The 144,179-nt window shown below is 37.8% G+C and overlaps 1 protein-coding gene across 3 annotated transcripts; it reads right to left on the bottom strand.

Annotated features, from left to right (window-relative positions):
- Positions 1 to 48,486: 48,486 nt before the first annotated feature.
- LOC131077049 (uncharacterized) lies at positions 48,487 to 111,877 on the bottom strand. 3 transcript variants are annotated; one of them, XM_059211357.1, is made up of 3 exons: positions 111,479 to 111,877; positions 50,539 to 50,674; positions 48,487 to 48,819 (listed from the first exon to the last, which is right to left on the bottom strand). In XM_059211357.1, exons 1-3 carry the CDS (start codon positions 111,872 to 111,874, stop codon positions 48,749 to 48,751), a joined length of 603 nt encoding a protein of 200 aa, XP_059067340.1. In that variant the 5' UTR covers positions 111,875 to 111,877; the 3' UTR covers positions 48,487 to 48,748. The 3 variants fall into 3 exon arrangements, with proteins under 3 accessions (XP_059067340.1, XP_059067341.1, XP_057870399.2); XM_059211358.1 differs by lacking the exon at positions 48,487 to 48,819 and adding an exon at positions 49,958 to 50,022; XM_058014416.2 differs by lacking the exon at positions 48,487 to 48,819 and having other exon boundaries at positions 50,187 to 50,674; positions 111,479 to 111,875.
- Positions 111,878 to 144,179: the final 32,302 nt, after the last annotated feature.

Below are 144,179 nucleotides of genomic sequence, written 5' to 3'. Positions count from 1 at the left end.
AAACCTGCGAAGAGAAGAAAGGAATCCATCTTGGCGTACCAAGCCCTAGGGGCCTGCTTAAGGCCATAGAGAGATTTCCTTAGTCTGCAAACCAAGGAAGTATCCTGGATGCAACCCTGTGGCTGCTCCATATAAATCTCCTCATCAAGATCACCATGAAGAAAAGCACTCTTCACATCCATCTGATGTACAACCCAACCATGAGCTGCAGCAATAGCAAGTGTCAAACAAATGGAGTTCATCTTGGCTACGGGTGCAAAGGTTTCAGTATAGTCAACACCTGCAACCTGAGAAAAACCTTTCGCAACAAGCCGAGCCTTATACTTATCCACACTACCATCCGCTGCAAACTTGGTCTAATAGATCCACTTACATCGAACCATCTTTCTCCCCTTAGGGAGATGGACTAGATCCCATGTGTTGTTCCTCATCAAGGAGTTATACTCTTCCTCCATAGCTTGGTCCCACTCAGGAACCCCTAATGCTTCCCTAAATGTCTGTGGATTGGAAGCGGTAGCAATGAATGCATGTGGAAGATCCTGGTGTTGTGATCGAGTTCTCCGTGTATCTGAAGGATCCCCAACAAGAGAACCCACGGACTCAAGTGTCAGTCGAGCCCAACGAGGTCTAGGTGGAGGTGGAGAACGAGGCTCCTCAACTGCAAGTGGACCCTGTGGAGGTGTAACCCTGCGAGTCGGAGTTGAGGGAGTCTCATCATCTGAATCACTAACATCACTATCCACAATGGAGGAAGGTGGAGGAGGTAGAGAGGCTAAGCTAGGAGAGCTTTCCTCAAAGTGAACACTCCTCTCAATGAACACCTCATGTGTCTCTAGATCCATCAATCTGTATGCCTTAACACCCTCAGGATATCCAACAAATATGCAAGGCCGACTCTAAGGTTCCAATGCCTTGCGTTTCTACGGAGGTATGCGAGCCCATGCTGGACACCCAAAGACTCTGAAATGTCTCACAATTGGTTTCCTACCTGTCCAAGCTTCAAAAGGAGTAATACCTTGCAAAGCTTTGTGAGGAACCCGATTCTGGATGTGTGTGGCACAACTGATAGCCTCTGCCCAAAAGGCGGGATCAAGAGAACGTACATGTATCATACAGCTAGCCATTTCTTTGAGAGTTCTATTCTTGTGTTCTGCAACCCCGTTCTGTTGTGGAGTGTATGCAACAGAATGCTGAAGATCAATCCCCTCAAATGTATAGAAATCCTCAAGTCTTTTGTTCACATATTCCCTTCCATTATCTGTGCGAAGAATCTTGACCACTTTCCCTGATTGCTTCTCCACACGAGTCTTGATGTCCTGAAATCTGTCAAATACTTCACTCTTATGAATGAGAAAGTAGACCCAAGTGAAGCAAGAGTAGTCATCAATGAAGGTGAGAACATAGCAGGCCTTACTAAATGAAGGTGCTGGAAATGGACCTGCTACATCGTTGTGAACAAGTTGAAGAACTTCCAAAGCTCTCCAAGCTTTCCCTTTATCAAACTTTTCCTCGGGATGCTTGCCCATGGAACAACCTGAACATACACCCTCTGAAAAACTGAATAGAGGTAGACCTATGACCATGTTTTTAGTGCTTAGCTGCTGAAGATAGCGGTAGTTGAGGTGACCAAACCGCCATGCCATAGCTTACTTTCTGAATTTGAATGAGTAAGCAAGGCCCTAGAAGGTGAACTTGGCACAAAGTGGGAGAATGAATAAAGCCTTGAGTTGTCATTGACTTGTCCCACTACTACCAAGGCATCATCGTCAAGTTCCTTTACCACAACTTAATCTAGTGTAAACTCAACCTTTTTCCCATTCCCATAGTGAGTGATTTGGTAGATGGAGAGAAGGTTGGTAGACAAGTTAGGAACATAGAGAACATTCTCAAATGTTCCATCATCCATGTCAACTGAGCCTTTCCCTTCAACCTCTACTTGTGTGTTATCACCTATGTAAATGTGAGGTACCTTAGATGGCTCCAATGAAGAAAACTGCTCCTTTGTAGAACCCATATGATATGAGGCACCCAAGTCAAGTATCCATTGTTGTGAAGAACCTGTTGTAGCCACAAATGCTTGCCCTTTTCCCTTAGACTGTGAGGAAGAGGAAGGAGATGAATCCTTCTTTGTGTAGGTGGATGGCAAGTTGATGTTGTTTTTCTTAAGAAGATTGGTTAACTCATCAACTTGCTTTGCGTGGCATCGATGCTCATCATGACCATACTTCTTGCAATATGCACAAGTTGGTTTATCCTTCTTAGGTGGTGTCCCCTTCTTGGAAGAGGATGAAAAATCGCCTTGTGATGGAGAGGATGATTGTCCTTTTTCCTGGTGTGGCTTATACTTGGATTGCTTTTTCTTCTTGTTGGAATCTTTGCCTTGACTTCCTTGATTCCCTTGATTAGCCACCAAAGCCTTGGACTTTGAAGACTTGAGAAACCCCATGTTCAACAACTTAGATTGTTCCAATATCAACATTTCTATGAAAGCATCAAATGAAGGCATAACATAAGAACTCCCCACTGTCAAAGGATGAGTTTGGAAGCTAGATACAAATTTTGCATATTCTAGTGCAAGCTTGTCCAACAAGTTGAATATCAACTGAGCATCCTTTTTGTCAATTCCACAATCCTTAAGCTTTGCTCTTAGCTCATTTGCTTTGGTGACATAATATTGGATTGTGTCAAAACTCTTGGGATCTAGGTTGGTGAGCTCATTGTCAATCTGATAGCCTCTGATTTCATCAACTTGTCCATACAATTTCTGAAACATATCCCAAGCCTCTTTGATTGTTTTACACTTCTCAATGTGAAAAATGATGTCATCTGATACATACTTGCATAAGGTTCCAAGAGCCATGCAATTCTTTGTGAGCCATTCTAATTGAGCATTTGGATCAACCTTAGGATCAGGTGGTGTTTTTATTGTTCCATCTATGTAGTGTGTGAGACCCTTTTCCATTAGTTTACTCCATACTTTAATTTTCCATGATGCATAATTATGTGGAGTTAAAGGTGGAAATTTATTAGGACTCATTGCAACAAAAATGGAAAGAGCACAAAGTGAGGCACAATCACATAAGACACCCCCCCAAATTCACTCAATCAAAGAACCCCCCCCAAATGTGATGATTTTGGCACTTTATAAGTAGTGCGTATACAATGGGCCACTTGCAAAAAATGGCAAAGTTGACTTCTGATTTACAATTTTACAACTGCCTCAATAAGGCCAAAAGAGTCTCAAACTGATAATGCAAGAGATCTAACTAAGATCCAAGCAATTTACAAGTACCTAATAGGCCAAATAAGACCAATATCTGAAAGTACAATTTTCACTCAAAATATCTGAAATCTGATCATATATTATGAAAGTAGATGAAAAAATAAGCACTTTCAAAAAAAACGGCACCTGAAAAGGAGGTCGTATGAGCTCAAACGAGGCCTTTGAAGTTGCAGAATTGAGGATTGGACAGGTACAGTTGAGAGAATATGAAAATTCCAAAAAACCTATGCACCAAAATCAAAAAATAACCACACTACTGCGAAGATCATGAAATTTTAGCCCATTTCAAAAAAAATTGCACCAAAAAAGGAGCAAGATATGGCCTTTCAAAGTTGGACTGCAAAACTGAAAAGCCCAATGGAGAGGGGTCAAAAAAATTTCAAAAAATACTGATGTGGTGCTGACATCAGTAATCCACTGTGTTGAATTTGATGGCCGTATGACCGTTGCGAAAACTTTGCCTCCCTCCTGATTGGGCGTCTGTACTATACGGACTGCTGACTGTACGCGATGACTGGGCAGATGACTGGGCGTACTGTCTAATGACATGGTAGTCTAACAGTGCGTACGGAGGTCTGCATGACGTGGGTGACATGGCGTAAGGATGTCCCTATGTGAGCTGTGTGGCGGGGTCTTGGTACCCAACGGAGCATCTGCATGGCGGCCGAAGGTGATTGGGCAGTCGTCGAAGGTCTCTACCGGCGGAGTCTGTGTCCCGGCCGGTGGGAGGGGGCTGCGGTCGCCGGAGGTTTCTGAATGGCCGGCGGCAGCATCATCGGCGGCGGGAGTACACGGCGAGCAGGGCATCGGCGCAAGTCTCGGCGGCACAGAGGAGATCAGTGGCGACGTCGGTAAACTACTCGGCAACGGCGCAGGTACAGCCTGCAACACCTGTAACACGCAGGTACGATAGAGTACGGGGGGTCTGCGGACCCCAACAATGCAAAAAGTTTTTATTTTTTATTTTTTTTGCTTTTTTTTTCAATTTTTTTCAATTTTTGATTTTTCAAAAAAATTTCAGAGAATTGTATGCGGGAAAAGCGGGTCGATATAACTCAATATGTGAAAATATGTTCCAAAATACCTGCCCACACACACACACAGGACTTCTTGGTGCAAGCTATGGAGTAATAAAGTATTACTCAGCTTCCCAAGGTTGGTCCCATGGTTCTCTATCTCACAATGTCCCTCAAACCAATGTTTTTGCTCTCAGATCACTGAGCAAAATGGTTTAGGGATGGCAAATGCAAGAACGAGGGATGTTTTGATAGATTTTAGTATGAGATGCATCCTAAGCTATGCATGATTCTAGAAATGCAATAAACTAGATTATAAGATGACAAAGTTAGTATAAATACTATCCTAACATGATATATTAGTCCATGATTGAGCTAAAATGATAAAGAAATTATTCTAAACATGCATATTTAGACTAGTTCTTGATTTAAAAGAGGCTAAAATGATGAGCATAAAATGAGATATGAAAGCTTGAATGTATTTGAGCATAAGTATGATACTACAAATTTGGAGGATGATTCAAAATGGAGGAATGAGAGCTCTATTTATAGCAAAAACAGGGCAATGGATGGTCAGGATTGAAAGAGTTGATCAAGGGTTGAGTTTGAAAGTTGGAGATCCATGTTTGCAATTTGCACCAATGAAATGGTGACAAGTGTCAACATAGGGTTGGATTGAGATAAGGGGTTGGAGGCATTAAATGCCTGAGAAGACCTTATGGTTATCTAGAGGGTAAGGGTCAAGCCTAAGTTAAGATTACCCATTGGATTAAGAGTTAATCCAAGGATAAACCCTTGTGCAAATGATTAAGAGATAATCATGGTCAAAGCATTAAAGGCCTGATGAGACCCTTGGGTTGGATGAAGGTTGAGTTAAAAGAAATTCTTTAACCATGTAAGAGGGTTTGAGTTAACCATTAATGGTTATGAAGACTTTGGGGAATTAAGTGGTTGAAGGCTTGAAGCCTTTAATGGTTATCAAAGACTTTGAGGATTTGAGAAGTGACCTCCCCTTGCTTAAGGATGTGACAAAGTTTAGAAGATGGGTTAGGCTAATTAGAAGCGATTAGAAGAGTCTAGAAGGGATTAGAAAGGGGTTTAGGAAGGCAAGTGGGAGATGTAGGATTTTGCAAGTGGATGGATGGAGAATAGGATTTAATTGAATTAAATAATTTATTCAATTTGGTTGTAATTTGGGGAAATTAAATAAATTAGATTTATTCAATTTAGGATAACTATTTAATTAAATTTGAATTTAATTAAAAGTGGATACGAGGAATTTAATTGAATAAAATAATTTATTCATTAAATGGGTATAGTGAATTTAATTTAAATAAATTGAATAATTTACTTAATTAAATAGAGGAATGCGGGTAATTTAATTAAATTGGATTTAATTAAATAGAGAAATGAACATAAAATATTCATTTAGGAATATGGTCATTTTTATACGTCTACATTTTGCCCCTTTTTGAAGTGACGTGTGTGCACATGTTATTTCAAAGAAAATGATGCGTTATCATGATTTATGATGAAATGCAATTTTTGTGTCGCTCTTTTGATTTGCAAGTCGTGCCCCAGATTTGATTTGATGCGTGATGCCCCAGATTTGATATTTGATCGTGATGCCCCCTCGGGAGATGAATCAATTTTTTGAAATTTTTTGATTTGATTTGATGAGTTGTGTGTGATGTGTAGGATTTCGTCTATGTGAAAGGTGGGTAAATTGATTTATCTCCCGATAAGTTACAAGTTTTAGGGTATAAGAGAGACCGCGACCGTATTACAGGTCCGTTTGGCTAACCCTAATTTTATTTTTCTCCTATCAAAGGGGAAAATAGCTTTGATTTGATTCATTTGTGTCTTGTTGACTTTGGAGAAAGAGAATTTGGTTTGAAGAGAAAATGTCTATTCTGTATTCCAGACACCATTTCGAGCGTGTTCGGAGGTACCGGAGACCTGCAGCGTATGGACCACCAGTAAGTCAACATTTTTGACCCTCTTTTGATTTTTGATTTGGTCATTTTTAGTCATTTTTTTATTTTTAAAACTCGGTATTAGCGTTTTAGCGTGTCAAAGTCGTAGATTAGCGCATATGAACTTTTAAGTAGCGCATCAAGTCTATTTTAGGGGTGCGACCGAAATAAAATAGGGTAGCGCATAGGAAACATAGGTTAGCGCATAGGGTTAACCTAGCGCATGGCGATAGTCGAGTAGCGCGTTAGGTCAGCAGGTTAGTGCGTAGGGTTAACCTAGCGCATAGGGGTCACAGGCGTTCGCATGGGTAAGGGGGTTTAGCGCGTAGGGCTAACCTAGCGCATAGGGTCAAACAGGTAGCGCCCGGGAGGTATAGATTAGCGCATGGGTAGAGTTTAGCGCATAGGGTGGGTTAGGTGGCACATGGGGGGAAAAGGTTAACACGTAGAGGCAGTCTAGCGCATAGGGTAAATAGATTAGCGCGTAGGAAAGACAGCCTAGCACGTGGGTAAATTTTAGCACAGCGGGAGTCTGTTCTAGCGCATCTAGAAAAAATTTTGCAAGATGAGGTGTTTTGTAAATTTGTTGTGTCTGCTGTTATGATTTTATGGATTTGTCCAATATGAGTGCCGATATAACTTGTTTTGATTTGCGATTTTTCAAGTTATGTATAGATATCAATGTGGTGTTTTGATCAAAATAGGATTTATTTGTGTACCCTATTTCAAGTTCAATGTGTGAAGCCTGATTTGTGTTACAAGCTGATATGGGTTGGAAACTTGAGTTGTGTTACAAGCTGATATGGGTGGGAAACTTGAGTTGTTTTACAAGTTTATGTGATTGTGGAGACTTGAGTTGTGTTACAAGTTTTGATATGGTTTGTGAGAACTTGAGTTGTGTTACAAGTTGATATGAAATGATAGGATTTTGAACTTGATGTAGATGAGCAAATTGTTTCATGTTGTTGATGTGAGTTTGATTTTGATATCTTTGTTTTGATGTGGAAACTGATATTGGATTTGTTTTGCTTGTTGACAGAAGCGATTGGGTGTGGTGCAGTCGCGAGAGAGATTTTCGAGACCGTGGACATTGATACCACGGTTGACCTAGGCTGATCTGGACATCATTGAGAGATGTGGGTTGACCTCCCTTTTGGATATGCCTCGGTTCATTGTGAACCGAGGGCTACTGACAGCATTGGCAGAGAGGTGGCATAGCGACACAAACACCTTCCATTTTGCAACCGGAGAGATGACAATCACACTAGAGGACTGTTACAAGATCCTACGGATTCCCATAGTAGGTGCACTACTACCGTATGAGCAGTCGAAGGAGGGTGAGATAGAGGCACTACACCGTATCTTCCATGACGAGGCAGTCTGTGGTTATGAGATCCCGTGGCAAGAGTTCTTAGACCTGGATTATGCCCCACTGCCATCTATACTAGCAGGGTTCATTGGTGGATTCCTTTGTCCTGATCGCAGGTCAAAGGGATTCTCTGTGGGATGGGGACTGGTATTGGAGGAGATGGTCACACAGGAGCGGAGATTTTCATGGGGATCAGCTATGCTGGCCCATCTGTACAGAGGCTTACATGAGGTGGTATACCTCGATTATGGCAGTTTGTCAACTGGCGTGACACTGTTACAGGTATGGTGCTGGGAGCACATTCCAGCGGCGAGGCCACTAGCAGATAGAGACAGGCCCGTGGGGTGCACATATGCGTATGGATACAGGGGTCTAGTTGTCCAGCGCAAGCTGGGCAAACTAGAGCATTGGAGGAGAGTGCTTGATGATATAGATACGGTCACCTAGCGACTGTATACAGGATGCGAGGTGTGGGCAGAGGACGGGCTGGAGATGCCCTTTGTTTTTATGACTAGATACCTGATTGGGAGGACCCCGTTTGTGATAGAAAGGTTTGTGGTGACCCGAGTTTTGAGATAGTTTGGGTGCCAGCAGGGTATTCCACAGGGAGCATGCCTATATGCACGGCGACGGCAGGATGTAGGTGATTGGGGTCCGACCATTGATAGCGCAGTGGCGGTGGAGGAGTTTGTCAGGTTGGCAGGGCAGATATGGGATTATGCCCTGGAGATTTTGGACGCGGGCATGACTGATGAGTTTGCCAGATTGTTTGCTGCACGGGCGGTGGCCAGGATATCGGATCCAGAGGAGATGAGGCCAGCTTTTGATTCCGATGAGGAGGAGGGAGAGGGAGATGATGATGATGATGATGATGATGATGGAGAGGATGGAGGAGATGGACAAGGGAGAGGAGTCAGAGGGAGACGAGGAGACAGAGGGAGGAGAGGAGATAGGGGTGTGGAGAGAGCGGTGAGACAGGGGGTGATAGACAGGGGGAGAGGTGGATTGGCTATTGGAGCTGGTGGAGAGGGGAGAGTGGGGGAGGTGCTAGCTGCAGTGGGGGGTGCTGATGAGGTGAGGCGACCAGCATAGAGGAGGAGGACAGATGTGCTCCCACCTCCAGCACCGAGGATAGGCAGGGTTGGAGGGGTTGCCCCTGCATAGGTACCACTACATGTTCGGGTCCCTACACATGTTGAGGATGCGCAGATTCAGACCCTACAGGTGATTGTACAGCAACTGCAGGCATAGATTTTGACATATCAGCGACAAATTTCACAATTGACCACTGAGCGGGACGCTGAGATAGAGCGGAGGGGGCGAGAGGAGGAGCTGGTATCCAGCACGCAGAGAGCAGCGGCGGGTGGTCCGATGAGAGACACCCTGAGAGAGCTAGCATTCAGAGCTCAGGAAGCGGAGTACTATCGGCGGCACTATGAGGCTACAGTACCCAGGGACCGACGAGTACAGAGCTTTGCACAGTCGAGATCTAGTCGATCTCGAGATATTGGGTCACGGTCTGAGAGCCGAGGTGTTACAGGGCCACCGAGACAGGACCCTCCGGGGGATCCAAGGGTGGGTGCATCTGGAGCTAGACCATCTCTGTCAGGGGATAGTCATACTTAAGAGACATGGTCTCTTTTGTATTTTTGATCATTGTTATTCTTTGTACTGGACACAGTGTTGATACATTTTGTACCTTTTGATCATTTTTGAGATATATATATACGGCACCATTTTCTTTGATCATGTGGTGTGTTTATATGGATGCATGTTATGCGGGTTATTTCTTCATGATGATGCAATGCTTAAATATATGATATAATGTATGATGCAAGATGTATGTTTTCATATGCTGTGAGATGTATCTTGAAAATGAGATGTATGATTTGATATGTTGTGTGATGTATCTTGAAAATGAGATGTATGATTTGGATATGCAACTAAATGTAAAATGATATGCAACTATGTTAACATGATATGCAATTAATTGGAAAATGATGTGCAACTAATTGTAAGATGATATGTAACTATGTTTTTGGTAGCATCCTCATTCTGTATTTGTCATTCGATATAGCCATTTGTTTGCTTTCTGTGTAGATATCATCATTAAGCATTGATTTGTTTTTAGGAAATGTTGAAAATTTATACAAGCATAATGGTATAATTGAACCATAATGACCTAAGAAAAATTTACATGATGTTTGATTTTGCAAGATAGCACAAGCGTCAAGGTATAATTGAACTAGGACGACCTGAGTGCGTATTGTGTAAACAGACAAAATTGAATCATTTGTATGTGTGAAGTGGAATCAGGTCTTCAATGATATTTGATGTATCACGTCTCGAGGCAAGTATTCACACAGTACAAGTGATCGCCTCCTAGACAGAAGACTAAGAAAATATTGGAAGTTCCTCATGATCTCTAGCTTTGAAGCATTTAGTGAGAAAAGGAAGAAAATCCAATAATTTAAAAAGTTCAAAATGCAAAACTAGTTAAGATTTTTATGCGATAATGCAACATTTAGTACTTCAGAAAATCATCCATCCTTGGTATTTCTTGTGAATTGTTTTGTTCTGTTTTGCAATGAAGCATAGTTTTGGTTGTTGGATGTCATTTTTTTTTGAGTTTTGCAAATAGCTTTTATGTCTTGAATGTCTGCAATATTTAGACGATTTGAATGCCCCTAGCTGAGTGTGCCTCTTGATGTGAATATGTACAGTGATTTCCAAGGCATGGTGGATTTGTGGTAAGAGGATATATATGGATAAACCAGGATAGTGACTACGCTAAGTATGTCCTGAATGGATATTTGCTAAGTGTCGGGCGATGGCCGATAGTATTTGTACAGATAAAATGGTATGGAGATAGATAGAGGAGCCATTCTTTCACAAGAGCGCCTGTTTACCAGGTTTTCACCATTTGTTTTTATTGTACTTTGTTTTTTTTTGTTTTGTTTTTTTTTTGGATTTTTTATTAATTTTTTTTTCTTGTTTTGGTTTTTTCCGTGTACTAGACTACTTAAGTGTAATATTTCTTCAGATGGATGTTGTTAGTTGGTTTGTCGAACACGTCTCCTTCTGAATTTGTTAGTTGATAGGCACCTGATCCATAGACTGATATGATAACATAGGGACCCAACCAGTTAGGTTCAAATTTCCCTTTCTTTTCTCGATCTTGCTGATTTCTTGGATTTTCCTTGAGAACTAGGTCACCAACTTTGAAGTTGCGGGGAATGACCTTGTGATTGTAGCTTTTGCACATGCGTTGTTGATATGCTTTGAGATGAGTATAAGCATGCTAACGTCTTTCATGTAATAGTTCAAGTTCTTGCAGTCGGTTAACTCGATACTCTTCATCGGGGATTAAACCTTTCAAAGAGACTCTGAGAGATGGGATTTCTACCTCCAGGGGTAAAATGGCTTTTGATCCATATACCAATAAGTATGGTGTTGCTCCTGTAGGTGTGTGGATGCTGGTTCTGTATGCCCAAAGAGCTGGATTGAGTTGTACGTGCCAATCTTTGCCTGAATCATTCACTGTTTTCTTGAGGATTTTCAATATTGTCTTGTTAGATGCTTCCGCTTGACCATTTCCCTATGGGTAGTATGGTGTAGAGAACCTATGTTGGATTTTGAATTTTTCACATAGTTCTTGGACATCTTGATTTTTGAAAGGCCAACCATTATCTGTGATGATTGAACTTGGAATACCATATTTGTAGATCAGATAATTGAGGATAAAAGAGGCAATTTGTTTCCCAGTCACTGTGGTCATGGGAACTGCTTCTATCCATTTAGTAAAGTATTATGTTGTTGTTATAATAAACTTGTGTCCATTTGAAGATGAAGGATGAATTTTGCCAACTAAGTCTAGTCCCCACTGACAAAAGGGCCAGGATGTTGTAAATAGTTGTAGTTCCTGTGCTGGTGCATGTATCAGATTACCATGGATCTGGCATTTAGGACATTTCTTAGGGAAGTGATATGAGTCTTTCTCCATTGTAGGCCAGTAGTATCCCATCCTTAGAATCTTTTTAGCAAGAGTAGTGCCACTTGAATGTGTGCCACAAATACCTTCGTGAAGCTCGTGTAAAGCAGAATCGGAATCATTACAATCAAGGCAACGAAGAAGAGTACCATCTAGACCTCGACGATACAAAGTATCAGCGGTAAGGGTGTAGCGGGCAGCTTGTCGGATAAAGTTACGTTTTTGGTTACGTGATTGGTCAATTGGTAATATATTGTGCTGGAGGTAGTCATATATTGGTCCATATAACGGAGAATCTGAACTAGTCAAGGCATAGATAACTTGGGATTCAGAGTGGTCATAGGCGGGGGAGAACAGTTGCTCTACCAAGAACTCATAACAACTCTGTTGCTCTGGAATTTGTAGTAATGAAGCGATAGTAGCCATTGCATCGGCTGCTTTGTTGTTCAATCTCGGTATTTGCTCGAAGGTGATGTGTACAAAATACTGTTTGAAGTCATCCACCATTCACTTGTAGGGTAGTAGCTTGTCATCCTTTGTCTGATAGTTGTTGTTGATTTGATGGATGACCAGTTGTGAGTCCCCATAGACTTTTAACTCTGTGATTTTCCATTCTACGGCCATTTTGATACCTATAACCAATGCCTCATATTCAGCCACATTATTTGTGCAGGGAAACATAAGCTTATATGATCTTGGTATAGTGTGTCCTTCAAGAGTGATGAACAGAATGCCAGCACCTAAACCATGTTGTGTATAGGATCCGTCAAAGTATAGGGTCCATTGTTTGGTAGAAAGAACAAGAACGTCCCTATCTAGAAATTCAATCTCCACGGTGTGTTTGCCCGGTAGCGGTGCTTCGGCCAACTGATCTGCAATTGCTTGTCCTTTGATTGCTCGTCTTTCTGTGTATTGGATGTCAAATTCACTGAGAATCATGACCCATTTAGCCAATCAGCCTGTAAGAGCTGCCTTGCTAAGTAGATATTTGAGAGGATCAATTTTCGCGACTAGCTTAATGGTGTGTGCTAGCATATAATGTCGAAACTTTTGAGATGCAAAGACCACTGTTAGGCAAGCCTTTTCAATGAGTGTATAGTTGAGTTCATAGCCATTCAATGTCCTACTGATATAATATATGGCGCGTTCCTTCCCTTGTTGACCTTCTTGTGCCAATAGTGCCCCCAACGATATATCTGTTGTTGAGATGTATAGGATAAGTGGCTTTCCTGCGACTAGTGCTACTAGAACTGGTGGATTCATCAGGTACTGTTTGATTTGGTAAAAAGATTCTGCACACTTGGTCTCCCATTTGAATGGTACATTTTTGTGTAGTAAATGGTTAAATGGTAGACTTTTATCTACTAGCTGAGCGATGAATCGCCTGATTGATTGAAGTCGTCCTTGTAGAGATCTGAGTTGACTGATATTATTTGGTGGTGGCATGTCCATAATGGCTTGTACCTTTGTTGGATCTACTTCAATACCTTTAGCTGAGACAATGTAGCCTAGTAACTTGCCTAATGTAACCCCGAAGACACACTTCTTAGGGTTGAGCCTGACTTGGAATTTCTCCAATCGATCAAAGATCTTTGTTAGGATGCTGAGATGTTTTGCTCCGGTGAAGGATTTAGCGAGTAAATCATCCACATAGTCTTCCATAAATGTATGCATCATGTCATGGAATATTGTTGTCATTGCTCTTTGATAGGTGGCCCTTGCATTCTTTAAGCCAAAAGGAATAACATTCCAACAGTACGTTCCCCAAGGACAGGTGAACGTGATTTTATCTTGATCTTCTGGGGCTATTTTGATCTGATTATAGCTTGAGAAACCGTCCATTAGTGAGAGCATTGCATGGCCTGCTGTGAGATCTACAATTATGTCGATACTGGGCAGAGGAAAGTCATCCTTTGGACAAGCTTTGTTGACATCTCTGAAGTCAGTGCATATTCTGATACTACCATCTGGTTTTGATACTAGAACGATGTTGGAAATCCATTCTGCACAGTCAATGGGTCGGATGAATCCGACGTCTAATAATTTCTTTAGTTTGGTTTTGACCATGAGTGCCACCTGTGGATTCATTTTTCGTAGCTTTTGCTTGACTGGTTTAACTCTTGAAGAGATGGACAAGTGATGCATGATTAAGTGTGGATCCACTCCAGGCATATCAGCATATGACCAAGCAAAGTTAATTTGTTGTTCTTTAAAGAAAATGATGAATGATGATCTTTCTTCCTCTGTCAGAGATTCTGCAAGGTGTAGGTTTCTGACTGCTTCCATGGTACCAATGTTGATTGATTGAGTGGGCTCAATCAATATGGGTGATCGCTCATGAAAGTGTTCAGGAAGAGTGTCAAGTCTCCCATCATTAGGTGCCTTAAAAAGGTTTTCACCCTTAGATGTGTCTTTTATTTTTACTTTTTTGTGATCTAGAGCTGTCGTTGACTAGTTTTCAGCATCAGATTCTTTATTTTGTTCATTTTTGCAACTGAGAGACTTGGCACTCCCTGATTTGCAGACATTGTTACTTTGTTCACTGGTAGAGCTTGTTTCCGGATTTACGGTACATAGGTAATGGATAATAGACTCATCATCTGGGAAAATTGGTAGATCATGGATTTCAGGTTCATCCCAGTCAATGAGGTCAGGAAAGACAAGCGGTAAGGAATCATTAGGTGGATCAAGTTCAGCTACTTTGAGTGTTAGGACAGAGTTTTCATCGTGATTGTTCTTGGTTTTAAAGAAGTCCAGGATTTCGTCGAGGTCTTCAATGGTATTATCTTCTACATAGACTTGTTCATAATGTTTCTGTTCGCTTTCCTTGGCATCATGGATATTCTGTTGTCCAAATTCAAGAGGTCTATCTCTTGTGTTATGTTCTTCTTGAGAAAGAGATATAGAATCAGTATCATTAGGGATATATGTAGTAGCATTGGAGCAGGTACCCCATTCATATTCATTGGAATCAGTCTCCGAGGCATCATCCCAGATTCTATCAGTGCTGTAAATTGGTATGTTGTATGGTGAAAACAAATTTTTGATGATAGATACCATTTTGATAGTTTTTGTTGATTCTGTGTCAGATCCGTCTTCTATTTTTTGTATTTGTTCATAGACTGTGCTTCTTCGGGGAGAAACAAAGGTATCCGGAGATGATTTTATTGTGTCTTGAGATATTGGTGTTTGAATATGAGCTACTGCTATAGATATGGCCCTTTTGTGTTTTAGAAACTTTTCCTGATGTAACTTCTGATCCTGACGTTCCCGTGCCTTGCGGATTGTTTCTGCTGATTCAAAGAGTGCTTCTTGCCAGGATTCTTCTTTGTACTTTGTCTTTACTTTCCATTGAGGTTTTGTAGTTAGGTGGGGTGGCCTTTTTAATAGGAAGGTGAGCTCACAACCCAAGCCTGCTTTGTTTCTATTGAGTTGTGAAGGAAGATTTATAGGTTCAGTGACTCCTTCCTTGCGTTTCCCAATAGGTCCTTTACCGTCATATCCCATTTGTTGCATGATTAAGTATCCTTTTCCATATAGGTGTGTAGGTAGAACAATATCCAGAGCAGCTGCTCTATTATGTTCTTTCTCATCTTTGTATAACCAGCTAAGAATATCCTTGTCTTCTGATTCATGTGCCAGAGTGCCCAATTGATGAAGGTACCATCATTTGGTGATGGGCTGAGTGACCAGATGTGTTGATGTAGTAGGCAATCCATGAGATCTAGGTGATGTTGGCAATTTGGCCAAACATAAAGGCTCCAAAGAGTATTCTCCTATACCTTGGTCTTTGATTTGCATTTTCTGTTTGAAGTCTCCCCATAAGCAGTTGGATTTTGCTGTTTGTTGATCTGATGTTGAAGATCGCTGCTTTTCTCTATTATGAGGAACCAAATTGTCTTGGGCTGCCCCCATTGCATTGCAATGTTGAAATGGATTGTGATCAGCAGATATGGAGACCTCTTGTCCGTCATAAGGAAATTTGACACATTGGTGATATGTGGAAGGTACTGCTTGCATTTCATGTATCCAAGGTCGCCCTAATAAAATATTGTAGGTAAGGTCTATGTCCAAGACCTGACATATAGTATCCTTTTGTATTGGTCCCACTTGAATAGGTAATATCACAGTTCCTTTGGAGGATCTTTCCTCATCATCATATGCCTTTATAGTAATCTTTTTACAGGGATCAATAGATTCTTCTGAGAAGCCTAATGCACGGATAAGCTTTAAAGTACATATATTAAGTCCGGCTCCTCTATCTATTAAGACTCTTTTTACTCGGTGTTTGCAAACAATGACTTCGATATGGAGAGGAGTATTATGCGGATGGCTTAAGGAAGCATTGTCATGTTCTAAGAAGGTGAGGTTATGAGGTCCAGTCATATGGGAGACCATGGCTTGAAATCTGTCTGTATCCAAATTTTGAGGTACATTGGTTTCCAATAGCGCTTGTTCTAATATGTCTTTGTGCTTTAGTGATAGTTTCAACAATTCTAGTATAGATATATGTGCTGGAGTTTTACGGAGTTGGCTAACCAAGTCATATTGGATTTTTGGTGTGGTAGTCGTAGGTGCAGTATGTCCTTTCAAGACATATTTCTGAGTTCGGGTTGTTGCATTGACAGATTCATGATCACGCTTATCTCAGATGGTGATGACATTTACTTGATGATCTTCAGCTGATATGTGATTTATGGTGTTGTTGTAGATATGGTTGATACGAGCTCCACGTGTATTGTTCGAGGTGGAAGCTCCATCTTTGTAATTTGGAAGAGGATTTTTAAAGGCTCCATGATCACCATTTGTTTTGAGACCATCTATTGTCAAGTCACCTCGATCAATCATATCTTGCACCACGTGTTTTAACCTCATGCAATCGTTCATCTGATGACCCTTGTTACGATGGTAATCACAATAGTGTGAATCATTCCACCAAGGTGGTTTGATTTGAGGTTCATAGTTGCTGATTGGAGGCAAAGAAAGAATCTTGTGTGCCAAAAGTTCTTTGAATGTTGATTCTAGTGATTGCCCCAGTGGTGTGAAGATACGTTTTTGGAAATTGTTCGTGTTGTTGCATGAATTGTTGCTAGGTCCTGGATTCATGTTTTTGCTTTGAGTATCATTGGTGTTGTTTGTGTTGAGTTGTCCTTGATCGGTGGTTGGTGCATATGTGTGAGCATTTGGATTAGCAGTTTTAGGATTTTTTGTGTTTTGAGGATTTCCGGATAATGCGAGCACTGGTTGCTTCGATTTGGGATCATATGATTCATTGTTGCCTTCGTTTTTGTTTCAAGTCCAAAATCGAGATTTGTCAAGGTTGGTATTGTTCTGGTTATTGTAGTTTGATGAGTTTGTTCCTTCCTTGTAGAATTTGAGTGTTCCCTTTTTGACACATGCTTCCTCTACTTGAATGCCATTCTCAATTAATTTAGTGAAAGATGGTATGCATTGAAGTTTTAGTTTGTAACTCATTTCACTATTCAAGTTATCGATGAAGATTTCCATTTTCTCCTTCTCGGGAATATCTCAAGGATATCTAGATACCATATGTCGCCAGCGTTGAAGGAATATCATGAATGTTTCATTGTTCTTTTGTTTGGTGTTGCAAACATCTAGCATGGTTATGACATGTTGGATGTTATAGGAATATTGAGTTATGAATTTATTAATCAATTCATCAAATGATCTGACAAGTGGTGTAATTTTGGATAACCATTCCATGGTTTGCCCTCCCAAGCTTCTGGGGATTAACCTCATCAAATAGGTGTCATCATGAGCAAATTCAAGGCTCATTGTGCAAAATTCTCGAACATGATCTCGGGGATCACTTTTCCCATCATATTTATCAAATTTGCGAACGTCTGAGTTTGGAGGAAAAGGCACCATGTTCAATCTTCTGTCAAATGGATAAGGACAGATTTCGTTTAAAGAGTACCGCACTGTTGTCCCTTGTTGTATATCCTGTATTTGCCTTTGCAACATTTGCATTTGTTGAGTAAGGGCAGCCAAAGGCATATTGTCTTGTCGAGGGAAAAGTTCTTCCCTTGTATTTGTTCTCAGCTGAAAAGGTGTGGTAAATGGTATATTTGCTCAGTGTTTCTAGTTCGGGTATACGCATTTCTGGTATGCGTTGTTCTGGAATGTGTTGCTCAGGTATGTGTTGTTCAAAGTTACGAGTTTCTTCTTCTCTTTGTTGTTCTTGATATGCATATTGTCGAGATCCAGTTTTAAAGATGTTTGAGTCTAAATCTTCGGGAAGTTTAACGCCTTTACTTGTAAGCATGAGCAAATATTTTTCTTTGTCATTTTCCATGAGCCTTTCTACAAGCTTTTGGAATGAGGGGTTTTCCTGACATTCCTGAAGAAGTGTTTCAGAAATTTCAAGTTCTTCTAAGGGTGGAACTTCAAAAGGATTTGACAATCTTCGATTCATACTAGACTCGGCATGTGTCTCGCTTTGTTGGTTTCTTTGAGAGCAAGTAACAGACATTTTAGTAGAAACTTTCAATGATGAAAGGGACAAAAGCCTCATTGATATGTTGCTAGGGGTGGTTGGTTCTGGTCGAGATATGTTATAAGTGATACACTCGTCGGGCAAGAATGCTGGATTGATTTTTCCGCTGCAATTTATGGTTTGATTAAAAGCAGACTTTTGACAGTAGGCTCTTGTCTTCAAGGGTTCTTTGTCAAATTCGTTGGATTTGTTTTGGATATAACGTTTGACATGATGCAGGAATACCCGATGAGATTTGAATAGTTGACGATTGATGTATAAGAACTTGTTTCTCTTGATGAATTTGGAAAAACTAGGTTGTTTTTTCAACGTGACATTACGATAAAGGTTCTTTCTTCTCAGAATATGAGGATTAGTCATACATGAGTGATCAATGGTTTCCTTTGATTGGTTTGGATTCAATTGATCTTGTTTGAAAGATCTCAAATCTTACTTTATCAAAGTGAAGGTTTAGATGCCCCTTCACGACAAAGTGTGTCAAATGATATGGATAAAAGCTTCCCGATATGGAAACTTGATTTGACAACTTGAAAATTTTAAACAAGTGTTTTTGTGAGATAAAATCCATAAGATGGTAAAGGATTTTGTTGATACTACTGATGAAGTTTCCAGATTGTGATAAGATAGACATGTTTTATCGTGCGATTCATTTAGGATTTTACAACGTTTGTTTTGACACAAATTTAGCTCAAGAAATAGTCTTAACGGTTTGTTTTTGCTATTCTTGTTTGATGAAAAATGATGTTTGATGAAGAAGGCTTCGGAAAATGTTTTCAAAAATTTTTAAATTCCTTACTGTCTTGCCCTCTGTTTTTGTGTTTTGGATCACGCGCTAAAACAGAGACTATATGCACTACAAAATTTACCCCACGTGCTAAAACAATGACCACACATGCTAGGCTGCCCCTAGACACACATTAAAGTTTTGAATGTTCAAAAATGTTTTCTATTGTTTTGAAAAATCTATGCGCTACCCTGGGCCTGCAACGCGCTAACTTGTGAACTCAATGCGCTAATGTTTAGCCTCCACGTGCTAAGCTGATGTTTCCACGCGCTAGATTGTTTCTTTGATGCGCTAAATGGTTTCACACTTTTTTTGCCTTGAGATGAAACGCTATTGTTTAGAACTGACGCGCTAATTTGATGTTTTGATGCGCTAACAAAAAGTCTGCACGCGCCAAGAAGTTGCTCTTATGTGCTAAACTACCATGATTTTTCTTTTGGTTGATTTTTTTCAAATTTTGAACTTTTGTTGTGAAATTTTTAAGTTTGATGGATGATTTTCTGAAGTAGTAAATGCAAGCATGGCACAAAAAGTACAACCATTTTGCCTAATCTAACAAAAAGTGTATGTTCTGCGAGGATGTGTTCAAATCCCCAATGTTTTAACAAGTTTTGATATGAATAATACACTTCAGAAAGACTCTTTATTCAAGGGTCATAAATAACATCATAGCCCACTAGTCTCGATACTCCATCAGCTCAAACAGCCGTGTCACCCCCTAGAGGGCGCCCATTTTTTTGCCTTTTGCTAGAAATTAACCCAAAGTGAATCGCTTCACAGTTGAGTAGTTATCTTGGGAGATATATGGTGAGTAATCTTGGGGGTGGATTTTTCCCCACCCTTGCACTATGATGTTATAAATGTCTGGTTACTGACTCGGTTCAAAGCTTCTATTTCTATGGTTCGTAATCAGGCTTCTCGTTCGGCCGTCAGTGATAAACTCCCTCAAGAGGCTTCCCAACCTTTAGAACAAAGGCTTTACGTATCTCAAGGACACTGGGGGAAGGCTAATCGCTGCACGTAACTGTTGAAAAGGACTTTCGTCACTTTCCACGTTTGATTATAGTGGGTTGGAATTCTTGGCGTCAAAGTCGTTCCCCACTTAGGTCGTTCCCTTCACATCGGCCATAAACGGCTTTAAGAGTTGATTTCAACTCCTTAGGAAGGCAGGCCTGCTAAAGGATTTAAATGCAGTATGACTGAAAGCGTAAGAGTAGGCTGGCTTTTTGATCACCCAATTAAGGGGAGAGCATATACCTTCTACTTTCGAGACAAGGCAAACAAGGTTCTTTTTATCTTTCAAGTCAATGATTTTCTAAGATCTATATGGAGATTGTTGCTCCATGAAAACATGGTGTTCTTTTTATTTCCTTCAAAGCGATGATTTTCTAATCTAGGAAAATAATTTGGTCAACAAAGTAAAATTTTGATCTTGGTGGTCAACAAAAGAAACAATAAAAGGGGAAGGACTTCCCTCCTTGATTTTAAACAAAAAAATTAAAGTGAGGTTCCTTTTTCTTGCAAAATGTAAAATTGATCATTTTAAGCACCAAAGGATGGTGATATTCTTTTTACCCCTTTCTTGCACAAATAAAGATTGTTTTGTTCCTTTTAGAACCCAAATTGAGAAAGTTTTTCCTAGAAAAAGTAAGAAAAGATTGTTGTTGTGGTTCGTTTTACAGCCCAAAGTAAGGTGAGTTCAATTTTATCCAACAAGAATTAAAAAGACTCTAAATTTTAACTAACTTAACTAAGTTAGCAAAAATCTAAAACTATTTGTAATTCTACAAATAAAATCCAGCTCTACCTGCAAGAAATTGTCAGAGTCCTGCAAAAATTTCAATCAAATAGTTAGAAAAATCTGGATTTTGGTGGACTTCTACAAGTCTAAATTTAATTTCGGTTACAATTTTAATTTTTGCCTTCTATCTGTGATGCGCTACAAAAAGGACTGTACGCCCTACAATATAACCTAGATGCGCTAAAATAATGTCCCAATGCGCTACACTGTTTACTGGATGTGCTACTCTGTGCGTCGAAAGCGCTGCTCTGTTTTTCTTCCGCGCTGAGACCTACAGGAAAATTAGTGATTTGATGCGCTAAAAGATGGACTTCACGCGTTGGATGATGGACTCCACGCGCTAAACAGTGAACTGGATTCGCTAGGCTGTTAACCGGATGCGCTAAACAGTGATCTTAACGTGCTAATTCATTTTTCCCACGTGCCTGCAAAAGTGGTTAAATTCAAAAACCGATTTCATATGTAAGTTCGAGCCCCACGGTGGGCGCCAGAAATGTATGTGGGAAAAACGGGTCGATATAACTCAATATGTGAAAATATGTTCCAAAATACCTGTCCACACACACACACAAGACTTCTTGGTGCAAGCTATGGAGTAATAAAGTATTACTCAGCTTCCAAGGTTGGTCCCATGGTTCTCTATCTCACAATGTCCCTCAAACCAATGTTTTTGCTCTCAGATAACTGAGCAAAATGGTTTAGGGATGGCAAATGCAAGAACGAGGGATGCTTTGATAGATTTTAGTATGAGATGCATCCTAAGCTATGCATGATTCTAGAAATGCAATAAACTAGATTATAAGATGACAAGGTTAGTATAAATACTATCCTAACATGATATATTAGTCCATGATTGAGCTAAAATGATAAAGAAATTATTCTAAACATGCATATTTAGACTAGTTCTTGATTTAAAAGAGGCTAAAATGATGAGCATAAAATGAGATATGAAAGTTTGAATGTATTTGAGCATAAGTATGATACTACAAATTTGGAGGATGATTCAAAATGGAGGAATGAGAGCTCTATTTATAGCAAAAACAGGGCAATGGATGGTCAAGATTGAAAGAGTTGATCAAGGGTTGAGTTTGAAAGTTGGAGATCCATGTTTGCAATTTGCACCAATGAAATGGTGACAAGTGTCAACATAGGGTTGGATTGAGATAAGGGGTTGGAGGCATTAAATGCCTGAGAAGACCTTATGGTTATCTAGAGGGTAAGGGTCAAGCCTAAGTTAAGATTACCCATTGGATTAAGAGTTAATCCAAGGATAAACCCTTGTGCAAATGATTAAGAGATAATCATGGTCAAAGCATTAAAGGCCTGATGAGACCCTTGGGTTGGATGAAGGTTGAGTTAAAAGAAATTCTTTAACCATGTAAGAGGGTTTGAGTTAACCATTAATGGTTATGAAGACTTTGGGGAATTAAGTGGTTGAAGGCTTGAAGCCTTTAATGGTTATCAAAGACTTTGAGGATTTGAGAAGTGACCTCCCCTTGCTTAGGGATGTGACAAAGTTTAGAAGATGGGTTAGGCTAATTAGAAGCGATTAGAAGAGTCTAGAAGGGATTAGAAAGGGGTTTAGGAAGGCAAGTGGGAGATGTAGGATTTTGCAAGTGGATGGAGGGATAATAGGATTTAATTGAATTAAATGATTTATTCAATTTGGTTGTAATTTGGGGAAATTAAATAAATTAGATTTATTCAATTTAGGATAACTATTTAATTAAATTTGAATTTAATTAAAAGTGGATACGACGAATTTAATTGAATAAAATAATTTATTCATTAAATGGGTATAGTGAATTTAATTTAAATAAATTGAATAATTTACTTAATTAAATAGAGGAATGCGGGTAATTTAATTAAATTGGATTTAATTAAATAGAGAAATGAACATAAAATATTCATTTAGGAATATGGTCATTTTTATACGTCTACAATAATATGAACATTTTTTTTTTCAAAAAAATTAATAAAAAAATTCCGAAATCCGTACGATAATAGCCAAAATGGGGAAAAAAATTTCTCACCAAAATAGGTCAAATTTATAGTCGAAATTTATGGAAACGGCCTCCCGGATTCAACGGTGATGTCCAAATCGCTGTATGATGCCCCCAAAAAATGAAGATCCCCAAATCCGAAAATAGAAGCCTTCCACGATGTCTCCAAAAACTAATCAATGAAGCCCCAATAGCTCTGATACCATGTAGGATTTTGCCAAGATCAAGGGCACAATGGAAAGCATAAAAGAGACAATAGAATGACAAGAACAAACTGTATTCTCATCAATATGCAAAATGATCAACTGGATTAACCAATACAATGAATATAGACCTGCTTATATAGGCAAGGCCATATGGATGTATGAGCACACAAATATGACATGTGGCTCAATGAGAAACAAGGGTAGGTAAGAAATACTAGGGGTAGGTAGGAGAAATAATATAATATTCCACAAGAGGTGGATGACCCACCGAATGTGGAGTGTAACAGCAAAATAAGACCACAAAAGGTGGAATTTCTCCTACAAGCTCTATCCCTATGTGCACACTTCCCTAAGTGTCTCAAATCCAAACTACGAAGAGATACATTATCCTAAGTTAACTTAAGTAAGTGTAATAATATCCAAAATGAATATTTATTTACACCAACATTAAGAATGACCAAATGGTATGTGTAGTTTTTGGCTAATTGTTGTATGGTCACAAGTAACAAGAGAAATATACCATGATTTATAGTTATTTCCTCCCTAGTCTATGAGGTTGTGAATTCATTCGACATTCCCTTGAATCCATCTCTAATGTATGATTATATTAAAATTGGTAGTTCCCTTTTATGGGAGTCTTATACATTAATTTGTTGTGAGGGTTTGTTGCCAAAACCATGTTAGTTCCCAAATCTATATCTCAATAAATCCTAAAGATTTGCCAAGCCTTATGCTACTTTTCTCCCATGCACTTTAGGATCTAAAGGACCAAGGGGGATTACCCTTAATAACACTAAATGTGAATATTAGTCAAAGTTGTATTATAGTGCTTGTCAGATGAGAGATTGTGTAGAGTTATAACAAGAAGTTGCACAATTTTATACACGACTACTCCATTCCCCATCATCCTTACAATTATAGTATGAAGAATGCAAATAATTATAAATAAACTAAAAATGTCTTAAGATTTATATATTTTAAAAGAATTCTATAAATTGGGCTTGCAAAGGGTATATTAGTTCTTATCATGGGCTATAGAGTCACATGTCATGTATTTTATATCACAACATCAAAACATATCCTAATGGTCAACTAATGTATTATCACAATTATGGGACTTTTTCTCATGAAAATAATCTGTAATAAAAAATATATAAATAAATGTTATTAAGAAATTTTACTTTTTATTAAGAAAGCAGCAAAAGAAGGGTGTTGGCTCATTATACAACATCCCTTAGGTAGCAAAGAGACAACGAAATAGGGTGCAAACCCAAAAAAAACAAGGTCAAACATACCTTTGACAGCAAGGCAAAAGACCATTGTAAAAAACCTGTCAAACCTACAACAAACCAAAACCCAACTCAAGGATTGGGAGAAACACCCAAAACATGTCAATGAGGGGTTTGGGGAAGGGGGGAAGACTTCCCCTTCCACTTGTGATAAACAACAGTCCAGGCAATATTGTCATTAAGACAATCAAAAGAAGAATCCAATGGGGAGGACTCCATAGAGTTTTTGTCAGCAACAACAGCAAGCTGTTGTTAGAGAACAACAACTGAGTGTTGCTGCAAAACAACATCAGGAGTAGATCGAAGCTATAGAGTAGGAGCAATAGGAGTGGGAGCCTCAAGGACAGAGGAGGCCACATTAGTAGTAACAAGAGGGTCAATGGAGGCATCAATAGTAGTAAGAGGCACAACTTCATCTCAGAAGGAGACGTCATCCTCCTGAGAGGAATCAACAAAATCTATATCAAAATCATTGAATGTCAAGTGATCAGTAGTAGCATCCTTCCACCAAGTAGCAACACCTCTGTGACATGAGAGAGAACAATCCAAAGCTTAGTGACCCATTGAGAAGCATCTTTGGCAACGAAAGGGGAGGTCCTCATAATCCAACGATTGAGTCCATGGCCTATCCCCAACCATAAGAGCCACATCCCCAGGGAGAGGCGAAGAGATATCAATATCGATCAAAAGGCAAGCAAAGGTAGAATGACCCACAGAAGACGTGGCATCATCGACCTTCAAGAATCGGTCAATAGAGTTACCAATGGCCTCGTAGCAAGAATGGGAGCATTCTTGGGGTATTATTAAAAACTCATAAATTAATAGTTAGGAAAGGGTGTGACTTTTGTAACCATCCTTGGGGTATAGTTAAAATTTATAAATTAATAGAGAATGATATACAAAAAATAGTACATGAAAGAGGGATATTAAGGTCTTTAGGATGGACATTGGGCATTGGAGAAGGGGCACACAACATGTGTCCAACTCAAGGTAGAGCATACAAGCGTAGACCTAGGAATGTCCTAGCTAGGGCTACATTTTTCACGCCATGAAGGCATGCAAGGTTTGTGTGAGAAATATATCCTCCTAGAGTGCTTCCTTGTCGTGGAAAACCTCAACTTGTAACTAATCCTTGGTGTGACGGACAATAGCTCTCTTTGGATTTTACACATATGTATTGAAATATATATTTAGATATTGATGTTTCATTAATCATTTATTATTAGAGATCAATAATATTAAAATCAATGCTTAAATAGTTTGTTGCACAATGAAATTGTTATGTATTAAACTTTATTCAAAATGAACAAATAGATTAATGTATTTGTAATAAATCAATTTACGTTAAGTATTTATTTTTAACATTACCTATAAACATTAAAGTTATTCATGAATTATCAAAGTGGAAACAACATTAGGTATGGAATAAATAAGTGGTAAGGTTAATATATCTTTAAAAAAATACCCATAATCATCTCATATTTACATTTTACTTGCATGCTCCTATTACAATTAATTTTAATTTTTTAAGGAAATCCCAATCAAATTTACCTCAATGATAAGTTTACCATGACTTGAAGATTTTATTAGCTAAATTCTTCTCTTAAGAGGAATTCTTGGCTATTATGTAGGCTTCTCATTTACAAATCAAATGATTTAAAAATTAAATGATCTTACATATTTATTTTTGCAAGAATAACTACCATGAACAACACCTAATCATGTTGAGTATTAGGTTTATTGTTTATATTAGGGTTCAATCTCATGAGAGTTATTTTTTAGGAAGAGGAGGTGCCATGGAGAAAAAAATAAAATTGCTATGAGATTATTTAGAATCTTTTTCTAAAAATAGAAGCTCTTACTTTTTAGGCTTACATATCTCAACCTGTGAAAATGGGGCCGGCTAGAAATTGCCCCACCAACTTAAGAATGTTATGTATTACTTGTCAAACAAATTTAAGAATGTTATGTACTACTTGTCAAACATTTAAATTTAGATTTTCATTAAAATATATTTTGAAAAAAAAATGAGTTGTTTTATAACATAAGGACAAAGCTATTATATTCATAAGACCACCACATGAAATCAACAGCTTTAAAATTTAAATCTCAACAATTATAGCTCTATTTTTAAGAAGCCCCTCATAAAACTCCAACCTCAGGTACATAAAGATCTGAAATAATAATTATGTGATACCCAGTTCATTACAGTTTTCTTGATCATTCACTCGAAATATTCTGTTAAAAAAAAAACTCTATATATCTAAATGCTTCTGCAGTAAAATGTTTATCCAGTGAAAACTACTTGTAATGCAAACAGCAGTACAGTCACAGTGTTTTTTTAACCAGATTGTTCCAGTTACAGTCTTATCTACATATGTACTATCAGTAATCATCCTTTCCATCTTTCACATCCTTGAACGATCGTGTAGGAACCTCATTTAATCAATTAAATTTCAAAAAAGATAAATTGACTGTACCCTTTGCATCCAGTCCCAGTTGAGAATGCAATTTGACATTCAACACAAAAATATTGAAAAATCTCAACCTATTTAGAAATATCTAACATCCAAATGATCAAGGTGAATCATTAAAACCATGGTTCAAGTTCATAAGCCAAACATACCATCTTAAACCATGATTTTAATCATTCAAGATATTAATTCCCTTCCACAGTCCACTCTTTGAAGCACCAAATGTTTCCATTATTTTATAACAATTAATAATTGCTTTGCATGTCCTTGTATATGGATGCACAAAGAATGAAAACTGTCTGAGCACATCCATGAGCAAGAAAGAAAGTTTTTGAGTAAGAAAGCATTATTTGAATTTCATAAATGTGCGGTAGATTTGGGATTTGGACGATGTTTATGGATAGTAACGATGGACATTGTGCACACAAGGATCAAAAGGTATACATTCCAAAGTATCGTCTGATACCTGTTTAAAGATGTCTCAATAACCGTGCACTTAAAATTGCCAATACTTATGCACAAATCACCTAGTAGTTGTGCACAAATGTCCCAGTAGTGGTGCACAAATAGGCCAATTATGGAAAAAAAAGCTAAAAAATCAGATACATGTGAAATTTGTTGAATTTTAGTTATCACTTTTTTATTTCTTTTAAACTAATAACTGAAAGTTGGGTGCACAAGAATTGAAACATAGACGATAACTGTAAATATATGATATTGCATGGTGCAGATCAAAAGAGCTCTCCCATTACTTGCTTGCATAATGATCTGAGCTAGTTTCACAATATTATCCACAAACCAGCATCTAAAAACAATGTAGAAGTCCACAACTGCGATATCAAGAATGGATCCTGCATTGGTGGATCCTAGAATTTTATGAAACGTTGAAATCTCGATTCACTGGATTGATTGGTTAGTTATCATAGTCATGTTCAACCTTTCCTATTTAGAACAAACTATCTTGAAGTATCATATGCCTTTGCACTTAGTATCCAAAACTACAACTATAGTAAATTGTTTATAGTAATCACCTCTCTATCAAGCCAAAGGCCTCAATCAAATTTATAATTGCAAGTTGAATTTGGAACCAAAACATTTTGTTTGTATGATGCACCACACAACATTGGATTTGAATGGGTTGCCTTTATCAAAACAGTGATGGGGTGCATGTTCCTTGATAAATATTCATGAATTGCTCAATATCCTCCATGCTTAGATCTCCATCATCTTGCAGGAAAACATAAATGCCAAGGAAATAGAAAACTCATGAAATCTTCTCCCACAATCTTTCACTTAACCTCCATTATCGGTCAGTTTGACATATCAATACAGTCACACATAATAATAATATGATTACTTTTATTTTCTTAGTGGTAATAATAATACGATTACATTTGTTTTCTTAGTGGGATAACCACTCTTGATTAGAACGTGAATGAATTAAGTTGCCTTTAACTTTCTAAACCTCAATCTTTAGATATATATATGTAAATAAGTTTATTATGAAAAGTGTCATCTTTTATGGTGTCTAATATCTTTGATATACATGATAATGGATCTCTTACTCTTGCACTTCCATTGATTTCTAAGCAGCTTTTAACTTCCTAAACCATAATCCATAGACATTCATATGTAAATAAGCTTATTATGAAAAAACTGTTAACTTCTATGATGTGCAATGCCTCTAATATACATGATAATGGAGCACCTACTCTTACATTTCTATTGATTTCTAAGCAGCCTTTAACTTCCTAAACCACAATCTTTAGACATCTATATGTAAATAAGTTTATTATGAAAAATGTGTTACCTTGTATGGTGTGCAATACCTTTGATAATGGATCCTTTATTCTTGCAATACCTTAGATGAAGATAGAGGAAATGGGTGTCTGAATCACACATGCAAGCAAATGGATTTCTGACTCCATTGTACTCCTATCAACCAAGATCTCGTGTTTGATCAAAAGTGCTCTCAAAACATATGCACAAGAGGCTATGGTGAATAGAGATTAAAGATGAATGCAAATGATGAGAAAGCAAGAGAAAGCCAAAGCGTGAAAAAACAAGAATGCAAGAATGCAAAAGTGAACTAAATCGCTATATGATTGAAAATGAGAGGGGGCTAAGTTTAAATAGATATCCTCAGGGTGGACCCAAGTTGTAGGATGAATGTGGGATAAAGGATTGGTTTGGAGGTGTATGTGTTTATCCCACATTGACTAAATGGATAAAATGGATAGGAGTGGAAGATGATAAATAGAGGGTAGAATTGATATGTACAAGATTTGAAAATGGATTAATAATAAGATATATTAAAGGATTAAATGAATATATGATATAATATGAATATTATGATATAGTGAGGAATAATGGAATAATGAATATTATAATGTAATGAAAAAATGGAATAATGAAATAAGAACATTATATAATATGGATCCACTTGATAATGATTACAAAATTGAGATTTGATAATAGGACATTTTTAAATGAAAAATTTTGTGTCTACACTGTGCAATACCTTTGATATACATGATAATGGATCCCCTACTCTTGCACTTCCATTGATTTCTAAGCAGCCTTTAACTTCTTAGACCACAATCCTTCGACATCTAGACATCTATATGTAAATAAACTTATATTATAAAAATTGTGTTACCTTTTTATGGTGTGTAATACCTTTGATATATATGATAATGGATCCCCTACCCTTGCACTTCCATTGATTTCTAAGCAGCATTTGATTGATTTAGTAGTCTCCCTCTATGCATGTGGCACCTTGGGTTGAGGAATTAGTAGAGGGTTTGATCAATGAGTTGTCTTGTATGCTAGTCCAAAGAAGGAAGAGAGGTCTTCTTAATTAGTTTTTGGTCACATGTCTGATTTTCTTAATGAGACTTTATATAAGAAAAATTTACAAATAGATTGTTTTTTCATTTTCACTTATATTATTCAATAAGGTATATAATCCTATCTTGCTTGGAAATTAAGGATTACAACTTCTTGGTGTTTACATCACATCGATAAGCTATTTCAATTTTGATATTTTATCCATTAATTTCAATAGAAAATTATCTTTACATTTAAAGGTCAAATTTTCATATATTCTATATATTGGTTCACTTAAATTAGGTTGGAGACTTTTTCCATATAATACAATATTGGGTCATGTCTTAGGTTTATTGGAAATGTATTTAATCTATGTACGAGTTATTGGTTTAATTCTTAAGATGACTCATATAAATGTTATGCTATTTGTATGTGTGAAATTCTATGAGTTTGAAGCTAAATTGAAATGAATGCTGATAGTTTTTTTTATTGTCAAGTTTTAAATAAATATATCATTTAATTTGAAGGGTCTATTATCTGGATTCACTAGTAAGTGGCCTTTCATGCATAAGGAACTTATTTTTGATTAATCTTAAAGGAATTATATTTTGTATTCAAGATTGTAAAGTCATATGGTTGTGTTGAGATACATACTCAAAGATGTCTATGGGTTGTTGTATCCAATGTATTTTTATATCTATGTTAAGATCTTGATAGTGATCACCCTAAGAGAGATATTGATTCTTATATAAGTCATCGAGAAAATGATGAAATCGTGACAGTAAAAATTTGTAAATATCTTCTTGGTGAATCTCTTAATGGCAAATATGCATATTTGTCCATCATGTAGGACAAACAAATTTGTGTTTCTTTCGGTGGCACCAATCACATGCCCTTTTTTTTTAAGTTATCACCAATCGTAATAGTTAGTAATGGTGGACTATATTATAGCTTATTAGGTTTCTAGAAGAAACAAGGTTCAACTTATTATCCTTCTTATGTACAAATTCAGCCCATCTTAATGACAATGAATTATTTTTTTCGTTTAATATTATGTGGAGTTACTTTACTTCTCACATTATGACAATCAATCATATCCTATTATAAGAGTAACTTTGACTCATATGCAACATAACTAATATTATTATAATGATCAAATTAGGTTGTGTCATAGTAATTCAAAGTATGATATTAAGAGTTTATAATTTTATAATTCAAACTTAGCTTTTAACTTCCCTATAAAGGTAACCTTGATTGTTTACTCTCATAAATCCAACTATTAGATGGTTGACAAACCTCTAAGAATAGCAATTAATGCATCATAAGATCTTAAATGGATTTAAGAATAACATTAATAGTGTTAAAATAAACCTTCTTTTTAGCTAATTGTTGCTTGGTTTTGTGCTTAGTATATCTATTTAAAATTTGACACTATGATTTCTTACATATTCTATTAATTATATTGTGGGCCCAGAACCCACATGTCCCAAGATCAATTTCACATCTAGAAAATAAGATATTTAAATAAATTACAAGATTCTAGGTGCAAACATGGGGACATGTCAAACTTAATAGGGAGAGAGACAACCTTATTTTTATGGTCAATGTCACTGAATTCAAATTCAAATTCGAATACCTTAGCTACTTAAACAGAGAAAGATTGGAACTATTTTCTATAAAGTGCTTTGTTATAACGTATTATTTTAAGATGCTAGTAATATATTTTTCTAGTGTTATCTTTATCTATTATACTTCATTATTGAACTTGATCAACCCAATAATCTTGTGCATGTGCTTTATTTTAATAAAGGATACTCATGTAGTTTGGAATGCATGGATATCATCTTGGAATGTATGTTGAATTGTATATTATACTTTTATAAATGATGAATGATCATAGGAAATGAATATTGAGGGTTGTGCAATCACATGATAACAATTTTATAAAAAAACAAAGGAGTTACATGGGTGAGTAAAATAATAGGAGATTAAACATATACACTATATTTAGCTCTTCAACTATAAAAATTTGACATATTTTACAAGACATCTGTATAATTCTTATTACATTTTTCATTGGAAAAATGATTATTGAACTTGTGAATTTCTATGAATTAAAAGATGAAAAGAATGTGTAGATGAAGTAAAATATAAAAATAAAAATAAACATAATGAAGTATTCAAATATGCAATGTTAATAATTTTTCTTTTTATTGATCAATTATTTTGAGTTGTGATAGATGCATCTCTTGCTACTCAGGACAACTAAATTAAAGGGGGAGAAATATTATGGGACTTTTGTCAAGTTCAAAAAGAGAGAGACTTTCGTCAAGTTCAAAGAGAGAGAGAGAGAGAGAGAGAGAGAGAGAGGAGGGTAAGAGGGATGTGGATAGGAGGGAGATAATGAAAGATGGGAAGATGGAGAGATAGAAAGGTAAAGATATAAGAGGTGATATTTACAGAGAAGTAGAGAGAGGTAGGTATATACATAGAGAGAGGGAGAAAGAAAGAGAGATAGGGGAGAGATGGAGTGAATAGGAGAGAAATATCTAGATAATGAGATATAGATAGAGAGGGAGAGGGAGATTTGAAGAAAGAGAGAGGGGGGAAGAGTGAGAAATAGAGATAGAGATAGGGAGGGAGAAAAAGAGAGTTTGTGTGTGAGTGAGTGAGAGAGATATAGAGATAGAAATAGAGAGGGAGAAAGATGGTGTGTTTGTGTGTATGCACACGTACGTGTGTGTGTGTGTGTGTGTGTGTGTGTGTGTGTGAGAGAGAGAGAGAGAGAGAGAGAGAGAGTGAGAGAGAGAGAGAGAGTCTATGTGTATTTCATTCTACACTAAATTATCTTTTATTTTAAATAAAATACAAAATCAATTATCAATATAATGATCTCACTTTATTCATTTGAAAAATTACGCATAATTATCCAAATTTTATCTTTAATGATATTAAAATAATCATTCTTTAATTTTTAATTATTATCACAAACATTAAACAATTTTTTTATTAATAATTATTTTTTAAATATTAAAACATAATTAATTTAAAAATTAAATATTATAAAATAGATAAATATACACCTGCTTTCATGATTTTTTGTCAATTTAATAAAAAAATCCTCTTTTTATGATACTATTTTATTAATTTTTTAATTATAATAAAAATAAATAACATAAAGAATAATCAAAATGTCAATATGGCTATCTCTCAATTATTACTATTCAAAAATTACATTTAAAAAGTCAATAACATCACAAACAAAAAATGGTTTGTTTTTTTTTCTATGGCTAGCAAACTTTTTAACGTGACCGATGACGTTGGCATGACACACCCTCTGGCTCCACGTGAAACGCTTTTGACCTATAGCTATGAACCAATGAGGCCACAAACGGGGGACCTCATCCCCACACTTGTTCAAATCTACGAGCACAACGACCTAGCAAAGACACACCTTGTGAGCACAATGTCCCAATAGGGATTTGAACCTTGGTGGCCGCTTCACCAACGAAGTGTTTTAACCATGACACTACATGTCCGAAGACAAAAAAAAAAGGTTAACAATGCACTTTGATTTAATATTTTTTTAATATGTGAAAGCTATTAATGTTTTAAATATATTTCTGGCCCACATTAAACAAGTGATTGTCATTTTCCATCGAGAGAAGAATTTTTTTTAAATGATCAATAATTGTATAAATAAATGGGATTAGAATTGGTATAATAAGAAAAATAAATAAAATAATTTATACAATTTAATAATCATATAATTAAATGACTATATTTAATTCTCCATTGTATAAATAAATGGGATTAGAATTGGTATAATAAGAAAAATAAATAAAATAATTTATACAATTTAATAATCATATAATTAAATGACTATATTTAATTCTCCATCCCACCTTGCAAAAGTGAGTTTTAGAATAAAAAGTAAAAAGATACAATTTTGATGAGTAATAATATTAATGATTTAGCGCTACAACACCCATATTTATTTAATGAGACAACAGTATATCTCAAGTAAAAAATTTAACAAAAATTAATGCTTAGCTTACAACTTATGGCCACGTGGCTATAACAAATTAATGCATCTGGGCTACCTTGCACACAAAAGGTTATGGCTGGGCAAAGGGTTATGGTGTATGATGTCACGTACAGTTTCTTATTTAAAGAAATGCATAAATTTGTGATTTTAAAAAAAAAATGAATTTCTGCTAACTGAAATCAATAGAAATTCAAAAAAAATGATTTTTTTAATTATTTAAAATAAAAATTAAAAATAAACTATAAAGTTTTGATCAAAAGATTTTAATTGTCTCAGATAATTGGTTAAACTAATTAAATGATAAAATTGACTGAATGCAAGAACTAATAAATGTAGTTAAGAAACGTTATTATATTATTAAAAGGTGTAACTTTGTAACAACCCTTGGAGTATTATTAAAACCTGTCAGAGAATAGTTAAGGTCTTTAGGTTGGACATCAGGCATTGTGTCCAACTTAAGGTAAAGCATATGCCCAAGAGCATCTTAGTTAGGGTTGTGGTTTTCATTTTCTGAAGGTATGCGAAGTTTTGTATAAGATTCATGTCCTTCTGGAGTGTTTCATTGTCGTGGAAATCTTAGGCCTATAGCTAGTCCTCTATGTGTCGAATAGCAGCCCTCTCTAGATTTCACGGATATTTATTGAAATATATACTTGCTTAATTTATTATTGCAGATTAATGTTCTTAAAACTCAATGCTTAAATATTTTGTTGCACAATGATTATCATTATGTTTTAAACTTTATTCATTCAAGCATTTATTTTTAACATTACCTATAAACATTAGAATTATTAAAGAATTATCAAAATGGAAACAACAATCACCTTATGATAATATAACCTCCAAAAGCTTGCAATGCAATCATACTTAACAATCCATCTAATGTTATAAAATTCTCATTACTTTCATGAAAGCATTTAATCTATCCCTTGAACAAAAAACAATCACTAATAACAATTCACCCAACAAATGTACTAAAATAAATCAACAACCCTGGATTATTTCATTCAAAGATTATTAGATTTACATATCAAACTGGAGACAACTACATTATAGTATGATATTCATATGTGCACAATTATAGTTGCAGTAATACTATCATGTAATGGCTTACAACACAAACTCCACCTACAATATACCCATATCCACCTTCCCTTCACAATTTTTCCCAAGTTGCAAAACTAGCCTCGCAAACCCTTTGAACCTTTCTTAGACCCTTTTTGGATTTGATGACAGCCCCTTGAAAATGATTGGAAATCTCTTCTTAAAGGCATAAAATAATTTCAAATGTTGAAGAGGAAGTGACACCTGTCAATTGAGCTTAACCAACCTTGTTGCATGCAACTACTGTTGTCGGGTAATTAAGCATTAAGGTAAATTGTGTTAGCGTCGGCAGTTAACCCGTCAGTTGTCGACAGTTGGCATCGGGTAACTGACCAGACTCCTTTATATTGTATCTATTTCCAGTCTTTGGACATGCTATTGTAGTCGAACATATTGCTATCATTGTATGTACTAGCTTATTATGAATCAATAGAACACTGCTGAGTTCCATATATTTTGTGTACTTCTGTCATTTATGCAATGTCTTAACCTGACACCCCAAGGGGGAAACATTTGGTGTCGTTGCCTAGACATACTCGGGAACGGAGGGAGCGGATGGCATACGGACACGATGGGCCTACCCGTCGGTGAGATTAACCCAGAGGCTGACACGGCACAAACGGAACAATCGTCATGGGACGCAGAGCATGATGGCAAGAGGCGAAGGGGAAATTGAACCCTGTAATAATCCCGGCACAATGTTGAGATAAATTGTGGCCGAAAGGGAAAAAAAAAAAAGGTTTTTTTGTGTACATGGTGTGTGCTTGCTATGTAGGGAAGTGATTTATGCCAAATATACTAAATAAGAACAAAAATAAAAAGATACAAAGTGATGAATGGGAAGTGGCACAAAGAGCTTTGAATCTCAGACAGCAAATAGAACGAAGGCGTAGGCTAAGGCAGCTTGCCGAGGGACAACGAGCCGAGGGGTTGCTTGAACGGAACCCAAGAGGTGTCACGGAGGTTGCGGAGGTAGAGATAGACAGAGAGAATTACACTCTCTACACTATCGTAGGGTTGCTCGAAGGGAACCTAGGAGTCACGGAGGGTGTTGAAGGAGAACTCTACAGTTCGCCAGAATACCACCGTAGGGTAAGAAGCCGCGAAGAATTGGTGGAACAAACAAGGCGAAATCTAAACCTGATTGATGCTACCAGAGACCTACTAAAGAACTTGTCCATTTTGGAGGACAATATGAGGGAGACGACCGAAGGTGACAGTACGACCGACGGTGCCGAGGGAGCACAAGGGTACCGTACGAGAGGCAATTTGTTCGGTTCGGGGTCAGCAACCTTCTTCGGAGGACCCACGAGTGGAGGGTCAGGTGCAGGAGGTGGAGGCGGAGGATCACCATGTACAAGCACACAGGGCACTAGAGGAGCGAGACCCAGCGGTGGGATGGCAAGTAAGAAGAAGTTGTCGAAGTTCAACGGCGACGGGAAGGAAGATCCCGTCCGCCATTGCCGCATTTGCGAAACCATATGGTTAGCGAATGGTGTTACCGACTAGGATGAATGGGTAACACAATTTCCAGCAACCTTAAGGGGAGTGGCCATTGACTGGTACTTAGATATGGATAAGGCCAAAGTCGGCACATGGCCCGACCTGAAGGAGGAGTTCGGGATAGAGTTCTGCCTCCTCAAAGACAACAATGAAATAGTCGCTGAAATCTATGGCACAAAGCAGAACAAGAATGAGACGGTCTGAGCCTATAGTCGGCGGCTCAAGGAACTGTTGGGGAAAATGGAGAGTCAACCAGCGGATGGGTTGAAAAAGAGATGGTTCGTGGAGGGGCTAAAACACTTCATCCGAAAGAAGATGAAAATTGTTCCACCAACCTCGTACGAAGATGCATATAATAGAGCGATAGATCTCGAGAGCAAGACCAAGACATCCAAGAAGAAAAAGAAGGAGGATAGCTCGTCCGAGGATGATTACTCTTCCTGTTGTGAATATGGATCGAAGAATAATGACAGCGATTCTGGAAGATTGATTGTCGTGAGTTATTAATCGTCTCCATCATTGAATCCGGTTTAAATACAAGAGGAAAGGTTGCCCACGTAGGGACATGTCCATATGTGGTAGTTGCCACGTATGGACATGCCCCTACGGAGGCAACCGTTCATAACAATTAGTTTGTTTATGTTTAATTTCTGAACTGTTAATATATCACTCTCCAGATAATAACCAATTTACCATCAGTTAGATTCACGAGGGCTATATCTTAACACTCCCTCTTAGCAGGAGTGGATCTAAGTAATTTTCTTGGGAGCATATTCTATCATGACTTCCGACACAATTCGAAACAACATTTAATATAGTCTTGTCATGACAATAAACTCAATATCATGATATCTGGCTCAGTCTGAGACAATCACTTAAGAAGTCAATCATGAGATGGTCACATACTTTAGGATCAAGATATCCGGCACAGTCTAGGACAACAATTTAATGTAGTCAATCTTGACACTTGGTCAACTATTGTCAAGATCGTCACCTTGAAATAGTAACCTTAAACATAAGAAGATCGTCATCTTCTTGAACACGGTTAGAATATTGCAATATACATTTTATTTATTTATTCATGAAAAAATTACAAATAGTAGGAATTTCATCCTAATAATCTCAATTATAATCTAGTCATACCAAGTTTACTTCTGAAGTATTTTATCTTCAATCTTGCAAGTGGCTTGGTGAAGATATCAACATTTTGTTCTTCAGTACTGATGTACACTAATTTTATGACGTTTCGATCTACCATATCTCTTATGTAGTGATAAGGGATCTCAATATGTTTGGATCGATTGTGAAAAACTGGATTTACTAAGAGCTTGATACAGCTCTGATTATCACAGTGAATTATTGTTGAATTCAGAGTTTTTCCAAATAATCCAAATAATCACTTTCTTAGCCATACCACTTCACGAGCTCCCATGGAGGCTGCCATATATTCTGCTTCGGTGGAGCTTTGTGCAACTGCTGACTGTTTTCTGTTGAACCAAGATATCATAGCAGAATCAAGATTGAAGCAACACCCTGTAGTACTTTTACGGTCAGTGGTACTTCGGGCCCAATCAAAATCAGAATATCCTTCAAGTTGGATCTCAACATTTTCATACTTTAAGCCAAGTCCGATTGTGCTTCGTAAATATCTTAGAATGTGTTTAGCAGCCATTAGATGTATCTTCTTAGGTTCACACATGAAGTGACTTAATACATTTGTAGCAAAGCAGATATCAGGACGAGTATTTACCAAATACATGAGTGAACCGACGATTTGTCTGTAGAGTGTGGGATCTGTAGGTTCTGAATCTTCTACCTCAATTTTCACCTTGTGCAAATTAGTTTCCATTGGTGTAGCTAATGGCTTACACTCCATCATCCCAAATCTAGTTAGAATATATGTGGTGTACTTTCCTTGATTTAGGAAGATGTAGTTTTTCTTCTGCCATACTTCTAATCCCAAAAAATAATGTAGAAGCCCTAGATCCTTCATATCGAATTCTGCTGCCAGATCTTGCTTACATTTCTCAATGAGATTATCCTCTCCTGTTATCAAAAGATCATCCACGTAAAGGACCAATATAATCATATTGCCATTTGAAACCTTGAAGTAGATGTTGGGATCTGCTAGGTTCTTGGAGTACCCTAGTTTGGAGAGATAGTTGTCTATCCTTGCATACCAAGCCCTAGGTGCTTGTTTTAACCCATAGAGAGCTTTCTTTAGTTTACAAACATAGCAATTTTTATCACGTATGGTGAATCCTTCTGGTTGTTCTATATATACTTCTTCTTCAATTGAACCATTTAGGAAGGCAGTCTTTACGTCCATTTGGTGAATTTTCCATCCTTTGGATGCTGCAATTGCAATGATTGTTCTTACTGACGTATACCGAGCAACTGGGGCAAATGTCTCTTCATAATCAATTCCTGCTTTCTGAGAGAATCCCTTGGCCACAAAGCGAGCTTTATGTTTTTCAATGCTGCAATCAGATACATATTTGATCTTGAATAACCACTTGGATGAGACAACTGATTTGTCTTTTGGTCTAGGCACTATATCCCAAACATCATTATTTAGTATAGATTGATATTATTCAAACATAGCATCTTTCCAAGCCTGTTTTGACAAGACTTCTCTGACATTTGTTGGTTCAGAATTTGTGAGTTCGGTTAGAAGTGCAGCATAACATTTTAGAGTTCTTGTTCTCTTATTTTCTTTGGAAATTTCATTTGGTTCTACATTATTCTCTTCAATCATTTTCCTTGCCCATAGAGGTCTTTTCTTGTTATTGAGTGTTTCAATATTTTCATCAACAAGAGGTTCAGAAGCTCTTATGATGTCCTCCCTCTCAGTGTCTGAAGGTTCGGAATTTTCTATGATATTCTCCCTCTCACTCTCAGTTATGTGATTTTCTTCTTCTTTAGTAATGTTATCATCCTCAGGTTCTTTGAGTGTAGTGTTTTCTTCAAACTTTACATCTCTACTTATATCAACAGATTTTTTCCCTGGAATGTAAATGCGATATCCTTTAGTATTTTCACTATAACCAATGAAGATACCTCTTTTTCCGGATGGTTCTAGTTTTGTCCTCTTTTCTTTAGGAACATGTATATATACGAGACAGCCAAATATCCTTAAATGACTTAAGTCTGGTTTGTTCCCTGTAAAAGCTTCTTCGGGAGTTATGTTTTCTAGAACTGAGTGCGAACATCTGTTTTGAATGTAGATTGTTGTATTTGAAGCTTCTACCCAGAATGAAGTGTGTAAGTTTTGGTCATGCATCATGGCTTTTGTTGCTTCAATTATGGTTCTGTTCTTTCTTTCTGCTACTCCATTCTGTTGTGGATTACATGGTACAGTATACTCCCTCTTAATCCCAACAGAATTACAAAAGTCTTTGAAGTTGTCAGATGTATATTCTCCCCCATTGTCGGATCTTAACACCTTAATTTTCTTCCCTGACTGGTTTTCTACTAGTGCCTTGAATTCTTTGAGCTTAGATAGTACTTCATTTGAGTCTTTGCACTTTAGAAAATATATCCATGTTTTTCGAGAGTAGTCATCAACAAAGATTATGTAGTATAAGGATCCAGTTAGGGATGGTGTTGACATGGGACTGCATAGGTCTGAGTGAAATAGTTCTAAAATAACTTTTGATTTGTGCTCGCTTGAGGGAAAAGAAACTTTCACATTCTTTCCCAAGGCAGATCCTTTGTAAATGCCTGTGTGTTCAGATTTTAATTGGGGTAGTGTTGAAGTAATCTTCTTTATGTTGGATAGAGCACTATATCTTAGGTGTCCTAATCTTTTGTGCCATAATTCATTATTATTTGAAACTTCAAGATTTAGTGCTTCCTTTTGATCACTGCGTAGTTTGTATAGGCTACCATCTCTTGAACCTACTGTTATGGCATTTTTGATATTTGCATTTTTAGGCCAGAGTAGAACTTTATCTTCATTGAAGGTAACCCGATATCCTTGATCAGCTAGGCCTGAGATTGAGACTAGATTTCTTTTTATTCCAAGTACAAACAAAACATCCTTTAATTGTAGAGATACTCCATTTCTTAGTTTGATAGTACATGTCCCAATTCCTTTCACAGGATATGTGGAGTTATCTCCAATAGTAACCTCTTCACTTGAGTGCTCGTTAAGTGTTTCAAATTGATTTCTGAATCCAGTTATATGCCTTGATGCTCCATTGTGTACGATCCAAGTGTTTTTATTTGTATTTATTTCGCTTGATAGGGCTAAGAAGAAAAGTGAGTTTTCTCCTTTGACTTCGGCTAGAGTAGCTTGTGTTTTCTTCCTTTCTGGACAATTCTTGTGAGAGTGCCCATATTTGTCGCATTTGTAACACTGAATTTTAGACATATCTCTTTTCTGATGGTTTTTATTTCCTCTCTTCTGTTTGGAGAACTTTTTCTTTTTGTTGAAGGTATTTGTATTAAGTGTTTGGATTTCTCCTTCTTTATTTGGCCCTAATCCTCTTGAGATTAGTTGAGATTCCTCTTGAATGCACTCATTCTTAAGTTGTTCAAATTTGGGTAAGGGGGGTGTTCTGCTAATACATTGAATGTAAGATTCCCATGAAATTGGTAATCCTCTTAGGGCTATGAGAGAGATTTCTTGATCATCTACCTCATTTCCAATAGTTTGTAATTGGTCTTTTACTTCAGATATCCTTGAAAAGTATGTAGATATTGTATCATCTTTATTCATCTTTATGTTTAAAAGTTGTTGTTTCAAGGTTAACATTCTGCTCGCATTGTTAACTTCATATGTATTTTTAATGGTTTTAGATACTTCATATGCTTTAGGCAGTCTGGCTATAGATGGAAGAATATGATCTTTGACTGAGTCAATAATTATTTTCTTTGCTTTATTATTACGCCTTTTCCAGGTAGATTTCTCTGGTTCATCATTTGGCATGTCTAGATTTTCTTCTATGTAAGACTCTAATTCTAGTTCTTCAAGAATGGCAATGATTCGTATCTTCCAGGAAACGAAGTTGGAGGCTCCTTCGAGTCTATCTTCCACTCTCATATTACTTGACATTTTGAATATTTTCTTAGTCGGATATATCCTCTGCGTCGATTTGTTATTTACTTCCGATAAATGCTTATGAGTTATATGGCTGTCTAATTTATTCTCTTAATATGTTGGCTCTAATACCATCATGTGAAATATGGATCGAAGAATAATGACAGTGATTCTGGAAGACTGATTGCCGTGAGTTATTGATCGTCTCAATCATTGAATCCGGTTTAAATACAAGAGGAAAGGTTGCCTACGTAGGGACATGTCCATACGTGGCAGTTGCCACGTATGGACATGCCCCTACGGAGGCAACCGTTCATAACAATTAGTTTGTTTATGTTTAATTTCCGAACTGTTAATATATCACTCTCCAGATAATAACCGATTTACCATCAGTTAGATTCACGAGGGCTATATCTTAAAACTTCCGAGGGAAGCAGCAGCGATGGCGAGTCTGGCAAAAAGGTGCAAGCCCTGTAGAAGGACATGTTGAGATGATGAAAGAGTTGAAGGTTATGAAGGGAGGTCCGAGCAAGACCGACGAAGGGGAGCTTTGGTGCACGGATTGTAAGACGGACGGCCACGCGAAAGGCTCCTGCCCAAAGAAAGCCTATTGTGATATATGTCAGTTGATGGCGCATCCCACCAGGGAATGCCCGTACAACATGAAAACACGAAACCAACAAGTATTGCTTATGCAGGAACAACCAAATACGTCGGGCGGTACCGGCAGCTCCCAGGCGAACAACAATGCAACATCGAGAGGCTACCGAGATAACCGGTGGGGAGGACGAAATAACAATAACAATACAAGGAGCCGGATCCAATACGACTCCAAAGGCCGACCGATGGTACAATGTAGAGCGTGCAACCAGTGGGGGCACTTCGTCCGAGACTGCCCGAAGGAAGAGGCCACACAATATTTGTGCAAATGGTGCGGACCGGGAGACCACGAAGACGCCACCTGCCCAAAGTTCGGCGTCAACTTGCTCAATGTCGAGGAAACCAAAGAAGAGGAAGTGCTGGCTGTAACCCGCGCCCAAGCCAGACACACAATGTGCGAAGGGTACGGTGAGTACTTCCAGCCGACCGGAGGCGAAGGATGCTATACTAAATCAAATTTTAAAATTAAAACTGGAGGTGCCTGTGAAGGTACACGACCTCCTCCAGACGATGCCTCAATTACGAACGGCGTTGCTGAATAATCTCTCCCAACCACGCACCAATACCAACCACCGCACAGATGTTCCTGGGGAGTCTGCAATAGACCCCATGTTACTGGCAGTTAACACTGGAAGGAACTCGGCCATTGTGGAGATGGGTATCCTTGGCACCATTCTAATCGATACCATCGTCGATGGTGGATCAGGAGTGAATGTTCTTCCAGAAGAAACCTAGCGGAAGCTGGGGAAGTCGATGCTGTGGTCATCTACATTCAATCTGCTAGGAGCAGATCAGCATGGAATCAAACCCATCGGGACACTGATGGGCCAACAAGTTACCATCGGGACACAACCCTTCATACTGGACTTTGTGGTAATCCCACTAAAGAAAATAGGGTATGATGTGATCTTAGGGAGAGGGTGGCTGGTGGCAGCCAAGGCCACCCACAACTGGAAGAAGAACACTCTGTCTATGGAGAATGGAGGAAGGAAGTTTATCATAGACCTCGGGACACAGTTGGTTAGTGAGGAACAGACATTATCTTCAAAATCGGAGGGTGAAGGAGAAGGCGACCTGAGGAACGAAGGACGGGGCTGCAGGGAGCCCAATGACGAAGGGATTCTCAAACTAGGAGAATGCTCCGAGGATGAGACGGGATCATTAAACGGGTTCTTCCACTAGCAAATGGAGGATTACGAAATGTTCCAAAGCTACAGGCTCGAAGTAGAGGAACTAGAACAAGCAACATAAGAGGTGTACCTGCCGGAATACAAAGAATATTGGAAGGGAGACGCCCCAAACCTCGGTGACGTAGATAATCCGAAGATCATTCGTATCGGCAACGATTGGAACCCTGTGTGGAAGGTCGTAGTCTTCAAAATCTTTATTATTATTCTTCTTCTTATGTACAGGAAGGAGACCATGGTCCCTATAGAATTTGTGGCTCCAGGTCTTTGGATGGCCATTGAAAATAGACTTGCCACCAACGGGTCCAAATTGAAACTCTACCACGAGAAGCGCGCAGGGGACCCGAGAGGCCGGAAGGACACCCGAGAGTCCGGAGGAGAACCCGATAGGATGGAAGGGGACCTGAGAGGCCGAGCAGGTGACTCGAGAGGCACGAGAATGACGCGGGAGACTCTCAGGCGAGGCAAACCGAGAAAGGGCGATCCTAGAGGCACGAAACTCGAGCCGAATCTAAACACTTAGGAAAAAAAAATCCGTATGGCATCAAAACAAGAAAAAGAAAACCACGGTGGGACCACTGTGCGGTGGCAACACCGACGGTGGGACCACTAGCGGTGGGAACATCGACGATGGGGCCACTGGCGGTGGCAACACCGACGATGGGGCCACTGGCGGTGGGACCACCATGCGGTGGCAACACCGGCGGTGGAACCACCATGTGGTGGCCAACACCGGCGGTGGGACCACCGTGCGGTGGAAACCACTGTGCGGGGTGGATACCACCGTGCGGTATAAAACACGCAGCAGCCCCAAACGCACAGGCACACAAACACGCACTCCGCCCAACAACGCAGCGCGCAAGCACAGGAAGGCATACGCAGCCATACACAGCCATCTAGGAGGTAGTTAAGCATTTGGCGTGCAGAAGGAGGCTCGTACGGTGTGTATGGTAGACAGTTGGTCGAGTATTCCGTATGGGGTGATCTGTACGGTGGAGGGGTGTTGACCACACGGGAAGGTGGTCGTACGATTGGAGGTGTCAGTGTTGTTGTTGACCGTACAGGGAGGTTGTATGGTCGAGGTGCCATCGGGGACATTACAGTGAAAAGAAAAAAAAACGACGACCAAATTGAAAAATCATTCGATGACATCTGGAGCCAGGACGTTGAAAATATTAGAGTGGAGAAGAAGGGTTTTGAGCCAAGACACTAAAAATATTAGAGTGGAGAAGGAGGGTTTTGACATCTTAAAATATCACAGAAATGATGCACGCCATGGACTGCCCCTCGACCCCGCTGGGGCGCTGCCCCAGACCCCCAGTTTATTTTTGAGCTACAGTACACTTGTTGGAGTTGGGCGAAGGGCATCAGAGATGTCACGATAAGTGTTGTGGTTGTCCAATCTGTGAGAAGGAAGCCTGAAGTTGAGCATTGGTGAAGGAAGGCATTGCAAGTCCGCGCAGTTGTATGACACCGGGGAGTTATTCAGTTTAGTTTTTAGCCTTTGGGGAGTGTGATGGAGGATTTGAGGTGTCTCCTAGCCTTTGTGCCAGAGGGTTGTGGCCACTTCTAGGTAGGAATGGTATGCTTTGAGGAACTTGGAGTATGTCTCGGCTGGACGTGAGGTTGCCTTGGTGGATGCACAGAGGGCTCGGGAGGAGCTGATCACCAGGTTGGAGGCAGTAGTGGCATGAGACTCAGCTTAGCATAACCAGGAGTTGGAAGTCGAGAGGGCAGCGCGGGTGACTATCGAGGACAAATTGGCTAGGGAGACAGTATCATTTGAGTAGCAATTGGTGGAGGCTGAGACTGAAAAGCGTGTTTTGCAGACAAGTTTGGTTTAGGCACAGGAGGACTATGATGTCAAAGGAAGCACTAATGGTGAAATCCGCACTTGAGCATCGGATGGTAGCAAGAAAAGGGTTTTCAGGTGAGGACATAGCAGGTGTATGAGTTCCATGCTCGACTGGCATCAGCAATTCCTGCAGTTCTCTACCTTGGTTCTGTTTAATGTCATCTCTATTTTGTATTAAGTCGTCCAGAGACGACTTCTTTTCTTGGGGGGGATGATGTTGCCAAGAATAATCATTATGTGCATGGCAATGCTTGCTCGACTTGATGAAGAGTCGTCTCACAGGAGCCAGTAGGGCCTTCGACATAGCCGTGTCGATGATTGCATTGATGAACGGGCTCTGGAATGGGACAGTGTACAACTGGGCTACTGTGCTATCAGACCGCATTCATGAGTTCCTCACACTAAAGCACAAGGCATTCTATATGCCCCACCACGCCATTGGGTTATTCCTGGACGCAGTCCGTATACAAGTGTCGGAAGAAAGGCGAGGGTGGCAGCCGCGGGACAACATTGACCCTACCACACCCTCAATTTTTTACTGGACTCATTTGGATACACACACGGAGGATGCACCATCCAGCAGGAAGTGGAAGCCCCAGATATAGGTAGTCTCTGCTAGCGAGTCGGATTCGGCAACCGAGAGTAGTTCAGGGGCAGATTCGGAGGAGACATCTTCTCGTTGTTCGGGTGGGGATACCAGATTTCGCCTCTCACACACAGAGGTACTGTATCCAGAGTTGAGTATGGAAGAAGGCGCAGGTGGTACGGTTGCCTTCGGCCTGATACCAAAGGGGACGCGGGGACTGCTAGGAGGAAGAGTGGTCTGACCTACGGGTGTTCAGACAGGGAGGCTAGTATATGCACCCGCTGTGTTGACTACAGATGGGACCGTGACACCATTACCAGCAGCAGGAGTGACAGTGGGAGCCATATCAGCAATCCCTATGCCAGGGTTTGGTCAATTGCATCCCCGTCCCTCCCTCGGGTAGATTTCACAGGTCCCTAGCAACAGTGTAGTTCAACCGAGGGACACAGCCCTTATTCGGACAAAGCCAGTGGATGGAGGTGGAGAGATCAGGTTAGACAGGGGTGACGTTGAGGGAGATGATACAGACTCATGGTTGGAGCAATACTCAGCGCAACCGAAAGCCCCAGTAGGACCCCCGCCTGCCACACCTCACCGTCAAGAGGTGGTTGATTTAGAGGGCAGTGACTCTCCTCATGAGATGCGTGCACAGGGGGAACCTATGGACCTACTCCAACACATGGGTGGTGTGGAGGATACGGTGCCACAGGTAGACATTCTGATGCCTGGTTCTACAGAGAACCAGCCCACTGCCTTGACTCAGTTTTAGGCAGCAGTAGAGAGTGAGGCACGCAGACTTTTGGCCTTGACGGAGTAAGGGACCCTAGGGCAGCCAGCGTTGGAGGGTCTCCTGGCATTTGCTACCGGAGGAGTTGCTGAGGCGTTTCAGTGGTGCTATGTTGACAGAGGATGGCCTCGCGTGGATCTTCCTATGATGTTGGAGGAGTGGCGGCACCCTAGACAGACTAGAGAGAGTCAAGTGCAGAGCCTACTCAGGAGGATCGACCAGGCCATACGGGATAGTCATTTGGCGCATCGTCGTGCTCAACAGGAGGCAAATATCACTAGGGAGACACTGGAGTTGGAGTTGGCTCAGCAGAGAGCCCGGACAGGGAGTATGGAGGAGGAGTTGGCTCGTGTCCACGCCGAGTTAGCAGCAGCCTCAGCCACACAGGTGGCAAATAGGGCTTTGTTGGCGGCCAGTCTGAGTAGTACGAGGGCAGAGCTGGATAAGAAGCATACCGAGCTGATGGAGGCCGTATTCAGAGTGCAACGGTCTCGGGAGCGCCAGCTGGTGGCTGAGAGGAATCTTCACCACCGCACAGAGCAAGTGTTGCAGCTTCGGGAGCAGTTGGCCTCTTCCTCATCCACGGGACCATCAGGGACGCCATCTCTACCCCAATCCCAGTAATTTGTTGTTTTGGGGTTTCAGTTTTGCTTGTACATCATTCCCATTTTGGTTGTCTGTCATCCGGAGACAACGTTTCTTTTTGGGGGGGATGATGTTGTCGGGTAATTAAGCATTAAGGTAAATTGTGTTAGCGTTGACAGTTAACCCGTCAGTTGTCGACAATTCGCACCGGGTAACTGACCAGACTCCTTTATATTGTATCTGTTTCCAGTCTTTGGACACGCTAATGTAGTCGAACATATTGCTATCATTGTATGTACTGGCTTATTATGAATCAATAGAACACTTGTGAGTTCCATATATTCTGTGTACTTCTGTCATTTATGCAATGTCTTAACCTGACACCCCAAGGGGGAAACAACTACCTGTAACAACCTAGAGCCATTATTAGCTTTAACATGTCATTTTTCCTTCTGCAGCAAAATAAGTGTGTTTGCAATTTCAATTTTGCATGTAATTGATTTTTAATTATATCTAAAGATTTCCCTTTGATGATGAAAATGACACATTGCAAGCTCTACTTAGTGGTTTGGCACATTCTTGGTGCTTTGTCGGTGGTTCACAGTCGATCAAGAATAAAATCAAGAACTTGGCAGGAACAGGAACTTAGCCCAATTTTGATTCTTCAACTAAGATTTTCAATGAGGGTCTGAAATATGAGGACATTAAAACTTGATCTTGCTACCAAATTGAGGATCACTTTGCATTGGAAATGAGGCAAAAAAGATGGCAACAAACCTCACATTGTTCCATATTATGTACCTAAGAGGCTAATCATCATGGAAATGTGTTAATGTGCACAATTTCATCAAATTCACAAGTAAATTATTGTGATTGTACCATAAATAACCCATAATTTTAAATGACCATGAATTTCACAAATTCCTAGTCATGCAATTTAAGGCTTGAGTCATCCTAACTTGAATGTTTGAAGATGAAAACTACAAAGCCTATGACCTCAAAATGGGTTAAGGAGATATTTACAATCCCAGAGTAATAGATCTTCATGAAATATAAAAATTTGCTTTTGATATAGCTAAGTGTAATGCCAATGCTAAGAGCAATGAAAAATTAATTGTGAAAATGAAAACTAATGGCCTCTAAAATCAACTGGTGGACAAAGTGGACAACAGTAAAGTTGCACAAGAGCTTGAGGATGACAAATTTAAGCCCTTAAGAGTAGAAGCTCATAAGACACGTCTAAAGACAAAGAATAAATCTAAGTTCTTAGTTGCTAGAATTTTTAATAACATACCAACAAGATCTTCAATGATCACCCCACTGTCCCAATCATTTCTAAACCTTGTGTTATTTACTTGAAGGGTTCACATTTGATTTTGTGAAATAGTTTGTTAGTAGTATAAATTACTATGGCCCATATGTTTAAAGGCTTCTAGTGTTCCAATGCCATCCTCATCTTATTTTGGCACATCTATGATTTCACCCCATCTTCATGGTTACAAATGTTGGAAGCCAAGAAAAAGAAACCTAAAATCAAAATCCTCTAATCCTTCCAAATCCCATACCTTACTAATCTAAATCCACACAATAAACAAAATACAAAGATTATATCAAATAGAATGTGTACTACTTATGAATTCTCTGCATACTATTACATAGTTGCATAGCTTAATGAAAGATGTTCTTATATCTCTACTTTAAAATTTAGAACTATGCCATGCCTCTTGTGCCAATTACTTCAAATGATATGCTACATCTCATAAGCCCATTACCCTTGCAATTCTATGGTCATTGCATATGAATTGCAATACCATCTTACATCATTATGGAGAAAACTCCATAGTGTTCGTTTTAAATAGATATAAACCTTGAGATCAAAGTGCAAAATCTCTCCCCACCGCCTCCATTCTTGTAAATAAATACTAATAAACAAAACAAAAAAGCTCAATGGTAAGAACAAGGACAAACATTAAGTGAAATTTTGAAAAACTAGGTAAAATGAACGTGTTGAGTTAAATGACAAGATGTAATAGAATGGCATGTTTCATGAAATTATTGATTCCCATTATTCTAGCTCAAAATTTATATCCTAGACTTGAACAATTTATATTTGAAAAAAAAGCTAACCACTTATATTTACACAAATTACTTATTGTATGTTTTTTTTGTAAAGGGTATGCTTATCAACACAATTTGGGAAGAGCTCTGCAAATTATTCAAAATTTAATTTAAAACTGAAAAAGAGGGTATGCTTATCAACTCAATTTGGGAAGAGCTCTGCAAATTATTCAAAATTTAATTTAAAACTGAAAAAGCTTGCTCTACAAAAAATGAATGCACTTTGTCTTAAAGCAAGTTCCAATATACTTGTTTGTTTTGCAAGACACTCTAATATCTTCCACAAGTTGCTCACATAGATTAGAAGTGGCCACTATAATCTACAGAGCTTGATATGACGGCTCCCACAACGTTATTCTTGGGTTGGAATATACTAACGTGTTCATGATAAATAATCAAAGCCCACATGATATATTCTCCATAAGTTTAACCATATAAAACATGATGCAAAATATGAATTTTACAATTAACAAAAAGTTAAATGTGCACAACTAAATTGTGGTAATGGAAGCTGGATGTGAAATCCTTTGATTAACTGTCATGAACAAAGGAATGAAAAAACATAACAACAGAGTCCTTGTCCCAGACATCTCCCTCAAGAGTCTTACAAAAACAAGATCATGTAATTTTTATGTGTCTTGTGTCCATTTGATCAAGTTTCCATCCAATTTGATTTGACAGCCTACAAGAAATACCATTGGACATCAACTAGACCCACATATTTAACCCATACATCATATTTGGAATCATAACAAGTCCTTGTCATAATGATCTTAAGTCAAAAGGAATTACATTCCATGATGAGGACCTAAATTTTACCTGGGTTAAAAAGTTCACTAATTTTTCCAAGTTAAACATAACTTCTACAACATTTTTTCAGAGGCAATTCATAATCTTCCATCCTGAATATCCCCAATCAATGAAGTTCAGGACAGATGAAACTCCTCCTTTCTACCTTTACACAATTGAATGATCATGATTCTCAATCACATTTATGGCACGATAGGCTGAAACATTCAATAAGTCCCAAAACTTTTAAACTGTTATGAGCATGTTATTATCTTTGGAAAATTTGTGCTACCTTATTATCTCTAGAAAGTTTGTGCTTTTTCTAGAAAAAGAAAAAGAAAAAAATTCACATATTTTGAGCATATCATTTTTAAACAAACAATTAGCCATAGAAAAAAACTGAAATTTTCTAAAAATCTGTACATGTAGTAGCTATTTTTTTAACAAAACTTGGATTCCCCAGTTAGTTTTTAAAAGCCTAATTTAAAAAATTAAAAAAAATAACATATATTATAATATTTTTACTCATACAAAACAGTAATTCTTATAATCTTAGTTTTTTTAAATAGATTAATTAAGCAACTATTCTATACTTTTCTTTTGAGTATCTTCCATGACTTGCATCCTCGTAGTTATGAGGTGGATTGCAGCATTGGCTGAAGAAAATGCTCCGTGAAAGCTTTCTTTAAAAGAGAAAGTTTCCAAGTCTCTTACCATTTGCAACAAAATCTCACCTATATCTGCTTGCTTCTCCATCAAACAATGGTAATAGACTCTTGAACAACGCTTACTGATCTCTTCATTAGCAATCTCAGGACAATATTCATCATCCAGCCATTTATGTAATGCAATCCTCAACCACTCAGATTCCTGATTAGCATGCAAGCAAACAGTACTAAGACAAATCAATACATGCTGATGAATTCAAATTGATTCAACATAACCACTTTTGAACAACCTGATAAATTCTTTCCTGCAAGAATATTTTTAGTGCATTTCCTGCCATTAGTATGTTTGGACTAAGGAAAGGCTAGTTTTTGCAATTTAAAATAGATCCATTTACAGACTTATATTACCAACAAGCCATATTGTGTTGAGTATTTAATTTAAATAATCTACCTCAAGTATGCCCAATCTGCGATAAAAAGCATCAATTAGATGCCTACATTGTATTTGCATTTGACAAATCCATTAAAAAATAAGCTAGTTCTAAAATTAAAAAGCACATATTCCTCTACAAGAAGGCTGTTAAGATTATAGCCTCTCTCCATTCTCTCCAATATAATGTATGTCAAATCTAAATATATTTATAACAAATCCAAGGAAGCCACTGAATAAGACTACTTCAATATGTTCAATTAATATTAGAGCACTACAACTGCCTGGCCATACTGAACCTAAAACAGTTTTGTTATGTCAAAATGGCAACACTTCTGACTAGCAACTGAACATGACAAACTCCTTTATATTCTATTCAATTTCCCAGTTCAAGCTAAATAGTTCAATTTGTTTCAAGTTTCAACCAACAAACTACATTATCTCTTCCTTTCCTTCCACAAATCATCGAATGGAGGATTGAAATTCATTATATCAAATACATACACACACATGTAATCTATGATCAATATCTACATGCTATGATTACATTTAACTTTAATTCAAACAGAAAGTTTGGTCTATGTCAGTGCAGACTTCAATTCAAATCAGTACCTTTTAGTCCAAAGTGTATGAACATTGAAAAGTCAGTAACTAACATTATAGTGCTTCCTGTCTGAGTCATTTGGTCTTTAAGATTAAGGCTGTTCATGCTAATAGATAAATGAGCCCAAACCCAACAAAAAAAAATTATTTTATTCATAAGACTGAGTTTTGTCAAAAATTATGTTATTTTTTACCCAAAACCATTGGAACTTAGAGACACCTACCAAGCACTCCAAACATCCAATATACAGTTCAATTATTGCAAAACAGACACCATGAGATGTATGATAAGGCTTCTTGCCCTAATTTTCAATATTCTCGGAAATAGAAATGGAAATAGAAACTGTAAATTCCCTTGAGAAAATCACGACGAATTTTGAGTCCCAACCTTCTCTCTTTCTGATTGTCGTTGTAATCTTCTTTTAATTTGATCAACTCTACGACAAGAGACTAAATTTTATCCTTCAGGCTGTCTAACTCTACATGTTTATTTTCCAACTCTTCCTTGAGACATTCTTGATATCTTTTCAACTTCAATCAATTATGTTTTCATTCCTTTAAGAAAGAATACTCAACTTCTTCTCTGTTACATTTTCTTACCATTAGCCCAAATCATCAATGCCATGCTTCATTCTCAAGATATATATTTAAACTTGAAAGTTGAAAGCATACAATCATCCATATACTTAAATCCATCTTTATCTCTTTTTAACCAATCTCTAACATCGATATTCAGAAAAATCAGTTACATCCACGATTCTCATTTTAATTAAAATGAGATTAGGGTTCCAAGAAAACATGCCTTCAAGATATCTTCTTCCTTTCACAACTCAGAACATAACAAATGGGTAGGCAAGTAGAAAAATTTAAACTTGAAAGTTGAAACCATACAATCATCCATATACTTAAATCCATCTTTATCTCTTTTTAACCAATCTCTAACATCAATATTCAGAAAAATCAGTTACATCCACGATTCTCATTTTAATTAAAATGAGATTAGGGTTCCAAGAAAACATGCCTTCAAGATATCTTCTTCCTTTCACAACTCAGAACACAACAAATGGGTAGGCAAGTAGATCTGAAAATTACTTCACAGTGCAAGATATCATGTTTGATTTTCTTAACCGGATTGAAAGATATGATTTCTTATTTGAATTTTACATCTCAAAAATCCATAAAAAGCATGTTCATATGGTCAACTCTGCATGACCATATCTCCCTCGATATTGCTCAAATATACTAGTGTAACCACTTTACAAAAAACTATTGAATAGTACATTCTAATGACATAAGATTCACCTCAGAGTGGCCCCTGTGACAGATGAAAAACTTGCAATTCAGACTTTTCTCTTAAAAATTCAGTATAATAATTTCATACCTTCAAAACTCCTCGCCCACTTTTGCCAAAATCACTACTAGCAATGTTACACTTCAAACATCCAAAATTATTGCAAAACACAACTTTATGCACAAGAGATGTATAAGAGATAATTAGCTCTAATGTTTAATATATTCGGTAATAGAAGGAGAAATGGAAATACCCTTAAAGTATGGTTAAACAATAAAATATTCCTTAAGTTATTACTTCAAGGCATCTCACTTCTATGAGATATAAAACTTCTACATTGATATACTCAATGGAAGCAATCCATAACTAAATTATCTATAACCTTTTTCACGATCATAGATGTCTCTATTTATGTGGGTAAACTTTTACACAAGGGGAAGCAAATTTATTCAATTAATTTATTGCCTAGTCATGTGTACCATAAATCATGTACTTTGTAAACCATTAATATAATAAACCAATGTTATCAGGATCTTGGAGTACCTTGGCGATATCCAACCAGGTTTGTACGAGGCAGAGATCCCTCACCCAAAGTTCTATTTCTATGTATTGCTCTAGGTTGATAGATAGGCCAGGCAAGTGAAGAATGAATGGTAGGAATTCAGTTTGAGTTTTTCTTTTGTTTTCTATGTTGTTAGTGATTAAATAGTCACTTTTTAGAATAAGTTTAGGTTAGATTAAGGTTCTCTTTGTTTCTTTTTAAAATTTTTTACTTGTGTGTGTGTCTTTGTGTAGAACAATTGGGAACAGCAAAACCCAAGTTAAAAAATCAGCGAAACTGCTGAACCCAAACCCCAATCAACAACTTAGAATAACAACATGGCCCAGTTTGGATAACACTCCATCCCCATTATGTCTGAAAATCTAACTTATCCAAGGGTGCGTGTTGATGTGTTTTCTATGCACGATCGAACACGGAATAAAATAGCAAGGTATCTTAACCTCTCTTGAACAAAGTCTCTCAAATGCTATGCTTCGCGATCAGATGAGACAACTCCAAGGTTAGGAAATGTCAGCTCTTGACGTGTGGATAAGCTCAATGGTTTGATGTGATAATGCTGGAATTACAAAGGGACTTACGTTGTACATGAATACTTGAATACTTAGATGTTGTTGGAACATGGGACTAACTCATCTAACAAAGAAAGAACAAAAGGAAAGGGTTTAGAGAGTCTAATCTAATCCTAGGAATGTAGGATGTAGTAGATGACTTGGTGAGATTCTACTAGACTTTGCTTTGACATCATTGAACAACTCCACAAAGCTAGTGCAATCTTCTAAGGCAAATGTATGATGTTCAAATTATTACCATCAACATCAATACCATCAAGGCAATGCATACCAACAGACGGGCCATAATTGAAGTTAAGTTCGCATTAAATTCCAGTTGACCGCGCAAGCAAACTTACAATCAGCAAGAATGTAATGTCCCTACTAGGCAGGGATCACTATCCTGCAAAACAGACTGTTAGAATACAATAGACATTTATATATATATGTAATTTAAATTGCAATCGAAATTTAAAACACTTAATTAACATAATCATAATTTTAATCTAATAAAAAGGATACGAATGCCATACAAAGTATGTCCTTAGGCAGCCGTGAAGCTCGCCTTCTTGGAACCCATCTTGGTTCCAAGCCCTCCAAGAAGTCGAAGGTGAATTCGACTCCTGCCTTGAATGTAATTCCTTACATCCAAGCCCTCCAGGAAATCGAAGGTTATCTCGATTCCTGTCTTGGGTGTAACCTATTACGCCCAAGCCCTCCAAGGAAGACCATGTGTCATTCCTTGCCTTGGGTGATGCATCCCATCACCCAAGTCCTCGGAGTGGACCGACCAGATCCAACTCCTTTTGGTTGAACTTAATCAACCAAGCCCTACATATGCATATTAATAATCAGTATATATACTGCCCTAGGGATTTCATAATCCCTTCCTTAGACTAATGGAGTTTCCTCCCTATAGTCTCCAACATGGGTATACATTTGTATTTATAATGCATTTGATGATTTAGTCCTATTTTATTTCCTAATCTTCATTTTACGTTAACATATATTCCTATTGTGTTCTTTAACATATATACATATTAAATGTATCCTACCATTGTTGACATATGCATTACACCTTCCTTGATAACATCTTTATTCCTTAATCATTCCCTATGTGCAGATTAGTATATTAATTAATTACCTTCCTTAATGCACATATGTTTTAACCTTTATATATTCTTACCAATGTTCAATGAAATATACATTACTTAATTTTAACATCTTAATTATCATATTTAATTTAATGCTTAATGAAACATACATTAGTTAATGTTAACATATATTAGTTATCACACTTAATTAATGCTCAGTGAAATATATATTAATATATTAATCTGCACTAATATACTAATTAATCCTATTATATCCTACCTTACCTCTTACCTGCTGTCCAGGAAGGTTTGCTCCTGATTGCTCTCCCCGTCCTGCTTCCTCCTTCCCTTGCAGTGGCTGCTTCCTTTTAGAGCCTCGTGAAGGGCTGTGACCCTTCACGACCTCCTTCCGCACCAAGGGTTGCGGTGGTAATTGATTACCGTCGCACCTCTTGGTGCGGGGGAATCGGGGGGGGTTTATTAGTGTTTGCCTTTTAGTTTTTAAATATATAATAATATATTAAGGTTTGCTCTTTTTAATATATATTAAATATAATACTTCCTTCATTGTTATATATATTTAAAATAATAATATAATACTTCCCTCATTTAAAATAATAATATAATACTTCTTTTATTATATGTGTATATTAAACATTGACATTTTAAATAATGTATTTCCTCTATAATATAATACTTATATTAAATGTATTTTCTCTATTTACAATAATCTTATTTACTTGATCCATACTTTACATCAGGTGCTAGCGCGGGGTTATCACAAAGAAGCTAGCGGTATGGATTAAACGAATTTCACCACTAATCATCCACAAAATCTTTCATTCATCTAATCAACATGAAAGCAAAAACCATGCAACTTGTTGAACAACACATTTCACCATATCTTCAATGAAAAGAGTATATTCATTTACAAGTCTTTGCAACAATTTCTTCTTCTCCTACTATACTCCTCTAACTTCTAGCAACTACTCTTCTACTACTAGCTATTCTTCTATTGTTCTAAACTTTACAAATGAGAGCATTGAGCTTTATATAGATAGCTCATTACAATTAAAGGCTCAAATCGATTCAAGATCAATGGCCAAGATCGAAAGATAGAAACCCTAATTATGGTTTGTTACAACCACCATTACATTGACCAATGAGAGATGAGGGTAGGTAAGATAAATAATATTTGATGTAGTGCCACATGTCACTTGTTCCCTCCTTGAATGAATGTTGACTTGGTACCCTTTGATTGAACAAATGGTGATTGCAATGCCACCTCAACTTGCCTTGTAGACTTAATCAATTTGCCTTGTAGACTTAATCAATTTGCCTTGAACATTCTTCTTCATCATAATGTTTGGAATTCCTTATAATACTTTGCATTCCATCCGTATGTTAGGGAATTCCTTGAACTATTTCCTCCTTAATGTTCTTCGACCTTGAAATTCCTTGATGTGGTTCCTAATTTCTTGATGTGAAATCCTTTGGGCTCATATCTTGAACTTGCTTTCCTTCATTTGTTCACCATCAAGGTGAAGCCTTTTTCATGTTTGATCTAGTCCACATCTTTGCCTTTGAATTCCTTGTATTGAGATCCTCTTCCAATCCCTGAAGTGTTGATCTTCCTCATCGAAATATATCTTTGCCAAGTCTCCTCCCTACCTTGGGCAATCCTCTTTCACATCAAACCTTGATCATCATGATTTCCTTCCTTGTAGCAAACCTGCAAAACAAACAGATATTAAATTAAACACCTATGTGATAAACTTTATTTCAACCTTGGTGGGAAATCCATCATCATAAGGACAGATCAATTCCTAAAACATCTTCATTATCTTTGTCCATTCCTTCACTTGGTGGAAATTTGATGCCAATAGGGACTACTTTGTTATTGATCTTCGTTTGAATTGATTTGCCCCTTCCTTTGTAATTTTGTCCTCAAGTGGAAATCTGACCCCCATCAGGACTCGTTGTCCTTGAAAATTTTATCTGATAATCACCATGTGATGGAGTGGAAATTCGAAATCCATCAAGACACTTCATTGTTCCTTACTTTGTCCTCACAAATAATTTTCCAGAATAGATTAAGGTTCTAATTTCAAATAGTTTTCAAAGCTGTAAGCTCATGAAAATCAGAAATTCAGCCTTAGGTAACACAAATTCTGGAAAATACAAGAGATTTGATCAAAATCTGGAAAATTTGTCCTCAGAAAACTTGATTTTCAGACTTAGGATAAGTCTGATTCCAATAAATAAGTCTGAAGACACCTTTGTAAACTCAGAAAATGGCATGTTTGATGCAATCTCAAGTTTGATTTCTGAGTATAAAATCTGAGGACGCCCTTGGAAATGGTTGATTTAGGTGCTGGAAAGTTGTCTCAGATTTGGTTTTCTAAGTACCAAGTCTGAAGACACCCTGGTATGCTCAGAAAATGACTGATTTAAAGCTCAAAAAGTATACCCAGGTCTGAATACACACTGAAAAATGGTATAATAAAGTCTGATTTTCTGATATTGAAATCTGAATACACCCCAAAAATGGATGATCTTGGCTGCCCCAACACGTTTCAGGTCTGAATTCTGAGTTCGGAGGTCTGAATACGCTCAGAAAATGGCAAATTTCAGATCAGAGTTGCAACAAAGTTTGGTTTTCTGAGGACAAGTCTGAATACGCCCTCCAATGTCTGAAAATATTCAAAAAATGGTGAATATAAGTGGCTGGAAGTGATCACAGCCATATCATGCACTCACACTTGAATTGTTTCACCCTTCCAAGATCGAAAATGGCCATGCCTCGGCACTGTTATGTGGCTGGAAATGAAAAATCAGTCTGAAGACAACTCTGAAAATGGAGTTTCAGACCTGCACCAGCAATGGTGTCCAAACAAAATGCCTCAAACTCTCCAAAAATGGTGTCCAAATAAAATTGCCCTAGCTGGAAATGTAGTTTTCAGATCTGGAAATGTATATCTCAATCAATGTCCAGCAATGGTGGCCAAAATGGAGATCAAACTCTCAGACAATGGTGACCAGCAAACACTTAAATGAAATTATCATGATTTCCAGCCATGGTGCCAAGCAAGGTGACCAAGAAATGCCCCAAAAGTCTGAAGTTTCCAGCCACATGTAAAATCATGGCTCTCCAATAATGGCGCCACACCCTCAAATCGCTCAATGTGGCACAATCAGCCACCTAACTTGTTGTAACTCCTCCAATGGTGTGCCTAGGTCTGATTGGGCAAAATCGCCCTTCCAATCTGCAACTTCCTTCAACAATGGTGACACTTGGGCAAAAATCGCCCAACTGGGACCTCCAATCTGCCTTCAATCAGCCACTTAACCATCACATCAGCAACTTATAATATTATTTTAATGCTGGCTGGGCATACTTAAACACATTTTTACCTTGAAACTTCACCACACAAGCAATGTGAGATAAAACTTGCCTTTATACAACCTAGGGAAAAATCGATCCATGTTGGGATAACAATTTGCATTAAATTTCTCTGTAACTCATCACAAATGGCCATTTGGGGAAAAACGACCCCCATCAAGAAACATAAATTGCCTCATTTTACTTGCATTGTCCAGAAAAAATCACCTTGAGGAAAAATGTGGGTCATCTGGATACCAAATTCTTTCATTTTCGTCCACAAATCCCACTTTGGGGAAATTTGATCCCCATCAAGACAACCATCTGCATTCATTTCCTTGATTTTGTTCACAAATTGGTCTTGGGGAAAAACAACCCCCATCAGAACAAAGAATTTTGTCTGCATCAAAATTCATCATTCATTCCTGGGAAAATTTGCACCTCATCGGGAAAATTTCCGATACTTAGTCAAATTTTGGGCCTCCCAGTGGAAAAACATGGTCCATCAAGACAATTCTCAAGATATTTGGGGAAAAACGCCCCTCATCAAGAAAATGAGTGGGGAAAATCATGACCCATCGGGAAAAAGTTCATTTATGCCTTAAAAACTCAGGGAAAAACATCCTTCATCACGAAAACTCACTTTCAGACTTTAACTTCATGTTTTCCATCAGGACTTTGATGATTTTCACACCAAAAATGTCCAGACTTATCAAATTTCATCATTTATGCATCGGGACATTCATCATTTTAAATGGATTTTGAGTAGGAAAATTGGGATCTATCGGGATAAACTGCAACTTTGACTTCGTTAACCTCCTAGGAGCAAAAAAACAACTCCTAAAGGGCCTCTTAATGCTCAAGCACAAAAAATATCACCGACTTAGATACACTTAGACATATTTACGCTCAAATTTAAAACTTGTTGCAACTTCAAACTCGGACAAAATTTAAGATCACACTTAACAATTTCACATTTTTAAACACATTTGGTCCTACACCCTCACATTAGCAAAGGCAAACACTTGGAAATTATTACTAAACCAAGGCAATCTAAGCAAAACATCTACCCTAAAAGGTGAAAAAGTGGGGGTCCCCATTTGCAATGGGGCAATGTGTGAAAACGTCACAACAGTACGCAACTAAGGAACAAGTACACTTATTAGAGATAGAATATCCTAAAAGAGATGGATACCTACTTCAAGAGGTCTCTATTGAAAAAAGGATGTTCCTAGATATCCAACAGGCTAACACCCCAGTGGAAGCTCTCTCTACAAAGAGCAAAAGGAAAACTTCAAAACAATTATAATGAAATTTTCTCGGCTTAATGGATCAAAAGACCCCACAAATGTCATTCTCAGTCATCCAAAGAAAGAAAGTAGCAGAAAATTTGGAGAGCTTGCAAAAGTGGAATTTTCAATTATAAAACAAGACGTTGCAAGAGATTATATGTTTGGGCAAAACATATTTGGAAAGGAAATTTATCACATACAACAGAGAATAGTGACGACAACCAACTTCATTTTTATTATTAATGAATATTTATGATAGCTCATTTTAATCTTCTTTTTTTTAAATTGCATGTGTATCAGACAAATCCTATACTTGTGTAAGCACTAAAATCATCAACATCTATGGACTAATATTGGCAGCCCCTCTGCCTCTCCTTCATTCTCCGTTTGAATGTGCCTACATCTCCTAGTGATTGTGCTAATGTGAAATATCCCCCTTAATTTTCTCCCAATTTTTCCCACAATTACATTCAACACAACACTTGTTATGGTTAGGAATGAAAACCAAATACTGCTGAAAGTAACCCTCCACTTTCTGATCACCGAGAGCCCAATCTGGGAGGGTGAGAGCATACAGTGTTGTGGGGATCGTTAGGTGTTTGAAAACTGAAATTGATTACAAATTTGGGCAGCAAGCCAGCCCCTTCCACTTTTCAGCGGGATAGAGAACCAGAAGATTTGGCGGTAAACCAGCCAAGGAGAAACACCAACACACAAACAAATCAACTCTATCGCAATATTTCAGCAGAAGGACTTGTTACAAACAAAATCAACTCAACTGCAGTATTTCAGCAGCTGGACTTATTACAACAAATCAACTCTACCGTAGTATTTCAGCGGGAGGACTGAACTCACTTCCTGATTACAAACTTAGAAGGCGGCCAAGCCATCCTCTTCCACTTGTGCAGTGGGAATTACAAATAAGATGCAAACAGTGATAGCTAATGGTACTACCATTTAGCTTTACAATGAATCATTCTGAAAAATGGCAACTACTATGAAATATAAGCTATTACAAACATAGAACTGAAGGAGAAGCACAAGAACAAGGAAAAGCTTTGCAAGAGAGTAAAAACCACAATACCGAACTGCTGTCACAGAGAACAGCCTGCTGCAACTCCACCAATCTGCCACAACGAACCACAGCAAACTAAGGAAAGCCACACCAACGAAGCACAAACAACACAGGAGATTCGCACACACCCAAAAAACAAAATCACTCAACACAGAATCACTGAAATCTCCCACACAAAGCACACCAAACACGTCCAACAACAAACACCAAAAGGTACAACCAGCAAAGGAAGGTACAGCCTGCAAGGACAGTACAGCCTGCAATGAAAGTACGGCCTGCAAGGTAAGTACAGTCTACAATGAAAGTAAGGCCTGCAAGGTAAGTACGGCCAGCAATGAAAGCCACACTCTTCACCAAAAATCGCGCCCTCCAGAGGAAGAAGATGCCACACACTCAACTCTCCAACAAACGCCACCCACAGGAATCAAACCAAGCAATCCAAAATTGAACCACAGCTAGGAGTGATGTCTCACACTCGAAACTGCAAAAATCCCTAGGAGGTTTTCACCCTCGAAGAAGTCTGGAGTCAATCCGACAACATAACAGTATAAGTTTTCAAAAAAAGATATCCAAATGAGAGCCCAAGCTCTTATTTATAACATTTACTCATCGAAATTCAAATTCAACGCCTCCAAATTCGCCCACATTACATGATATTTCATTTCACCCAAATGAGCGTTGCATTTCATTTCATTACACCAGCATAGGGCCACCCAAGATGTATTTTTTCCTCTCCTAGACAAGTTCAAACTTGTCCAAGGTCCACAAGTAACATTTCAAAATACTTTTCCCATTTTCGACCCTTGACTTAGGAGAAATAATAAAATCTTATGAATAGAATATTTTTCCCTCTTTCCTAAGTCGTCCAATTTAATAATTGAATATTAAACTTGGGACAAAGTATAAATATTTAATAAAGCATTTTGCACACAAATGTCGTAAAAATATTAAGTCATTTTAATGATAAATGACCAAGTCCATTAAACTGCATTCTGAACTCAACTATCCCTGCCAGAAATAGACCTGAATCACTGAGCCATCACATAACTGCCAAAAATAGTCAGTGCTGCCAGACTAGACTGAAACCCTAAAAATTTCCACACTTACTAAAAATAGTAAGTGACTCAAAACTCTATTAGGGCACAAATCGGGATCAACTGTTACTTACTAAAAAGGGTAAGTCCACTGAAGAGTTGTCAAATGAAGTTGCATGTCATACTATCGGAAAACTCTTGAAAAACCCAGAAAAACTCCACAATCAGAAATCCCAGACTCCAACCGCTTCCCACTCAAAATACTCCTGGAAGATGGAAACCCTAATTCTGCCAAAAATAGCCTACAGGCCTCCTGAATAGGCTATTCTCCACCAAGAGTGATCACTGGCTGGAAGGGGACATTACATAATGAGCCCATTATACAGCTGCAAAGTAGTTACACTGGAGTGGAGGCTAATAATCTGAATTAAAAAACAAAAGAACTAGACTAATATACTTGCCAACTTGACTTCATTAAAATTTCAATTTGCAAATACAAAAATGTTTTCAAGAATTAAAATTTATCACATAGAAAACAGAATGTTTCTGATCTCTCTTACATTTATATTGCATTCGCACTACTCATCTCCCTTTCTATACATTGTGATCATTTGTATGCAAAACAAGCGTCTTCTATGTATTAAAGCCATGTTCCACTAAGTTTAGGACAGGGATGGCAAATGACAAGGGGACACATTTTTTAGAGGCCATTTTAGGGGATGTCAATTGATAGCTAGATAAAAATTAGGTAAGTTTTTGAAATATAAGAAAATTTCAAATATTCATATGATAAGATTGATAAGGCATTCATCATATACAATATAGAATCCTTAATACACAACATTAGAGTTGAGTTGAGATTTCACATGAGAATCAAGCAAACTAATATATGTCAAAATTCAAAACTTAATTGCTCTTGCAATTCATTGTCAATGTGCATATAATATAAAATTAAAAAATACAACAAAATGACCAAAGGCTGCAAGTTTGAACTACAAAATGACAGTCACAAAAAGCATAGCGATAAAAAGTATGATCTGTCCCTAATCGGCATTTGCTAACACTACATCAAAATTAGAGTTCGACTTTGAGCCACCATCACTATGAGGCACTACCTCATCCAATGGAACTCCAACCAATCCCTCATGTCTTTGCATCAATATAGGTGGCGTCTTCAATATCAACATCCCACCATAATACTAGAATCTTCTATGGCCATGAAGTCACAGAGCACTATGCATGGCCACCATCTTCTTTTCTCATCTAGAGGTAAGCCCATTCCTCCTGATAGAGTGGATGAAATTGTATGTGGACCAATTTCTCTCTGCAGCAGAGGTGTTGGCAACTTGTGAAAGGAGGTGAATAGCAAGCATCCTCAACTTTAATCTATCCTTATTGTGCCATGTCCACCATCCAATAGGATCAATTTGAGCTAATGTAGCGCTATCTATCTTTGCCTCTAGTTTGTTGAATGTTGGACCACAAAGATTAGTAAATACAAGCCATAGTGTTCAGAGTATAGTCTACTTCTCACTTGAATACATCTTTCGAAGGGCCTTCATTAACCCTTCATCTCTTCATCATCACAAGGAGGCAACCTACCAATCTTTTACACATACCATTTGGGATTTAGACCAAAGGCTGCCAAATGAAGCGAGTGTTCATAGTGTTTCATCACCACATCACAATGGGCTTAATATGCTATTGATAATCCCAAATTAGAATCCTTATTACAAATTGTTTGCTTCATCAGCCCAAGCATTTGTCCTCTAAATCTCTCCAAGCTTAGAAGAGTCCATATCAACATATCTAATGGCATCTAAAATATAGGTGAGATGAAGGAGCAAACATGTCTACAAACAAAAATTTCAAAGAAGACAAGTTAGAAATTTAGAATCAGAAATTTAATAATAACATCAGAAACTAATTTATTTATAAAATCAGCAAGTTATTAAAAATCGGTAATTCCTTACAAAAAAGTGGACCACCAATCAAGATCAAAGATCTTTTGTTTGATACTTTTTTTCTTCAATGGTGTTTGCAATAGGCCATCTACTCTACTCTACTCTATATTAACCATCATCAATTGTAAAGCCTCCTACACTTCAAGCATCGTCTCTAAAAAATGAAATAATTGGCATAACTTGTCTCCATAGACTTGAGGAATTCCTTCTTCGAAAAAGTCTTGGAAAGAGCAAGTGAGGTGTGATGGTTAACAATAAACATCTGAATTTCTCTAGCTTCTACCACCACTTGTTGCACCCAATTTATCTTCCATGTGTCTTTCGATGCATTGTTCAACACATGAAAACATGGGGTCCAAAAGATGTTTTGTAAGCACCCTCCACCATCATGCTAGCTAATTTGTGCACACATGCCAAATCAATGACCACCTGAACAACATTTGAGCCCCAATCTCCTCTATGGCATCCCTCAAAATATGAAATTGAAAGTCTACATCCTTGCACGTCCTAGAATAATCAATAGTTATAAAAAAATAAAAGCCAGCTAAACATGTGACTATGATGTTGATAAGTTTGCCAACCTCTATTATCAATCCACTCATCCATGACAATAGAGCAGCCCATCCTAATCCAAATCTAATTCATTTCCCTCATCACCAAACTCACCTTAAAATATTTTTTGTCAAGGTAAGTTGTGCATAGTTTATGTTCTTAAGGGGGGGGTGACTAATGGACCAATGGAAGCTACATATTTGAACATTTGTTTAAAATAAGGCAAGCATACTACATGGAATGGGATGGCATGGAAACAAAAAAACTTGGCTATGGAAAACTTTACCACCTCCCACATCCCTGCAACTATTCTTGCTTTCTCGCTGAGAATACTCTCTCTTTCCTCTTGTAAAAACATCACCACTTCCACTACCAACCATAGAGGACATATGCTTAGTCGATTGTGTGGATTGTGTTGCATCCTCCTTTATATATCGACACATCTTAACCCTGTGTCTTGTAAGGCCCAATAGATGAGAATATACTAGAGTAGCTCCCTTTAAAATTTGATTTGCAAATGTGACACACCCACACTCTACAACCCCCCAAATTTTTCTTTTTATCTTTGTCTAGGGTTATCATAAATTAGAGAAGAGGATTTTGGGGATTAAAAGGGCTCTTTGCATTAGGTTTTGAAATGATGGAAGGGCACTCAAATGGATTTTGTGGTTATCACCCTTCACCCACAACACTCCCACACCCTAATGAAACCCCAACTAAGCTTGAAACTCTTACATTTTGATTTCTTTCTTCCATCTCATGTTCACCACTCTTACTGTTGTTGCTCATGTTATTTTGTGAAACAATAATGCAAGCGCAAACTAAAAATAGAAAAAAAAAAACAAATAAAACGAATCGCTTGCCTCTTCCACTTCTCTTGCCACCTCACTCTCACTACTCACTAATGCTGAATTTTCTAGCTACACCTTGAAACCCTATTCAAAATGAATTTTTTTGGCTCCAACATGGCTGCAAATTTTTTAGGCATGTAAAATAGAGTTAAAATATTATAGGGAGACTTTTTCTTGTTGCTTTAGAGCTAAGAGTGGTGTAGGGGCCCACAAAAAAATATAATAGAACAATCTTTTTTTAATTAAAAATGCTTGCATGGCTGTAGAGATGACCTATCATCTCCCACTCCCACCCATCCCCAATCCGTCCTCCCATTTCTAGTACTTGTGGAGCAAAAAAGTAAAAATTAGGGATGGCTAGGGGACATCCCCAAGCTATTCTTGTTTTTCCATGATGGGTATGTTAATTTTAGATCAGATTGATAGCAATAATCAGAAATAACACACTGAACACACATAACACAAGAGTACCCTGGGAAAACCTCCCTCTTGGAGGTGAAAAACCCAACAATTAATCTCAATTTATATTAGGCAATAATCAATATGTAACTTTACAAGTTTGCTTCAACACTTGAAGCAATATGAACAGCAGCATATACACAGCAGTGTGATGAATCCGAACTAGGGCATACACAGCAGTATAATGAATCCAAACTAGGGCATACACAGCAGTATAATGAACTTATCTGCAATATACTTGACTGAAGATGATTTGCTATAAAAGAAGACTATTCGCTGCTGACCATAGGGCCATTTGCTGATCAAGGAGACAATTCGCTGACCATGACTGAAGTTCGCTGCTCCAGAATTAGTTTGTTGTTCTTGGAGATGAATTCGCTGATCTTTATGATGAAATTCGCTGCCCTTGGAGTTGTATTCGCTGATTGGATAGCTTCGCTACTGATGAAGGATGTAATTTGTTGATTGCTTGATAATAATAAAGAATGAAAATGTTCCTTGTATATATATATGACTCAGCCACCCAATTCATCCTAGGTCGGTTTACAAGGATAATAATATAATGTTCTAAACTTGGCGCCCAATATAGGGTCAGCCCCATCCACAAGTTACATCACCCATTATAGGGCCAGACCAAATAACAAGTTATATTTCATTTTGCACATTTAATGTGACTAAGGCCAATAGGCCAATTAGTCACCCACAAGTGCTAGGTCGGCCCTAGAAGGAATCCGACCTAGCTACAAACATCAACACTCCCTCTTAGCTAGGGAAGAGTCCTTCTCAATATCTGAGTCACATAGTGACATCCACCATGGCTACTTCTAGAGGGTGGGTCCATCATTGCTACACCCATGAATGGAAAAACAAATGAACACAAATGCCCATCACGGAATCCTCAACGTGATGTCGTCATCTCATCATGGCGTTCACCATAGCTACTCCCAAAGGGTGAATAAACACAAGTGTTAAGTCATGGGGTCTCTCACATGACATCCACCATGGCTACTCCCAAAGGGTGGATCTACCATACCTACTCGTAGAGGGTGGAACAAGGGCTTGCACCTCAAACTTCACTCGCAGAGAAGAATGCATTAACAAGGGCTTGCACCTCAAACTTCTCTCACAAAGAAGAATGCATTAACAAGGGCTTGCACCTCAAACTTCTCTTGCAGAGAAGAATGCATTATCAAGGGCTTGCACCTCAAACTTCTCTCACAAAGAAGAATGCATTAACAAGGGCTTGCACCTCAAACTTCTCTCACAGAGAAGAATGCATTAACCAAATCTTCAAGACGATGAGGCTCCCTCTGAACCTGAAATGTCAAGCTCCCTCCTTTTAGAATAAGAACCCTTCTGAATTGACATTAGACCTTGGCTCCTTCTGAGGTGTCCCAATGTCAATTTCTGCAAAAGAAGCTAGATGAGTAGACCTGAATTTGCAATCTCGAGCAATGTGGCCATACTTGTCACACCTAAAACATTGAATGTGAGATAAATCCTTCTTCTTTTTCGGCTCTGAAACTAAATCTGGTTCTCTGTCTCTATCCCTCTTTCTTCTTTTGCCTCTTTCCATAGAAGTATGAGTAGCAAGGACTTGATTTTCCACATCATAATGGTTACGCCCAATTCCTCTTGTTACCAACCTTGACTCTTCTTGAATACAATCAGCTCGAAGGCGATCAAACTTGGGTAACTTGGATCTCCCATTGATGCTTTGAATGAAGAGTTCCCAAGTTTGAGGGAGAGCATTAAGTGCCATCATAACAAGACCTCTGTCAGCAATATTGTCCCCAATAGTGCTCAATTGATTTCTCAAATCAGTAATCTTCATAAAGAATGAGATGATTGATTCATCTTTATCCATTTTTACATTATGAAGTTGTTGCCTTAAGGCGAGAGCTCTGCTGGTGTTGTTGATCTCATACATGCCTTCCAAGGTTCTGAACATATCTCTGGCTGAAGACATCTTGGAAATGATAGGTACAAGATGATCCTTCACACATCACCCTATTGCAAACGGGGACCCCCTCTTTTCCTGCTTTCCGTGTTGGTTAGGTTAGGGTTTTGGCAGCTTAGTGGGCAATTTTGAGTTTCTCGTGCTCGAGTCTTAGAATTTTTTTTATCATGCCTAGTGTCGTTTAGGGTTTTTGAAGTTATAGGATCAAGCACGTAAAGTTGAGATTTTAAATGATCCTAATTTTGTCTAAGTGTAGACCTTTTGAGCGTTAACGTGTTTTTTGAACGTCCTCGTCGGTGATTTTAAAGTGCTAAAGTGTTTCAAGACCTTTTGGAGTTGTTTTCTCACTCCTAGGAAGTTATTCGAGTTGATTTTGCACTTTATCCCGATAGGTTTCCTTATTTTTCGCTCAAAATTTTGGCAAATTTACCTAAGTCCAGTTGAGTTTTACTGAGTTTTGAAGTTTCCTAGTGATTTTGAGTGGAAAAATCATCATTTTCCAGATGAAAATCCATATTCTAAGGGTTAAAAGGTCAAAATTCTACACTAGAGGTGTTTTTCCCTCATATTCCTGACTACCCATGATTTTCCCCCACTCAAAATCCAAACATGCCCCATTTTTCCACCATTGAGAATCCATACTAGGGTCGATTCTCCCCAAGATGCTCTAATTTTGACAAGTGTTAGGATTTTGTCCTGACTACCTTCGTCTTTCCACTGAGAGTATGGATAAGGTTGCGGATGACGTTTGTGATGATTCCACACCTGGGTCGATTTTCCACCAAGCCTTTTGTGACAAGATTTTGAGGATTTTTGTGCGGATATTCATTCCAGACCCTAGGCGATTTTCCACTGAGGGTTATTTTAATATTTTTGTGTCCAAATGAATGTCCAGACTAGGGTCGATTTTGCACCAGGGGTATTTTTGTGTTGAATGACGAAGTTTTAAGTGGAATTTTCATTCCAGACTGAGATCGATTTTCCCCTAAACCCAAATTTTGTGCACGTTGATGAATTTGGATAGGGATTTTTATCCCTACTGGAATCGATTTTCCCTTAAGGGGATATTTTGACGTTTTTTAATGATTTTATTGGGATTTTTTTCATCCCTACTTAAATCGATTTTCCCCAATTGGCCATTTTAATTTAAATTTTGAAATATTTAAATAAATGAGCCTCATTTTAATTGTTTTTTTCAATGAAAAGCAACGATTATTTAAAATTAAAAAAAAAACAATTAATGATTTGCAATGAACATTTAATGATTTTAACCTTCTAGAAGCAAATCGATTTTTTGCCAGGCAAGTATAAGAACAAGCTTTTTATCCCACATTGCTTGTGTGGTGAAAGTTGATGGTGAAAGCAAATTTAAAGGAGGAGATCCCAGCATTATTTTATCATTATATTTGCCAAGTGTATGCATGCAAGGGCGATTTTTCCTTCAGCTAGTGATTATTGGTGAAGTGTCCCAGTGACACATTGGGTTGGAGATTAATTTTGTTGCCATTTTTCCTCCATTTTCAGCCTAGCGATTTTTTTGGGTGGCTGCCATTGAAGTCTACTTGCGACGATTTTCAGATTTTCGATTTTTGGTGAAGGTGGTGATTTTTTGGAGAGAAGGCGATTTTGTGTTTGGGAGGTTTCCACCTCCAATATTTTGCGATTTTCCTCCTTGGGGTAATGCCGCCATGGTTGGAGCTTGCTGATTGATGTTTTCAGACCTGAGTTTTGCCTCCATTGCTGGGATCTTACACCTTCATGATGGCTGGAAAATCTATTTTCAGACCTACATTGCGTTTTCAGTTCATTTGTGCCTTGGGCGATTTTGTCTAGAGGCTGATTGGGGTCACTTACAGTCAATTTTCAGACCATTTGAGAGCTGTTGCAGGTCTGAAAACTTCATTGGTTGGCTGTTGTTCTCAAAAAAAATTCATTTCCAGCCAATTCCACCTTTGGCGATTTTGCTTGGAGTCCATTCCTTTGTCATTTGTTGATCATTTCCAGGGATTTTAATCACTTTCCAAAGTGTTGGGAAGTCTGAAGTAATCCATTTTCAGACTTGTCCTCAGAAAATTAAACTTTTACCAGCCATACCTACATTCCTGGATATGATTGCTTTCGTCATCAAAATTAATTTTCATCAAGTTTGTGCATATTTGGGTGATTGCAACACGTTTTTTAGAGATTAATTTGTGAAGTTGCGGGTTGTCTTCAGATTTGCTGGCAACCACTGTTGACTTCGGGAGGTGTCTTCAGACTTGGTTTTGTGTGAAAACACAACCTTTCACACCTTTCCTTAGTCATTGTTGATCCGGTATACTCCTTTGCACTCTAATTTGAACATAATTTCTAAGTATAAGGAGGTGTTTCCGGACTTTGGTCTGAAAATTATTGATTTTAATGAAATTAATTAGGGTTTTATACCCTAACCTTATCACATTTTGTATTTAATTGTTGAAATCTATCAAGAGTGTGGATTATTTTCGTGATTTCCATACCAAAATTAGTCTAAATCATTAAGAAGTCAGAAATTTTTGTCTAGAATATTATATTTTCCTAAGTTCTAATTTCAAGCTTCGTACAGGTGTGATGTCGAAGTCCGGACTCAAGGAAAGGAGAAAACAGCAGAAGATACTTGAGACTGTATTATACCCAGAACCAAGATGTCATCCAGATGGAAGGAGATTACAGACACGAACATGCATTTCCTGAACATGAACCAGATGAGACAGCATATGGTCAGAATTGGAAGCCAGATCCCTTCCCCAACCTATGTTAACATCATGACGAGTGGCATTTATCAAGCCGCTGGATTTCCGCAATCCATACAGTGTAGTGAGCTTATCCTGGAGTGTGCACGATGTTATGATCATCGCTCCCAAATGATCAAGACTCCTAAGGGTGTCATCATTGCCTACCTTGTTGAGGATGCGATTGCTGAGGTGTTTGGAATTCCACGTGGAGCAAACATGAAGGATATAACTAAAGATGAATATGAAGACTGATATAAGAAGAAGATGGATGCGTGCAAGACCGTGGTGAATAAGGAGTGGATGATCGAGCCTAGGACTCATCATTCCAAGGCTCCCAAGACACTCATGTGCACAAACTTAAAAGAGGAATATAGTGATTTAGTATTCATGCTTAACCGAGTGATGGGGATGTCGCAGGGTGCAATATACGATGGATGGATGTTCTATTTCATCCAAGATTGTCTAAAAGGAACATTTATAAATTGGTCTAGAATCATAAGTGACAATCTGGACTTTCAGCTGAGGAATGTAGAGCGGTCCAAGTCATTCACCATGACTTCCTATTTGGTGTACCTACTTGCACGGTTTGTTACATACAAAGGATTGATTTGCAGAGGTGAAGTCAGGAATGGACAAGGACAATTCAGGAGTTATGAGTGTTATCCACAGCTGAACATGTATAGAATTGACGATTATAAGAGAGTGAATGTTGTATTCACAATGTACATCACGCAGATGCTGCAAGGTGGAGTCCACAAGAGGTTGTTTAAGGAGGCAACGGAGCTGATAGAGAAATATGGATCATGGTATATACAGTTTCCCACTTTCACATACCTTAAGATTCATGGATTTCAATCCGAACCCTACAGGCTTCCTAGGTATCCTTCTGACAGAGTGATCTAATTGGAAGTGGTGAGACAGCTTCTGGAGTTTGATTCTATCTAGAAAGAAAAGCATGGGACGGACATGACATTTCCTATTTCATTTGGGAAAACGTTGGAGGTTTGCCAATCCGTCTTAGCAGACAGCACTGCAAGTGAAGAGCTTGCATTCTATTGATTTGCAGCATATAAGAAAAGAGAAAGGTTTGATCCAAATAAGAAAGTTTGAAGGGTCAAGGGAGAAAAGTTAATCCACAAGGTAGACATAGAAGATTATTGGGCCAACCTAATGGACGAGCAGGCAGTAAAGAGACGAATGTGGTCCAGAATGTCAGTGGATTTCATGAGGAACTGTGGAATTTCCCTCATTCCTGACCAAGTGTTAGATGGCAAGGATCATACGCATCCACAGTATGAAAACGAAATGAAGAAGGCAATCTTATTGCCTAATTGGTCAGAATCAAAAGAAATAGATTTAAATGTATTGATGAGAGAGGTCTTGAGTTTCTCCCGAGCATGGGTGGATACTCAAATGAATAAATTAGTTGATATGGGTGTCTCGTTCACTTATGAAAAGATGAAACAGGAGGAATCCGCTTCTGAGGATGATCAAAGGACTATCAGTGATGTCAGGATTCATGCGGATGAGGAGAGCCAAGCTCCTAAGAGAAAGAAGAACACACCAGGAGAAGTCAAGGCTAGAGGGAAGAAGATTGAGGAGGTCAAGAAGAAGAAACAAAAGACTACCATTCCTTCGCCTATCATTCCTTCACCAGCTCTCAGTGTCTCATCAATTAAGGAATTTGAAATGGCAAAACAAAACAAGGAAATTGAGCACTGTTCCAACACAGTGATACTACCAGAGAATATTCAGGATTTACATGCCACAGTGACATCTGCTCCACCTAATGAGGATGATGATCAGCCAGGATCCCCTACTGTCCTTTTGGAGGTTAGTTTGGGAAAGAATGTATATGATTTGACAAGGAATAATCCTGATGATGATGATGATGTTATCTCAGCATATTGAGAGAGCTTGATCGAGATATATGTCTCGATGATGGTATGGAGATGGCCGCTATTCTTGATTGGTTGATGAAGAGTATGGAGAAAAGTAAGAAAATGATAGAGGCGCAGCCTATTGATGACATTGATGACTACTTAACTAGGAGCAATAAGAAGAAAGAGCCTAAGAGAGCTGAGATTTTGTCACACATAGCTAGGGATGAGACAGGAATGCGGATTGCGCAGGTAGCTATTCCTATTGGAGGTGTGACGGCGAACATTGCTATTCCTATGGATTTCCAGATTACTTCAGTTGCCCTTGGCCGTACTACAAGAGAGCAGGAATTTCAAGAGGTTGGTGATAACCTTAGGGCAATCAGTGCGAGATTGGATAGAGAGATTGAAGAGAAGGAGAAGTACCGAGAAGAGAATATCAAACTTAGAGAATACATTGCAGGGGTAAGGCGTGAGAATCCCACCCTTATTTCCCCTATTACAGTTGATCGTGGACTACATTCACATTATGAGGCAGGGAGAGATACACTCTCGGAGGTGGAGAAATGGATTGAGAATACAAAGAGACGGGTGGATGATTTCCTTACTCAGTTTGTCCAGGCATTCGACAAGACAACAGGGCTCATGTTCAAAATCCAGTATTTTGGAGGAGTTTGGGAAGAGTTCAAACCTATTCAGGAGAAGACTATTCCACGCCTCAGAGCTTTGAAGAAGATTCCTAAGTCCACGTTGGTCAGGGAGAATGTTGTGCACAATGGAGATAGATACGATTTCCATGGCTAGTATTGTTCATTAGTGTTGTGACGTATTCACACATCGCCCCATTGTAAATGGGGACCCCTACTTTTTGCTTTCTGGGGTTTGTTTTTCTAGGTCTTTTAGGGTTTTGTCTATTAGCCTTTGCATGTTGAGTGTTGCCAGAGAGATCACTAAGATAGCAGGCTTTGTTTTAGCTAAACGTGAGTCAGTGGATGCTCAGGGTTAGGGTCATCTTTGAAAGTCTTCCTTAGGGCAAAGTTTTGCTCTGGTTGCTAGTTTTGTCTTGTTTTTGAAGAGGTCAATGAAGCTTGGTGAGTGAATCTCATTTTTGATGGTCTGAGTTAGGTCAAAATGGTGAGTGATGAAATCTTGGGCATTGATTGATGAGTAAGTTGACTTATCTGTCCTTTGGAGACACCTTGGACAAGTCTAGACATGATGATTTGATGAAATGGTCAAGAAGCTTGAACTAGACTTGAATTTCGCTCCCGACCCTTCCAAAGGGTCCAGAGCAAAATTTCACCAAGGACCCAAGATTTCACCTAAGTCAAAGAGTGGTTGAGTGAATTGGCATGGATATGGAAGGATATGCACCAAGGGTTGAGTCTAGGGCAAAGTCAAGTTAATTCCAAAGTGAATCAAGCCTAGAATCAAGAATTTCGCTCCTGACCCTTCCAAAGGGTCCAAAGCAAATTCCTTCATAGGACATTTTACCTTGCCCAAACCTATGAACTAATCCTTGTCCCATGCATTTTGAGAGCCAAGCACTTGTTTGGATAAGAAAATGTGGGAAATAAAGTCAAGATTTGAGCCTAAACGTGAATTTCGCTCCTGACCCTTCCAAATGGTCTAGAGCGAAATTCTTGAATGACCTTATTTCCTCACTAAGACCTTGAAATAAATGCCACTTTGCGAGCAATTTGACTTGATGATGATAGAAGGAGAATTTCGCTCCTAACCCTTCCAAAGGGTCGAAAGCGAAATTCTTAGAAGACACCTTTTTTTTTCCTTGTTTGCACTGAAAGTCTTGTTCCTTGGGCATGTTAAGGGTAAATTGATATGTTCTAGCCCTATGAAGTGATTGAAGGCATTGGAAAGTGTGGATTTTGTCCAAGACAAGAATTTCGCTCCTGACCCTTCCAAAGGGTCCAGAGCAAAATTCATAGGAGACCCTTTTTTCTTCACGAAACCTTGAAGTGAATGCTAACTTGGACTGGAGGATGATCAAGAGAGGCCTAATGAGTTATATCCAAGCCAAAGAAGGGAGAAAAAAAGTGAAAATGAGCCTAAAATGAGAATTTCGCTCCTGACCCTTCCAAAGGGTCCAGAGTGAAATTCATATTTCCTCTATTTTGCTCTTTAGCATGACCAACTTTGTTGCTTCTAAGGCATGGTTTGGAAGACTTGGATGCATATTTGCCTTGGAGAGGAGCTTTGAGGCGATGAAATGATGGAAATCAACCTAGAAGATGGATTTCACTCTTGACCCTTCCAAAGGGTCCAGAGCGAAATCCTCAATTTGACCTTCTTTTTTGCCTTAAGCCCTAGGTTGACCTTGTCTTGAACTAGTCGGATGGTGGATTCACTTAAATGTGGAGAAAGGAGCTTGAATTTGATCAAGTTTGAAGGAGAATTGGATGAAGGAAGTGAAAAACCAACCAAGAATGTGGATTTCGCTCCTGACCCTTCCAAAGGGTCCAGAGCGAAAATCCCCATAGACCTCATTTTCTTCCTTGTTTTGGCCAAGTTCTTAGTTCCTAACGTATGTTGGAAGGTGGATTGACATGTTTTTGCCTTACGGAGTGACTAAAAGTAAAAATGTGAAGGATTTTAGCCTAAAATAGAAATTTCGCTCCTGACCCTTCCAAAGGGTCCAGAGCGAAATTCTTGGAAACTCCTATTTTCTTCTTGGATGAGGTCAAGACAGTGGTTCCTATGGCACAGGTGCAAGCAAAGTGGTATATTTTTGCCTTGCAGGGATGATTGGAGTTGAAAAGATGAAGAGTCAAGCCTAAAATGTGGATTTCGCTCCTAACCCTTCCAAAGGGTCCAGAGCGAAATTCCCCAAAACTTCCCTTTTTTCTCAATTTTGTGCCAAGCCAAGTGTGGGTCGGGGTGAATTAGGATTGGAGATGTCCTTAAGCATGGCTTTGAGTTGCTAGTGATCATCAAATGTGAAGGATTTTGGCCTAGAAGGAGAATTTCGCTCCTGACCCTTCCAAAGGGTCCAGAGCGAAATTCTTAAGAACACCTATTTTCCTTTCAAAACAAGTCAAGTTCTTGGTTTTTATGGCCTGGATAGGAATAGATTGATATGTCCTTTCCCTTTTGAGGTGAATTGAAGTGGAAAAATGATGAAATAAGCTCAAGAAGGTGAATTTCGCTCCTGACCCTTCCAAAGGGTCCAAGCAAAATTCCTAAAATTCACCTTTTCCTTTCATTTTTGTGTCAAGCTAAGTGTGGATCAAGGTAGATTGAGCTTGGAAGGACCCCTAGGCATGCCTTGGAATGGATTGAGACCACCAATGACCAAGATTTTGAGCTAGGCCAAGGAAATTCGCTCCTGACCCTTCCAAAGGGTCCAGGGCGAAATCCTAAATAGGTCCTGTCCCTGGCCATGATTTTTAGCGAAATTCTCCTTTCTAGCCATTTTCAGGGTCAAGCAAGTGTTGCATGTATGGGAGAGGGATCCAAAGATGAGAGACCAAGTATAGAGAATGAAAAGGATAGACCTTGGTGAAGGAAAACAAGCAAGTCGAGAATTTCGCTCCTGACCCTTCCAAAGGGTCCAGAGCGAAATTCTCAATTTCACCTAATTTGCTCATGATGAAGGTCAAGTTGTGGATTCCTAGGCTTTGGTGAAGAGAAGGATAGCGTATGCTTGCCTTGGAAGGCATTTTGGAGTGGAGACATGATAGAATTTGTCATAAAATGCAAATTTCGCTCCTGACCCTTCCAAAGGGTCAGAGCGAAATTCCTAAGTGGTCTAATATTTTGCCTAGGTCCTTGAGCAAAACCTATTCCTTGGCAATTTTGGAGGTGAATGACTTGATCTTGGTGAAGTACTGTTGAAAATGAGGTCAGATTGAACAACTTTGTCAAAATTCGCTCCTGACCCTTCCAAAGGGTCCAAAGCAAAAATTTTATAGGGCCTGTCCCTGGGAAGGATCTTGAGCGAACTTCATTTTGATGTCTTCTTGTTGATGTTTTAAGGTAGAAAATGCTATGTTGAATGAATTTATTATGTGTCCTTAATCACCTTTTGGTTTGTTTTGCAGATGGAAGAAGATCAGGACAAGGACGACCTGTTCCAGTCCATCATCATCAAGGACATTCCAAAGGCATAAAGGTGGGCTCAAGGTGTTTTGAAGCATTGGAAGACTACATGTGTTCAAGGAGTTGCTAGCTACCTCCAAAACCTTCACTTCGCCACACTAAGGAACCACAAGATGACAAAGAAAGGCTTCGCCAACACTTCAAGGCAAGGTATGCTACCGGAGAAGGAAGACTTGACAATAAGAAAGCCTCATCAAGCACATGGGAGTCAAGGAGGTATATCATTCATCACATCAAGGACAGAGGAGGATCAACCAAGACACAGGCGTCCGACAAGGTGGCATCCCAGTCATCATTCCTCCGGTTGGATTGGTCCAGCTCAGCAAGACCAGATTCAATGTACCTAATTTATCGGAGGCGGCACAAACTTCGATGTACCTACCCCTGCTTCCTATTGGTCCACACTCATTGAATGTAATTTTCTCATTGGCTAAGGAAGTTTGTTGCAACAAACCCTAATTAGGGTTTCTATCTTGTAATCCTAGCCATTGGTTCTAAGTCAATTAGAGTCGTCTGTTTGTAAAGGGTTCTCTATATAAAGCCCTGGCTCCTCATTTGTAAAGTTTAATAGTTAATAGTCAAAGAATAGTTAGGAGTTAGCAAAAGAGAGATAGTCAATAATTAGTAGTTCAATAGTATATAGCATTTTAGAGTAGAGTAGAAAGAGAAGGCAAAGATTGTTGCCAAGAGATTGTTTCAAAAGACATGTAAACTTCATTGAAGGAATGGGGAATTCTATGTGTCGAATCTACAATTTGCATGGTCTCTATGCTTCTCAAACTTAATTTCATGTTATTAGATGAATGGAAGAAATTTTTATGATCAATGGTGAGATTTGTATATCCATACTACTAGCGGTTTGTTGATTGCAAACTTGCCTTGCGTAGTCAACTGGAATCATTCAGCTTAAGCTTAACTTCAATTATCGCTTCTTCATTGATATGCATCAACCTGACGGTGTCTATGCTTGTAGTGGTGATCTGAACATCATAAAGCTTTCCTTAGAAGATCGCACTAACCTTGTGGAGATGATCCTAACATGTCAAAGCAAGACTTAGTTAAATTTTCATCAAAGGTCATCCATTGCTCCTACATTCTTAGTGTTAGAATTAGATCCTTCTCCAACCCTTATCCTTTTCCCTTTTTTAAAAATCAAGGATCAGTAAAGACCCACGTTCCAGTGATATCCAAAGCAAATCAAATGTTCAGGTCATCGAATGTAAGTCCCCTTGTGATTCCAACAAAATCACATCATACCGCAAGAGCTTATCCACACGTAGAGAACCTACAATCAGAACCTTGGAGCTACTCCGATTGATCCTTCTGCGAGATCTTCAGCATTCGGGGAAGCTTTATTCAAGAGAGGATAAGGTACCTTTAGGTATTTTATTATGTGTTTGGTCGTGTAAAAAGACACATCAACAATTAGCCATGAAGAAATCAACTTATGAGAGCGCACAACTGAGTTGTGCAGAGATGGAAGGATCAATCCATGACATTTAGTTGAAGATCCTTGCCTCAATAGAGGAGTTACTGGATGTTGATGTCAGTGAGGCTAGTGGTTTACACTTAGCCGAATTAAGAGACAAGATGAAACTTATGTATTTTTGTCAGTTGAACTCTTTGAAGAAGAGTCAAATAGATGATTTGGTCTCTTTGTTGATTCATGTTCATAGTTTGCAGAGGCTCATGCCAGATTGGGAGAGCACTTTGGATGCTTGCTCGGATGCATTGGACGTGATTGATTTACAGAAGGATACCTTACCTAGCATTTCCATGGAGGAGTTAGATTCTGTATTGGCTAGATTCTTGGAGTATGCTAGGAGAGAGAGAGATGCAGGGAGGAATCTTCTAGAAGATTCCCTATTTGATGACTAGGTATCTTTCTATTGGGCCATATGTTGGTGGCTCCATTTTTTATGTAAACCCTAATTAGGGCAATTCTAAGGTTTTGTTGGCATGATCTTGGCCCTTGATTTAGTTTTAATCTTGGCCATCCATTTTGTATGAGACTCTATATATGCCTCATTGTCTCTCATTTGTAAGAAATAGTTTTTGTAGAATGGTTGGTATATGCCGCAGCTGTTTGAATATAAATCATTGTTCGACTTGATGGTGATTTTGTCTTTCAAGTGTTGTTTTTGCATTCAAGGTTCTCAATTCCTCCAAGTTAGATTAGAATTTTAGATTAGAATTTGTTTTCATGTTTATTAGATTGAGTGGAAGATTTGTTGAGTATATTTGTGTGGAATCCTTAATCCATACCACTAGCCTCTTGCCATTGGTAAGTGTGTCTTGTGTGGTCAACTAGGAAATTAAGCAAGCTTAACTTCAATTATTATACATCCCTTGATATGCATCAACTTGGATGGTGTCAATGTTTGATGGTAATAGTTTGAAAATCAATAAGTATACCTTAGATGATTGCACTAAGTTCGTGTCAAAACCTGTTTATGAGACCTTGCCTAGTTCGATTCCACTGAATTTGTTCATCATTTCCTACATTCCTAGGCTTAGAATAGATTTCCTAAACCGTATTCCTTTTGCCCATTTTTTAGTAAGTCCAGTTAGAATGGAGTCCAGAACTACATTGCCATATCCTAAGTTATCAGCACACCCATTCCGCATATTCATGATCAATGAAGTTAATTCGAACATTTGTGTAAGTCCCCAAGTGAAAACAGCAATTCACATCGACCATTGAGTTACCCACTTGTCAAGACTTGACATGTAGAAACCTTGGAATCATCTTAATTGATCTTAGCCTTAGCATCTGAGGTGATTTTGTTCAAGAGAGGGTAAATTACCTTGGTATTTTATTCTGAAATGTTATGTGCATAAAACACACATCAACACGTCCCCTGACCGTCCCGAGGACGGCCAACCGTCCCCCTTTTCCTAGCACATTAAAAAAAAAAAGAATCAAATGCTCAAAAAAACATTTTTTAATTTATTATAGGTCTGTAAAACTGGATTTTCACTAATATGACGGGTAAACATGTCTGAATCACTTTCAAAAGCACTTAGAAATAATGAGCAGCAGCCTGGTAATAAATTTCACAAACAATTAGAACTCAGTAGTGCATAAAAAAGTGGTCGCAGGTCTGCAATATTGGACTTTTCACTTATATGAAAGGTAAACAGGTCTGAATCATAGCCAAAAGCACTCAGAAATATGAATAACAGCTTGGTAATGAATTTCACAAACACCCAAAACTTTGTAGTGCATAAAGAAGCGGTTGTAGGTCATAATAGTAATGGAAGACTATCAAAATATCCTCCAACTACAAAAAGACAATGAACTAAATGCAAACAAGTGCTGGCATAATGACAATGAATTCTGAATTATGAATGCATATTGAATATTGACAATGAATTCTGAACACAAATGTGGTATGTTAAGGTTTTATAATGTACATATAACTGCTTTATCCATGTTTCCATATGAATATAATGTATATATACATGCTTTATCTATTTTTATATGAAAATTTAAAATTTCCCTATATATTTTAAATTTTCCCTATAGTTTATATAGTCGTCCCCTAGCCATCCCCAAAATAGGCAAAAAAAATTGTCGTCCCAGAAACTCGTCCCCTGTCGTCCCCGTCCTAGAAACTTGGGGTAACATAGGCTGGTAATGATACGTTTTTCCTTAGTGTAAGGGTGTTTTAGTTAGTAATGGTGTCGCCTTTAATGGTGTCGAAAAACCTCTCTAGTGGTGGCACAATATCCTCTTCAATGGTGGCGCCATATGGTCTCCAATGGTGGCGCCATCTCTTATATACCTTAGACCATCCTCAATCCTCTTATCTTCCAGCTCACCTGAAGTCAAATCAGCAACTTAATGATATAATATTGCTTGTTGGCTTATGTTCTTATTCAACGTTTCACCTTTTACTTTCACCACACAAACAAATGTGGGATTGTAATGTCCCCTTTTTGGGACATTAAGAAAACCCATTAAATAACTTAAAAGACAACTTAATTTAAATATTTATTAAAGCAGATTTAAGTGACTTTAATGTCAACATCAAATTATAAGATGAAGTCACTTTATTCATAAAAGGGGAATTCCAAGAGATAGGCAGTGGGCAAACAAAGAGTCATAAAATTGAGCTATTTAATATCTCGAGGGGGCTCATTTTGGACATGCTTGGTTATATGTTTTGGAGATTGATTTTTGGAGAGTTTCCGGGAAGCTCTAAATTTCAGCAGGTTTGAGGATGCAAACCCTTGAGCTTGGAGGCAGTGGACAGAAACCCATTGTCAGTTGGAGTTATCATTTAGGTAGCTCACTTTGTGCTTCAGGTTTCATTTGCTGGTTGTCCAATCCAACTGTAATTGTTGTGGCTGGGATTGGTAAATTTTGTTGTTGTTCTACTGAGAATTTTTAATGCAGTGTTGATTTCTAATTTCAGAAATATTACTTCAGTCTGAAAATTAATGAATTTCAGTTTAATTGGATGGTGTTTTGAAAACAATTGCATGCAAAATTGTGGTTTAAATTTTGTGTGGATCATTTGGTAAAAAACCTGGAACAAAATCCTAGGGGGGTATTTCAGTGGTATCAGAGCTATGCATCCTGCCAGCCTATGAACTGTATCTGCCTCGAAAAAATAAAGATTATCTCTTCTGAGTATTGTATTGCTTCTGGAAAATAATTATTGTTCTGAAAATTGAATTGGTCCCCGATTATTAATTTGGTTAATTGTGCCCAAATGGTTGTTTAATCAATATTTGCCATAGGAGTATTTCTTCGGTTCTATTAAATATTTTGTGGGGCCCGATTTATGGTTTGGGGTAATTATTCTAAAGTTTGTTTTTCGTGAGAAATCCCTTTCTGAAGCGGAATTATGAGCCCATTAATATTTTATTTTTCCCTAAGGTAGAAATCATTGAGAATAATTATTTGGGCCCAGAATTTAAAGAATTATTTTTATCAGCTACAGTGTATAGTTGAGAATGAAGATATATACTTTGTTGTGACCATGTTTAACCAAACAAACATTAATATTGGCTGGAAATCGTCGAGTTTTGAGAAGATTTCGGCGCTTCACTATATCGGAGGTGAATAGTATGATTTTGAGACTGAGCTCTAATTATCTTGGTGCATAGCAGAGGATTTCTTCCTAAATCATGAGACTCGTTTCTTGAGGCGCATCAGTCTGTTCTTATGAAGTTCTTCCTAGGTATACATCTGCAAGTGACTCTTCCTAGGTATACATTTGCAAGTGACTGGCTACAGGAGTATCGAGGGGCAAAGGTTCTTTGATGTGTAAAAAAACTCCGCTCCTTATATTTTCCTTGGTTGATAGCTCTGAAAGTGATTCATATTTTTTGGCATACATTGGCCGATACATCACAAGTTTCGGCATTAATTAATTCATGGTACAGGTTGTATTTTCTTGACAATTACGGAATGATTTTCTAGAATTGTATTACCCTTGTCACAGGTGCTTTCTGTTGAAGCCATCGATTGCTGCCAGCGTAAAAGTATATTTGGGCTTCTCATTTTCATTTGGCTATTTCTTGGAGACGTTTCGGTTTCTTAAGCTGGGCATGAAGATTTGGTGGGAGTTGTTTATTATCTTTTCCCATCTCTGCAAGAATTGCGTGAGTCATCTTAAATAAGGAGTCATAAATTTATCGACTTTCATCTATCCATGGGTTTTCTGGAGGCCGTTATTTCCACGATTGCGTGGTTATTTTTTGGCATAGTATCGGGCGTTTGAATGTTGCCCAATTAACTTCTAGCATCGAGTTCTTTTGGTACTGTCGTTTCATCTGTCGTCGATCTCATTGGCACTGCAGAGGGAATTGTAACTGAACTGCCAAGATTCGAGTGTTAGTATCAATATTGATACGATCCAAGAATAGAGCATTGTAAAAGCCGACAGCATTCTTGTCGTGAGAAGCCAGATATATAGACACGGACTCTTATCGGAACTGATTTCTCTTCTGCAAACATAAGGTTCACCAATTCGATAGGGAGGATAATTGAAGGGAGCTCGATGTGAGTTGAAGCTTCATCTGTGTGGGCATCAAAATTGAAGGAGCCATTTGTACTTTCTTTCGGGTTCATCATCACCCGAGCGGTTACAATAGTCAGGCTAGTTTTGTGGGGATTAGATAGTAGCAATTTGCACTTGGATGGTGTTTATTACAGCAAGGTTTCTTCGAGTTGATTGTTTGGGCAAGCACTTTACCAGATGGTACTGTAGCTCAGAAGTTGCCGCAGGTCTGAGCTAACATTGGCCGCAATTATTAAGGAACACAGGATCTAAGAAGTAGTAGGCCGAGTTCACCTTTCCTCTAGTCTGTGGTGATTGTCACAGTGCCTTGGTATTACAGGGACATCAAAGTATTCAGGCCGCAAAGAAGTGGGAAAAAAAAAACACCAGCTATTGCATTGAGAGTCGATATACCTTGTGACGGGGATGTGAAGCTTTTGAGGATTGTTGGCTATAGTTGAAGAACCCGTGGTGTAGCTGAGTGTTGCCTGAAGGGGTGTAAGCTGGGGTGCAGCACTGAAGACGTTAGGGAGTGAAGGACGAATGACCGCCTAAGTACATATATGGATTGACTAATTAAGCTTGAATGTCGTGAGGAAGCCGTGGACAGCCCTTGTATTCGACTGGTAACCAAAACTCATGCTAATGTGTTGAGACTGCTGCTCAATTCTGCAGAAATACGTCATGCTTAAGTCTATCGCCCCTCTTGAGTTTAGCAGCAACGAACAACAGCGTGGTGTTCAGGTGTAATGATTGAATGTGAGCCGGCATTGGGGTGTGAAGTCTTTTATTTTGCCACAACAATTGTAAACCAAGTTCCATCATAATCGTTAAATCTGAAGTTGTAAATTGAATTCTGTTTTTGTATTCAGTGAAGTTGCAAAGATATAAATTGAACGCACTGTGTGTAATGTCATAATACTGAAATTAAACTCTTTGTCCTAGTTCAATGCAATATTTCAGTTGAGGCAAAAATGAAAGTATGAAAAAATGTTCATGTAAGATTATGCACAGTACTTGAATGTGGCAATATCTATGGATGAAACCCTTCTAAAACAAAACGCACCGGGTCCAACTAAACTACAGCTTACACAGGAAAGAAAAAATTTCAGTCATTCCTTTAAGATAGGGCAGCCTACTACAGCGGTATCTATTCCGAGTTCTTTCAGTTTGAACCATGTCAACTGACGATATTAAACATTTGGCAAGATCACTCTATGAAGCAGGCACTCAGCTCAGTGATCAATTACGATCTAAGGATGATGTCATGAACAAGCTTATAAGGGTGGAAGACTGTTTAATCCTTGTTGAGCAGTCACCTTGTGATGTGTTGCAGTTAGCTATGTCTCCTATATTGACTACCTTGAAACAACACAAGTGGTTAAGGCATCAAGATAATGAGATCAAGTTGGGAGTTGCTTCTTGCTTATCTGAGATCATGAGGATTGTAACACCTCGAGAATCTTATGATGATGATACAATGAAAGAGGTTTTACAACTGGTTGTGGAGAGTCTACATGGGTTGTATAATGTCAAAGACCCTACTTTTGGTAAGAGGGCTAAAATTTTAGAGATTATTGCAAGGACAAGATTATTGTCCTTATGTTGGCTCTCCAATGTATTGAGTTGATTCTTCAGATGTTCAATTGTTTCATTGCTGAAATCAAGAAACGCCACTCAGATAAGGTGAAGACAAATATGGTCAACATATTGTCCATGATCCTAGGTGAGGATGATGATATCTGGAGGAAGTTACAATCAAAATTATTAGCTATTTGGAGAGAGGAGCTGGTAGTCTCACCTTGTGCTTATAAGTTCACCAAGAGGTTGATTGAGCAGAAAACTAAAAGGTTCGGGGAATAAATGACTAAAAAGGAACTAATCTCCATGGGTTTACAAGTTTCGGGATCTCAAAAAAAGAGCAGGAACCAAATGAGAAGAGAGCAGATTTGTTTCACATGTCAGGAGGCTTAGACACCAGAACATAATTGTGGAGTTAATAAGGAGAAAAATATACCGTAGCCAAGTAGAGATGAGGACCAAGATATAGATGATAGTGCCTCAATTCATGAAGAACAAGCTGAAACAAATACGCCTGATAGTTCCCAAGCAATTGAGGATGATATTATGGAGAAATAATCAGTTGCTACGGGTGAGTACACAAAACTTCTAATTGGTGATTTGCAGATTACTATTGACAAAAGTTTAAAACTAGTGAAGAAAGGAACTCTTTTGGTGAATACATATATAATCACAATGCTGATCCATTACTACATCATGAAGAGTGCATGGCATCGTCTAGAGAATCCATTGAGTGTGATAGTAATAATGAGATCAAACCAAAAAATTTACTGTGTGACAACACATGTTACTTAGATGAATTTGAAATTAAGCCTTTATCATTGCAAGATTTGAAGGACAGATTTTCAGTCACAGAGGAGAGAGTTATGCAAATATTAACAAGGGCAGATGAATCTCATAAATATATTGAGGACCTTACTTGGAAAACTCAAATTGAGGAGAGACACAAGGGAGTTGCAAGTGGAGTCACTAGTACTCAGTTGGGCACAATCAAAGAATCTTTTGAAAGGATGAAATCAGATTACTTGCAGCTGCTAATGGACAGGGATCTTGCTATCAAATTTGCGGAGGACAAGGAAAGTGAGATTGATGATCTCTGTTACCAGCTAAGCATGACCCATTTCTCTCTACACAAAGCAAAAAATCAGATGCCTAATATGTTTACAACCAAAGAACAAGAAGTTGATACAAGGGAAATGGAGATCAAACAAATAGTAGTAGGGATTGATGAACTCTTAAAGGAAGAATTGGGAGGCAGTGATCCTAGCAATTCACATATTAAAGACATCCAAGAAGTTGATGAAAGGATTGAAGAATTCCACAAGGAAACACCATGCAGCCTTGTAACTTCATTTGAAGAAGATGCAATTGATACAACACCACCTTCATTCACTTGGGACGGACATGTGACAAGTCAAGTTTGGGTGAATTGTGATGAGCCCAATAAAAGTATTAAGGAGTCCAAATTTCTGATTTGGAACAGCAAAGGTTTTTCTTCGCAATCACATGAATTTGCAGCTTTAACACAGAGAAACATTAATGAACAAGAGACTACAAGCGTTGGAACCCATAGTGCGGGTATTGGGCAAAGAAAATTCAGTGAAGAGGTCTTTGGAAGGGATGAAGATATGACACAAAGGTATGGTAGCAATTCTGAATTTTGTAACAACAGTCATACTTCTTTGTACACCATCACGAGGTAGCTATTTTTTCACATGAGGATGTTGATAAGCAGAGTTTTTCTAGTTTTGAAATTTCACTTAATGGTGATCAATCCATGGGTGAAGAAGTTGATTTTCTTGATGAAACTTGTAGTGAATCAGACTTTCATGTGATATCAGTGTTGGGCAGTGAAGGCATATACACCACAATCTTGAGATTGTCATCTATTTCTCTTGATGGGCAGCGGTACATTGGTTGCTTGGTGACTTCATACTCTTTGATTTCTTTTGGACTAGTGGTTGTCCTAGTTGGAATCATATAGCACTTCCTTATTATACATTGAATACATCAGCGATTAAGAGGTATGGGAGTGTTGATGAATGCTTCTCTTGGATAGAGATGGAGTGTGGGGGGTTTTCCTTTGATTGGCATTGGTTTGTGTTGTCACAAAAGCTTGCACCCTTGCTAAGCTATCAACTCAACAACCTCGTGAAACATGGAAACAACCCTGAAGTGTGGGACCTTGCACAAGGGGGTTGAATCTCCGGAGAAGGCCAGCTTCCTTCTCAATCCAAGTGCAAGTGTTGAACCAACTCAACACTTCAAATCTTACTTCTAAACCTATCCTAACAGCTCGTAGAAGAAAAGGGAAGAGAGAAATGCTTAAAATGAAAGGAGGTGATGCACCAAGATAAGAGATGTTTCTCTCCCCACCCGAAATGGCACAAAGAATCAACTCAAATACCCAGGAGATACACAAACTTCAGCTGCATGAATGACCTCAACGCACATATGGAGGTTAGAACTTGTTGAATGTCAGGAGGGGAGAAGGTTTCCCACAAGTCACACCCAGAAACAGGTTAACACAGCATATATGTGAAAGAAGGCCACAACATACACTTACAATGAAGGTAAGAAAACATACACAGCATGCATAAGTTGAAGGAAGGCAAGAACGAAAATTTCAATTCATTCAAAGGCCAATGGCCAAACTTACAGTTGCAAAAATGCAAAATATACAAGTCTTTAAGAGAACTGGAAGAGCATAGAATAGCTCAAGCCAGCAGGGAGAGAACCCTTTACAATGAGACCTAACAGCCTTACATAGAAAACTGGTTGCAAGAGTTGTTGGAGCATTAAAAACCTTGAGTGTTGATCACACCATCTAGAAGTGTTGCAAGCCAGAAGGAAGTTGGGAAGACTTCGGAAGCACAGGTTGCCAAAGTTGGGAAGACTAAGGAAGGAACTTCGGAACCTCGGGGTTCCGGAGTTCCGGGGAAGAGAAGAAGGCAAAGGGAAGGAACTTCGGAACCTCGGGATTCCGGAGTTCCAGGGAAGAGAGGAGGAGGAAAGGAAAGGAACTTCGGAACCTTGGGGTTTCAGAGTTCCGGGGAAGAGAGAAGGAGGAAAGGAAAGGAACTTCGGAACCTCAGGGTTCCGGAATTCCGGGGAAGAGAGAAGGAGGCTAGCAAAGGAACTTCGGAACCTCGGGTTTCCGAAGTTTTGGGGTCGAGAACTAGGGAACTTCCTCCAGACAAGACAACACTTCACACTTCATAATTCCATTGCTTTTCTCTTTGATCAACTAGGGCAGCGCTAGTCCATGGAACATATCTCTAATCAGTTCTCACTGATGAACCAAGGGTGTCATAAAATGACAACAGTTTGGTGATATGTTTGAAAACACTTATGTTGTTGATCAGAATTATAGCAGCGAGATTTGGTATTCTTTCCTATTGGTTAATTGGCATGAGGGGGTTCATCTTGTAAATGATGTTCAATTTACATTCAATATGCAAGTTATATTCTAGTTGATATTATCTTGTTCTATGTATTACTGATTTAAAATATAAATCTGACTATCTTCTTTTGTATGGCAAGTGAGAGGAGCATTTATTAATTTCGATGTCCTTTCTCACAAATGCCATTTGATATATATAGCAAGCTGGGTACGATCAAGCAATGCCTTGACCGGTCATGTCTTTTTGACATGGCCGATCAAGACATTACTTGATCGTGCCCCTTCGCTAATCATAATAATAATACACGGTGTTTATTTACCAACCGATACCAATCGATGTATGCTTACATTAACACCCGATAACAATCGGTGTATGCTTATTCTGCCACCCGATATTAATCAATGTATCACCCGATATCAATCGGTGCAAACATATGTTAACATCAATACTAATCGATGTTTGGTTGACCCGATAATTGTTTGTTTATCATTAAATAAGTTAACCGATAAATCGGATTGCAATAGTTAACCCGATTTAATTATCGGTGAGCACAAATAATGTAACCGATATTAAATCAGGATTCTATGCTATAGAATGATAATCGACAGTTAAGCATTTTGATTGAACTAATTAGATTGATCATATACAAATGAAGAATGGTTTATCAAATGAAGGCTTGAAGTTATTCATCATAATTATCAATAGGATAAATGATTGAATGAGAGACTTCATTTATCTCTCATTCAATCATTTATCTTACCGAAGCTATCATGCATTAACACATCTTCATCTGTTTGGGTTGTTCTACTGGCATGGACAGTTACTTCAGGGTGATTGGTTAACAAACTCCTTCATTACTTATAGCAGGTTCTACAAATTGATATGGGATCCAAGCAGTGACATGTTCGGTGCATTGATTCTTGTGGACCAGGATATGCTAATTCACCATGGGTATGCAGAGGGTTTAATCAAGGTGGCACAGCAGATTTGTAGAACAGTGTTCCTGAGGATGGTTTGGGATCCTGGTATTGGTATGTAGATTCATGATTGCTTGAGGACAAGCAATCTTTAAGGAGGGAGAACTGTAATGTCCCCTTTTTGGGACATTAGGAAAACCCATTAAATAATTAAGTTAAAATTGTCTAAACATAATAGTGTTCCTGAGGATGGTTTGGGATCCTGGTATTGGTATGTAGATTCATGATTGCTTGAGGACAAGCAATCTTTAAGGAGGGGGAACTGTAATGTCCCCTTTTTGGGACATTAGGAAAACCCATTAAATAATTAAGTTAAAATTGTCTAAAAATAATAATTTAAAAAACAACTTAATTTAAATATTTATTAAAGCAGATTTGAGTGACTTTAATGTCAACATCAAATTATAAGATGCAGTCACTTTATTCATAAAAGGGGAATTCCAAGAGATAGGCAATGGGCAAACGAAGAGTCATAAAGTTGAGCTATTTAATATCTCGAGGGGGCTCATTTTGGACATCCTTGGTTATATGTTTTGGAGATTGATTTTGGGAGAGTTTCCGGGAAGCTCTAATTTTCAGCAAGTTTGAGGATGCAAACCCTTGAGCTTGGAGGCAGTGAACGGAAACCCATTGTCAGTTGGAGTTATCATTCAGGTGACTCACTTTGTGCTTCAGGTTTCATTTGCTGGTTGTCCAATCCGACTGTAATTGTTGTGGCTGGGATTTGCAAATTTTGTTGTTGTTCTACTGAGAATTTTTAATGCAGTGTTGATTTCTAATTTCAAAACTATTACTTCAGTCTGAAAATTAATGAATTTCAGTTTGATGGTGTTTTGAAAACAATTGCATGCAAAATTGTGGTTTAAGTTTTTTGTGGATCATTTGGTAAAAAATCTAGAACAAATATCCCAGGGGGATATTTCAGGGATAAAAAAAAATGTTAAACCAGCAAGGTAGGAAAATCAATGGGCATAAGTACAAATTTATCCTTGAAACACTTACATTACTTTTGCTCACCCACTTGCATGCTTATTCATTCTTACCTCATTTTGTTCCACTCCACAATGAATGTGGGACAAATGTCATATCAGCTTGGTGGAAAATCGAGATCCATTAGGACACTTCAAAATAAGTAAAAAATTTGCTTGATTTGTCCTTGAGTGGAGATTCGATGGTCATAGGGACTAATCAATACTTGTATTACCTTCACTCATTCACCCACTTGCAGCTTTATTCACTTTTTCTCCACTTCCTACAACATCGTGATGCATGTGGGGCAAAATATTGCTTGAAGTGGAAAATCAAAGTCCATAGGGACTTTCTGCATTTAAGGTGGAAATTCCTTGGTCATCGGGACTCTCCACATTCCACTCACTTTACCTCCTTGTAAGCTAAGTCCCTAGAGTGGAAATCCGACCTCCATCAGGACTCTTTGTCCTTATGAACTCATTTCTCTGTCCTGAGTGGAAAATCCAAGGTCATCGGGACTTTCCATCCGCACATCTTCATTCCTTTATTAACCAAGTCCCAAGAGTGGAAAAACATGGGTCATCGAGGCTAATGTGTTTTTTACCTTGTATACTTTCTTCCCAAGTGGAAAAACGACCCTCATCAAGATTATGCCCTCTCAACACTTGTCCCTAACTCGAAATAGGTAATTTGGTGCCCAAAATGGAGGTGAAAAAACAACTTCCATCGGGACAAGGTGCATTTACCTTAATATCTCAGTGGAAAAACGCCTCCCATCAGCACAAAACAAATTTTCACGACTTCCATTGCTCAAACTTGACTTTGCTCATTCATTTGTGAAGTGGAAAATCCCATTCCATTGGGACTAATGGATTTTAACTCATCTACATAGTGGAAAAATGATCTCCATCGGGACTTTAAGGATTTTTAACTTCGTTTTGCATTGTTTTTAGTCCCCAAGAGTGGAAAATCATAGTCCATCTTGACTTTCACAAAAATCACATCGATTTGTAATAATTTTGTCGTTTTTGCTCAAAATTTCTAAGGCAAAGTGGAAAATTGACCTCAGAAGGACAAATTGACATGTTAAAGCAACTTGACAATTAAGATCATTTCCTTGCAACTTTAACAACCTTTTGCATTCTGACCAACACCCTCTCACGTAAGGCTAGCGACTAAGACAACCTAAGCAAAATATCTACATAAAAAAGCGAAAAAAGTGTGGGTCCCCATTGCAATGGGGTGATGTGTGAAAACGTCACAATAGGTCTAATGACAGCTTTTAGGACCAAGGATGCATTAGGTACTACTACATGTTTGTATATTTGCACATCTTTAGTTGTAATCAATCCTGTTAAGGATACATCTCAAGAAGCCCTCCTTGGGTCTAGCTCAATCCAAAGTGAAAGAGAGATTACCCACCCTCAACAATTGATCCATTGTTGCCCTACTTGATCATTAGTTAGAAGCTTGTTACTCTAAGTTTGACACCCCTAGCACTCAAAGAATGGCCTAGCTTTAGAGATTTCAGATTCACAACACTAAGTTCCGACACAAGGTACAAAAATACACTTCCTAAACTAATCTTAAAGGAAATTATTGTGTATATCTTAGATCTTTACAATTACAAAAAGAAGAAACACAAATGAAACAACCCAAGTGTACATGGGGGAAACCCTTTCAATAGAAAAACACGAACCAATTGTATTATCAGCAACAAAGGTTACAATATCGTTTCCTGCTATATATGATAAATTAAATACAGGAAGTAATAAATAATATGACAATGAATACCAGATCCAAGAGTAAAATATATCTTTATTTGCACATGAAATTATTATAGGGAAAAAGACCAGAGATGGTCGGCCAAGCTTATTATAGAGAAGAAGACCAAAGATGGTCGGCCAAGCTTATTACAGAGAAGAAGACCAAAGATGATCGGCCAAGCATTACAATTGATCAACAATTCATACATTGGCAGATAACCAATATTATCGAACATAACAATAGGCATTGTATGCAACTACAAATACAATTTCAACAACATGCCCTTATAGGAATATCACCACCATAAAACTCTGGAGTAATATCGGCAACATAATCAAAACCTCCATTTCAATCACCCAATAAATAGGAGAAACAATACAATAAACTATCAAATGGTAATTACAAATCCATGAGCTAATACCACCCAAAAATGTGAAACCCAAACACCTAATAGAAAACCAAAAACCAAAAACCAAAATCCAAATCCCAAGATGAATTCAGAAACTAATAATTTTATATTCCTTCCACCTATCATAAGCACATCATTAACCACTCACCAACTCAAGAGTTCCAATTTCGCTCCATAATCTCCATTCAAAGATCCTTATGATGTGTGGTAACATGTGTCATAAATTGGTCAACAAATGTAACTTCCTCTTACATCTATTTTTTATGTCCTAAATGTTTTTACATTTTCAATGTGGGAGGTGCAACTTTCAAACATTGTAACTTTTGATCTAAAAGCTTGTTGGGACCTTTTTATAAATGCATTCCTAAAATTGATGTTGAACAGCCTAAAAAAATTATTTTGGCTAAAAATCAACTGTCACCTAAAAATTCAGTTTTTAGGTTTCATAACTGAAAAACTACATTTTTACATTCTTAACATTAAGAGCCAGGTTGAGCCACCTTTCCTAACAGAGATTAAATTCTCTGATTGAAAGGTAACAAATTGTTTAGAGGAATGATAACCTTAAAAAGTATATTTAGTTCTGATGATTCTTGAAAAAACAAAAGAAAGATTGCAGCAAGCAAGAAGGATTACAAAGATGATGTGCACTCCCCAAGAAGAATAGTGAAATTAGCTAAAGTATGTACTACCACATAGAAGGAGCATCTTGTCAACCTCTATGCCACATACAATTGGATCGTCGCCTAGGACTATGAGGGGTTGAGGGGATACAGTGAAAATATTATGCAGCATACAATTGAGCTTTGGCTTGAAGCTAAGCTAGAGAGACAAATCATGAAGCAAGAATTATCCAAGTATATTAATTCAAAAATAATTTATCCTATCAAAACATTCAACTTAGGTTACTACTCTTGCCCTTGTCAAAAAAAAGAATAGAGAGACCCAGTGTTGTGTGGATTTTAGATATTTGAGCAAAGCCTCTCTTAAAGATCATTATCATGTACCTTTTGTGGATCAGATTTTGCAAATGATAGCAAGATCTGACAATCTCTATGTTGGATGGTTTCTCTGGCTTCGACCAAATACTGATTAAATAAATCAACACACGACACCATTTACTATTGAATGCAGTACTTTTGCCTGTCAAAAATTGCTTTTTGGCCTATCTAATGCAATGCAGAGGCCACATTCCAAAGAGCAACAGATATTGCTTTCAAGGACATCATCAATGAGATCATCTCGATAAATCTTGATGATTTGACTGTTTTCTCCATAAACAAAAAGGACCACTTTGATCACTTTGAAAAAGTGTTTCAAGAATGTCGACAAATTAGGATTTCCTTAAATTTCAAAATATATATTTTTGGTGTCCAATAAGGGAACTTGCTAGGACACATTGATCATAAAGAAAGTATGGCTGTTGATCCTAAAAGAGTTCAAGCTATTCTTGAGCTTTCACTTTCCAAACACAAGAAATGTCTACAATCTTTCCTTGTAAAGATTAATTTTATAAGAAAATTCATATCAGATTTGGCAAGCATAGTGCACCCTATTACCCTCATACCCAAGAAAGACCAGCAATTTAGATGGGGAAAGGAGGGTAGGAAAGCATTTGAGCAGATCAAAGAGACCATTTCCAAGGCCCCAGTGGTGGTAAATCCTAATTTTTCTAAGGATTTTCTTCTCTGTATAAGGCAGGCAGGCCAATATTGCTGCAACGCTCACTTAAAAAAGAGAGGCCAACACAAATGACCATCCTATTGCATTCTTCAGCTAGACCTTAAAAGAAACTGAGGAATAGTATAACTTAGTAGAGAAACAAAAATATGCATTAATAAAAGAACTGAAGAAATTCAGATATCTAGTATCTTCAAACAGGATCACAACTGTGGTTGTCCACCCAAGCATAAGAAAATGCATTCTAGATGCTGGGATCAATGAAAAGAGAACCACTAAGATCCTTAACTATGACATTGAGATGAAGCCTACAAAGCTGGTGAAAGGAAGAGCTCTATGTCAGCATTTTACAAAGAACATCCTTATCCCAAAAGAATTTGAGAAAACACAACAAAAGAAAGAAGAAAAATACGTGATAAACAAACCAGAGCTAGGACAAGTAGTTAGAACACAAAATTGAGTTTTTGGAGATAGGGCAATAACCTTATAATCTAAATCCAACCAAGAGAAGGGCTTATAAATTGCAGGCAACAGAATTCACAATAACTGGTTTTCTTTTCAAAAGTAACTTAAATGGACTGCTGCCAAGATGTGTAGAAGAGGTATGAGTCCCATTTCTTCTCAAATAGTTCCATTAAGGTCCTTCAAGTGGATATTATTGAGCCCAAACTACAACAACCAAGATTTTGAAGATTTAACATTACCAGCCTAAAATGTTTTCAGATGCTCATAAATGGGCAAAGACTTGCCACAATTGTCAATTCCACACCAATAAGAAGAGGAAAACACCACTTCCCATTTAAGACATTCTTCGCAAATCAGCCCCTTGCTTGGTGGGGATTGGATTTCGTAGGAAGTAATCAACCCTCCATCAAGTGCCAGTCATAAGTTCATATTGACAGACACTGACTTCTTCACGAGGTGAACCGAAGGTATAACATTGAAAGAATCAAATGAGGCAGTCACCATTAACTTCCTTGAAGAAATCATAACCAGGTATGGCATACCTGAGGCCATAATCACGGATAATGCCAAGGCATTCATTGGAGCGAGCATTACTGAATTTGCCTTGAAATGTGAGATAGCTTTTAAAACTTCATCAAATTACTACATACAAGGAAATGGACTCACAAAGTCAACCAATAAGAATCTGTCCAGAATAATCAAGAGAAATGGTTCGTATTTTAGAAGGCAATGGCATTTCACCTTAAGAAAGCTCTATGCGCAAATAGGATCATGCCTAATCAATCATTAGGGACCTCCCCTTATACTTTGGTTTATGAAAAAGGTGCAAGGTTGCCTAGTTCTGAGCTACCCACACTGAAATCATCTGCCAACTACAAATGAATAAGAATGGTGGAATGATAGTGAGATTGGCTGAGCTATTATAATTAGAAGAACAAAGAGAGATTGCCTGAGATAAAATGAGTAAGAGTTTGACAAACGACGATTCAACATGTAGGCAAGGGTGCAAACCTTGAAAATTGGTGATCATGAGCTTAATTAGGATGAGGATATAGCAAATCACAAGAAGTTTTTGACTTGTTGTGGAGCGATCCATCTGTCATCATGGCTTTTAAGTAGGCCAATTCATTTGAGCTATTAACTCTAGGTGGATCTATATTGCCTATTCTATTCAATGGGATCCATGAAACCATATGTACAATCCTTTTGTTTCACCTGTATATAGTTCATTCTTTCATTCCTTGTATGTGTAATGTCCCCTATTTATAGGCTGTCAATTCCCAAAGGGAAACATACATTACTACCTACCACGTTACAGTAATTACAAATTAATGACTATGGTTGCTCATAGTAAAATTAGGCATTGTCCTTATTCAGGCCTAATCTTAATCCCCTTCTATTTTCTAATGCTGAATGGGAGACTTGCTTGTCTAGGGTGCGATGATACCATCTCCTAATGCAGCCCAGATTACTGGAACCTCACTCCATTCACCCTTGGGGCCCATAGCCCAGATTTCAGGATCATAAGTTCTCTCACCCTTGGGGCTCATCTATCATGAGATGGTTTTACTCCACCTCTCCCTAACAGCATCACACCACTACTCAGGAAAAAGGAATTAGAACTAGTTAAGAGCTTGGGACTGAAAATATGTCAATATCTTGTTGTACTATGAATGTATATGAAATTAAGTATGGCTGTCGTACATATTGCAGTCTATATTAATATTACTATTAAATTCTGCATAAGAACATTATCAGGCTTCATATATTAAGCATACATATTAAGCACATCCCCATGCGAACCACCAAGAACAGGGATGTTACTGCCTGTAACTTAATAACAGTTCTGATCTGATCTGATCCATGGTGATTTCACTGGATGCTTTTGATTCCTTTCCTTTATATCTCTCAATGTGAGGGAGAGGTCACACCTCTTCATCATGTATGCCCGTTGGCAAGAGATGCACCCTTTCACCATTAATACCCTTCAAAAGAGTCCAACTCTTCATTATTTCTGCCCTTTGAAAGGGATGCAACATTTCACAATCAGATCTGCACTTCTTATTTAAATCAGATCTGCACTTTTGATTCCCAAATTATCCCCCCTTCAAATGAGTTCTCTTCTCCCTTTTATACCTCATATTTGGGGAAGTCACAACTTATTGTTTCATGCCTTTTGACCATTCATTAACTTAAAAGTAATTATATTTAATTATATTCATTTATATTTTAATTTAATTTTTTTTTTAATGTTTTTGTATCTTAATTTTATTATTATTATTTATTATTAAATTATATTTCAAGTGGGGACATTATAGTCCGCCCCACCTAAGATTGCTTGTCCTCAAGCAATGCCAATTTTCTCAAGCTGAGTAATCCACCTAGATGAGGATTCCCCAAATCAACCATTGGGAATTTGTAATCTTTCTTGTGATGTAATTAGCTTCTTTTATACACTCTAAGATAATTTAGGAATTGGAGGTTCCATACCAAGTGATGTTTCTTTCATTATCTTGATTATGTCCACTTGTGCTAACATGATAGACATGTTGGAAATAAATCACATCAAACACAAAGCATACACATTAATATATGTAGACAGAGAGCATACACACGAATACACGTATTGTTAGATTTCTTCTCACTGACTAGAATGATTCATCGATTCATCTTTACCCTACAAGATGGCAGGATCAAGGCTCCGATACCATTTGTAATGTCCCCTATTTATAGGTTGTCGATTCCCAAAGGGAAACATACATTACTACCTACCATGTTACAGTAATTACACAAATTAATTATGGGTTGCTCATAGTACAGTTACGCATTATCCTTATTCAGGCCTAGTCTTAATCCCCTTCTATTTTCTAATCCTAGATGGGAGACTTGCTTGTCTAGGGCGTGATGATACCATCTCCCTAATGCAGCCCAGATTACCCGAACCTTAGTCCATTCACCCTTGGGGCCCACAGCTCAAAGTTTAGGATCACGAGTTCTTTCACCCTTGGGGCTCATCTATCATGAGATGGTTTAACTCCACCTCTCCCTACCAACATCACACCACTCCTCAGAAAAAAGGAATTAAAACTGATTAAGAGCTTGGGACTGTAAATATGTCAATATCTTGTTGTACTATGAATGTATATGAGATTAAGTATGACTATCATACATATTGCAATCTATATTAATATTACTATTAAATTCTACATAAGAACATTATCAGGCTTCATATATTAAGCATAAATATTAAGCACATCCCCATGCGTACCACCAAGAACAAGGATGTTTTTTATTAAGGAACAAACAGGTTTTGAAGGGACCCGAAACCCTTTTTACAAAAAGCTGCTTAAAAAGATATGCGTATTAAAGCTAGCAGCCAAAATACAACAAAAAACCAAAAACCAGAAACCAGACAGCATACAAAAGACAACCCTAGTTCAAATTCTTGAGAGCCTCTGCAACCTCTGCCTCCAACCGAGTCATGTTGAGAGAAATCTTTTTCAGATCCTGAATGTCTTGGTTGGTGGCTTTCTTTTTCAAATTGGCTCTAGTCGTTTTGGAAGGACTAGTGTTCTCGTCCTGCATCTTCTCAAGCGAATCCACATCAACCACCATCCCTTCCTGGTGAAGGCTTTCCAGTTCCCAACCCTAGTATTGATGCTTTCCGCCGAGCTCTTAACCACTTTATGGTTGTAGGTCACAAGGGATATGAGGTGTCATTGACTTTTTGGAACTTATTTTCTAGCTGTTTCAATCTGCCCTCATATTCCTTCTTAAGTTTCTCTTCCAACTTAATAATCTTGTTGTCACAATCTTTCTTGACATCATTTATAGTGCTAACGGTCTTTTGCATGAACTCAACAATAAATTTCCTTTGCTCCACACTCCACTGTTCAGCACAATAGTTATCCTGTTTACTACTAGTAGCACGGACCTTAACATTGATCTCTTTGATTTCACTGAATATCCATTTCTGCATTATGAAATAGTCAACCGTGGAATCACAAGCTATGGCAAGAACATCATCCGGATTTTCTTTGTCTAAATTAAGGTAAGGGGATTCCGCATTGAGGTCCTTAGGAAAGGAAGTTCACTCATTCCTATTAGCAGCGGGCGCCGATTTATCAGGCATGGCATGATAGGATGGTCCAAATTCAAAATTAGTAGCAAAAACAAGGGAACTTCTTCTCCTCTTAGACATTTGGCCTAATTTCTTTTTCTCCTTCGAATCAGAGTCGGACTCTTCCCCTTCTGTGTCCCACTCCTCTTCATCAAAGGAATGACTCCCAGACTCGTTTGCCTCAATATCATATGAGGAATCAAGGGTTCTAGAAGGAGAGGGTTGCGATTCTATATGTTCAAAAATTAACAACAACAAGCCTCCATGAAGGACCGGATTTTTCTTGTTTTTCCTATGCTCTTTAATGTTGGCATTAATGGAAGCTTGCAGAAAAAAAGGAAATAAAATCTACACTTTATGCCGAAAATGATTCAGCAGAACAAAATGATGCCCAAAAGCCCTAGTGTACCTACCATCTAGGGTAATATATTTCATGATAACCGTAAGCACAAAATGCCAAATAGGTTTGATATTGCTTGTATCATAGCTGCTTTTGGAGACTTTGGCCAATTTCTTCCTTTCTTTGTTGTCTTTGAGAAATTTCTTGACCGCCGCATCCGATAGCTGCCTATCCCTATAAAACTTGGCCCCTTCCATGGACAAATCAATAACCTCCACCACAAGTTTTTCATCTATCTCAAAGTCCCTGCCAAACATCTAAATGTGCCCCTCCTTCACACCCTTGGCAAAATTCTTGGTGACATTGGCATCAAACCCATGAAGCTTCTCAATGAAAGGGGTGAGACCCCCTCATTTCAAAATACTCCAGATATTGGCATCTTTTCTGAATTCCTCGCAGTCCAGAGGTTCGACCCTTCTCCTTTCTCCACCCATAGTTGCAGACTTGCAGGAATGGTGGAGAGACCAATATGCAAAATGGGTAAACACCAGAAGATATTAGTGAGCACCCAAAAAGCGTGCGGAGGGCTATTGCAACTAGGCATTAATGTACTCCACAAATTCATAACTTTCCTCAAAATAATGGAAATGACCGCCATATCATGGAATGACATCAATATTTACTAGAAGGGATGGTTCTCCGAGCCTAAGATAAATCATATCTCAATAGGACTTCAACATCAGCAGGTACACAATCCCCTATGTGCCATATCATTTCATTATTAGCCTAAACACCCTCGTTAGCAAAATAATCTACAAACCCATTAGCTTCACGGTAGACATGGGTTATATGAACTTTTTGGAAGGTCCTAAGAATATCCAGGGATTTATTAATCCAATTTTCAATGGTCCAAGAAGGTTTTTGGAGACCTTTAAAACATTGAATTATGTTACTAGAATCACCCTCTAACCAAACCATCTTAGCATTAATGATTTTAGCCATTCTCAAGCCATGGAAGGCCGCAACTGCTTCAAAGAGGTGGTTAGTCTGACATCCCAAGGGGAGTGCCACCGCTGAAATAAGCCTTCCATTATCATCTCTGATCACTCCCCCACACCCAGTCGGCCCAGGGTTTCCCTTAGCCGCCTCATCGAAGTTGACTCTCACCCACCCAAAAGGAGGAAGATTCCAATGAACATTATCCTTGGGTGTTTTAACTGGTCTGAAGGCAATGGAGATGTCCACATTTATTTTCCAAATGAGTGCAACCCATGAGTCAAACTGAGAGCAAATTTGCTTAGCCTTGTCCGCATATTTTGCTCTTGCTTGCTGAAATTTTTCATTAATAGGCCTAATGATTTTACTGGAAACAACATCTAGAGGCAAAGCAGCATCCCTAAAAACTTTGTTGTTCTGTTCTTTCCATGTTATTGCCTATAACTTAACTAGTATATCTATATTTTAAAAATGTAGGTAAATTATGCCGAGAGATATCTTATAATATAAGCAAATCTGACGATTGCAACAATATTAGTAGTATACAAGAGTTTCAAAAATATGAATAACAATAGCACTCTTCCACTATCATTTGAATGTAACGGTTTCATATAGTTGGAGACAAGTGGCAAGGGTTCTATTTTATTTGGAGTAATAAAATAACACCTCCACAAAAACCAAAAGATGGCATATTTCATGCATTTACCCATCATTTGCATGTCAAATTGTTTCAAAATTGAATTTTTGTTTACGGACATTTTGATGTCATTGTAGAATCTAGATGCCTCTCGGCATAATAACAGTTCTGAGCTGATCTGATCCATGGTGATTTCATTGGATGCTTTTGATTCCTTTCCTTTATATCTCTCAATGTAAGGGAGAGATCACACCTCTTCATCATGTATGCCCTTTGGCAAGAGACACACCCTTCCACCATTAACACCCTTTGAAAGAGTGCAACTCTTCATTATTTCTACCCTTTGAAAGGGACACAACCTTTCACAATTAGTCCGCACTTCTTATTTAAATCAGATCTGCAATTCTGATTCCCAAATTATCCCCCCTTCAAATGATTTCTCTTCTCCCTTTTATACCTCATATTTGGGGGAGTCACAACTCATCATTTCATGCCTTCTAACCATTCATTAAATTCAATCAAATTTTAATTATATTTAATTATATTCATTTATATTTTAATTTAATTTTTATTTTTATGTTTTTGTATCGTAATTTTATTATGATTACTTATTATTAAATTATATTTCAAAGTGGGGACATTACAGTATCTATTTGTGTTTTCCACATTCCCTTCTATAAATATTTGTAAGTATTGTAGATATGTCTATTGTGTTTATTGTTGATATGTCTATTCTGTTTATTGTGTTTGGACATTACTGATCCATGGTGATTTCACTGGATGCTTCTGATTCCTTTCCTTTATATCTCTCAATGTGAGGGAGAGGTCACACCTCTTCATCATGTATGCCCTTTGGCAAGAGACACACCCTTCCACCATTAACACCCTTTGAAAAAGTGCAACTCTTCATTATTTCTGCCCTTTGAAAGGGGCACAACCTTTCACAATCAGTCTGCACTTCTTATTTAAATCAGATCTGCAATTCTGATTCCCAAATTATCCCCCCTTCAGATGAGTTCTCTTCTCCCTTTTATACCTCATATTTGAGGGAGTCACAACTCATCATTTCATGCCTTCTGACCATTCATTAACTTCAATCAAATTTTAATTATATTCATTTATATTTTAATTTAATTTTTATTTTTATGTTTTTGTATCTTAATTTTATTATTATTATTTATTATTAAATTATATTTCAAAGTGGGGGCATTACAGTATCTATTTGTGTTTTCCACATTCCCTTCTATAAATATTTGTAAGTAGTGTAGATATGTCTATTGTGTTTATGTGTTGTTTCTCTCCTATTGATATCCAAATCCCTCTATTGTATTATCCAATGAGAAACATAGAAGAACAAAGTTTAAAAATCAGATCTGAGCTAGAGATCCTTAAATGTCAAATTATGTGTTAGGATCTTCTAACAGGCTGTCTCAAAGTCATATGCATGTAGCATGTAAAATTTTTATCCAAAAAATTGTAGTTCCTATAAGAAGCCTCGTATTTCATCCTAAACCTAGAAAGAGTGCAAGTTTGTCCAATTATGCCATCTCTCCTTGATCTGACAACTCCCACTAATCCAAGGAGCTTCTATAAGTTGTTAGTGCACAAAACCCCGAGAAATGTCCCATATGTTCCAAGATCTGATTTAACCCTTTGATTTAAAAAGTAAAATGCCTCATCGAAAGGCAAATGAGGTAGCTCACTTGTCCCATTGATGGCCAAATGTCATTACCATGGGAAATATTATTGAAAGAAAGGAGTGTTAGAACTCCAACTCCTGTCATTGCAACCCATCATCAACACCTACCAATCACAAAGAATAAATTTCAAAATACGAATTTTGGTGCTATCCAACTACCTCCACAACTAAGTTAATACAACTCTAATTAAGGACTCCTCTATCATCATCCATGAACCCATATATTCAAGAGTCCTTAGCCATTTCCACATTTGGCAATTGTAAGACCTCATTCCCAAAGAGCAAAAGAGAAAACTATTGCAAATTTTAAAGAGCAGTGTTTGACATTTACCTTATCCTCTACATGTATCTCAAAAACTTGCTGAGGCCCAAATTTTAAGTGCTAGAACAATCAAATTTGGCGAAGTTTATTGCCTATTGCCCTAAGTTGAGAAAAAACTAAAAGATCACTTAGAAGAATATGGGTTGAAGAGAACACAAAATGAATTATTGGTGGAAAAATAGGTATAACATTGGTCACGTGTCCAAAAACCCAAGAGGATATGCCCTCAATGATGGAAGGGATCTATACAAAAAAGCGCAAACCAACCTAACCTCATCTTTCACCCTACAACAACCATAAGGTCAAGCAAAGACCACTTTGTTATCAATGATTAAGAGGAGGCAAAGTCAACACTCCAAGGTTTTCAAACATGAGAAGCAATGTTAGAGAAAGTGACAACATATGCACATACTCAACCATCAAACAACATTGTCCCACTATAGCAAGTTTTCCAAAGAAGGTAGGAACAAGTCCAAAGCCTTGTTAGAGAGACAACTGCACAATATGTCACACACAAAAGATGAGAGGTGAAGGAACCAAAGAGATGACTGCAAGACAAGTGCCATTTGGCCAAACAACAAGAAGATCGCCTAAAATCAAAAATGAATAGGCCACTAGTTCTTCCACATCTCAAATGACACTTACTATGAGACAGAGCTTATTCCAATCATCTACAACTGGAGATGATAATCCAAAGGGGAAAAGAAGAAGATCCAAAGGATGATAACAAGCCTAAAAAGAAAGCTAAAAACAAAAGAAAGAGCAACAAACTAAGTAGGAGCAGCTAAAGAAAGCTTCAGAGTAGGCACAAACTCGGTTGGGTCCTACTATAAGTTTCTCCCCTCTTTCCTCCTTCCAACTCTATCCTTGCTCCCTCTTCCACTTACATACAATTTTCCCCTTCACCTTCTCATTCTGCATCATAAGCTCCCATTCTTGGAACTACCCAAGTTTCCTTGCAGCAATATTTCATACAACCACTCCCACAACTCTAATTCCTCCCTCATTTCTATTAACATCCATATTCCCTCCAATTGGTCAATACCAAAGGACTCTGCTCCAATTTTCCCCAGATGGAAGCTATTATTTACTATAGTTCCAAGTGCCTTTACCACCACCTCCCTAGGCCTTGGATTCCTAGCAACCAACATGACCCATTAAGTCTGTGCAAATTCTTGATCCCCAAGCTACTACCCCTTCTTCCATAGCATAATAAGTGACCACATTTGTTCCCATTTTCTCCCCAAGGACCATACAATAATCTCAAAGTGTCATTATCATTAGAGATCCCACATTTTACCAACAACAAATGCAACAAATACAAGTGAAAGTACAACAAAGAAAAACAAAAAGAAAGTTGAAGAAAGATGTCAATCCAGCAACAAAGAGGGTGAGAATAAAATATAACCCTACACATGGTGCTATGCACTTTGCACATTTCACACCTCTAGCAAACAGGCTTAAAGGATAAGTGCTAGCTTTAGACTATCAAATGGAAGCAATGAACGTCAACAGTAAGGACACAAGCTAAAAATAGGGCTGAGTTACTTTAAGAGGGTGCAAAGGCAATCAAAACTTCATTGATATCAATGGAAAAAATTCAAGAAGTGTGCCAAGCTAGAACAAGCCAAGTTAACAATCAAAGCATTGGAAGTGAAAATCAATGCCATTAGAAGGCCAAGTGACTAAGGTGATAGAGAAGACCACTGAAGTTGTAGATACTCAAGCAAAGGCAGCCAAAGCACAACTTTAGGATGCTTGTGCAAAATTAAGTGAAGTAAGAACAAAGTTTGCAACTCTAAAGAGCCAAATGGTAACTAAGAAAGACACTACAAATGCACAATCGAAACAATTTGGAAGAGCTAAGGGCAAAATTGAGCCAAAAAAATTAAATGTAGGTGTCAAGGCTATGGAGATTGGGTCATTGAAGCAAAAGATGTTCAATCAAGAATATGATCTAACAAAGTTGTATGATTAGATAGACACCCAAGCCCAAAAAAATCGAAGGGCTAAGAGAAAAAGAGGTTAACCTAGAAGTCGTGTTTGAAATATCATAAGAGTTTAAGAAACTAAAAGGCTAAGGTAGAAGAACTTAAATTGTCTGTGGGTTCCCTTGTGCTCATCAAGGTCCTGTGGAGTTACTACTAAAGAATGATTGAAGAAAGTGCATATCTTTCACCCCAGCCTTACAATTATGGAGATGGTGCAGACATTGAGTACCATGTTAAAGAAGCCAATTGACATGTGGGTGCTGCCCTTTCTCCAGTGATCAAAGATACTAGATTATATGTTGTTAAGTTCCACAATTCTCCACCAACTAGACTTGTTGCTGTGGTAATTATGAGCAAGACAAGCATAAGTCAAAAATTTAATGAGATACAGAACAAGGACAAAGCTAGCCAAGAATGCAAGATGTAGTTGGATGTCATAGCCCAGATAGTTTAGGGTATGTAGACACACATGCATCAATTGGTGTGAGAGGGATTGCCCTCACCAATTAATCTGAATCAAAAGATGCTACTGCACAACAAATTTACGGAACTATTCAAACAAAAGAGCCAAGAGGATCAAAGGTTGGCAAGTCGCCCCCGGTTCTATCAATCGAAAAGGTACAAGCATTAATCAAGTCATTGGCAGAGTTGGAAACACTTGTATAGATGAATCAACACTAAATTGGAGCATCACTTCAAAATCTTGTAGAAGCTAGATATGCCCTTGGATAGAATGTAAGAAGCACTTGACATTTTCTAAAGAACTTATTAGTGGCAGACGGCTTCACATTTTTGGTAAGTTATGAAATTTTGAATCGCACCCTATACCCAATGAATGTCCTTTTGTGAGTTTATCTTTCTTTCCTCAGTGAAAAAACCCCTTCAAGTTGCCAAAACTAAGGTAAATTCTTCACTATTGGAAGTAGATTTATCTCTGCCTTGTTCAAATCATGTTCTAGATAACTTGCAGCCATGGCAGATCTCTTCCGCTAGGTCATTTTGCAATTCTGTGGTATAAATGGAGATGATCTATAAGTATTAGAATTTCAATTAAAATGGGGCATCCAATCCAGCCATTTTAGCCTCCATTTGACGGTCTGCAATGATCTACTGTGATATAGTTTTCGTTTTTGATGTCAAGCTTTGCTACTGGCCCAGATCATTCAACAGACTCATTCCCTTTTCACTAAGTACCTTTTATTAGCAACAGTGCTTGACTCTAGTCCTATTGTTTTGTTTTGTTTTGTCTACATGACTCCTATGGCATGCTCCGAGAACGAAAAGGTAGAAATCATTTGTCAAGACAGCATGAACCATCTGAACTTGCCACAATGGACTGCATTCAGCAGTTCACAGGGTGCAAAGGCCATTCGCTCATGTTTCTGAATTGTGATGGTGCCCAACAGCTTAACTTTGATGTCTACATCCTCTCCTCTTCATTCCAGAATAGTTCCACATGTAGGGTACATTTTGAGAAGGACTTTCAACTCATACTTTTCAAATTCCAACCCACAGATATCATGCTGCACTCATGCCCAGCTACCTCTTTCTGTACACCATCCATGACTTGACTATCCACCTACTCAGTGATGGCCTATGCAGGACCAGGAAGCAAAATTAATTGAGGTGACTCAGTGAGTACCTTTCACTCTTTTCAAGGTACTCCAGCTACCCAGAAGGACATTCACAGATCCCAATTTGCAGAAGGAAAATTCCTCCCACCGGACTCAAATTTTGTATTTTAAATGTTTTGGGGAGAAAATCACTTTTTAAATTGGGTGTTCTGTTATATATAGCGCCATGCATGCCCATTTTCAGTTTAGATTCTGTTTTATGTAGATGAGCTGTTGATTCTAATGTGTAAAACTTTATCTCACTTCTTGGTAATCAAATAGAAAAAACTATGTGCATCTGTCCAAAGTTAATGATATTGCATTGTATTGTGGCCATTCAATTTCATCAAAAGCATTAATTTTAGAAGGTTGTCATTCTCGAAATTCTGACTCTTAATTACGTGTAGAATTTGGTTCATGTGTGTGTCTCATTGTTCTTCTTTATGTTAATTATTGCACCAGGAGTTGCAAAACTTTGTTCTGATTATTAACGAAAATCTATTCCGTGTGAGCCTTTTTCTTTCATGCTATTTACTTTCTTGTAACTTTTCCCCTTTTCCCTTGCAGCAATTAGACTTGAGTAAAATAGATAAGGAGACAGCAACGTAATCTCTGAGATTAACTAATAAACCTGACCCACATTTGTGAGGCTTTCCATGTTTGGTGATCATGCTTGGCACATTTGTCCTGAACAGATATTTAGACCATCAACACAAACCAAAAGGGGATTTGTACCAGTTGAAAACATGGCTTGCAAGTTATTTTCTTTATCAAAAATAAGGCGAAAGATGCTTACAATGAACGGAACTGTTGGGACGTATTCACACATCGCCCCATTGCAAATGGGGACCCCCACTTTTTCGCTCTCTAGGGTAGTTGTCTTAGCTTAGCCGTTGGTAGTAGTTTGAGTCTTTTGCTATTAACCTTTGCATTGGAGAGGTATAGTTGGTCAAGAAGCCCAGAGTCGGGTGAATAGCCCTTTTGTGAGGTGTGCAATGAAGTAATGTGAGATGAGGAGTCAAGTCAAGAGTTTGATAGAGGAGCCCCTTAGGCCAAGCCTAGTCGACTATGCAGGTGTTTTCTTAATCCTCCAAGTGACCCAATTACACTTCAATGAGAGGTGAGACCCGGGAGCAAAATTTGACTAAGTATGCTAAAATTTCCTTTGCTCTAGTCTAGGAGCGAATTTTGCTTCCATTGCTCCCCTTTAGGAGCGAAATCCCTCTCCGGCTTTTAAAATCACCTAAAGTTGCCTCTAATCATCATGTGACACCTTAGTTTGAGCAAAGGATTCAATCCTTGATCAGGAATCTTGAATGAGGTCAAGTGTGGAGGTCATTTCCATTGCTCCTTCTCAGGAGCGAAAACAACTTCCTTTGCCCTCATCTAGGAATGAAATTGCTTACCAAGCCTTTCTTAAGGTTGATTTGATGCACTTGGAGTGATGAAAGGCAAAATTGGATTAAGTGTAGAGAATTTCCTTTGCTCCCTGACAGGAGCGAAATTTACTTCCTTTGCTCCTCACTGGGAGCGAATTTCACTTCCATTGCTCCTTCACAGGAGCGAAATTTACTTCCATTGCTCTCCTTTGAGAGCGAATTTCCTTTCATTACTATTGGAGTGGAGCAAAACCACATTCAAGGTAAGCATTGAGGTTCTTTGGTGCATAGAGACTGAAACCTAAGGCATGAAGTGATAAGACCAAGCTAGAGGATGAATTTGAAGATCATTTCCTTTGATCCCTGATTGGAGCGAAAAACACTTCCTTTGCTCCTCATTAGGAGTGAAAATGCCTTCCTTTGCTTGAGATTGGGAGCAAAATTGATCTCGAAGCCTTCTTCAAGGATGGATTGACTCCTTCAAGTGCATAAATGGCAAAGTACTCAAATATGAAGTGATGAAAGGCAAGTTTGAAACCATTTCCTTTGCTCCCTGAGAGGAACGAAATTTACTTCCTTTGCTCCTCAGGAGCGAAATTTGCTTCCTTTGCTCTTGGTTGAGAGCGAAATTGATTCTAGAGCCTCCCTTGGGGTCAATTTGATATGTTTTCATGTATGGGTGGCTAAAAACTAAAGGTTTGAGTCAATGAAATAAAGGTAAGTGAATGAAATCGAACTAAGAATCCAAATTGCAATGACTTCCTTTGCTCCTTGATTGGAGCGAAATTCACTTCCATTGCTCCTCATTGGGAGTGAATTTCACTTCTATTGCTCCAATCTCAGAGCGAAATCATCTTCAAGACATTTGGTGGAAGAAATTTGACAAAGCTTGCATATAAAGAGATGAATTGAAGAGTGAAGTACAAAAATTTGACTGAGTACCAAAAAATTTCCATTGCTCCTTGTTATGAGCAAATTCTTGTTCCTTTGCTCCTCATTGAGAGCGAAATGCTCTTCCTTTGCTCATGAATACGAGCGAAGTTGATCACAAGGTTCCTCTTGAGGTTATTTTGAGCTATTTTCACCCATGGATGACTAGAACCTAGAGTTTGAGTTGACAAAGTGGGGATATTGAATGAAATCTTGACTAAATGGTTACTTCCATTGCTTCTTAAGTGGAGCCAAATTGCCTTCCATTGCCCTTCTTTGAGAGCGAAAATCATCCCAAGGCAATTTTGATGACAATTTCAAGCGTTTGACATGGAAGAGATGGCGATTTTGAGACATGACAGGTGGAAATCTAGCTTAATAATTGAATTTGATGAACTTCCATTACCTTGATCTTGAAGCAAAAATCACTTTGCCACTTTGGAGGAGTGAATTTCCCATTTGCCCATTGAAAGAGATGCATATACCAAAATTTGCTAAGTGTTGTAAAATTTCCATTGCTCTCATTTTGGAGTGAAATTTCCTCCTAGGAATTCTTTAATGATGGTTTGAAGCAGTTTTACGCAAGGAGGATGAGAAACTTGAAGTATGATTGATAAAAAGTTACGAGTTGATGAAAAGGCAGAAAAGAAGGGATTGAATGGTGATTTGAAATTGACTTCCTTTGCTCCTTGGTTGGAGCGAACTTTACTTCCTTTGCTCCCTTGAAGGAGCGAACTTCCCTCCATTGCATTCTAAAAGGGTGGTTAATGAACTTTGACACAAACCTTTGGCATTTCCTATGTTTCACCTTGCATGGCATGTACAAGTGAAGAGATAAATTGGTAGAGAAGTGATGGAATGATGTTGAACTTCCTTTGCTCCTCATCAGGAGCGAACTTGGTCCCCATTGCTCCAACTTCCATTACCTATCCTTACTCCTCTCTAAATGCACTCATCAAACCTGCAAATCACATAAAATTAGAGATTATATCAAATTAAGAGGTTATATAGAAGTTATATAGCATGTATGCTTAATACCATCTTTGTTTATTTTGCAGGAATAACTAATGAAAAGGATGGAGATGTGGACTGGAAGCAACATCAAGAACACAACACTAATAGCATGAAGAGAATCACAAAGAAATTTCAAAAAAGTGAGGAAGCACCTATGACATCAAGGATTCATTCCAAGACAGTCTCAGCATCCAAAACTAAGAGGACGTCAACATCTACACCTTGCACCTCCATGATTGAGACGTTCAAGAGGATAGTTTCAGAAGAGTTAATCAAAATTAGAAGATCATCATCATCACTCCTGAAACTGGATAATGTTGAGTATCAAGAGATATTGCTCAATACTCATTCATGATGGTGAGTCAAGTCTACAAAAGCAAGTTGAGGTGGTGTCCTAGTCGCCACTCACCAAATCAAGGAGCTCCACATCAGCACGTCCAGATTCAATGAACCAAGCTCATCATATGGAGGCACAAACTTTGATGTACCTACCCCACCACCTATTCGTCAACTATTCCAAAGAGGACGTGTCCAAATACTCCAATTATTTCATTGGCTAAGAAGAGTTTGTTGTAACAAACCCTAATTAGGGTTTTCATTGTAAAATCTCGGCCATTGATCTCAAATCAATCCAGGCCATTCATTGTAAAATGAGCTCTCTATATAAAGCTCAAGCTCTTCATTTGTAAAGGTTAATAGAGGAATAGTAAATAGAATAGAAGGAATAGAATAGTGAATAGTAGATAGTAATAAGAGTAGAAGTTAGATTAAGAGAAGGCAAAGATTGTTGCTAAAATCTTGTTGTAAAGAGCATACGATTTCACTGAAGCTATGGTGTATTAATGTGTCATTTCAAAAAGTTGCATGGTCTCTACTTCTCAATTCATTTGCTTTCATGTTGATTAGATCGAATGGAGGAAATTGTTGAATGCATTTGCATGGAATCCGTTTAATCCATACCACTAGCCTCTTACTAATTGTAAGTGTGCCTTGCGTGGTCAACTGGAATGATATGAGCTTAACTTCAAATTATTATATATCCATTGTTTATGTATTAACTTGAATGGTAATCAATGTTTGATGATAATGATTTGAATATCTCTTAACCATCCCTTATAAGATTGCACTGAGCCTGTGTCAAATTGTTCAATTTGATGGTGAGACCTCGCCCAGTAGGATTCCATTTAATCATTCACTCTTCTCTTGCATTTTTTGGATTAGAATAGACTCCCTAAACCCCATACCTTTTGCTCTTTCTTTATTCTCCAAGCAAATAGTTAGAATCTAAGTTCCAGCAATTCAAGCATTCAACAATTCAACGTAAGTCCCCTTGTGATTCCAACATAATCACATCAAACCAACGAGCTTATCCACATGTCGTGACCCGACATTTAAGAACCTTCGAGTTATCTCAAGTGATCCTTAAGCCAGTCTTCAGCATTTGAGTAACTTTGATCAAGAGAGGATAAGATGCTTTTGGGTATTTTATTTTGTGTTCGCATGTGTATGAAAAACACATCAACAGGAACCTAGACCCAAAAAATACTTGGCTAGTTGCCAAAAGTAAGGAATGAAAGAAGGGATTTTAATAACGTCCATGAGACCAAGTGGTCTAAGGGATCAAGAGCTCCAGAAACAGCACTATTTCAGATTTCGCTATATGTCAGCTCTTTTGTTGCAAATCTTGACTAAGAAAGTCACAGTTCTATGAAGCCTTGCTTCCTCAAACAACTTGCTCAGATTGTCCACCTTCAAATTGTTTTCAAACTGCTTGTGGATATCCTCATAAGCTGCACACTCCATGATGAAGTGCCATTCAGTTTCAACCACCCCTTTTCCTCCCACTCTTCCTTGGGAGTTATCCATCTACCCATTGCACATCTAAGAATAAACTCACACACTAGGCCAAAAATCAGAAGTATACAGGCTCAAAATAATACAGGAGGTCATTATTAGGCACTCTAATCCAGCTCTGCCCCCGATGACAATGTTTCCCCAATATCGCTAGCACTAGACCAGATAGCAGCTTGGTTTCTAATGCACACGTTGAGTACACTCCACCCCACTTTCACAGAAGTATATTTCTTAGAGGAGGAAAACAACTTAGACCAGCTTCGCAACTTAGCACTGTAACATACTTACTTCCAAGCACCTCAAAACAAAACACCCAAGCAGATAAGCCTTCCCTCGCCGTGGATCAGAAGAAGCTTTTGTGAAAAGAAAGGAAATGCGGCTACAAACCTGAACAGACCCAGAACTTCTTGCTGGACGCATGCCCCTTTGATGAGACTATCAACCTTACATATAAACATAATACACATTTAACGATACTCCATGGTAATCTAGGACCCATTCTTCAATCGCAGGAACAAGATTAAAAAACTGGATTATCCGGGTCTCTCGGTTTTTCTTCCACTACTTTAATCACGAGGCCATGAGTATAAATCAAGATGAGGAATGGTCAGATGACCGTTGGACTTCACACATTCAACACTCACCATATCTCTCACATTTATTAGAGGAAACCAAACTGAGACTGAGCTAGTTTTCTCCATCCTTTAATCACCTTCCACGCAGAAAAAACGAGAAAAACAGCAGACATAAAATAGGCCTATAAAGTACTCCTGCGAGAAGCAACAAAATCATGTGTCACTAAGTTTCTCTCCCTCTCTGACCTTTTTTAAAACAGCTCTAAAATAATTTCCATTGAGAATTACTCTATTATCTGCTCCCAGATTTAATCTATGAAACTGAAGTCATTTACAAATGATGTACAAGAGCATGAAATTACTTAACCAAATTTGCTGGTTAAACTTCCATCATAGAAGCGTAGAGTTAATGAAACAAAAATACCTGGAGTGCAGTAGAAGGTGTCATCCACTCATCTGGAACTCTCAAATCCTTCACAAACTTATCATTCTCTTCGTCTTTCCATGAATTCGAATGGCAGACAAATCCAGAGGAAATTGGCCCTTCTTTTTCAACAAGGACTGAAAGTGGCCTGTAAACTGTTGCATTTCTTAATTTGCCATGGCCAAATGATCTGTGATACTTCCACAGCGGAGCGGATGCGAGGACATTCGGCAGATTTGAACCTATGACGAGGATTTTCAACATGATAGAGGGAGGTTCTTTTTTTTCCTTTTTTTTCTCGAGGCTGTGGGGGCTCCAAAACAAAAAAAACATATTAAAATAACAAATGGACATGAAAATTTTAGTGAAAAAAACATGGGACTGGTTGTTCTCCATACAATTTGCTTCATTTCAGAGATATTATTATACTATATTATAATATAAGATATACCATTATAATATGTTAAGGACTTCACCATTATAACTATTTGTTAAGTATATTAAATTTAAAAATAATTATGTATTTTGGATAAGCTTGAGATACTAAGATTTTTTTTTTAAAAGTTATTTTGTATTTTCTTTATGATTTAGAGTTATTAGAGTTGGGTCAGTGTCATTGATCATGTTAAAAAGCTTATTCGACACATTGTAGTTTATAGGGGAGCTACTCGATTTCTTTAGTGTAAAAAAATAGTTATTAGAGTCAAATATGTTTATAAATGGATGTCTTCGACATAACAAAATGGTTAACATATTTTGCATGATGTGAGACTTTAGATCCTAGGGATATGAATTTGAATGTCTTTTTATTAAAAAATATTTGACGAGTTAGCATTAGATGTGTACGGTGGAGTTGTGAGGTATATTGTGGATCAAGATTTCCATTATTCATCATCAAATTGACATCTTGTTGGAAGTCCATCCATATTTGTTCTAATGTTTTGTTGTGATCTTCAAATTAGGCATAATTTTTGGTTGTACCTAATGCATCTTTTATATATTGGAGGCATATGGGTATATTGGCTTGTGTATAGACATCAAGAGAGGGTCATAATATCATATATGGTTGGAAGAGAGAGCATATAATTCATTGTTAGAGTCCTATCTTGTTTTGGGTTGGAGTTCTCTGTCACTGGAGAATTCAAGTATGCTTAGTTCACCTCATTTTCTTTAATAGTTTTCAAGTAAAAAAAAATGAACAAAATTAGGACACAAGCAAATACTAATCATGAGGATGAACAAAATTATTCTATATTTGAAGAGGATAAAGTCAATTTTTGTATGATGTTGATAATTTGTAGATACTAAATGCAGTAGCTAATGCAATAACTAGTGGATACCTAGTAGTATTGTTGCCTATTTTCATCTTTAATATAGTGAAACTTCACTTTGCATGTATACAAAGTTGAAGATGTGTATTCTTATTAAGGGGTTTGATAAAATATTGGTGTGACTAATGGTGGTGGTTGTTACATTTAGACCTACATCAAGGGTAGCCATAGTATATTAGTCTCATGAGGGAAATAACCATACAAAAAAAAAAATCATTTTCTAATAATTTTGATCATTTTATCAACAAGTTAGGAGGCCTCTCACTTCTTCCTTTACTACAATAGTTTTATTGATGTTTCTAGTTGTCTCATATGTTATAAAATTTTAAGGCATCATGCATGATATCCATGTTCTTTGGCAGCAATTTAAAAAAAAAAAAAATTAAAATCATAATATGTGAAAAAGATAAAATTATATGAAAAATATAAATTAACTTAAAGATTTGTGTACACATTTGATGTATTGTTAGTTAAATAGTCATAATAGGCTTAAGCAAAATAAATGCATCTAAAAATTGAAGCTTGGTGGACTGCAAGACAAATGAAACTACTATAACATGTAAATTTGAAGGGAAGTTCAAGCTTCTATGAAGGAGAGAGGCAAATAGGTTCTGGTATTTTTTCACCACATGGGGAAGAATTTGAAAGCAATATTTTTAAAGAGGGGATATTAATAACTTAGATTTATAGTAGCTAATGGTGGGATTCTTCTTTTACGTATCTATGGACCTAAGATCAAACATGAATAAGATGTAACACTATCCTTTAACTATGATGTCATTGACATAGTAATCAACCAATAACTTGTGCAAAAGATTGGAGAGAAAAGTGATATTTAATCATCTAAGGTTTTTAGAGAATTACACAAATATAAAGGACACCTCATATTTTGCTAATGGTTCTCTTTGCAAGCCTATAGTGAATGGTTGGTACAATAGGAAGAATTATTTGTTCAAGTTGAAATTGTAACTACTTCTCTTGTTTTTCTCTATAATTTTGAATATGTGTAAACATGTGAGCATTTGTGGCCAAGTTTTTTAATGTCAACTTTTCAACTAGAGACTTGTGACTATTAGCAAGAAATTTGAAGGAGACAGATCAAAGTTCTATTCCCAAAGGATTTTTGTAGTCGTAGTCTTAAAACCTCAAACTTAGTCCTATTGGGGTAACAAACAGAGTATTTTGGAACCTACTTTAGTATTCAATCCTAAAGAAATAGCACATACATAGATTAGACCCAAAATCGGGTATATTGTTATTCATATATCGATATATCAAATACATTCCTTACATATTCATTGTGTCTTCTATCTTTATTCTTATACCTTATATATCTTATCATCTATCATCTATTTTGGTGAATAGATATCTTTCCTATACTTATATCTTTGAGTAGGGATGTAGCCCTTAGAAAGTATCCCTAACTAGCATCCTATCTTCCAATTCATGTCTTTTGGAACCTTGTTTCTAGATTACACCCTTATATCTCTAAACCGATGTATGTATCCTATTATTTTAGTCAACACCATCCCCTCGATTAAACATTTACTTATCTTCGAGTCAACTTTGTCTAGTATCATGATGGAATTGTTTTAGTTATGCTCCATTGACATAGCATTGTAAAATCTTCTCATCTAAGGTTTCTAACTAGATTGTTGTGGATTCCAAAATGTCATTGATCTTGTAGGGACCAAGCCGCTAGAATTTGATTTTGCCTTTCTTTTTTAATTCATTGTCATATAAGAGTATTGTATCCACTAGCTTAATTTTTTTTGTTCACAAATTCTAGTCATGCCAAGCTTTTTGTCTACTTCATTTTTTAAGGAGGTGTCCTCGGTGAGTTGTCTACCCTCCTCTAATTTATCTAGTCTCTCAATTCATTCTTTAATAGCTTCATCTTCAGCAAGTCAAAGTGTGAGAGTTGTTTTAAGGTTGTTAACAATAAAACCGTTAGGTAAGGTGACGTCTAGACCATATAGTAGCTCAAGAGGTGTATATGAAGTGGCCCTTTTATATGTTGTTTAGTAAGCTTCGAGTATTGTCGGTATCTTAATGTCTCAATTGGTTTATGTTGCATTACACATCTTAGTTAAAGTTGTCCCCATGATTTTTCACAATGCTTCACTTACCTCATTTTCTTTTGGGTGTAAGAGGTGTTCCAATTGTAAATGTGATCATGAATTTATTCAGTAAATCCTTGATAGTTTTGTTAACAAGATGTTTCCCTTGGTCACTCATGATGCTTAAGTGACACCCAAACCGAGTGATAATGTTATTATAGAGAAACTTAGTTGTTGTGTACGTGGTGTAATCTTTGGTTGGTTCTACTTCTACCCATTTTGTCAAGTAGTCAACTTTGGTAATAATGAATTGTGTTTTAGATGTCTTAGCCAGTAGTTCAATAGGACCAATGAAGTTGATTGCCCATTTTTTAAATGGATTTCATGCAAGTACTGGTAGGAGTGGCATCTTATCCTAGGTTGTAGGATGTTGGGTTCTTTGGCAAATGTCACATTTCTTTATGTTGGGTTCTTTGGGTAGAAGTGGCATCTTATCCTAGTTGATTGACCATTTTTAAAATGGGTTTCATGCAAGTATAGGTAGGAGTGGCATCTTATCCTAGGTTGTAGGATGTTGGGTTCTTTAGCAAATGTCACATGTCTTTATGTATTGTTTGCAATCTTTGTATATGGTTGGTCACCATAGTCTAGATACTAAGATTTTCAAGCTATAACATCTCCATTGTAGTGGCTTCCAATCATACATTAATATGCTTCCCTTAGAATATGTTCTCTTTCATGTGCATAAACCACTCTGCATAGTATGTCATCTCATTTTTTCTTATACAAGGCTCCTTCAATCAACATGAATGGTACGAACTTTCGTAATAGTGTTTTTTATTGTGGGAATTCATGTCTAGAGGATATGTTCTAGTTGAAAGTAGCTCAAAAACATCATGAAACTCCTTTGGAACTGATGTAATCCAAAATAGATATGTGTCTAGCAGATCTTCATCATCAATGTCCTTAGGATCCTCTCCTATATCAATCTGAGATAAATAGTCCATACCTTGATTATTTCTTTTTAGTTTGACTATAATATTGAAGTTAAATTCTTGGAATAGCAGGAGCCATTTTGATGCAAACGATAGGATTCGCATCAACATAATAGATTTGTTTTTGTACCCCTTTAACCATATTAGCGTACTAGGACAAAATATGCCACTTGAGAACAATCCTTAATAACTTTCACTAGAGACATAAATAAGTCAATTTCTTAAATGATATTTAATAAATCCTAAATACAAACATTTCCTCCAAGTTATAGACAAATCCAACAATTAAAACAAAAGTTATGATACTTTTCCGAAAACTACTAACCCTAGTTAGGGTTCCAAGCAACCTGCACCAAATTGCTTATAACTTTTAAAAGACAATGAAATTGAACCAAAACACCTTTAGATTAAATTAGAATCATTTGTTAAACTTTTACAATTGGTTTTAGGGATTTTATTGTACCAACAATTTCCATACCACAAATTTTGTAGACTGTTATCTTCACCAAAAATTGTCAAACTTGACAGCCTTCACCAAAATCGCCATATCTTACAAAAAACTCAATAAAATTTAATGAGACAAAAAAATTTGGAAACTAAAAATAAATATATTTTCATCCATATATTATAGTCCTCGATATGAGACCATTAAAGAGTTGTAAAATAGCATGTTTCAGACTGCAGATTCTGAAAAGTTTTAAAAAATAATGTAAGGATGCTACAAAAATAAATTATTTCTTTATTCCATCCTTCTCAAACCTTCAAAAACCTTCAACAACTCATTTCATTCATGTTGGAGACCATTTTTATGCCCTTTCCAACCAACAATGATCAATTACACTGACTTTTAAATGACTTGACCCTTGACCTTCCACATACAACAAAAAATGCAAAATTGCATGACAACATGACAACTTTTTACAATATTTTCCATATAACCCACAAATGACATCCTAAGACTCAAAATCAATACAAATAATTCCAAAATGGTCTAAAAGACCTCGTTACATTATCAAAACAAAATGTTAAAGCCAAATTTACAAAATTGCCTCATGGAGGCATAAAGTCCATCAGGTGCTCCTACACCATACTCCCCGCCAAGTGAAATCTCCAAGTCCTCTTGGAGTGAATGAAGTAATAGGTCTCCATCTTAAAATTATCCTCCTTTATTCCTTCTATGGTCTTCCCTTTTACCTTGGATCTCATCTTGAACTTTGGTTTTCCCTTGTTTACAATCTCAACAAGAACTATGTGTACTCCTTCCTTACTCTTTCTCCTTTTTGGTGTAGATATGATCTCTTCACCTTTGGTCCTCACTTTTCCCATATGTTTCTCTTCCTTCAACCTTTATGCCTTGTTAGGATCACAAACCTCTTCTATTTCAACATCTTCATGGTTTTTCATGGCTGCTTCCTTCATGGGCATGTCTTCCTCTGCCATCATCTTAGCTTGCTTGGCTTGTCCAACTCTAACCTTGTTATTCAATTCTTTCTTAATGTCTGCATGTGTTGTCCATAAATCTTCTTCCTCATCACTTATTGTTATCCTTTCTTATTTTATTCTTTGAACAATCTTATTAATGGGCCATAATACCCTTTTATTTATTGTCAAGTGTCAACTTTGTTGTTGCATCTTAATTATTTTGCCCAATTCTTCCATGTCTTTTCTCATTTGCTCCGTAGCTTGCCTTATTTCTCTTATCTCTTCCTCGAACTCTTTTTGCCTCATCATTTCCTCTTTCCTCTTCCTCTCTTTAACTTCTTGTCTCTTATTTTTCTTATCCTCTTGTGAACCCTCACCTTGCAAGAACCTCCTAAAAAAATCCATTTCTTCAAGCAAGTCCCTTTAACCTTGCTTCCACTTTGTCTTTGCCTCACCTAGGTCTTTCTCTTCTCTACTTAGTCTTTTGGCAACCAGTTCTCTTCTCAACCTACACAAACACAAACACAAAAACAAAATACCAAAATCTCTTTCCCAGACCTTATGAGATCTGATACCAATTGATGCAAGAGGTAGGATTCACATCAACACAATAGATTTATTTTTGTAACCCTTTAACCATATCAACGTACAAGGACAAAATCTACCACTTGAGAACAGTCCTTAATAACTTTCACTAGAGACATAATTAAGCCAATCTCTTTGGTGATATTTAAGAAATCATAAATACAAACATTTCCTCCAAGTTATAGCCGAATCCAATGGTTAAAACAAAAGTTATGATACTTTTCCTAAAATTGCTAACCCTAGGTAGGGTTCTAAGCAACCTGCACCAAATTGCTTATAAATTTTGAAATACTTAATAAAATTGAACCAAAACACCTTTAGATTAAACTAGAATAATTTTTTAAACTTTTCCAATTATTTCGAGGGATTTTATTATACCAACAATTTCCATACCACAAATTTTGTAGACTGTTATCTTCACAAAAAACTGTCAAATTGGGAAGCCTTCACCAAAATTGCCATATCTTACACAAAACTCAATAAAATTTAATGAGACAAAAATATTTGGAAACTAGAAACAAATATCTTTCCATAAATATATTATAGTACGCAATATGAGACCATTAAAGGGTCGTAAAATGGCATGTTTCAGACTGCAAATTTTGAAAACTTATAAAAAGCAATGTATGGATGCTACAAAAATAAATTCTTTCTTTATTCCATCCTTCTCCAACCTTCAAAAACCTTCAAAAACTCGTTTAATTTGTGTTGGAGGCAATATTTATGCCTTTTCCAACCAATAATGATCAATTACAACTGACTTTTAAATGACTTGACCCTTCACCTTCCACATACAACTCAAAATGCAAAATTGCATGACAACATTTGACAACATGACAACTTTTTACAATATTTTCCATATAACCCACAAATGACCTCCTAAGACTCAAACTCAATACCAATAAGTCCAAAATGGTCTAAAAGACCTTGTTACATTATCAAAACATAATGCTAAAGCCAAATTTACAAAATTGCCTTGTGGAGGCATAAAGTCCATCAGATGCTCTTGCACCACATTTCCATACCCATCCTTGTATTACTAATTTGTTTAATAGTGATTTTAAAGGTTCAGAGTTAGTATAGAAGGTAAGTGTAGTTGATAGAAAATAGTGTCAAAATTTATGCAGTGTAGACCATGGCTAAGGCTTCTTCTTCCATGGTGATGTAATTTATTTCTATTTTGGATGGTTTTATATTGCTAAATGCTACTAGAAGATCCTTATTCCCCCTAGAATGGGATTGTACTATGCCAATAGCTATGCTGGATGCATCTACATGAACATGAAATGGTACACACCAATTTGAAAAGATAAGAACGGGTGCTTTTGTATTTTTTTCTTTGAGGGTATCAAAAGATTGTTGGCATTAGTCTGTCCACTCTATTGGTTTGTTCATTTTAGGGTTTTTCAACAGTTGCTCTAGTAGAGAAACTATTGAGGCATATCCTTGGATAAATTTTTTATGGTACCTAGTGTATCCAAGAAATATTTACACTTTCGGTGTCGTTTTAAGGAGTGGTAGGTTCAAGATAAGAGCATCTTCAATGGATCTACCATCAAGACTACTTTACAAACAATGTGTCCTAATTTAGGGTACCAAAGGGGAGTACAAAAAAATATTTATTTAAATTTAAAGAGATTTTATTACTTCTATATATTTCCAACATTGTTCGGAGTGCTTAAACGTGATCTTTTACCAATCCATATACTCTTCAGTCATCTAGGTATACCTCTAGGAAATCATGAATGAAATCTTTGAATGTATTCACCATTATTTGACTAAATACAATAGGGGCATTTTTTAGTCCAAAGGGAACTAGTGTACACATAAAGGACCACTAATGTCATTTTGGGTTGGTCTTCTTCTTGTATCTAGACTTGGTGGTACCCAAAGAATCCATCAGTAAAAGAATAGATTTCCCTTCCTACAATAGATTTTTGGATTTTTTTGACAAAGGGTGCAGGGAATGGATCATGCAAACAACCTTTATTTAACTCCTAAAATCCACACACACTTAGATATCTCGTATCTTTTTATTTTGTATGACCATTGGGCTTATCCATGGAACCTTCTACTAGTTTGATTATGCTAACTTCCAATATTTTGTCCAATTCTATATTGAATCTTTTCTTCATGTTTGGATTCAACCTTTAGGGGATTTTTTGGACATGTTTAGTGCTCTCCTTTATTTAGATTTTCAGAATCTCGACTTCTTCTGTGATGTCCTTCATTTTAGTGAATGTCTAGGAAAAGAGTTCTTCATATTCGGTTAAGAGATTAGTTACAATTCCCACAACTAGTTCATCCTAGTAGTCTTTAATATTTGCCATTTTCAGGTTGTTGGATGTAGCTATGTTTTCCTCCCAAAGGTTTAATGGTTGATTGTAATAAGATGTTTTAGAGTCTTTCTTAAGTTCTATCTCTCTTTCTCCTTCTCCTACCTAAATGTTAATTTTGTTCTCTACCTCTTCTTTATCTTTGTGAACTTTATAACATTTGTTCTATATTGGATTTGTTTGTTCATCCAACCATTCCACTAATTTTCATACTACTTTTCTATGGGGTGGTGGTTTTGATTCCAAATATGTGTTCTCCACTACGTGTTTGAATATAATATTCTTAATTTTGATTAGTCATTTACGTATCTATTCATTACCATCCCAAAATGAGAATGTGTAGGTAAATATTGGCAAACCTCATCCCAATCCTTGGTTTATGCTCTTCTTTCCTAATTGATGTACCAAGTTTGTACGACCAATGTCAATATCCAATAAAATAGTTGGATACATAGGAAATGATCATATTCTTTATCACTAGTCCATGTGGCAATTGTAGAGATAGTCTTCCAAGGTAATTGTGCCTTGATACATAGGAATCATAGGATATTTTCCATCTTGTTGTCTATATCTAGCTTTAATGAGAATCTATAATGTAGGCCAAGTTGTAAGATTTTTTTCTATGTATTCCACTAGTAGGAAGCATTGTAGATTAATGTCTCTTATAGCATTGTTATTCTTACTTTGTCTATTGTAAAGACATCTTCTCCCTATTTGAAATATACTCCATAATGTCCCTAATCCATAAAATTAGGGTAGTTTGATGTAGGAGATACCTTGTTTTGGGTTGTGTGTCTCCAGTGTCAACGAATCTATGTCAGAGGTGGTAGGGGTGTGGTTTTTTATCATGCATTTATGGAAGAATCCAAATAGTGTGTGGTTTTGTATGGATGCCTGGGCTACTTTACACAGGGGTTAGGTAGGATTATTATTTATTGGTTCTACATAGGATTCATCTTCAATTTTGAGGGGGATGTGTACTACGTGTTCATCATTTGTAAAATAAATTTTCTTAGTTCTCGAATCGAGGATACTATTTAGATTTACAAACCATCTTTACCCAAGTAGAGCCCATAATTTATTGAAAGGCTCTTTCATTTGTATTATCTCAAAATCAACACATTGTTTGATACCTTTGATATTAACCTCTACATTCTTCCATATTCCAAGGGTATCCATTCCCAAATAATCAACAAAACTTATATTCATGGGTATCTTCACAAGTTTTGGTCTTCCTAACCTCTCCCATGTTGTAGAAATTATGATATTTAGGTTTGGTCCTAGGTCTACCACGACATATTTGACCTTATGATCATTTAATTGCACATTTATTAGTAAGGGACCATTCTCCCAGTTCTAATCCTCTAAAAGTTGGTTTATTTATTTTGTATCGCTCCAATACTTTCCCCATTGCTTCAATTTGCTACGAGTTCCTGTTAGAGTAAAGTAATTAATTAACTTTACTCTCCTCTTAAGATTTCTCTTTATGCATACATTAGTCATTTAATAATTAATATTTAATTATTAAATGCGTTCACCTTAGGGTTAGGTTTTCCTTTCGGTGTTGATCTCCTTTATAAGGATTGATCTCTTGTATTATTGATTATTCTTGATTCATTTTTCTCTGATAATAAATCTTTTCACTTTGTCAGAGCCAAAACCCTTGTATTCGTTCTCTCTCTTTCTCTGTGACAGGTTTCTTGCATGCAGGTTTCTTTGGGTTCTATGAATTTGTATTTCTCAAATCCTACATGGTATCAGAGCCAGATCTGCTGCAGCTTGTTCAGACTTTTGAAAGATTTTGAGATCCAGGTTTTGGTTGCATCAGATCTGTGTTTGTCTTCTGTTTTTTATTTTTGAATAGGGGGAATTTTTTTTTTGGTGCACTTTGAGCCCAAACGGACCTCACCGTTGAGCTCGTAGCACCCAAAAACCCTTATTTTCATATAAAATTCATCCGATTTGGACACAGTTGCTCCAGAAGGCAAAAAAAATTTGCCCCAAGGCCGTACGGCCCCAGGGCACGCAGTTCGAGGCATGAAAAATAAAAATAAAATAAAAACAAACCAACGTTTTTTTTTAAAAAATGCAGGCGCAGTGTTTAACACGCAGCGCCGTCGGTGAGCAGCCCGGCAGCCACCGTCGTGCCGCCCGTCGACGCCCGCCGCCCGCGCGCCGTCCGCGATCACCAGCGGCGCCGCCCCCCCTGCCGCCCCCGTGCTGCCACCGCGCCATCGGCCCTGCACAAGCTCTTGGTCACCCAGCGAACCAGGGGCCCATTTTTTTTAAGCCCCTGAGGGCTAGCAGGGCCCATCTGGGTCTTTTTGGAGCTCTTTTACCAAATCGGGCATAACTTGGGCGTCCGATCTCCGTTTTTTGAAAAAAAATAGGCGTTGGAAATCTGATTCCGAGCCCGTTCTCATGGTATAGGAAATTTTTTATATTTTTCTAGTTTGATTGCATTTTTTCGCAGTCAAAGTCCGATGAACCTTTTTGCACTCTGAGGGGCATAACTTGCTCGTTTTTGCTCCATTTTTCGAAAGCGAATAGGCGTCGGAAAGGTGGTTTTGTGCTCTTTCCAGATATATAGTATATTTCATCAGTAAATTCTTCAGGTGCTCAAAATTTTGTCTCAACCCGTTACTGCTTTCTATCATTTTCCGGCTTTCAGTTTGTACTGGGGATTTATTTTTTGCATTGCGGGGGGGTGTTTTTTTCTTGCTTTCTGTTCTTTACATCGGAAAACCAGAATCTACAAACACCAATACAAAACAATCAAACCCCTTCTGCATCTTCTGTCTAGTTCTGAAAGACCACTTAATAATAATTAAAAAAATTCAGAGCAGTTGAGGCACAGTTCACAGGATGGCCGACAAACCTATTGACTCTCTCACACTACATAATTACCACACTTGGAAGGGTCGCATGATGACTCTTCTCCAGTCTCGAGGGTTATGGTCCTGTTTGGATGAGATTCAACCTTAGTTGACACGTCCCTTTGAGGTTATGCAGCACAGGAACAATATGGATCAGGCTATGGGATTGATGGCTTTACACATTTCCGATAGTCTCCAGTTTCATCTTGAGGGTTGTCTCACTCCTCGAGCCATTTGGACCAAGTTTGAAGGACTTTTTGGTATTGTCAACGAGTTCAGAGCTTTGCAGCTTGAGGCAGAGTTAACTTCCTAGGTACCTGATTCATTTCCCTCTATTGAGGACTTTCTGATGAAGTTCAAACAACAAAGATCTATCTTGCAGGGTTGTGGTAAGACTGAGACTGATACAGAGTGCATTTTCCTGATCCTCTCCAAGCTTTGAGGTCCATTTCAGATCTTCTCTTCGACCTTCTATTCCACCATGGATGCCTTGGGTGCTCGACATGTCATGCCTTCTTTTGAGGTCTTTTGTGATCGTCTGACTCGTGAGCAAGCTAAGCTTAAGCAGTTGGATTCACTTTCAGGTTCACAGAACCAAGCATTGGTAGCCCAGTCCTCCAAAAGAAAACAGAAGCAGAAACTGAAGCCTAAGAAAGATTCAGAGGCTAGTGAGAATCCCTCCAAGCCACCACCTAAGTTTGATTCAAAACCACAGTCCAATTCTAAACAAGGCAAATCTTCAAAGTCTGGTGAGTCTTCCTCCAAGACTAAGAAGAAATCTGGTGATCCTTGCAGTTTTTGTGGCAAGGAAGGACATCCTGTTTCCAGGTGTTGGAAACGTTTAGAGGCTTTGGAGGAAGCCATGCAGTAGCATAATATCAGTGCACCTCAGCCTCCTTCACAGCCCACAAGGAAAGGTCATGCTCTTTCTGCACGAGCATTGTCCTTAGCATCCACTTGGATTCTAGATTCTGGTGCCTCTCACCATATGACACACACAGAGGATTTGGTCACCGCTCTTGCCCCTACAGGCACTAGACATATTGTAGTTGGTGACTCAGCACAACTTTCCGTTCAGGGTTCTGGTACTATTTCATTGGATGGTGGTTGTCTACAGGATGTACTTTTGGTTCCTGACATTTCGACAAACCTTCTATCCGTTTATCAGATTTGCCACTCTAGCTCTGGTAAGATAGTTGAGTTCTCACCTCATGATGTGGTTATTCGATATCTTCATGATCCTGACTTGGTTGTGGCTACTGGGAGTGTGGATTCTGCATCTCACTTATATAGTTTTGATGGCTTTGAGAGTTCAGACACTGTTGGTTCCTCTCTTATAGCACATGCAGATTCAGTGAGCAGGCTTTGGTATGAGTGTTTTGGCCATGTCCATTACAGATATATACAGCAGATGAGTACACAGGCACTTGTGATTGGGCTTCCACAGATTTCTTGTACGGATGGTGTATGTCGTGGTTGTGTTCTTGGCAAACATCATCGAGATCCTTTTCCTAAGGGTCGAGCCTCTTGTGCTAGGGCAGCCCTAGAGTTGGTACACAGTGATCTTATGTCCTTTCCGACTCCTTCCTTTTCAGGGGCCCGTTATGTACTCACTTTTATTGATGACTTCTCCAGACGTACATGGGTGTACTTTCTTAAGTACAAGTCTGATGTCTTTGACTCCTTTAGGATTTTTAAGACATTTGTGGAGAAGCAATCTGGACTTTCTATCAGGAGGATACGCACAGATAATGGGGGGGAGTATGTAAATCAGGCTTTCAGAGATTTTTGCACTGAGCATGGTTTATAGCTTCAGTTTACAGTTCCTTACACCCCTCAGCAGAATGGTGTTGCTGAGAGAAAGAACAGAACCTTACGGGAGATGGAAAATTGTATGATACAGTCACGAGATATGAGTTCTTCATTCTGGGCTGAGGCAGTCAATTGTGCCAATTATATTCAGAATCGGATGCCTCATAAGGCATTGTGACATATGACTCCTGAGGAGGCTTGGACCCATGTCAAGCCTAATGTTTCTTCATTCTGAGTTTTTGGTAGTGAGGCTTGGGCATTTATTCCTGATGCTCAGTGGAATGCCATGGAGAGGAAGAGCCGACCACTCATATTTGTTGGCTACTGTGAGGATGTTAAGGCATACAGGTTGTTTGATCCTGATTCCAGAGAGGTCCTGTTTCGGCGGGATGTCCAGTTTGATGAGCTCTATCCTCAGATGGATTCTCCATCACCAGCTTCTCCCTCATTGCCTACTCCTTCCTCTTCATCTCTTGAGGATGATGTAGATGATGATCCACCATCTCCACCACCACCAGTTGCTCCGTCTTTGCCGAGGTGGGCCCGTGATACTGTTGAGGCAGCTGGTTCTTTGGTAGGTGATCCTTTTGATACTCATCGCACTCGTGCTCAGACATCTAGTTCTAGTCTTTTGAGTCATGCCATTTCAGATGATCCTCAAAAGTTTTCAGAGGCAACAGGACACCTTGAGTGGGATAGGGCCATGGATGAGGAGTATTCTTCTTTGATGAAGAATCTTACTTGGGATCTTTGTCCTCTTCCTAAGGGAAGAAAGTTTGTTCGGTGCAAGTGGGTGTATCGTACCAAGTATGCTGCAGATGGTTCTATTGATAAGTATAAGGCTCATCTTGTTGCAAAGGGGTTTTCTCAGGTAGAGGGTATTAACTACTCTGAGACCTTTGCTCCTGTCGCCAAGATGAATTCTGTACGCCTGGTACTTTCACTTGCAGCTTCACAGGGATGGACAGTGTTTTAGATGGATGTGAAGAGTGCCTTCTTGCATGGAGACCTACATGAGGAGATCTATATGGAGAAGCCTCAGGGTTTTGTGCAGGACACTTCTTTGGTTTGTAGACTTCGACGTTCATTGTATGGTCTCAAACAAGCCCCTCGGGCTTGGTATGAGAAGATGGACTCTTTTTTGCTTTCCTCTCACTTCACACGTTGTCATTCCGATCACACAATGTATATTCAACGTCAGGAGGGTGATCTTTTGATTCTTGTGCTATATGTAGATGATCTCATCATTATAGGTAGCTCATCCTCCATGATTCAGAGTGTTCAGAGAGCTTTGATGGAGCAGTTTGAGATGACAGATCTTGGTCTCTTGCACTTCTTTCTGGGTCTACAAGTTATTCAGTCTTCGGATGGGATATCCATATTTCAGGAGAAGTATGCTCTTGATATGCTTCAGCGATTTGGCATGCTTGATTGCAAGTCTACCCCCACTCCATTTCAGTCAGGCGTTGTTTTGTCTTCCACTTGCTCTACTCCTTCAGTAGACCCCGCTTTATACAGGCAGTTGGTTGGCAGTTTGTTGTACCTGACACATTCTCATCCTGATCTTTCTTTTGCGGTTGGCCTTGTCTCTCAGTTCTCCCATGATCCTCATGAGAGCCATTAGCAAGCAGCCAAACGTATTTTGAGGTACATTCAGGGCACCACTCATTATGGCATTCACTACACTTCAGGATCCCCTCACATCATTGGCTTCATTGACTCCGATTGGGCTGGTGATGTCAATGATCGGAAGTCTACTTCTGGCTTTGTTTTTTGCCTTGGTTCTGGTCCTATTACATGGTCTTACAAGAAGCAGTCTGCTATTGCATTATCATCTACAGAGGCTGAGTACCGTGCAGTAGTGTTAGCCAGTCAGGAGGTTTTATGGCTTCGGTAGTTGATGACAGAGTTTGGGTTTCCTCCAGATTGTCCCACTACTCTTTGGTGCGACAATCAAAATGCCATTCATATTTCTCACAACCCAGTGGAACATCAACTGACAAAGCATATTGAAATCCACATGCACTTCATCAGGCAGTTGATTCAGGATGGTTCTCTCATCTTGGAGTACATACCTACAGAGGAGCAGGTTGCAGACATCTTCACTAAACCTTTGGCATCTCCGCGCTATCTTCAGTTGCGCTCCATGCTTGGGGTGAAGGAAGTTGTCCTTGGGGGGTCTCAGTGAGGCCTTCCTTCCTTCATGTTTTCTTTTCAGCATGTTTCTGTATCTTTTTTTGGAGAGGAGTTTTTTCCCACTAGGCTTTCTCCTTTACTCCGCTTTATAGAGATTTTCTTATATTAGGGTACCTGATCAGGCCTTGTTGCCGGGACCCTCTTTTGCATTGTAGTTCCTTTGCTTTCTTCTGCATTGTTTGTAGTTGCATTGTAGCTCATCTTAAGGGGGGGTGTTAGAGTAAAGTAATTAATTAACTTTACTCTCCTCTTAAGATTTCTCTTTATGCATACATTAGTCATTTAATAATTAATATTTAATTATTAAATGCTCTCACCTTAGGGTTAGGTTTTCCTTTCGGTGTTGATCTCCTTTATAAGGATTGATCTCTTGTATTATTGATTATTCTTGATTCATTTTTCTCTGATAATAAATCTTTTCACTTTGTCAGAGCCAAAACCCTTGTATTCATTCTCTCTCTTTCTCTGTGACAGGTTTCTTGCATGCAGGTTTCTTTGGGTTCTCTGGATTTGTATTTCTCAAATCCTACAGTTCCTTCTTGTAATGGTGAAAAATTAGGGTTTCCACCATGGAAGGAAGAAGCCACTAATTTTTACTTGGGGTTCATTACATTGAAAGAGGGAGGTAAACCCAATGGATCTACACACAAATCAACAAGGATAAGGGTTGAGAATTCTATTGGATTTACTAGGTTCGAATTGGTCTACCCTCTTTTGAGTTGAATTGTGAAAATTTTAAAATTAGGGTAAATGTGTTGGAATTGATGTAAAAATGCATGAACAATAAGCTACAGTCATTAGATCGATCCATAAACTTGGATCTGAGAAATGTAAGTGTGTTTGGATCTGTTTCGAGAAGGAGCTCCTGATTTGTCGAGACCGGTATTGGTGGTTGCTCTAGTCCTTTGCACTATTTGCACTTTACTGGGGGATCAATTCATCACTGTAAATAAAGCTTACTCTGAAGATTGCAACTCTATACCTACTCATGCACATAATAGAAAAGGGAAATAGGTTGGGAATAGGGGTTTGCCTTAGGTCAAACACCAATTTTGAAATTAATCATGAAATAGAAATGAAATATGATTGAATTGCAGAAATGAAAATATTCTCCTTTTAAGGGAGATGTTGAATAATGATTGAAACACAAATGTTATACCTCATTGTGAAGTTTTGTTTGTCTCCACACAGAATTAGGGTTTCATGAAGTCTTCAATAACATAGAGCATTAATGTCAACTCCAATGCTTGAATATTGACTCTATCTCTGCTCCAATGCTTGAAAGAAGACCGATTGTTTGCTCACTTGAACTTGAATGCTTGATTGCTTGATTTCAAATTGAATTTCATGCGTGTGAATGTCAAAATGAGAGGGGTAGACCTCCTTTTATAATTTCTCATTAAAAAACAATTTAATTTTTCTGGCATGAGTTGACACAAAGCCAAAATTCTCACTCACATTACATGACCATTAAGGGGACCGAAATCGGTTCCTAATTGGGAGGACCAAGGCGTTGGGTGATTTGGTCCATTAAGAACCAGGGTGCCACACCCTAGTCCTGTCTAATCAGAGACCAGAATCAAGGGGCGGGATGATGTGTGAAGTGAAAATGGTGGCAAATTTGCATATTATGAGCATAATCAGATCCCAATTAGGCCTCGAGACACAAATACCAAGGTGAGGGCCCAAATGTGGACAAAATGGTAAGGAGTACAATTTAGGTCGCTACATTTCGCCCCCACTTCATCGGGGGTATGAGACTAAGCATACTCTCAGTAAAGTACAAAGGTTCACATTGAAAGGCTTTTATCAAGATGCTACAGAGGCAAGACACACCAAGCCCCCAGTGGACTTTAGGCATCTTACAAATTTGAGATCAAGATAAAAGGGGCATCATAAGAAAGAGAGAGAAAGAGAGCCACAACTACTAGCCTAGTAAGGTTCACTTACCATGAGTCAAGAAAAGAAAAATACCAAAATACCAAAGTAAAAGACTAAGTTTGCAAAGTAACATGAGTATCGAGATATGCAAGATAAAGAAACATTGAGTGGAGTGTATGCCCCCACGTTAAAACGATTGTGTACGCCACAATGGGAGCATTTTATTTAAGGTAGTATAAATGCATCCAAAAGAAAAGCACTGTAGTACCCCTTCTCGATCGAACTTGTTAGACTTATATTTTACTGCAGTTGACTTTTCAGTTGATACATTACTGCTATACTTTATTCAGACTTATTCGATGTTATTTCATACTTTAACTGGATAGGTGATGTATGCTTTCTTACAGTATTTCAGTACTTATGATTAATGTTATTTTTATGGATTATTGTCATGGACTGACACTTTTACCTTACATATGTGATGTGTTATTTATATGTTGCATGTTTGCAAGTGTATGGGATGCAAAGGGATGGTTTTCCTTCACTCACTCTGGTGAGACATGAAACGTCACAATTCTCCTCCATCGGTGTGTGTGTGTGTGTGTCGTGTATTCTATATATCTCTATATGCATGTGTGGTTCGTTGATGCAGGGCATTGCAGGTACAAGTATCGTGTAGGTACGGGGTATCGTCTCCACCTAGCTTCACAGGTCTGAGCATACCTTATTTGTCTGATGGGAGTGGAGGAGATAGTGGTTGACCCTAAATTTTACCCTTAGTTACACTCGTGTGAGTGTCATCAGTTGGTCATCCTTTCCATTTGTTCGGCCTTTGAGTCTTGATCATTTGACTTTTTCAGAGTCTTTGTGTATTTTTTTCTCAGTTTGTGTGCCCCTTTGGGTTAGCATATTTAATTGAGTTTATGGCATCATTTCATAGTTGGTGTATTTAATTTATTTGTTAATATGCCTTTGTGTTATGGATTTAGTTAATTGAATGAAGTTATTAAATTTTATTTGATAATTGCATTACATTGGAAAAGTGATCATATTTAAATCTAGTAGAAAAATAAATAAAGTTAATTGCATGCTATTGATTTTTAGATTTAAAAATAAATAAAAATAGAGTTTAAATTATTGCCTTTATAACTTTTTAGAAAAAGTTGATTATATACCATTGAGAAAAGAAATGATTTTTAAAAAATGACTTTTCCATTTACCTTTTTGAGAGAAATTAGAAAAAGGTAATTTTTAAATTGAAAATTGTGATTGGATGAGAAAACTTTTCAACCTAAAAGTTTAGGTTAGAAATATTTTTCTCCATATATGCTCGAGAGCTCACGGGAATGGAGGAGAGGAGAAATTTTGGAGGTCAGATTGGAAACCAGAACTAGAGCTTGGAGATTTGATTCGGGTTAATTTCAAAGTGTTCTTCCAGGATTGCTATCAGAGGTTGGGTGTTTTCCCTCTTCATTTGGTTTTGAAAATTTTTTATTTAGCTTTGGAAATACCTCTTTGTGTGTTGATTTCTTGAAAGATTTCTGTTTGGAGAGTTTCAAAATTTGTTTAAATTTGGGAAATGGATCAAATTTTGGTTGCTTAAACTCCTCCCTAAATTAGTTTGTCAAAATTTGAAAAAAAAATATCTTTAATTTAGAAAATTGATTCTTTCTGTGTTTTATTTCAAGTTTTAAAATTTGAGTTTAAATTCCTTGTTTCCTGGTTTGGAAAATGAATTTGTTTGCCTTTTGTGTGAATTTGCAATTTATGGTGAAAGGAAAGTTATGCTGGTAAAAATTTTGGAAATTTCTTCTCCCTGAGTGTTTATATGTTCTTCCTATGTGTGGAGAAAAATTAAAAAATCTGGGTTTAAAATTCTCCCTTATGACTTGTTTATTCTCTTAATTTTGCCTAAAATCTACTGTTTGGGAGTCTTCCATTTATTTGGTATGCCCGAAAATTTTGTTTGGAAGAAATTAGTTTTTCAAAAAGATTTTCCTGAGATTTTATTAGACTCTGTTTTCTCAGAGTGTTGGGAATGAGATTTTTTAATCTTTAAAAAAAATAAAAATAATAATAATAATAATAATAAAAGAGAGAGTTTGGGGGGGGGGGGGGGGGGGGGGGGGCAGAGAACGGTAGCAGTGCTACCGTATGGTAGCAAGGCTACCAAAATTTGGGAATAGAATATATTTGTGGAATTTGGTTTTTACGTAGCAAGGCTACCATTTAGGAATATTGTTTTGGAATATTTGGGAATAGAATATATTTGTGGAATTTGGTTTTTACGTTTTAATATGTATATATATTTTAATATGATATATATATCCATATACATTTATTATATTATTATATATATTTAATTCGGAGTTTGTTTTATGTTATTGAAAACATATATTTGGGTTTCTTTATTAATTAATCATGAATATATGTTAGGGGGTTATTTTTATGTGGTTAATTTTAGCCTTACTGGACAAATGACAACTCTGAATTTCTTTTATCAACATAGTTGTATTTTCTCTAATTCTTGAATATCGATATTTGCAAGTATTTAATGCTTTTGACTATTTTAAAAAGATTGTTTGTATTAGGGTCTTTAGTATAAATGGTATTTTTGGTAAGAGCTTATTTACGTTGCAATTCTGGTTTTGAGTTGTTGTCATGTCATAATGGTTGATGTAACCTATTGATCAGGTGTTGTTTGTGTAACCCTGTTGATGTGAACTGTTGTGTGTTTTGCTCCAAATGGTCAATCCTGGGTTATTGATTTGTGTATCCTTCACCTATATGTTTTCAGGATTAGATATGGTTGTCAGTTTCGCCATAGGGTTCTTGTAGAGAGACCATACCTGTTAGTGTCCTATGAGAGAGTGGCTTTCAAGCGGGGGCCATAGCCGAAGTGGTTGGCAAGATAACCCCTCGAAAGCCAGTTAATAAGTGATAATCTAATAATTGATTAGGGGGTGGGTAGTTGTAATACTAATTAAGATATTGTACCTCGCACATGGTTGAGTGTTCGTATAGGCTCAACATGTAGTGGGAAGGCCTGGAATGGCAAACCTACCACTTTGTCTTCACGAAGGGCTAGTAGGGTCAGCATGATACTTAAATGGAGCTGGGGGTTTGGGAAAGGTTACCAAGATAACCTAGGATGGCAGTCGGGACCTATAGAGGCCAACCTAGGGTAACCATCTTAAGCAATGCGATGATACTCTCTCTTTAGGGTCACTAGTGTTTTGTAAGTCGAGTCACATGAGTATTGTGGAGTCATGTTGTATTGTTGTACTTGTCTTGTTTATTCTTTCTTGAGGGTCTTCTGCTATCTCCTAGCACGGTGGGGTGATTCCATTTTGGGATCACATGGTCGAGTGGTAGTGCCACTTCCCATCGGATATTCTTGTTCGTACCTTCATGCGAGGATTGGCTTCACTCGTGTTCCTATGGTTTGTGTATCATCTCATGTTCATGATTATTGTACATTTGAGACCCATGTGGTCATTGTATTAGTAAACTATGCAACCTTGGCATTGTAATTTATGTATTTCATTTGTACTATTGAAAGCCATGTAATTATTGAATATCATAATCTTAATTCAGTTGAATGTTCAATTATCTTTATTCTCGAGTGTAAATGTTTCATTGAAAGTAAATATATTTTATCACCTTAAATCTTTCAATGTGGAATTTAGTTTTATGAATATGATTTAATTAGATGTAATTGAGTTCCCTAATTAGATGGATAATTGGATTAACCTTGTGATGTTGTTTTAGTTACGAAGTAATCTTTGTTGGTAACCCTTTAGGATTTCATGTGTTAAACTTTTGCTTGTGTTATTAAACGTGCAATGCAATATTTAATGCACGCAATCTTTTTTTTTTAAAATCATTTCACCCTTTAGTTCCCTAGTAGTGTTGTTTTCCTTTAGGGTTCCTAGCGGAGAATTACAAGAACACTATCACAATTATATGCCCCCGAGAAAGGACAAGTCAAAGGATAATGATCACAAAACACAAAGCACATAAGGGTTCTACTTAACTCTAGGGTTAGTATGCTCTTATGATAAATCATGTATATATTTGCATTTAAATGTCCTCATCCCCCAAACAAAGTAGAACCGCTATGGAAGAAGGGCACATGTCTTTTGAGTCAACATGAGAGAGACCAAAAGAGATCTCAACGCTTTGCATCATCCTCGAGTAGACAACACTAGGGACAACAAATAGAAGAATTGAGAAATAGATAGAAGAAGGTTACAAACAAGCAAGAGAGGACAAAGAGAGAATATACGACATGAATGAAGCTAATCAAGCAAATCATTTTCCTCCCAATATTTCTCAGCATGGTTTTGGGAAGATGGACAATATGCAAGAGGAGCAACTTTGAGCATGGTAGATGGAGCTACCACATGTTCCAAACAAGGACCATGCTCTAATGATGGATCACTTTGTTTGTTACTAGGAGCTAGGATTAATGCTTGTGAAAATTATTTAGATAGATCATTGTCAACATCAATATATTCATATTTATCATCATTATCATCAATATTGTTAGCACGAACATCAATTTTATCCATCTCTTCATCAAAAATAAAAATAGGATTTTAATTGGAATAGAATACGAACCATCATTTTTCACATTTTACATCTTGGTGATTTAGGTTGAACTTCCTCCCTAGGGTTAGGTGAAGGCTAGACAAATGGGATCGTATCAACATTTGCAGTCTTCTGGGAGGAAATGGGTTGAGAAGCAAGTTCATAGGCCTTAGCACAATGTCTTTATCGATGTTCTCTCACACAATGGTTTCTTTTACTTTTAGCTGAAGGTTGTGAAGGTTTGGGATCAATAGGCATATGCTTATTATCTTCTTTTAAAGAATGATTCATGGGAGAAGGTTTTTTAGGTTGAAAGGTAGGAGATGTTAGGCGCTTCTTTTTGAAAGATGTAGTAGGCAGAACTGCAACATACAGAGGAGGAATAGAGGGTGTAGGAAGGAGACCATGTCCATCATGAGGAAGAGGAATAGGTCTATCATGAGGAAAAGGAATGGGATTGGGGTCTCTAGGCTTACCCAATGATAGAATCATATTATTCTTCCACCTTTGATAAGATTGAAAAAGAGCATCACTTCGAGGCTTAAGAGATTCAAATTGTTTAGACCAAAAGTAATCAAGATTAACATCTCCACGCCGCACCATGGGTTGATACATGCTATAATTAATTGTTATGATTTTGTCAATAAGAGAAAATTTCAAACACTTATGAATAATAGAAGGAACCACTTTCATGAAAGAGAGCCAACGATGTCCCCACTTCACACAAAATTGATTCGATGTAGGAATGATAGAAAATTTGACATCTAAGCACTTAGTACCAACCTCATTGGGAAGAGTAATAGAACCAATAGTGGGACAAGAGAAACCATCAAAGATCTTAATCACTGCATCAGATTAATCATATGTCACTTGATGCAATTATAAGGTATAAATATATTCTTCAGTTGTCATGTTCACCATACATGTTGGATCAATGAGCACCCCTCGTGAGAGCATGTCTTTGATCTTCATAGTGATATATAGTGGCCATCAAGTGTTTTAATAGTCTCGCTAGGATCAAATGCAATACCTAGGTCCTTAGGAGGTGTAGGTTTATCAATGAGTTCACCACGTTATTAGACTCAAGGCCAAGATCATTAGGAGAAAAGGATTGGTAAAGATTTGAAGGTTTTGATTAGGAGGAGCTACAAATTTATTTCCTTTGTCATTCACACCAACTACAGATATGGTATTGTTATCAATAAGGTCTTGAACCTTACTCCTTAGAGAATAACACTTTTTAGTGTCATTACTAGGTTGATGATGATATTGGAAAAAAGATTTGGCATCATGATAAGGTGGTAAAGGTTTGGATGTGTCAATTGGTTTGATGGGAGGAAGTTTCAACGCATTTTTTTGTAACAATTGTGTCATAATGCTATACAAATTTTCAAAAAGAGGTATAAATTCTTTTCTATAATACTTGGATAAAGGAGGCACACCTATTGTCACAACTACTACCGTAGTATTGTTGTTGTCATTGAACTTGATGAATCCCCTATTCAGTTTAAACTTCGCAAAAGGTTGTTGAGCACTTTCATTCTTATCAACCGGAGCCATTGAAGAAGATTGTTCAAATTGACTCACTTAAAGCTAATATTTATGAAGTATTGTGCACAACTATGTAAAGGAAGTAAACTCAAAAAAGAAAAGTTTATCTCGAATGTCTTTTTTCAAATTAGAAATGAAAATTATTTGAACATATTGATTAGGCACATGATAAGAAATTTGAGCATACAAATGCTTATATCTACCAAAAAAATCAGTCACTTTTTCTTTAACACCTTGCTTACAATGCATTAAATCAAGCAAACTAATCTTAGGACCAATATTATTGTTAAATTGTTAAATGAAACCATTAGACAATTGTTAAAATGATGTAATAGAATAAGGAGGTGAAGAACAATACCATTGCAAAGCTTTATCCCTAAATATCTTAGTAAACAATTTAGCCAAAGTCTTTGATCACAAGCAAAATCACTACACAAAGTTTGAAATGTTTTCACATGAATCAGGGGATCACATTTTCCATTATAAAGCTCCAATTGAGGGACTCTACATGGGACAACACAAACAATGTCATTAGATAATAGGCTCACTACATCAAATGTGGGCACATTAAACTTTGATTGGTTCATAGAAGCTATTTGTTGTTGCAAAAATGACATAGTTTGAGCTAGGCTATTAATGGTTGCTTTGTTGGAAGGGTTGAAATTAGACATGTTGAACGAAGGAGGAGGTTGAGAATAAGGAGGTGGAACACTATGATAGGTAGGTATGGGAGATGATTGGGTGACAAATGGAAGACTCATGGAAGGAGGGATGAAAGAGTATTGATTAACAATGTTGCCCCATTGACTAACATGTGTAGGAATAGCATTTTGTGCGGAAGATGTTGGATGTGAGAGTAGGCACACTAGTCATAGAAGTATTCATAGGAATAGAATGATTGACTTTTCTAGGAGGTTGAGTGTAACCAAGGACTTAAGCACAACTTTTCATAGGCATGATATTAGTGTTAACAATATGAGTAAGGCTACACAACAAATCAACGACAATTTTATGACTCTGAACCATTCTTTTTAATCCTTAAATCAATGAGATAGCCTCACTTTATAGGTATTGTTGACTCATTCATTGTTGAAGATTTTCAAATTCATTATTAATCTTTTTCAATTGGTCAACGAAAAACCTAGTTAGTGATTCACCATCGTGAGAATTATGTAAAGAATGGGGATAAATAACATCATTTGTTGGAATAGAAGGACCACCCACATTCTCATGAAACAAGTTATCCAAATTAGGCTCCATTTCCTTAGTAATTAAACCTTGGGAAGCATTGATTCTAGAACTTCTTCTCATGAGATAATAGTAGTAAAACTCATGCACAAAGGAGGGAAATTTTGAATTAGAATTTGATTAAGCAATACAAAAATTTGTGAAAAATGACTAATTAACCAATTAATTAAGCAAGTTGATTTGTGAATTTGAAAGATAAATGCACCTAGATCATAGCATAACATTTATTATATCTAAAATAAATTATGCAAACCACATGATAAATTTTAAAATTATAAATTAGGGTTTTTGCAAATTTAACCGCTCAATTTATATAATTCAATGTGAAAATAAGATCTAGGAAAGAAAATTTGAATTTTAAATTAAATGAATAATAAAATATGAGATAATAAGTCCAATTTAGACAACCCACAAGCTCAATTTTAGAATTAAAAATTAGGCCTTTTGTAAATTATTCAACCACCAAAATTTTAAAATTCAATAAAAAATTAAATTTGCAAATGAAAATTTGAATTTGAAAGTGCATAAACACTTAGATATGAGAACATAAATTAGAATTGTAGGTGTAATGAATCAAGTTCACCAAAATGTAATGGTGAAAAATTAGGGTTTCCACCATGGAAGGAAGAAGCCACTAATTTTTACTTAGGGACCATTACATTAAAAGACAGAGGTAAACCCAATGGATCTAGCCACAAATCAGCAGGGATAAGGGCTGATAATTCTATTGGATTTACCAGGTTTGAATTGGACTACCCTCTTTTGAGTTGAATTATGAAAATGTTGAAATTAGGGTAAATGTGTTGGAATTGATGTAAAAATGCATGAACAACAAGCTATAGTCGTCAGATCGAGCCACAAACTTGGATCTAAGAAATGTAAGTGTGTTCGGATCTGTTCCGAGAAGGAGCTCTTGATTTGTCGAGACCGGTATTGGTGGTTGCTCTAGTCCTCCGCACTATTTTTACTTCAGCGAGGGATCGATTCATCACTGTAAATAAAGCTTACTCTGAAGATTGTAGCTCTATACATGCTCCTGCACACAATAGAGAAGGGAAATAGGTTGGGAATAGGGGTTTGCCTTAGGTCAAACACCAATTTTGGAATTAACCATGAAATAGAAATGAAATATGATTGAATCGCATAAATGAAAATATTCTCCTTTTAAGGGAGATGTTGAATAATGATTGAAACACAAATGCTATACCTCCTTGTGAAGTTTTGTTTGTCTCCACACTGAAGTAAGGTTTCATGAAGTCTTCAGTAACATTTAACATGAATGTCAACTCCAATGCTTGAATCTTGACTCTGTCTCTGCTCCAATGCTTAAAAGAAGACCGATCGTTTGCTCACTTGAACTTGAATGCTTGATTGCTTGATGTCAAATTGAGTTTTATGTGTGTGGATGCCAAAATGAGAGGGGTAGACCTCCTTTTCTACTTGCTCGTCGAAAAACAATTTAATTTTTTCGACATGAGCTAACACAAAGCCAAAATTCTCGCTCATGTTACATGACCATTAAGGGGCCCAAAATTGGGTTCTAATTGGGAGGACAAGGGAACTGGGTGCTCTGGTCACTTGAGGACTAGGGTACCACACCCTAGTCTTTCCCAATCAAAGACCATAATCAAGGGATAGGATTATGTGTGAAGTGAAAATGGTGGCAAATTTGCATATTATGAGTAGAATTAGATTCCATTAATTAGGCCTCGGGGTATGAATGCCAAGGTGAGAGCCCAAATGTAGTCAACATTGTAAGGGAGTACAATTTAGGATGCTACACTTCTCTTGGACCATGGGAACTAAATCCTTTAATGTCCTTACATCTTGTTCTGCAAAGCATCCTACTTCCCCATGTAGCTAATGTCTAATAAATTATTTGGCATGTTCTATGATTTTATCATATTGTTTCTTGTTGGATTGAAATATTACTTATTCTTCTTCTTCCTCCTCTACCAGACTATATACTACTCCTCAAACCCCTCTTCTACTACGAATTTCTTCTTATTTTTATTGGTATTGATGCCTTGTCTAATCACTACATTGGCTTTCCTCTTTTTGGTGTGAGGTCTACATGTCCATCATATGACATCCTCTTACTCCTTGATGTAGCACTCTTTGGATCACCCTAGATCCTCATTGTAACTCAACACCTAGGGATGGTCGGTTATTATCTTGATCGATGTAAAGTTCTCAGCCATCTCACAAGTGAACATTTTTTGATCTTCTCCTCTACAAAATGAACACTTTTTCCTCTTCTTAGCCTAGAATTATGATGCATAGTAACCAATATTATCATATTAAAACACGTTGCATCATTCCTTCTTCTATTTCCTCAACCTATTCCTTTGCCTCCTTTGTAGTCAAAGTTTTGGTTATCATCATGGTAACCTCAATTATTATAAATAGCACAGGCATTCTAATTGTCCTACCAAAGGTGGATTCGATAGCTTGCTTCATTTCTCTCTTCTCATGTGTAGTTATGATTTGAATAAATGTGTTTCCTCCATTCTAGATTGGGGGTATATTTATAAGACATTTTTTTGCGGAGATACAGATCCCACTATTGACAATATGTGCAATATATAGAGTTAGGCTTAACTGTTCTTGCTGTTGCTAATGCCTTTTTGGACCTATCTTAAGGATAGTCATTTCTGACATGCCCTTTCTTGTTGCAATAAGTATACCATATCCGGTTTGACATTCTAGGATCAGAGGTCCTGATTTCATGTTGTATTACCATATTATCAACTCGCTTCTACATATTTTTAAAGATCTATGTATGTTGTTCTCTTTTGAATAGCCTCCGAGGTTGGGCCTCTGTCTGATAGGCCATTGTGATTAAGTCAACATACTTCTAAAAATTTCTTCCAATTAACCCAACTCTAATATCTCTGTTTAGTTAAAAAATGAACCACTCAATCTTTTATTTTTGTGTCGGAGGTTCTTCCAGTGTCCTTAATGGATGTTGTGTCTTGTATTAAAGTTCTCATCTTGGTTGTAATTTCAGTAGGTCCTATCGGTATCTCAAAGTTTAGTAAGAATTATGCCTTAACAGTATCTAGTGTAGATGCATGTTTGTGGTAGTGTTTGACATACCATTCTAATCCATCCTTCCTCAGTGACTCTACAAAGTCTAGTAATCTATCCTTGTTTGCAAATTTCCCAATCTTCTCCCATATCGATTCTAAAATGAAACAATGTTTTGTTGCCTCAATAGTGTTAGTACTGAATACCATAATTTTGATGACTATGTCCATTGAGCTAGAGTTTGTTATGTGGTTCTACGGTGCTTACTATGCAATTATTCAATTACCAATTTACTTATGAGTTTCTTTTTTACTGATTTCTTTTCTTTCTTTTTATTGTTATTTTGGGGCTTCTCTTCCCTGCCCTTTCCTCTTTCTAACTTTATGCCAAAGTAATCTTCTCCCAATATCTCTCTCCATGATATCTCATGCTTGTTGCTTGCTTTTATTTTTTTGTGTTCTTCTTCTCTCTATTCTTCTTTCTTATCTTCTTGTTGTAGTATCTTCTCTATCTTAATTCTTTTACTTTTGTATCTAGCAAGGGATGGATCTTGATCTAAGGTTTGTGTCATTTCAAGACTCCTTTTTACTTCTTAATTCATAAAAGACACATTGTTTGGCCACACCTCTTCATTTGGTCATTGGCTCACTTCTCCTTTTCTATTTCCCTCTTCTATTAATCTTTTTATACTTTAATTGACTATCTCTCAAAATAATCATCATTCACAGATGTGATTCTCTCTAAAGTGTGTAAGAAATACTTAAACCTATCATCCAATTTGATCGTGGCATTAGTTAAATCCTTCATAGGGGGTTATGGTAAGCCATACTGCTACCGCTTGACCCTAAAAAAAGCTCCTTCTTCCTTCATATCCTTCAATGGTTTTTTGTATATTACTTACTAACCCTTGTATTTTCTCAAATTATAAGTTTATATATTTTTTGGGTTCCTCCTCTTTGATTCTAATTATTTTTCCACTTCTCTCGGTAGCACCCACAATGGTGTGCCCAGGAGCACCCTCTTTGGCATGCTCATTCCTCCTTCTAAGTCTTTCTTCCTTTTCCATTGTCTGTATTGTTAGCATCCCCACAATTTTTCATTAATTTTAAATTTGGAGATTGCCTTTGGTGTTTCTTTCCTCTTTCGGCCTTATGTTTCCTTTCTTTGAACCTAAGTCATTGAACCTTTTCATAGTTCAAAGGTTCAAGGTTCAAAGCGCGCTTTAAGTAATGTTATTCGCAGCTTTGTATTATGGTAAGGCAAGTGCATTGTTGTAATTTGTGTTGAACTTTGAACCCTTGAACCTTTTTCTTGGTTCAAGGTTCAACTGACCCTTTTGCGTGAGTCACGGCTATGTAATGTCATTCAACGAGAAAGTGTGAACGTGTTAATTTGATTTGTAACATGAACTTTGAACTGTTTAAAAATCGGTTCAAGGTTTAACATTTCTCTTTTTGTTTGATAAAGGTCTTTGCTCGTTCTCGGTGTTGTTTTGAGTCGTAGGTTGAGAATTCTTTGTTTTGTCTCATTGAATTGAACTTGAACCATTGAACTCTTCACGAGTTGGTTCAAGGTTCAAAAGGTTCATTCCAAGTTGGCCTTAAAGACTTTAATAACATTGAAGGTGGCGCGGCAAAAAGGAATATTCTCGGCATCTCATAGTTTAAAATTCTAAATTTAGAAAGAAATCTTGAACAGTACAAACCGTTTGTGTGGAGTTGATAGGTAATTAAGAAAGTGTCAGGTTCCTATCATATCACTGTTACCTCACACGTTGAAATAAATCATTATGAGGCATGTGTAGATCTTTCTCAACTGTTTTCTTGTTTGTTTTAAAAAGACATGCAAATTCTCAAAATTGTAGAAGTTGTAGCTGCTATTATTGAAGGAGCCAGAGACACTGAAGGTAATTTCAGCTCCATTTTGTCGAGGGTTTCATAGATTTCATGGTGGTTACAGGTGAGTTTTGATAATTTTCCTCTACTGTGTTTTTAGCTCAGAAGGTCGGTCAGAGTAGGAGAGATCTTTTCTTTTGGAATAAAATTTTGTCATGTTTAGGAATTGTTGTTTAATGTAAAAGTAGCCTCAGTGAGGCCCGTACTTCTGAAACTCGGTCGAACATCATGCTTGGTGAGCATACTTCAAGAGTTGGATGACACCTCTTTGGCTCAGGCCAACTTGAGAGATTTCTTAGAAAGGGCCAAAAACCCTGAAGCTGGTTCAATGATGGAGAAAATAGTAAGAAGTGGTCTGATTGAAGCTGCAACCTTTCCAACCGCTGCTCCCTGTCGAGATTTGGTAATAGCGTGCATGAACATATATGATGCTAATAACAGATGCATTAGAACCAGTAATGGCGAGTTGTTGGTGAAGATTAGCAGAGAGACAGTAATGGCTGCAATGGGGATCCCACATAAGGAGCCATATGAGGATTGGTCAATTGGGATTTCATATGCATTTTTCTCTGAAAAGAAAAGAACATATAGAAGTGTTATTGCAATAAATTGGCTTCTGAAGGTGCAAAAGGGTGGGTCTTAGTTACCAAAGCCCCTTACTAGAGAACACTTCATTATAGAAGTACGAGATATTGTTATATTGCTAAACAAGCTCAAGGGGAACTCACACTCCTTTTATTGGGAGGATTGGATGTATTTCTATATCCAAGTGTTATTGGAAGGTGAAAAATACCTTGACTGGGCACAAGTGATTGCAGAAAGACTCCATGAGGGTTTGAGCAATTTTGTGGGTATGTCTAGCTTCTACATGTCTTCATATTTGTTCTACATACTGGCTTGTACAAGAGATTGGAAAGGACTGCATAATAAGCCTTGGGTGGATGTCATGAAAGTCTATGACTATTACCCTTTACTGCAACAATAAAAATATGTAGAGCATTTCACTAGATGGAATGATGTCTTCGTAGGGAGGCTGGCCTTTGAATTACAAGGTGATGATGTCTTCGTAGGGAGGCTGGCCTTTGAATTACAAGGTGATGTTAATAAAACAATGTCAGTTGAAGCCATGGAATTGATTAGCATATATGGAAGCTTTTTCATTCAGTTTCCCAGGTTTACCTATCTCTGAGTGGCAGTTTTGAGGGTGAACCGTTCAAATTACCTAGATATGCCTTTGACAGCTACATACTCGTTGAAGTGAGTAGATAATTGGCTCATATTAAAAAAAAATATAGGAACAAAGGGTAACTCAAGAGTTGTTTTCCAATTGAACTTGGTTATTACAGTTGTAAATCAGTGTCTGATGCTTTGAATTTAGAGTTAGAATTTAAGAAAATGAATTTGCATCCTTATGTTGCCAGGCGGAAGTTTGACAGCAAGGGGTATGTTGTGGAAAACCTGAATATGGATGATCATTTCTTTCATGAACCCCAGCTGGAAGACTATTGGGAAAATTGTAGTGATGAGTTGAAAGTAAAAAAGAGATTATGGTTGAGGTTCACTTTACAACAAGTGATTACCATGAAATTGCCCATTAATGTGATTGGTGTGCAGGAAGAAACAGGGGAGGATATCTTAGATCCCGAATTCAACGAGAAGATTCAAGGACAATTGATTCCTGAGATTGACTGGGACAGGAGAGAAGAAGAAAAAATTTAGGCCAGGACCTTTAATGTCATAAGGAGAACAAAAAAATGGCTAAGGGATCGAAAATTTATAAAACGATCAATCATGCCTTCCCATGAACTAACAGTTGGTCCGCATGCTACCACTCAACTTCCTATTTCTACCTCTAACAAGGTTGCTGATATTACAGGTGACACAAGGCCAATTATTGAAGAGGTTCAACCCAGAAGGTCAAAGAGGTCCCCATTGCAATCTTCAGTAGTCCGAGTTACTCGCTCAAGGAGCAAAAAGAAGAGCAGGAAACCAATGGTGAACCAAATTGTTGTAGACTTGGATCTGGGTGAAGAAACTGAAGTGATAATGGATCATTAGGTATTGAATAACCCTCCAGTGCAAGATGCAGATACAGGAAAAGAACTAGAAGGAGAGCCAAACCCAATGAATACTCTGACTGTAATTGACTCCCTAGATGCTCAGACACCTCCACCTTCTAAAGAAACTCCTAGCACTCCTCGATGGCTAGGAGTGTCAATTGGGAAGAAACATAATGTTATCCCTATCACAATTCCCATGGAGGATATCGTGAGCAAGTGCCTCGGGAAGGTATCTAAACCAAAGAAGCTCAAAATGCATGCAATGGTGGAAGTGGATGAGGCAACATGTCATTGGGTGGCTAAAGTAGCAAAACCCATCTCAGGTAGAGATTCAGAGAAGGCCACTAAAGATGATTTTACAGTGGAGAAAATTGATTTGGGAGTTGCTTCGAGGGCAGTAGACGCTAAACATCTGGAATCCTCCATAAAGAGGATGATATCCAGGTCTTGGAAGGATGAGAAAGATAAAAAAGGAGCTGAAACTGGTCATCACTCAAATGGCAGAATACATCAACGCCATACACCATCCAAGTCCTCATCCCCTATCCTAGGTGACACTATCCTTTGACCCCAAATCACTGGTGAACCAAAAGTTGTTAGATCAGGTTTAGAGGAGCCACATGGTAGCAAAGATATTCGATGAATGACTCAATTTTATAGTACAAAAGGGTTCAGATTATATTGCCAACCTGGTTAAAGTGTATGGAGATGCTGAAACCGTGAGTAAAGAGTTAGAGCTAGAAGTTGTTGCCTGGGAGAAGGAAAGGACCAAGTGGGTGGTGGTGTTAGCACAAATGAATGACGTGCAAAAGTTTGGCGTGATGAAGTTC

Source organism: Cryptomeria japonica, chromosome 9 (genome assembly GCF_030272615.1).
Source record: "Cryptomeria japonica chromosome 9, Sugi_1.0, whole genome shotgun sequence".
NCBI lineage: Eukaryota > Viridiplantae > Streptophyta > Pinopsida > Cupressales > Cupressaceae > Cryptomeria > Cryptomeria japonica.
Note: the sequence above shows the minus strand (reverse complement) of the source record. Positions and strands in the feature narration are given on the sequence as shown.

What these genes read in the sequence shown, in the direction of transcription:
- LOC131077049 (XM_058014416.2), bottom strand. Translation starts at nt 111,874, where the DNA reads ATGGAGAACAACCAGTCCCATGTTTTTTTCACTAAAATTTTCATGTCC. An exon ending in CACCTTCTACTGCACTCCAG is followed by an intron (nt 50,675 to 111,478) that starts GTATTTTTGTTT and finishes CATGCTAATCAG; the next exon opens with GAATCTGAGTGGTTGAGGAT.